This window comes from Sparus aurata, chromosome 14 (assembly GCF_900880675.1).
Source record: "Sparus aurata chromosome 14, fSpaAur1.1, whole genome shotgun sequence".
NCBI classification, from domain to species: Eukaryota; Metazoa; Chordata; class Actinopteri; order Spariformes; family Sparidae; genus Sparus; species Sparus aurata.
The window spans coordinates 1,687,804-1,831,982 of NC_044200.1; the positions used below are offsets into that span (position 1 = coordinate 1,687,804).

The 144,179-nt window shown below is 40.9% G+C and overlaps 1 protein-coding gene and 1 long non-coding RNA gene across 7 annotated transcripts; one reads left to right on the top strand and one right to left on the bottom strand.

The window, feature by feature from the left end:
- Positions 1 to 11,131: 11,131 nt before the first annotated feature.
- Positions 11,132 to 93,824, bottom strand: lmo3 (LIM domain only 3). 6 transcript variants are annotated; one of them, XM_030440501.1, is made up of 5 exons: positions 93,606 to 93,824; positions 90,949 to 91,043; positions 87,628 to 87,841; positions 35,545 to 35,670; positions 11,132 to 13,235 (listed from the first exon to the last, which is right to left on the bottom strand). In XM_030440501.1, exons 2-5 carry the CDS (start codon positions 90,971 to 90,973, stop codon positions 13,130 to 13,132), a joined length of 471 nt encoding a protein of 156 aa, XP_030296361.1. In that variant the 5' UTR covers positions 90,974 to 91,043; positions 93,606 to 93,824; the 3' UTR covers positions 11,132 to 13,129. The 6 variants fall into 6 exon arrangements, with proteins under 6 accessions (XP_030296361.1, XP_030296360.1, XP_030296363.1 ...); XM_030440500.1 differs by lacking the exon at positions 93,606 to 93,824 and adding an exon at positions 91,601 to 91,972; XM_030440503.1 differs by lacking the exon at positions 90,949 to 91,043.
- LOC115595722 (uncharacterized) lies at positions 90,539 to 91,113 on the top strand. The gene is made up of 2 exons (XR_003986765.1): positions 90,539 to 90,867; positions 90,991 to 91,113. It is a non-coding gene; the product is annotated as an uncharacterized LOC115595722 (long non-coding RNA).
- Positions 93,825 to 144,179: the final 50,355 nt, after the last annotated feature.

Here is a 144,179-nt window from a genome sequence, read left to right on the forward strand (position 1 = left end):
AAATATGTAAGGTTTGCCAACTTGGCTATGTTTGTAGCTCGTATTAGCCTAATGCTAACGTTAGCTTCTTTGTGTGTTGTTTTTAGCCATGAGAATGGCTAATGAGATGACCCAGTTTCCACTGGATAGGGGTCCGCTGTGTTGCGGCTCCGATCCGGTTTTGCTCCGCCTTCCGGCAATCCCCACCGGTTGCGGTTTGAGTCCGCAACGGCACAGTACGGTAGACAGCTGGCCTCACGGTGTGTGCTAGTGATGGCTCGGTCGCGAACAAATCAGTTTGAACGAACGACTTTAACGCGAACGAACTGACCTGATTCCCCGTTTCACTTCTCTCTCGTTCATTCGTTCGTTCTCACAGACCAGTCACTGTGTTGTTCACTGTTTAGTTATCAGATTGGTGAGGAGGACTGAGAGCCAGCCAATCGTATGCTGGGTCTAGGACACTGTCGTCGAATTTTAGCCGATGAGAACCGTTTCCACGAAAAAAAAACAAAAAACATTTCATATCGTTCGTAGATCTCGTTCTCGTTCGGTTATGATTCCTCCCCTGTCATTCTCGTGCAGTTAGTCACTCGTTCTTGGCTAGCTGGTTTTAGCTGTTAGCCGCTAACTGTCGTTTTGTATAAAAGTACACATAATCATGAAGTTGCAGCTATGTATTTGCCATGAACTGCAGTGTTATGTTGACCGTTAGCATGATCGTTTGAGAACAAGGCGCTGAACGACGTTGTACCGGAAGTGTGACTGAACGAACGAACGAACAAACTACATGAATGAGTCATCCTGCCAAACTGACCGACGGGAACTGAATCTCGACATCAAACTATTAAATCCACCTCTAGTGTGTGCCCTGCTGAGTCCCACTGCCAGATGCGCGTTCAAGTTTGTGGGGGAGTGGCTTTAGACGGACCACTGACGGGATGGGGAAGGGGCGGTGGAACTTCAAATCTTGCTAGCTCTCTTGCTAGCTCTCAAAGATTGTAGACCCTAGCTTTAAAGGGATAGTTTGGGTTTTTTGAAGTGGGGTCATATAAATTCACACCGGTATATACTGTATATATATATATATCTGATCCCTGATCGGGATGTAACGTCCGATTCTGATTAATACTGAAACCACGTGATCGGCCCCGATTTCCGATCACATGAACGGATCGGGACATCCCTGCTTTTTTTCACGTAAATTTCACATAAATTTGGCAATTAGTTTTGAAGATATCTTGTCATGTACCTTGTCATGTGTAGGCGAAACAGGAAGAGCCAATAAGTGGCCTTATTAAAATCAGCATGTGATCTCTCTACATCTCATGAAAGTGGCTTCTGGGGCGTCGTTTAGCTCAGCTGGTAGGGCAGGCGTCACATGTACAGAGCCTTTGTCCTCACTGCAGCAGCCCTGGGTTCGAGTCTTGACCTGGGGCCCTTTGCTGCCTGTCACTCCCCCTCTCTCTCATCCTGTTTCCTGTCATCTCTTCAGCTGAGCTGTCAATGATAGCCATATAAAGGCCAGAAAAAAAGAAAGTGGCTTCTTAAACAGCCATGACTGGGGTGTAGCAGCTGCATTCCCAATATTCTCTGAGTATGGTGTATCCAATTAAAACACTACAGGAGGCCACCGGATTAGTTTACTGCTCCTTGCTCCATATTTCTTCCCCCTAGGACTGCAATGTTTTTTGGAACGGCTCAAAATTGACAGTTTTTAGTAGACAACTCAGATTACCAGCACAGATGGAATATCTAAGTAATTGTTGGTGAGATAGTTCTTTAACAAAAACTTCAGAGACGTTTAACTAATTAGTTGGCCTTTTCTATAGAGCAAAAGTCACAATTTGTTTTGACTACCAGTGTCTAATTGTTGAATCATTGTTGAGTGCTGTGTGTTGTCGCTGAGGGCTGACAAATCTTTCAGGGGGTTGTGCTCAGTTTGGGTAGTACATTCACATAAGACCAAAAATACAAAGTCCATTATCCCTGCAATAAAGAGCTAATGACCCAGCGATGGGGATACATTTGCCAGGGCGCCCATCGCCTTGAAAGGGCCAAAGGATAAGCAGTCATTAAGGCAGTGTTATCTGGTTTAGATAGCATTGGCATGCCTGTAAAGATCATTATTTTTGCCCCTGAAGCCGTTTGGCAAAGGAGAGCAGGTCTAACTGCACACCCAGCACTAACTCCAGGGTCAGCTGTAACACAGGGATGAAGATGCTTATGATACGTAGTCTGGCAGCTAATGCTTTTTCTAAATGCTCTTAATGACTGCAGACCCTATTGTGGGAGAACTTGGAACCTCTGTTTTTCTCCTTTTGTTTCATCAGCTCACAGTAGCTGAGAGGGACATGGCCAAGCTGTTGCTTCTTCATTCTCTTTACTTTATCAGGGTTTGTTTTACTTTAAAGGTTTTTTCCCTCTCCTAAAGGGTGGGCTGTGAGTGGCTGATATTGTAATAAAGACTCTTAAATATAATACAGTCTTACACTGTTGTGCTTCCCAGTTCTGCCTTCCCCTTAGTAAAGCTCATTGCTTACGTGAAGGACAACTCAGAATTCCAGACAGACATGAGGGAGCAAAATATGGCTGATTTTATCTCAGACCCAAGTAACTTAAGTTAAGTCAGTTACTTGTAGGGAAAGGAAATGTTCAATGTGGTTCACTCCACTATCTATTAACATGATAATGTATAAGTAAAAAAAAAAAAATGGCAAAGTAAACAATTGTGTGTTTGTGTTAAATAAACATGTTGTATTTAGACCTGCAAGAATCAGAAGAAGGAATAATCTAGACCAGTGACAACTGAACCTCATTTATTGTCACTTAGTTATAAATGTGACCTGGGAGGCTTTTACTAATGGAAGTGAATCTGTTCCATAGTGTTTACAGCTGCTAATGTTTTCAAGGCTGTTACTGTGATGACACATTACAGTTAAATATTTAATCTGTGTCTATAATAACCAGATCCTGACATGTCAATGTGACATCTGTGGGAATAAACAGCACCAACGTCGTTTTTATAGATACAGTGATTTTTGATAATCTAATGATAGTAATAATAATAATCTAAGTACTAATAATAACAATCATGTAGACTCAAACTCTGCAATTCAAGATAAGAAACTAAAGCAGCAACTTTATTTTCTTTTAGCAGTGAAGAGATGTACTCCATGACAGAACATTATAACATATGACAAAAATGTAATGTTAAAAAAAAGGTCAAGAGTAAAGTTGCAGTAGGCTATTATTATAAATATGCACCATATATAGTTACTATTATTATCAATAAAGTATTTGTGATTTTGATTAATATATTATGAAGTCAGTTGTTCGTATTTTAAGTTAAACTAAATGGTTGACAGACGTCACTTTTAAAAAAAAAAATTTTTTTGGCCTAATTGATAGAACAGCTGAAGATATGACAGGAAACAGGGAGAGAGAGAGGGGGGGAGTGACACGCAGCAAAGGGACCCAGGCCGGTAGTCGAACCCGGGTCCGCTGTAGAGCCTCGGCACATGGGACGCGCGCTCTACCCACTGAGCTAAACGGCGCCCACAGATGTCACATTTACATGTCAGGATCCAGTTATTATAGACACAGATTAATATTTAACATAAAATATATCATCACAGTAACAGCCTTACATATGTTAGCAGCTGTAAAAACTTATAAAACATTATAAAAATCCATCCTGTGGTTTGGTGCCGACCTGTAGTAAACGTTTATAATCATCAGAGAACATTTCAGATGTTGTTTTTGGTTCCTCTCCGTTTCCTGAATATATCCGTACGTGTGTGAATGTGTAAATGAGAGACATTAACTTATAGCCCTTTGTAGAAGGAGCTTTATGAAGTTCACATAAAGACTTGCATTAGTTCACAAGGCTGAGCTGCCACATCCAATATGGTAAGGTGACCAGATTTCTGACATGAAAATCTGGGAGATTTTCAGCATGGTGGTCAAAATTCAAATGTTATCATTATGAAATAAATAGCAGGGACATTTAAATGTTAATGTATTTTAATTTTAATGTGTATTTTTAATGTGTTTTAAAGCAAATTAGTAGCCAATAAGAAGTTACAGTAGTCCCGGTAGAAGTAGTTCAGTAGTATCATAATTAAAGAATAGTCACCTCTGTTAAGGCTTCATGAGTTGTTTATTCTATCATATGTCTGCAGCATTTGACATTAGAGCTGTAAAAAACTGAGATAAAACAAAAACGGCAACAAAACAGATTCTTAGCTTATTTCACTTATTTATTATTTAGCTGATGGATTTTATGACCATATCTCACACCACACTTGGGAATTTTTGCACTTTTCAAAGACAAAAGCTCTTTGGATTCTGCTCCAAAATGTCTGGATCCGTGAACCCAGCTGGTTCAGCAGGTCCACCACAGTCCTCTCCCTCAGTAGCCTCAGCTTCTGTGACCTGGATGGAATAACAGCAGAGGAGAACATGAGAACATGAGTGTGCTCCAAGTCAAGTCAAGTCAAATTTATTTATATAGCACATTTCATACGGCAAGCGTGAACTCAATGTGCTTCAAGAAATTGAAACAAAGATACACTGTACAACATAAAATAGCATATAGGATAAAAAAAATACAAATAAAAATATTACATGTATAATGCATGCTTTAAAGGGACATATTGCACAGTTTAATATAAAAACAGATTATGAATTTCTACATTAGTGTAACATAACTTAATCATATAGTATGAATTTTTTGTCTTTGCAGGAGCAATTCTGAAATATTTTGGAGCTGTGGACTAGGAAGCAGCACGGCCATCTTCAGCACCACCGGACCAGGATGTTTAAGTTAAAAAATGTTTTAACATTTAAAATAAATATTTTTGGGGAACACTGCATCAGTTTCATTTATTGACCTATGGAGGATCCCCATTGTTTACCTTCTATTACCATGTTTTATCAGTTCAACTTGCTTGGATGGGTCTATTAAAGATGTTTGATTTTAATTTGAGAGAGATTTTCACGACTCTTGCCTGTTTTCCTCTTAAAATTTAATAGATTGTTGCATCTTTGTGGATCACCTAAAAGGGTTAGGAATCTATCCATCGTAGTCTGACAAAATAGCCCCAAACAGCACCTTGCATAGGGCCCCCCAACAGACAGAAACGGCCCTGGCCTTTGGCAAGGGAAGAGGGCACTCTGCATCAGCTATGCGCTTGGACAGCAAGTGGTATTTGAGACTACCACTCTGGTGGTAACTTCAAATAGACAGTAAATGCAAATAACTATGTTCTTTTGGAGAGAACCATCTGGCAGATCTTTTGAAACTTGCCATTCAAAAGAACCTTTTCCTTATCAATTTCTGCTCATGGAGGTTTATTTCTGCTCACCATCCATAACGTTACTGTTGCATTGCTTCTGGATTTTCCAGTACGGTGCAGGCCGAAGGTCATAACGTGTATGCGTTAATCAAGTGTAAAAAAAAAAAATGGTGTTAGGAGTAATTTGCGCTAACAGTTAACTTTGACTAATTAGAGCTATCAAAGTTAACATGATAGCGAGTTAAGGCAAATTCCTCTTAACACCACAAATGTTTTCATGCATGCAGATTCTGTGATTATGACCTTGCCCCCCCCCCCCCCCCCCCCTGTAGTTTGGGAAATCAGGAAGCAATGCAGCAGTACAGTTGTGGATGGCAAGCAGAAATAAACCTCCATGAGCAGAAATGTATAAAGAAAAAAGGAAATGATTCAACAGTACCGTGGGGGCCAACCTCTACAAGGAAAAAGTTATAAGCAGAACTTTGTTTTTTGGGGGGGATTAAGCACAAGTTAACTATGGACAATCATGTGATTAATAGTAATCAAATATTTGATGACCTTGGGATGGATAAACTCAAACAGGTGTCATATGATCAATGTGAATGATTAGTTCCTGAACTGTTCACAATGACATTTGTGATTGCTGTGTTTCACATTTTGGTTTGCATGTTCTCACCTTATTTTTTAGTTTAATCAGAACTGCATAAAGAACATTTGAACCTGAGAAGGTTCAAGTGGCTGGAGAGTTGATATTCCCGATAATGCAGAGAGGATCACTGGAATGTTGGAGAGAGGATCACTGCATTGGTGTTAGAGGAGTGAGAACTGACCACATAAATGGTTACCTAAAGCCCCCCTGTGTGGAAAGGAAAGTGAAAGACCTGGGTTCTTTTTTCTTTGACCAAGATTGAGTGTAACCAGGGGCAAACTGGGGTTGAAATTCAGCCCGGGAGTTTGGTTTGGAGAGGCCTTTTATCCGATTGCATGACGGACGCAAGAGGAACCGTAATTTTAACATGAATACTTTATTTGCACTATAATAACTGCAGGAGAGGATGGGCTTATTGTTTCTGTGTGACTGGAATTGGAACATCAATATATGACATCTTAATATAATTCTATGCAAAGACCTATTGCCAACCCAGTCCTGCACACTGCACCTGTACCTGGCACTCTTTCTTTGGTGGTTCCTGCTCCACTTTCCTCCTCCTCATCTTCCTCCTCCTTCTTCTCCTCTTCCTCCTCCTTCTCCTCCTCCTCCTCCTCTTCCATCTCCTCCTCCTCCTTCTCCTGTCCCTCCTCATCTGTCTCTTCCTCTTCCTCACTCCTATGACTGGCATTATCCTGTCCATCTGCATCAACTCCATGACTGACACTGGCCTTGTCAGCTCATAATAACAATAACAGCAACAAAGATAAACGTTGTGGCACTTTTGCAAAGAATTCACAAAAATCAACAAAAGCGCCACACACACACGCACAAATGAATTACTCACTTTAATGTATTTTTCTTGAGCTGGTAAAAATGGGTAAATATTAATGTAGAAACAGAACAGAAAAACAGGATGTATAACCTATATATTCAAATAATATCTTTTTAACTTTGAACACAGACTCCCTCCTGAAATATGTTTTCTTTGCAACAAGGAAATTTGTGCGTTTTTCTGGTCAGCCAGTATAAATTTAATTTTTAATTGATCAAACAGATTAAGGATTTACGCAGGTATGGTGTAACATTGCTGATAGGCTACCTTTAATGTTCTGTGTAGGTTTTACACAATCAGGATTTCTGTTATGTTTTTGTGGCGTTTATGTTTTGAGCCCTGTCACTTTGTGACGGACAATAAAGTTTTTTGAATCTTGAATCATTAGCTAGCAACATCATCACTCGGAAACAAACATGTCGGTCCTGTGGAACTTCTTCGGAGTAAATGAGACAGATAAAACACACCATCTGCAATCTATGCAACGGGAGCATCTGCAAACAACACGACAGTGACGCCATTGATTGGATCGGATCGGTGATCTCACAAATTGCAGAAAATGCAAAATATCGGCCGATCCGATCGGCGGACAGCTTAGTTCTGTGTGCCCTGAACACATCCAAAAACACAAACTAGAGTTCTCAACGGGCCTGAAATTACAACCCGACATACCGGCATTGAGTCTGCTGCTGGTTCCGTGTCTTCACTGGCCTGGCTGACTGTAGCCGCGCTAACCTTCACCCCTCAACCACTAAAAGCTCTGTTAATATGGAGCATTTGGCTGCATCCTGTATTAACCGTTTTTTCTTTTTTGCCCTTAATGTTTCTGCTCCAATCATCTCTTTCTGCGGCTGATTCCTTTTTAACATGTTTGCTAACTTGAATTTATCCTGCTCCTCTTTTTTATTGTTCTTTTAGATAGACAGATAGATAGATAGAATTACTTTAATGATCCCAGACTGGGAAATTATTTTGTTACAGCAGTAGTGGGTCCGCAAATAAAACACTTGGTACATAACCTAAATAGAATCCAATATATACATAGTGTATATATACAGTGCACAGTGTGCTATAAACAATAAACAGTAATAATATATACAACAAAACAAAATATGCAAAATATACTATAACAATAATAATATATACAACAGAACAGTAGAGAGACCAGAGTTCTCTGTCAGGCAGAGGTGAGAGAGTTGTTGTATAAAGTGATGGATTGTGGCAGGAAAGATTTCCTGTATCTGTTGCTACGACAGCGAAGCTGAAGCAGCCTTCCGGAGAAGGTGCTCCGCTGTCTGACCAGTGTGAGTTGGAGAGGGTGGAGAGGATTATCCATGATGGATAACAGTTATTTCAGTGTCCTCCTCTCCACCACAGCCTCCAGAGTGTCCTGTTTGCAGCCAATCACAGAGCCAGCCTTCCTGATCAGTTTGTTGAGTCTGTTGGTGTCGCTGGCTCCGATGCTGCTTCCCCAACAAAAAACAGCAAAGAAAAGTACACTGGCCACCACAGACTGATAAAAGATCTCCAACATCTTGCTGCACACGATGAAGGATCTCAGCTTCCTCAGGAAGTAAAGTCTGCTCATCCCCTTCTTGTACACAGCTTCAGTGTTAGATCTCCAGTCCAGTCTGTGGTTGATGGTAACACCCAGGTACTTGTAATCCTCCACTGCCTCCACATCCCTTCCCAGAATGCACAGAGGTTGGAAAGCCGTCTTCCTCTTCTTCCTGAAATCTATCACCATCTCTCTGGTCTTGCTGATGTTCAGCCGCAGGTGATTAAACAGGAACATAATGGTTTAATGACAGACTGAGCGGCTGAGTCAACCACATTTCAATAGAAACAAGGATCAGCTCAAGTTGGGAGGGGCCGCTCGTATCCCCCCTTAATATGCAAAATATTAGATTGACCCAGTCTGACGTTCCACTCTGCGCCACTTGCGGCCGTTTAATGGGGTAAAAAAACGTTCCGATCACCGGCCGGTTCGGCCTGGAACAGACCGGCCGTTCGGGAATAATCCCGAACCTCCCGATGGCCAGCCCGTCCCTGAGTGTAACTGCCTGAAATGGTTGGAAATGAGCACTGCTCAAACAAAATTGTTATTGGTACATGAATACCTAAGTTCTGTGGTCTGAGTTTCCACTTTGAAGACTGAAAGAGTCAAATGGGTACATCTCTGACTCAGAAGTATGATGAAAACCAGCCGTGTGAATTAGTTAAGTACACTAGAATGGGAACTTTGGTGTAAAATTATTCTAGGGCAAGCTGAGCCTGAGAGAACTGAGGGCATCTGTTTGTACATAATATCCCATGTTTTTAATTGCAGGCATAGGCCAGAGGAATACATCCAAGCCTATGCTCTGCATTTAAGAAAGCTGGACCGTAGACGCTGAGACCATTGCTGTGCTGAGCTGCACATCCATGACCAATTCATCCTGGGTCTGAAAGTCTGTGAGCTGAACTATAATATTGAATGCGTGCCATAAGTAAGAATTCTTTTTATGGTTGCCACACTTCCTTTTAATTTGACTAGGATGTTCTCCATCTACTCTACTAAATGACTTTCAACAGCTGAAAACTTTTCAAAGATTTTCTCTCTCTTCTGTGTCTCTGGATGAAGGAAATTCAATTAGCTTAATTTGCCTTGATATGATGTTCAGTAAAGTGAGCATTGGTCTCGGCAAACTTCAGAGGGCACTTTAAGAAGAACCCTACTCATTAGAGCAATAACTTTAATCCAAATGTTTTACCTAGACTTCCAGATTATTTTAAATTTAAATCTCTATAAGTATAAGTGAAGGCTTATCTCTTGTTCCATATTTGACAGTAAAATAGTAATAATAATAAAAATAATAATGATGATAATAAAACAGATTATCCACTTTTTAATAAGAGTAAATCCCATTGTCTGAAGAAGAGCTGAAGAAAAAATAATTTTAAAAATGCATGAAGATCTCATTTAAACAAGGACATTTCAATCCTGCCACCAGAGTCTTCGATCTGAGCTTTTGTAAGCTCCCTTTCACCAGTGCAAAACCGAAAAGGGCACATTACAAAGAGCAGAGACAACAAACTGAGGAAATGATTGCACTATGGATTAGTCAAATATGATGGGCTGCAATATGCTTTGCTGGTTAGAGTAAGAGACAGGATCTAATGTTGTGCATGTGATCTAGACGCCTAACCTTTGTTGCATGAAGGAACAGTGACTTATAAATAGATATGTAAAGTATGAAGATGTGAACTTTCTTCATATATAAACACCAGTGGTGGCTGGTGACTGAAAAAATTGGGGAGGACAGGAGGAAAACCAGTCCACGGTGTCATGTTATTTTATACAAGTCAACTACTTATCCCTACTTTCTTATATTCAATGAAAATTAAGCAATAAAACAATGACTTACAAGACTTCTTTAAAAAACTTTTTATTAAATGGCTAATATACAAGACAAAAAAAAGTACCAATGTGTGCCCCTACCAGGATTTGTTCCCCAGTCGCCTGCATGGCAAGTAACTGCTCTATCCACTGCGCTAACGTTATGTCCTCTGTTGGGATGAACGAAGTGAAACCTATGAATGATCTTTCTGACTGCTTCGCTCTGATTTCTCGGACAGTTTTTTTTCTTTCAGAAATGTGCTTATATTTCCTTTGAAACCGATTCCAATATCGCTGAAAACTCCATCTTCTTGTCCGAGCATGGCTGGCAGTGAAAGCTGTAAAATACATAAAAGTATTTTTTGTTAACAGTTGTATAAATGTGAGAAAGAAATTTGGGAACTGTTATTGGACCAACCTGCTGTCAATCTTGTATTGTGGTTGCTGATTGGTAAGGGAGGACGTCCTCCCTTAGCGCGTCATTTTACGTGTCTTAGCCAATCATAGATTAGCATGAAAAAATCCTGAATGCATTGAGTGAATGGAAGGAGATCCCTCCCACAGAGGACAGAAGCCCTCCGTCCTCCTCTAGCCCCCACCTTCCTGCTCTCTGCTCCTCTCACAGACTGCTCTGTTTCCTCCGTCTGCAGCTACCGCTGTTGAACCGTTTTAAGTGGATTTTCTTCCAAAGAAGAAACTTTTTTTTATGATATAACTAATATATATATAAATATATAAATATATATGTATATATATATATATATATATATATATATATATATATATAAAAATATTGTATAAATGATACTGAGATTTGGTAATGATTTATTTCAACCAATTACTCTTTCTTTAAAAAAAAAAAAAATGATCTTCCTCTTGCCTCTCAAAAATAGAGGAGGACCAACCTCCTCTGCCTCTATGGACGAGCCTCCTCTGATAAACACCTAGTGAAAACTATGAGAACCAGAGAAAAAACACACCACACTCACTAATAACACAATAAAACTGTATTACATTTGTGCTTAAAATTATTACAATTACAGTATTTACAAGAGTTGTCCTAAAAATAAACATCTCATGCTGGATGACACGTAAAAAGAAATCATTGTACAATAGCAAGCAAAAGTGATTTTTTTTTTTTTAATTTATGTACAACCACAATTTACAAAGTGTTTTCCAGCATAGAAATGTTGATGAGAATTGTTGCACACACTCAGATGCTGATATTTCACACTGAAAATCAAAGGTTTGTTTTCTCAGCAGAAAAGGTTGTAATTTCTCTGTAGCAGAGAGCTGTTGGTGACTGACTTGCTGCTGAGTTCAGTTAACTGAACCCAAAGCTGTGCTGAAAATTGCACAGCCATCTTCAACATACGCCAAACAGTGATTGACAAGTCATTGAATAGATTAAAGTACCAGCATATTAAGCTACATTAATTTTTGAACAACAGGTGATGCACTGAAATCTTATCAAATAGTGTAGTGTCCACAGTCCAAATCCGGCCTGCCCAGCTCAAAACACATTTCAGGAATGGAACCGACTCTTGTCACCTCACCTGAAGACAGTATTGCAACACCCAGGGTTTTGTCTACAGGCATAAAATCTAATCCATGATGTTCAAAGCTGCTTTAAACTTTTTTTTGGACAGTAGTACAGCTGAAAACAGAATGTCTGACAAACTTTATCATCACCTTAACAAAAAGTGTTGCCTAATGTGTAAGTAAATAAGTAACACTCAATACAGAGCAACATTAGCATCTCATTGGGGCCATGTTTGTGTCACCTGATGACTGAAGTCCAAAATTCCCCAAACAGTTGCTAAGTTTGACTCCTTTTTTCAGACTGAGTGGGCAAGACACTAAAAGGCTCATAGCAGAAAGTCAGGTGTTGTTTCTCTGAGGATTCATCGCCACTTGAGAGGCCTTTCACATTAAAAGCAGTCATTTTATCAATTTTTTATATAAACCCACCCTAATTAGTGCTGCTTTAATGTATTCAAAACCTGCTTACTTTGATCATTGATATTCAATACAGCCAATCACACTTTTGTACATTCTGAAATGGTTTTACCAGACTATTTCATATCTAATACCTACATCACATTAGTCTTCAAGGGTGAAGAGCATAGTGGCTCAATGGTCTACTAATGACAGAGTGGACTCAATTATTTGTATATGGAGTGTGAACTTTCATCCGTTAAGAGAAAAACACTCATTATTTCACAAACTCTGTTTCATCACATGTTAGATAATGTAGCTGTGTGATTTTGAAGCATGTTGAAATTGTTAAGATCAATTTTGTGATCTTTAGATCATGAAATTACTGTATGGATAAGACCAAGCCTCATGAGACTGAAAGCCTGAGGTCGTCATCTGAAGGGGGGTCCACACACACAAAAACACACACACACACACACACACACACACACACACACACACACACACACACACACACACACACACACACACTGATATACAGTAAAAAGGTCATTATCTCAAAATGACATTGATTGACAATCCCTTAGTGTATTTTAGATTCAAGTAGAAGTTTTTTTGTCAGTGCAGTCAGGTGGGAACACTGTCTGTCATTAACAGGTAAGATGAGACAAGATTCCAGTGGGTGGGTTATTTTTTTTTCTTTCATAATCGATGATCAGCTGTTGGTTAAAAATTGCTCTGAGGCAGACGTTTGATGGCCAGGAGGATAGAGGCAGCATCTGAAAGTCACAAACAAAGAAATTGACAAACTATTTTTCTCATACTTGCAGTTTGTTGTAGGCTTCCAGGGCCTATCCCTGCCACACTGGCATCTCTATGGCTATTCTTTACAGCAGTGTGTCCCCTCCACAAGAGGCTTGCTTAATTATGTACATGTTGGGGGTGGAGCTGAACAGGAGGCAATAGTGTTTTTGTTGCGTGTTTAAAAGCTCTCCTTTTGTCTCTCTGTTTCTACTCCTCCTCCTCCTCCTCTTGTTGGTTCACGAGGGTCAGCGGACCTGGGGAGCGTAGCCCTCCTTCATTAGCCCCTCCTCGTAGTCTGACTGGCACAGGATCATGTTGTTCTTCAGGAAAAACTTGTCTCCCACACAAAACCTGCACCAAACAAAGAGAGAGAGGAGGGGAGGTTAACATAAGCATATAGTACTTTAGCCCCATAACCTGTGTTCCAACACCAACCTCCACAGAGGAGGGGTTTACTTCCAGGAAAGTGTGGACTCCCTTACAAGAAGGGATGGGTCCTGAGAGGATGAGGGGGTGGGAGGGGTACGTCTGAATTGAATTATCTCTGTTTTAGACAGGGGTTCCTTTTCATCACATTGGCATCCCTGAGTTGCTTCAGGCATCTCTGAGTTGCTTCAGGCAGGGGTATCATTTGTGAAATATGCCCAACACAAGTCTCCAGTCAAGGCTATCTCAAAAAGAGAAGTCACCTTATTAGTAAATGGAGTCCACTTGTGTGTAATCTAGTCTTAGTGTAAATACAGCTGTTCTGTGAAAGCCTCAGAGGTTTGCTAGAGAACATTAATGAACAAACAGCATCATAAAGCCGAAGGAACACACCAGACAGGTCAGGAATAAAGTTGTGGAGAAGTTTAAAGCATGATTACTTTATGAAAAAATATCCCAAGCTTTGAACATCTCACAGAGCACTGTTCAATCCATCACCTGAAAATGGAAAGAGTATGGTACAACTGCAAACCTACCAAGACATGGCCATCCACCTAAACTGACAGGCTGGGCAAGGCGAGCATTGCTCAGAGAAGCAGTCAAGAGGCCCATGATAACTCTGGAGGAGCTGCAGAGATCCACAGCTCAGGTGGGAGAATCTGTCCACAGGACAACTATTAGTCATGCACTCCACAAATTGGGCCTTTATGGAAGAGTGGCAAGAAGAGAGCCATTGTGGAAACAAAGCCATGCAGTTTGCTACAAGCCATGTGAAGGCACAATAAACATGTGGAGGAAGGTGCTCTGGTCAGATGAGACCAAAATTAACGTTTTTGGCCTAAATGCAAAACACTATGTGTGGCAGAAAACTAACACTGCCCATCACCCTGAACACACCATCCCCACCATGAAACATGGTGGTGGCAACATCATGCTGTGGGGATGCTTTTCTTCAGCAGGGACAGGGAAGCTGGTCTGAGTTGATGGGAAGATGGACAGAGCCAAATACAGGACAATCTTGGAAGAAAACCTGTTAAAAGTCTGCAAAAGACTTGAGACTTGGATGAATGTACACCTTCTAGCAGGACAACGTGCCTAAACATACAGCCAGAGCTACAATGGAATGGTTTAGATCAAAGCATATTCATGTGTTAAAATGGCCCAGTCAAAGTCCAGACCTAAATCAACTTGAGAATCTCTGGTAAGGCTTGAAAATTGCTGTTCACAGACATTCTCCATCCAATCAGACTAAGCTTGAGCTATTTTGCAAGGAAGAATGGGCAAATATTTAAGTCTCAATACGTGCATCGCTGGTAGAGATTTATCTCAAAAGACTTGCAGCTGTCCTTGGAGCGAAAGGTGGTTCTAGAAAGTGTTGAATCAGGGGGGTGAGTACTTTTGCACACCACACTTTTCTGTTTTTTGTTTGGAAAATAAAATTAAAACCATGTATCAATTTCCTTCCACTTCACAATTATGCACCACTTTGTGTTGGTCTATCACATAAAATCCCAATAAAATACATTTACATTTATGGTTAAAACATGACAAAATGTGGAAAGGTTCAAGAGGGTGAATCGTTTTGCAAGGCACTGTAAGTTGAAATTTTATAGAAAAAACATACATTTCTGTTTGTCAGCTATGATTTGAAAATATTCATCAAAAAAAAAAAATCAAATCAAATCAATTTATTGTGTGTCCATTTTCTGCCTCACTGTCTCTAATGTATGTTGCCTTGGAATTAATGGCATTAAAGTACTTCTACATAGGATTCCAAGAAGGAGTCATCAAGGGGATTTTATGCATTTCCTACAGTGCGGGGATGGTTGGTTAAAAGGCATCCCTATGATCAGCTTGGATTCACTAAATTGGTGACTGACAAACTGGTCTGCTTATTTTCATCCAATTTATCCTCGAACATTTGCTTCTTCCAGCAACTCACGATTCTCGCTCTTTTAGGTATATTGTGCCAATACCTACGGTGTATTTGAATCCTGCTAATTAATCCCTAATGGATGTAACAACTCAGGCTCTCAATCTGCCCTGAAGCCCTGAATAAATGTTGTGAGCAGCCCAACCTCCTCAAGTGCCTCCTGAGTTCCATCCACTGCATTCAGCTCTCAGAACTGAACTCAGCAGTCCTGACACCCAGGGAAGGCAAAAGAGGCAAAGCTCACCACACCAGCTCCACCTGCCCCTGGTAAATACCGGCACCATTGCCTTGTCCAACCTGCACGTTGAGGGAAATAAGTGGCCCTCAGTACAATACAATGAGATTTACTGCCCTAACATGCTCAACATAATCTCCATTTGGCGCTGAGCTGAAAGGTCAAATGTAACTGCCAAGACCCCTACTAAAGACCTACTAAAGAAGCTACTTGTTGAAAATAGCAGAATTTAATTCATCAAATCATGTTGGGGGAATTTTCAACATATTTCGAGGTTATTATTTTCATAGTTGGGGTGTAATTGAATTTAAAAACTATACTTGGTAATTACCAAATATCATTTGACTATGACAGTTTCAGAACCCATTCAACCTGATTTCACAGACTGATAACTTACTTTAACCTTTAGCCATGCTTTCAGTGGAAAATTATTTATGTGCTTACATCACTTAACATGTGATAGAAATGATAAACAATTGAAATAACCGGAAAAATCTACAAATACAGTCGATTTGAACAAAATATGTGTCATCATCTAACCAAAAAAACCTTAACATACAGTGTGTTGTTCCACCATATACATATTTTTAGGTTGTTGATTAATCTCCATTGACATCCCCATTTTAACTGCCACTTGCTTAAGGAATCTATTATATGGGCAGCAATTCAGAGCTCTAGAACCAGGTAGGCTAGCTTAAAAGCTCCAGCGGTTTCACAGTACATAAACAACATGGTGAGGACTTACGATTCATAACCTTTCTCTATTGAAGCTAAATCGCACACTAAATATGTTTCTCACTGCATTTTAGACAAGACATGGGCAGTGTAGTGACATAATCTCAGTTTATATTTTATCAGCACTGCCTATCCAGACAGTTTGATTTAAGTTTGGTGCAAACCCAGAGAGACAGGGGCTCTCGCTCTCGAGGTCTATCTTTGCTCTGTGTCCATGGGCACAGACTTTCAAAATGAAAAACAATAATCTGTAGTTAATACAACAGCCTACAGCTGCCAGATGACAAGTTCTGGGTGCAGGCAACATGGAGAGAAGTTTAACATTGTTCATTTGCATGTACTACTAAAATGTAACCTAAATATTTGAATGTAGGATTTTTACTTGTAGGTTGTTTACACTGTAGTATTGCTACTTTTTAATTGTCTTCTAATCTTAAACAAAGAAAAATCTAGACGGATTTGTCAAAAATCTCTAATACATATGTGTATATATATATATATATATATATATATATATATGTATATACACACACATATATATATATATATATAAATATATATATATATATATATATATATATATATATATGTATATACACACACATATATATATATATATATATAAATATATGTATATATATATATATATATACATACATACACACACATATGTACATTCACTACTACTTTCATTTTAATGCAGTACTACTGAAAAAGCAAAAAGCTGAAGCTTAATATTTATGATCTCATGATACGATACGAATCATGAAATATGCTCTGTGTGGTAAGCACACTCCCTCGTGCACATCAATTACTATAAGCCTATTAAATAGTAAGAACAGCTGATTTAAGGTGCAGTAACTCCTTCAGTGGCTATATTCACAGCTCCAACTGGTGGACCGATAAACCACTACAAGTGGTTTCCACACGTGGCACCTAGGGCCGTTACAAGTTGGCCCTGTGTTCACTATGTCATCGGAATGGGATCTCATTCCAGCTAAGAACTCAGGTCACAGCAGGGACCGGACATGGATCGGCTAGGGCCTGCCACAGAGGAACTGGAAATTTGAGGGAGCTGCATATACAGTACAGTATTATGATATTGCAAACACTTTGATAGGCCTACTGCCTTTTATCTTTACCTTTAGAAGGTCACATATAGGAAGCAATTCAAGCATCAACAGAGAAAAGCAGGCAGGTGAACGGGAAGACAATTCTCACTATTGTTTCCTGGTAATGCATTCAGGGCCATCATGAATCACTCAGAGAACTTAATATGTAGAGAGCCGAAAAGAGTACCACACTTCATGTGAGCAGTATCAGTGTGCAGGAGAAAGTCACGTTACACCAAAGAGTAAATCGTAGAAGTGTTGGTAATGCATACCGGTGAGAACTGGCCACTTTGAGCCATAGTTGTATTCACATCAGTCAACTCTGCCTTTGCTGTCTTCTCTTGCCGCACAGCCTTCACTTTTCCCCTCCATCTTCCTTCCTTTACTTACAGGTGACTGTGACTAATGAGTCTTCAGAGACCTCTTGTTGTAGGAGGTAGAGAGAGAATGGCTTCCACAGGCACACACAAAGATGTATTGCGATGCCAGCAATTTGCCTGGGAGGCCTTTGTTAACTAGAGTATTCACTTTCCACTTGTGAAGAAACAGAGAGATTGTCAAAGAGAGAGACCAGTCTCAACTGCACTAAATCTAATTACTGTTAAGATGCATACAGGTTCTGAAACACTTGGCCAGATGACCCTAATGCTTAATTGTAACGGTATGCTGTAAATCTTCTCTGGCAGATTGCTGCCATTTACACAGCAGCAGCACAAGGACACACTGGAGTTGAGATTTTCTTTTGGGAATGTAATGTACTGAATATAATGTCAAAGGAGGAGATTGGCATTTTTTAAAATGTATTTTGTCTTCATCATTGGTGCTAAATGTCCATTGTGGATGTGTTTGACAACATATAGTGGAGCAGATTAATGGCATATTTCAAGAGAATCGTTCAAATTGGTATACAAGCATGAAATTTGGCACAGATACTCTCTAAGGGTCACTTTTTGGGAAAAAGGCGTTGGCCACCCAAAAACTCAACATGGCGGCCATTTTTTCAAGATGGCCGCTATTTCTGTCAAATGCTTATTATGTCAATCGTTCAAACAGTGATGTAGGCATAACATTTTGTGAAAATACTCTCTTAAGAATGTTTTTTTGGAAAACGGTGCTTGTCCCTCAAAAATTCAAGATGGCAACCATTTTTCAAGATGGCCGCCATTTCTCTTCAATCCTTACATCAATTTTTCAAATGGTGATGCTATCATCAAATTTGGTACAAATATTCTTCAAGGTACATTCTCATGGAAAAAGGTGTGTGCCACTCAAAAATTCAAGATGGAGACTATTTTCAAGATGGCCACCACTTCTGTCAGAGCTCAATTTAGTGTGTTAAGAAAGGTTTTGTTTAATAGAGTGAACGTCATTACACAAACAGGGCACACTGGTGACTTCACTGCTGTGGAACTCAGCATGGGGTTCAGTGTCAGCTGATCTAGTTTTACTTACACTGTACTTCTTTACTAGTAGTAATAGTATAGCTAAGTTTAGTATCCCAAATGCTGTCTACCAGCCCCTCATCAATTAGCTAGTAATAGATGTAGTTAGATAGCCGCACCTGAATTGACAGGTTGTTCCAGCGCGTGAGAGCCGAGCCAATACATGACTTGTTCATGTATGCTTACCTGGAAGGTGTACAGATCACATGGGACTGAAATGATACTGGATGAATGATCGGGCTAGTTGTAGGTGACCCGAACCTAGTTGTATCCCATACCTGAATGTGTACTATGTCTATGATTGAGGTGCCTGGCAAACCTGGGCCAGGCCTCTCTCATCTTCAGCAAACTAAGTCAATACCCTCCTGTTCTGACTGATAGTGACCTGGAGATCCTTGAGAAGTTTGTGGTCCTGCTGTATGATCGATCAAGCACAGCTGTTAGTGTAGATGAGGCTAGACATGACAAGTTTAACTAAGCCGGACAGGTTAAAGGAGAGGAGGCAGACAAAGCAGACTTTATGACTATTTGACAGAAATGGTCACCATCCTAAATTTTTGAGGGACAAGCAACTTTTTCCATTAACATGTTCTTTAGAGAGTATTTATGTCTTGAAAAAATGGCCACCATATTGAAATTTTGAGTGGCCAATGCCTTTTTCCAAAATAGTGGCCCTTAGAGAGTATCTGTGCCAAATTTCATGCTTGTATACCAAAGTGAATGATTTTTTTTACTAATCTGCTGCACTAATACCGTTCTTTTTCAATTATTTACTCCATCTGTGATGCTCAGCAATTACAGATAACAGGTACTGCACTACTGAAAATCAAATTATTAAACAAACAATGTAGCCACAAATAAAGGACACCATCATATTGGCTGAGTTGCACTATCAAATGTTATATTAACCTGCTCTCCCTCAGGTCGGATTTACACCCTGGGCTGCTGCAGAGAGGACACAGCCATTGTTCATGGGGGCAATGGGGGTAATCAGGTAACATAGTCACATTTGTACCAGAAGTTACAGGAGTAATGTAGTTATTTTAACCCCAATCATGATGTTTTCCTACATCTAACAAAGTTTTTTTTTCTAAACTTGACCCACCTGCGATCATATGATGAAGGGGTGTTGCTATTACAATCATGTTTTTTTGGGAACTGTTATTATATGTCGTTTTGGAAGATGCTGACGATCAACCGATTCAGCTGTTTAGGTTAGGCTGATCTGCCTAGTAGGTGCACTGTTTGGGAAGTGAGTGAAAAATGACACAACATATTTTTTAAAACTAACCAACTAAGCCAACAGCAGTATATAGGTTCCATGAAGCAAGGCTTCCATAAAATGTTACGTTGTGAGTAGTTGTTCAGCTGCCATTTGGCAGTGCAAATACATGCCATACCACCAGACTATAGAGCAGCTTCTCTCCTAGGGTTGAGATACCTCCATTCATCTTCAGCAAACAGCATACAATTTTAAAATGTTTAATTTCAGGAATCCAACCTTGTGACAGGCATTAAGAATAACTATACAGGAATAACCATCATATCTTCTCACTGAAGGTTTCATTTACTTATGTAGGTCTTATAGAGACATCAGTATTAAATTGAGATGCTACAAGCGATTCTGCCCTGGCATCTAGTTCCAGTGCCTTAGTGTTCTTGCATCTTAAGGTCCTGTGAAGTTGACCAAAAATGTCAGCTTTTGTTCTTTAAAAAATAAAACTTGAGAGGCATATTTGTATGTGAATTTTTTGTAGGCTAATATATTTTGTTTCATATACATATACATATACATATACATATATATACACACATATACATTTCATATACATATATATAGTTCAGCTTAACTCAGCATTAAATAAATCAACATATATGTTGATTTATTTAATGCTGAGTTTAGCTGAACTACATGTACTACATGTCTTGTTTTCGTGTCATTGCTGTAAAAGTGTGAATATAACTGCATTCACGTTATTTTTTAGTTTTAAAAGCTATGTTTGCGAAGTAGCTTCCCCAACACTGCATATACAGTGTTAATATTTAATCACTTTGCACTGAAAAAATTTGGCCTCAAGGCCGAAAAGGTTAAGAACCCCTGCCATAGGCTACATGCCATATTGACATGTCAACAAACCTTGTCATATCATGTTAGCCCCATGGATTAAAGCAAAAAAAAATATTTTTACTGAAACGTTTCTTCGAGCTGTAGCCCAGTCATATTCCCAGTTTGTAATTTGTGAAATATGTTACAGGGCATTTTACTTGACACATGCTAAAAAAAATGAGAAGCTCTATTTATCCATCCATTGTCAACCGCTTATCCAAAATCGGGTCGCAGGGGCAGCAGCGTCAGTAGCGAGCCCCAGACCTCCCTTTCCCCGGCCACATCGGCTAACTCTGACTGGGCGATCTCCAGGCGCTCCCAGGCCAGAGAAGAGATATAATCCCTCCACCTGGTTCTGGGTCTACCCCTAGGTCTCCTCCCAGTTGGACGTGCCAGGAACACCTCCCTAGGAAGGCGCCCTGATGGCATCCTCATCAGATGCCCGAACCACCTCAACTGGCTCCTTTGCACGCAGAAGAGCAGCGGCCCTACTCCGAGTCCCTCCTGGATGGCTGAGCTTCTCACCCTATCTCTAAGGGAGCTCCCGGCCACCCTGCAGAGAAAACCCATTTCGGCCGCTTGTACCTGCGATCTCATTCTTTCGGTCATTACCCATCGCTCATGACCATAGATGAGGGTAGGGACGAAGATTGACCGGTAGATAGAGAGCTTTGCCTTCTGGCTCAGCTCCCTTTTCGTCACAACCGTGCGGTGAAGCGCATTCAACACCGCACCCGCTGCTCCGACTCTCAGGTCAATCTCATGCTCCATCATCCCCTCACTCGTGAACAAAACCCTGAGGTACTTGAACTCCTTCACTTGGGTCATCATCTGCAAAAAGCAGTGATGCGATCTTCAGGTCACCGACCTGTAACCCCTCCACACCACGACTGCGCCTTGAAATCCTGTCTATGTGTATCACAATCAGGATTGGGGACAAGGCACACACTTGGAACAAGTCCGACTTACTTCCGAGTACACGCGCGCAGCTCTCGCTTTGAGAATATAGGGATTGGATGGTCCTGAGAAGGGACCCCCCTCACCCCATACTCCCACAGCACCTCCCACAGAACATCCTGGTACGTCGTACGCCTTCTACACATCCACAAAACACATGTGGACTGATTGTACTCCCAGGCCGCCTCCAAGACCCCTGCAAGAGTAAAGAGCTGGTCCGTTGTTCCACAACCAGGACGGAATCTGCATTATTCCTCTTCAATCCAAGGTTCGACAATCGGCCGGACTCTCCTTTCCAGCACCTTGTAGTAGACTTTCCCAGGCAGGCTAAGTAGTGTGATACCTCTGTAATTGGCACACACCCTCTGGTCCCCCTTCTTAAAGAGAGGGACCACCACACCTGTTTACCAGTCCTTCAGCACCGACCCTGACCCTCACGCAATGTTGAAGAGGCGTGTCAACCAAGACAGCTCCTCAACACCCAGAGCCTACAGCATTTCTGGTGGTATCTCATTTATCCCTGGGGCTTTGCCACTGTGGAGTTGTTTGACTACCACAGTGACTCCACCCAGTGACTGATCTGAAAAGCTGTTCTATTCCCACTTAAAATGTTTTTCGTCTTTTCAATGTAATTTTCAATCTTTGACTTCAAACTGTCTTTTTTTTGCCAAGCTTCTCTCAAGTTTTACTCTTTCAAATAATCAACCATCTACAGAACTTTTCAGTACGCTATTTTTCTACTTCTTCTCATCATCATTATCATTAATCATTATTTTCAATAATATTGTTTAAAGTGAGCCTCTTATCGTTTAACAGAAAAACACATCATACAAAAGGCAACTTTTGCAGCCTTGTCAGTCTGATGGCGAGTTATCACCTTTCTGTCATCACTAACATACTGTTGATAATCAAAGAAGCTCTAATCAAAAATCAGCCAACAGATGTTCTCCTCCGATCTACACTGATCTCATAAGTCGCCTCTGTGAAGTTTGAATGACGGAAATCTGTTGTAGTGACGGAGATTTTTAATCCATGTAGCCATGACTTACCTGACTTTAATGACAGTAGAAGTAGAGGATGGTGGTTGAGTTAGAGATGACAAAGCTGCCTAGTCAGTGACTGCTGTTTACATCTATATTTTAGCATTTGTAAATGTGACATCACTGGATAATTTCAAGGATACCCCCGGACAACTTTCTGCTTTGTCTGTGGTGACAAAAAAACTGACACTTTTGAAAGGCAGTCGGCCATCTCGAGCTTTGTTTGTGGTAATAAAACCAGACATTTCAAACCAAGACAGGATGATTCTCGTGCCTTAACCTAACCAGAACATAAGCACGGCATTGACAAGAGAAATATGTAAAATGGAACCTAAAAAAAAAGTTGCAATACAAAAAAAGTGAAGCTTTAATCTGTTTTAATCTGTAGTTTGAGACACAAATTTTACTAAAATTTATTTTGCCAACTAGGTTGCCACATTTCTCGCCAAAATACCTTAAATAATGATTTGGCAAGGCTATTTTGTTCCAAAGGCTCTTCAATTGCAAACCCCTTTAGTGTCCCTTAAATTATCCAGCACTAGGGGACTTGGCTGGTACTTAACTAAACTCTAAACTAAACTAGTGAAATGCACATTACTGGTCAACACATCATGACTAGTTAAAATGTAGACTTAAAAGGATGTGGCCTCTGATGGTACACAGTAAGGATATTTAGACCTGAAAATCTACAGTGTGTAGTGGCTATTACACTTTTCTGTCACCTCCATGAGTGGATACAAACAGTTATTTGTGTAACAGTTTTCATTTTTACTAAGTGTACACTATTTGACTAAAAAAGTGCAGGATCTAGTATTAAATTGTGTCTTCTCATAGGCTGGCTGCACAGGCTCTGAGTTCTCAATACGAATCGCAAAAAAAGTAACAACTGTTTCCTTTATTGGCTATTAGGCCCCTGTCTGACATGGATAACTCATGACATACAAGGCACCAGTGGCTAAGCTAAGCTGTGCTGCTAAACTGTGCTTTCAGGCGGTGCATCCTCCCTTATCAGCGCTGACCTTCCACTGCATTGTCACCCATCCTGCTCCCCTCTACTCTAACCTTCCTCCAGCCTCCCTAGCCTCCAGCTCATCTGGGGGAAATTGGAAATTGGGCCAGCACTGGCTAGATGATGAGGCTGGACGACAGCCCCATCGATTAGCTGTCCCCCTGGGCTGATCTGTGGCTAACTGCTTGTTGGAAGAAGTCTCATATCTCCGTTCTTATTCCCAACACCCCCACCCTCAGCACCCTCTCCACAGAACCAGCCCTACATCCCTTTAGCACTATAACCATAGTGGGGCTTCCTTTCCTCAGCTCAGGTTGGAAAAATTCTGGCTGGTCACAATGGTAGATTTTTGTCCAGTTCAACAGAGTAAGGCCACACTGGGACATTAGCAATCAGAGCCAATTTAGGATCATAGATGTTCACCGATGGACCAGAGACAGAAACTATTCACTCCCCTCAGCTTGATACCATATAAAGTCATGCACAGAGAGAGAAAACAGGGGAAACGCCCTTTGCTCTCCAGCAGATACACAAGTAAGATAACTGGTAAGGGGTTGCCATTAATATTATATTATTGGAGTGGGTTCAGCTCTCAATGCTTCTTTTGTGGCCAGTAAGAGCTGCCAATTTTATAGTGATGACAAAGAACACAAAAGAAGTTGCAGGTCATGAACACAGTGACAAGTCCACTCTGAGCTAACTGGCTGGTCTTTCTGTCTCTGCACTGCACTAATTGGCCTATAACTTAAGGTTCTTAATAGCTCAGCATGGAAATGACCATTGCAGTCCTGCAGTGAGTCCCTGATGAAATCCGAATAATCACTTGCTTTGAGTTCCCTGTCTTTGCTCTGTGGGATACACAAGAGTTGATATACCCACAAAGCAACTGATGGCACTGATTGATGCATGAGCAAGTACATGTGTTTGTGGGATGGCTGCGTGTGTTTATACTTGATTGTAGCAAGTCAACCTTCAAATGGCAACATGGGCTGTGGCTGACCTGCAGGGACGATAGATAATTACACTATGTAACCTCTGCTGACCTTGTGATTGCCTGGTCTGTTTATCAGATTTCACATTTGACGATGTTCCACAGAGAAATCTCCGAGCCATTTGCAAGATTAGATTGCTTTATTGGAGGGCCTGTGGGGGAGGGGTCAATGAAGGCTTTCATGTTTGTTGGAGGCTGGGAAACGAGAGGGGACAGAGCTGGTGTAGATGAACAGAGCAGTAGATCGGTATGCCAGACAAAGAACAGGAGTCCATTTTCAGGCCAGCTGAATCAAGACCCTGAGAAACTATTTATAGATCTTAAGTGAGATCTCCTAATAGATCACAGGCTACAAGGTAAGAAAATGTGTGATGAGTCAATCTATTAATCTGGATATAAATGCTGAGAAACTCACTTCGACAAGACTCTAAATCCCAAATCATCTAAAAAGACAGATATTGATAAATTATGTTACAAATGATTTTTGACTTCAGAGATTCCATTTTACTGTTATTACGTTAGCAGGTGGAGGGATTAGCAAAGATTATTTGTGCGTCGAATTAGATTTCTATGGTTTACATTATAATTGGATTATTTCAGTTTTTGACCAATGACATTCTGCTAGAATGTGAAATCATGGCTAAAAAAGTGATCCAATATCACTCCCTGAACAGCTTAACCAATGAAAAGAAACAAAAATTAAAACAAAAAGTCAGAGCTAGAGAACAGCTTCAATTGTAACTGGTGCCACACCATAAATCTTTGCCAGCCTCCAGTGAAATTGTGATGGGCATCAGAGTGTTGCGTGTTCAGGCCACAGCGGACCATGTGAAACACACTGATGTCGATTTTATTCAACAGTTCATCAAGTGGCCTAATATAAAAAGAAAGATTTTCTCACACTTAAATGGGTTTAATGTGGGAGAGCAGAGTTGGTCTGCCTGGGCCTGGTTGATGAAGATTAGCTGACTTCTTCCATTAGGAGAGGCTGTCTGGTACAGCCAGCTGAAGTAGCAAGACAACTGAGTGCTAATTGTGTGTAACCAGATCTTTTGCCTTTAGCATGCACAATGTGCCTGGTTTGTGTGTGTCTGTGTGAGGGGGTGCTGGCAGGTTCTTGTGTTCATGTGTCTGCAATAGGGCTGCCCAATAAATCATCGTCAACGTGATATGAACATGTGCAATAAACTAGGGCTGGGACAACGCGTCGTCCCAAACAGGAAGTGGTAGTACCTGCGGAGGCTGAGAATAGCCCCTCTCACACAGAGACGCCACATTAACGCCACAGTGGCGGTTCGTCAATTCTCCGCCATTGGTCATTCACACAGTGCGAAGCCAGCGCTGGGATAAAGATGAACCGCCATGTAATTCACAAAGAATGCTGCGCTGCCGCTCATAAAGAGACGTGACGGTACACGTCATGATGATGACGTCGGGGTGTTTCCCAGGTGTTTCCCCTGTTGATGTAAACCCGCAGACCGTTTATAATGTGAAGTGATTGAGAACCCGGCCCCCTAAACATCCTGGAAGGTGAAAGAGTTACGTTTTTTGCGCTAAATTACATTATTACTAGGGCTCTCAAAGTTAACACGTTAATAACTTGTTGATGCAACATCCTCTTAACGCCGTTAATTTTTTTTTACGAGCGATTAACGCCCGGTATTAAAAAAATAAATAAATGTGCATTGTTTGATTTATGGCCGTCGATGGCATCTGTAGTCTTGATCCAGAGGGTGGCAGAAGAATAAGAAAGGGAATCAGAATAAGAAGAAGCTGGGTTGGCGTTCGGGAAAAACACGGTGAACTGAAAAGCGAAAGCGAAAGTAAATGGAGAAAGGACTTATGAACGGCAAATTCACTTTCAAAACACTGCCAGATGGTTCGGTCGATAGGACAAAAGTTATCTGCACGTACTGTCGACATGAAATGAGTTACCACTGAAGTACGTCAAGTCTCAGATATCATTTGCAAGCCAAACACTTGGCAGATGCAGAGAGCCCACCACCAAAAGCAGACATCACCATGTTTTGATCCCATTTAGGGTGAGGGGATATTTTTTGAGCCTTTTATTTCTGTTATGCATTGTGTGTATGTGTCGGTGTGTCCTGCAGCCAGCGACACCACAAAGAAATATGCCATGGGTGCATATGCGCTGCCGACAATTAGTGATATCTAACACTGAAACTGCAGGTCTCCGACAATATACTGAAAAACCAGGTTGTCTAGCTGCGACTGGGAGATGAAGGCAGCGGAGCCGCTACTGTACGCCGTTATTGTGATTTGGGTGGTAAAGGATCTGTTTTGGCTGCCATGTCTTTTGATTTTTATTTACTGGCACTTGGCCTGGTGCTTTAGTTCAATGTGCCGTTTCAGGCTTGCTGTTGACGTTGTTGATGTACGGAGTTGCTTCTTGAAACCCGGTGGGCAAAGTTTACACAAAGGGTCAGATTTTTCCCACCTGGATCATCACTGACCTTCTCATTAAATTGTTTTAAGTAATCATACAAGATGCTGTATTAATGGTGGCGGCAGAGTCTGAGATAGTACTGCTGCCTTCATGTGTTTTTGCCTCCATGCTTCACATGTTGATGATGTATGCTGCGGTGCGACTCTGTGGTGGCTGGTGTTGCCAGTGTTATGTCTGTTCAGGACGAATTAATCTGTGTTCGTTTGGTAAAGCCTCACTGCACTGTATGCAGCTGTTTCTGTCTGAAATAGTTAAGTTTCGTTTTGATCGAAAGTAAAGCGAGTTGCTCAAACCTCTCGTCCAGTGTCCTTTTTATACACAACAGCCAGACTGGGTGTTTTTTCGCTACATATTAAGGCCTGTTCACGGTGTGTTTTAGCTGGTTTTCGCCTGGAAGGCTCGATAGAAGTCTGGCACTGTCTTGAACGAAGTTAAACTGTGAGAACGTGCCGTTCACAAATGCCAGAATGAACTCATTCACAATAACGTTCATCAGGCAGAAATATGTGCGTTCAGTTCATATTCGCCCAAAATATGAACGAGTTGCGAGTGCGCGAACAAATTTCTGTCCTCTGGGGGGCATGACAAAAAATAATTGAGAACCACTGAGTTAGGATGATACTAATTTTCATTCCAAATTTCTGTTATTGTTTAGCCTCTGTCAGTGTTAACAAACCCATAAAATTTGATAATATTATAACATGATTTAATATTATTATCTTCTATAACAGGAGACTTCAATGTTTTCCAGGCCTAGGACCCCCAAACTGATGGAGAGATGGGGACCCCCTACTTATATATATATATTAGGGCCGGGACTCGATTAAAAAAATTAATCGAATTAATCAGAGGCTTTGTAATTAATTAATCGAAATTAATCGCATTTTAATCGCATATAAATATTTGACCTGAGAACAGTGAGAAGCCATTTTTTTTCACATGGATTTTAGTATACCATTGAATAATGACTGAATACAGAAGCTTAAGCAACAAAACATTGTTTGGTTTTTTTTTTCAAGACCAACAGACCAGTGCAATTTTTGCCATAAAGTGTAGCAATAGCTTATTTAGGAATACATTTCAGAGATTCAGGTAGTCTATAGGTAGGTAGACCTTCTGTAAACTATAACACTTTGTTTTTTAAGTAAAACACAATACTTTCCACTACATTCAGAACATTGGAAACCCTGACTATTAGAAAACATCTATCTTCAGAGTAGGCCTGGGCGATAAACCGAAAATTTACCTATACCGAAATTTACGACGATAACCGACGTCATTTTGGCCATGTCGGTATATTCGGTGTCATAGGCATAACATCCACTAGGGACAGGGGACATGTTCGGTCCACTTGATTAATCTACCCCGGCGTATACCGATGTGCTTATTTTACATTAATTTGATGGCAAACTCCGCCGCTGATGCAACACCAGCTATGCCAGGTTAGTAATCAAGTGAACCCACTCTCGCTGTGAGTCGCGGACAGTTTGTGTAATGATGCTGCGTTCAAAGGCTGCAACAGGCCACTGTCTTCGGCCGGGCCGTCCATTGATCAAACATTTGTGTTTTCTTTTTTATTCACTCAAAATAATGACCGTATTTCCAGCTAGAAAATGGCATCTCTCTCCTCCCTCCATTGTTGTTTGCATTTGTGTCTCTGCGTGGTCTGACACGTGAGTGTCCTCATGCTGGAAAACGTGACTTCTCGCATACGTGACGTCACTCCCCGAGACGCAAGAAGAAAGCAAAAATATATATTTTTTACTAAGGAAAATGACAAAACTAGTAATGCGTTACCGGCATCACTCATTGTGTAGCTTAAGTGCAACATGGAGCATGACGATGTAAAGAAAAAATAAAAACAGTAGAATTAACTTTGAGCAGGTTTGGAGGAAAGTCGGAGGTGTGGACCCATTTTAAACAAGTCGTGGGCCGTGATAATAACGTGTCGGCTTTGTCGAGTGCATTAAGTGCGGCACTTGTTGCATTATTCATTAAGATTTCTGTAGTTAAAACAACTCGCAATTGTAGTCGAGAACTTCAGTTATAACAGCCCACGTATTAAACTGTTGTCGGGTTTAAATCGGTCTCGGGCTCATAATTACATTCAGTGTGTCGGGCCGGGCTCGGACACAACGTGCACGGGCTCGGGTTGGGCTTGATTATAAGCTCTACTCGGGTCCAGCCGCGACTTTACTGAGGTTCACCCAGTGTGAGCAGCAGGAAGACGGTCAGCTCACCTCCCAGAACATGGCACTGAATCGCTGGAAACTGATTTAGGGACTGTCATCAAATTACTTAGCATAAATATATTAATACAAGATAATTGCAGTTCTTTCAATATCTTCCATGTCATGGGGCCCAGTGACTCCAGCAGCAGATTGTATTAGTAAACTGGACGAATGAGACAGTTATGTTTATTGTACTTTAGTGCTTCCTCTATTTTATATGAATATTAATATGCAGAAATCTTGTTTTTTTCTCTCAATAGCTTCCATGTCATGTGACCCACTGACTTCTGAAACAGATTCTGTGTCTATCAAAAATATATAATAATAAAGAAAATAATGGTAAAAAAAAGTTCTCTAATGCTCAAGAGGTTAACATATTATTAAGCAGCAATGTCAACTTCTCTACTATTTTGTCTCATGTCTTAGATTCTGATACTGAAGCCCTCAAAATGTTTATTTATTTACATCCAACCTCTTCCACCACCTGCAGTACAACCACATGATTCAATTCGAAGAAATAAAAGAAGCGAGAAGCTTAGAATTTGTCTATAAGGGACTGTATATTTTATACTTTTAAACCTGTTCAGTTGCTGTTCAATCGTGTGCTTATCAATTGTTCTTAACTACTAAATAAATAATATAAATCTTAACTACAATGTAGTTTTACAGTCCTTTAAAGTGGCATTTCTGTAAATACACAGGATTTTTTTCCCTTTTTTTTTGGTGCGGGGCTGGGGTACTTATCGTTCATTTATCGTTATCGAGGTGAGCTGCTCAATATATCGTGATATTTATTTGAGGCCATATCGCCCAGCCCTACTTCAGAGGCCATAACAGACTTTACCAACAGTTGATCTAAACAAATCAATTTCAGTCCAACTCTCTGTAAATAACCTTGGCCAAAACAATAAACAGTTCAACATAAAGTGCCAGTTGCAACAACAACATAATAAATAGTTGCTTAGCATTTAGGTGATATCTGAGGCTTGATATGCTGCGGTGATACGCAAACTCCTTCTTGCATAATTTGCACACAACCGTGCTCTTATCTATGCTGCCATCCGTCCGCTTTTTAAAACAAAATTTCCCATCCACGGGGCCAACCAGAGCGGTCTCATCTGCTTCTTCGTTCATTGTTGTTGTCTGAAGTCATGAACGCAGTGTTGGGCAAGCTACTCGAAAAAAGTAGTGAGCTAAGCTACAAGTTACTCTACATTAAATTAAGCTTCACTACACCAAAGCTACTCCCCAGAGAAATGTAGCAAGCTAAGCTACAGCAAAATGGCAAAAGTAGCTTAACTACATCAAAGCTATTTTTTTTTATATTGGAACAACTTCATTCCAAGTCAAAGCTATCTCAGTGATCAATAAAATTATAAATCAGACAGATAAGCAGGCAAAAATGTTACGTTCAATTGTTTATTAAACAATAATTTGTGCTTTCACTATTTTGTATATTTTATTATTCAACTATCAATGCACACTTAATTCTAACATCCATGGACAGACATTCACCTTGCTACCACAGCAATATCCACCTGACTTACACTAATGGACAGTGTCCTACACTGTAGCATATTAACATGATTAAACAGCAAATAGTATATTATAGCTGTAGTTTTCGTTAAGGTTCTCTTGTCTTCTAGTTTCAGCTTTATAATTTATATTTGATATTTGAGTTAGTCTATGTAGTTACTGTATATAATTCAGCCTTTAATTGTATTTGTTTCTTTTACCTACCTCATTGTTTTTGGATTTTGATTTATGTCAAGTGGCTGTAACACTTTAATTTCCCTTTGAGATTAATAAAGTACTCTATCCATCAACCAGGGTCTCATATAACTGGCAGTTTCAAAAGTGGTATTTTTATTAGGCCCACTCTGTAGTAGTAGCTATATCTACATACATTTTAAGCTAATCATTTTGACTAATCACCATACTTTGGTTTTGTAGAAATAGCATTTTTGCTGTATCCTGTGCTGGTTAAAAATTACAAAAGTAACAATTCAGAGTAATGTTTCTCTGTTACTGTATTTGTTTGTTATTCAAGTTTGTCTTTTGCATCCCTCGGGATCAACTCGTCTCCGTCCTCCTCACCCTCTGCCATCTTTCCATCAAGTAACGTAACTCACTCATGCTAACCTGTCTGTATTCCCGTGCAGCAGAGACGTTGTATGCAAGGATTAGTCCTTGGTGTCACCGTCATACGGAAGTGCTTCTGTCGGCTCCACATACACGGCCATGTGTGGCGGTGGCATCACCGACTTATCCTTTCATTTCAGACCGCAACAGAAAGCTCCGCTGCGCTGAACTTCAGAGGTGTTCATAAAAATGTAGCTTGTGTGGACGCTACTGCGCTACTTGGTCAATAAAAGAGCTAAGCTACTGAAAAGCTATTTCATTCAGAAAGTAGCGACGCTACCACCACGCTACTGAGAAATGTAGTTAAACTAGTAACGCCGCTACTTGTAGCGACGTTACTGCCCAACACTGCATGAACGCTATGCATGAACGTTTGTTGGTGCTCCAGTATAATCGGTACCCCTGAAACTCATCCAGTATATATATATATATTATATAAAATTGTGTTTTATATTAAACTTGTCCTATAGTGCCATGTATAAATGTACCTTGTTATTGTGCATTCAATACTAAGATATTCAAATAATACACAGGTTCATATATTCATGTTTTGTATGTTAAACATGCAAGGTACAGTGAGTAGTGTGGCCATGCCACTGCCATTCATAATCACAACATAACATAATAAAGTGATACCTGCCAAGATCAACAATGTCTGTCAATTGCATGTAATCATGCATAAAAGCTATTCAAATGGACATTTTTAAAACATAAATCTGGAAATGAAAATTAGTGATGCTAGGGTGCCGTTTAGCTCAGCGGGTAGAGCGCGCGTCCCATGTGCCGAGGCTCTGCAACGGACCTGGGTTCGACTCCCAGCCTGGGTCCCTTTGCTGCGTGTCACTCCCCCCCTCTCTCTCCCTGTTTCCTGTCATATCTTCAGCTGTTCTATCAATAAGGCCAAAAAAATATTAAAAGAAAATTAGTGATGCTTGTTAGTGCCACTGGCATGCATAAACATACTTGTTATCTTGCATACAATACTGAACTATTAACATAATTGACAATTTCTTCTTTTAATTTTAAACATACATGTAGTATGGGCAGTGAATCCTCAAACCATCTATGGATGGCATACATACTCCCACATTAGTGAGATGTCTGACCCTGACCCAAGCACACAACTTGTTTAACCTTGGACGTATGGAGGTTGTCAGGCAGAGAGTCTTAACCTGTATTTATTTTTAAGGTAGGTGAGTGAGGAAAATCCACTTTCACAAAGATATGTTGTAGCAAATGGAAATGGAAACTGTATCCATGTCTTGCATCCATGTCCCTGCACTAGGAGTCAGCCTCAGAAAAGTAGTCCCTAAAAGTAGTTCCTAGTTCTGTTTTTGCAGCGTTTTGCCGTTTGCAGCGTGTTTGCCCTTGCTGGACAACGTACATATTACCTGTACTGTAGCAAGCCACTAGGGGCGATAGCGATATTTTAGGCTTCATATTTGTGAGGCTGTCAAGCTGTCCATCACTGTCACATGCAGGTCGTATTTGTGGAGAACACTGGAAGAAGAAAGGCCTTCTGAATATATTTACATGAAAAATGGCACTCTCAAAGAGCCTTAAGTGGAAAGTTGATGCAGAGAACTTTATAGTGCCAACTTTTAGAAATGTTTTACCTGTTTGCCTCATTTGCAACAAAACTGTCGCTGTCACTAAAGAATACAATCTGAGACGTCACCACAACACAAAGCATGCAAGCTTCAAGGAGTCATATACTGAACAGTTAGAGGCCCGTCAGAGAAAAATTGCTGCTTTGAAACCTCAGCACTCCCATGCCAGCGTAATTATTAACCAAACCTCAACTGAACAAGAGAGGGTAACAAGTGCGTCTCTACAGGCTGCCTGGGTACTCTCCAAGCATAACAAGCCATTTACCGATGCTGAGGTTTTTAAGGAGTACATGGTGGCTGTTTTGGAGGAACTTGCCACTGACAAATCTATGGACAGGATAATTGCGTTACCTCTCTCTGCTAAAACTGCTGTTCGCCGTGTCCATGTTTTGGCAGAGGATGTCCAGCGACTTGTAATTGATGAGATCAAAGAAGCCAGATACCTATCGCTGGCTATTGATGAGTCCACTGACAATACTGACATTTCCCAAATGTGCGTTTTCGTTAGATATTTTGATGGCAAAGATTTCAAAGAGGAGCTTCTGGCCTTGATTCCACTGGAGGGTCTGACGACAGGCGTTATTATCTTTGGTAAGCTGGAGGAACTATTTCAAAAGCATAGACTGTCATTTGAAAAAGTCAGCCTGGTTGTCACAGATGGTGCTCCTGCAATGATTGGCAGAAACAGGGGACAAGTGAGCAGAACTAGGGCTATCGCTCCCAGAGGAAAGATAAACCTGTGGTGAATATGGTGGAAAAACTTGATGCCTTTGGAAACAAACTTTCCACAAAGATTTGTTGTCAGGGAGGCTGCTACACTTTAGCACACTTAAGACAGTGGGTCACAGCAAGGTCACAGAGCACATGAAGACATGTATCACACAGCTGAGGGAAAATTTCTCTGCCAGATTTGATGACTTTGCCATTTCCAGGAATGTCATTGGATTTGTGCGTGACCCTTTCACTCTCAGCCAGGTGGAGAATTCTTCACTAACGTGAGGAAGGTGATGCCGCTGGACGAGGCGGCTAATCAAAGTGAACTGATTGACATCCAGGCCGCTGGTGACATGAAGGCTGCTTTCCATGGTGCTGAAAGCTCGATCGCCTTTTGGGTGACTTGTCCCTAAGAGTATGACACACTGAAGACATTGGCCATGTGTGTGCTCACCATGTTCAGATCAACATACACCTGTGAAGCTGCGTTCTCAAAATGAACTCTAAAAAAATGCATGTGAGGAACCAACTGTCCAATCAGTCTTCAGAGGACTGCTTGCGCATAAGCCTGACAGCTGTCAAGCCCAATGTTAAAAAGAGGGTGTCGAAGGGGAAATGTAACTTCTCCCATTAAGCAAACATGAGTATTTTAGTCTTGGGATTTTCTTGGTTTTACTTTATTTGTATTCATTTGTTGGATCAAAGGCTACTTTAATTTGATGTAAAGAGTAACATTTCTAATAACTTAGGCCTGTCGCTTTTATTTGTAATTACATCTATTTGCTGATGTGCAAGGCTTGCAATTACCATGCTGTTATGTTGATGGCTGTTATTGAGACACCGCAATTGTGTGCAAAGCCTGGACAATTTTGACATTTGTGAAAAAATGAGCATGTGAAACAATAAATGATGTTCAATGAGCGCAACGAGTTTATCTTCATTTTTGATTGAAGGCAGGCTATGACACAAGCTACTTTTCAGAAGGCGTTTCTTTCATTTGATTTAAAAATAAGTACATATAGACACATACTTTTCCCTCTTCACTAGGCTATTCCTGAATTCAGTATTATTCTTGGGGTATGATGGAAATCCCTGGCAGGCCGTATTTGGCCCGCGGGCTGCCAGTTGACGTTGACTGCTCAAAACTATTCCCTCTCTGGTGCTGTGGAAACGAGAAATGTTCTGAAATGTCTGACCACATCCAAGGATACAGGTGAAGACCCAGTAATGAAGACTGATTTGAAGAATATGTTTGGCATTAACTGCACTTGTAGCTCTAGACCGCCACTGCACAATAGTGTGCAGGATTTTGATGACTGTTCGTTGTCCAGCAGGTGTCCCTACGGATCTAGATGTGTGTACTTAGTCACTGGTTAGAGTGATATATTTTCAATGTGGGATCTTTCTTAATCTATCAGCATCACTTGGAGGTTTAGCACACTCCAAGCTTGCATCTCTGATCAGTCATAGCTGCAGGTATGGGAGAAGAGAAGTGGTCCAATCACTCACCTCTGATTGCAGAGCTGGCATGCGAAGCAGTCCAGGTGGTAGACATTCTCCTTGGCCCTCATGACCATCTCAAAGGCTGGAATAAGTTTGCTGCAAGCTGCACAGTTCCCTGTCACACCAAACAACCTGAGCCACACACACGCACACACACACGCGCACACACACACACACAAGAAAGATGTATAATTAAAGTCATTTCCCAAAACTTCACCAGAGTTCACAAAAATCAAGCAGGGATGTGTCATGCATTGTTTTAGTGCAAAGACTTTGAATAGGGAAACTGCCATCCAAGTCTCACCAGCTGGAAATTCTTAATCTAAATAACTGACGACTTTTAAAGTGATGATTCACACAATAGCTGTATTGTAACTTGAATGCAATGAAAGGCCACATTTACTGGCTGAATGTTATCAATAACACCTGTGACAGAACAAAAAGGAATAATAAGTGAAAATAGTTTAAAAATAAGTGAACAGAATAACAGTTTGTTCCACTCAGGATATAAACCCTGGCCAGAGTTGCAAATATGGTCCTGGAAGAACATTTATTGTGATGTTTGATGAACAACACCAACACAGTATTCTTAAATACACTCAAATGGACATACTAACAACATGGACAATATTTACTTATTTTTTGTACATTAATTCATTTGCATATTTCAATCTTTATATGACTTATTTAGTTTTAGGTATTGGATCCTCTCCTTGGTGTTCAGGTGCAGTTGTTTTCCCACCAACTGATGATTGCATGACATGTCTCTAAACATTGCTTAAAGTGGTGGTTCTCAATTATTTTTTGTCATGAAAAGTAACCGGATGTTAAGTTGTTATTTCGGTGCTTGACTTCCTGTCTGCTCGTTGCAAAATTCAGCTGCGTCCACTGCCGGAGCTGGACGGAGCATACACGCAGCGCAGCGGACCTGGTGGAAGTTAACACATAGACTAAAGTGAAAGTGAAACCTATCAGCCCTGCTAGCGTGATGGAGACGTAATGCAGCAGACACGTATCCAGTGGAAATAGACCTTCGCGTCCTGCCCTGCCTCTCACGCCCCCCGACACCTCACCATTTGAGAACCACTGGCTTAAAGGAACTCACACATGTCATACATGTTCTTGTCAAATTTTACTCTAATAATTTAAAAGTGGAATTTCAGAAGGACATGAGTTCAGAACATCTGAACTCTTAAAGAATTTTGCCCACCACTTTCCTACCCCTGCATCACCACAATAACTGACAATAAATCAAGTAAAATTATAGCAAAAAATAAAGTAAATAAAGTATGCCTGCTTCTGCTGCTTCCTGGTGACTGAAAACGAGAGTGACAGCTGTCAAAGAGATTGTGTTGAACACACTAACATAACCTAGTGAGACAGATATGATCTCTGAATTGGTCACAAGATAGATTGGACAGACTTGGGCTACAGAGTCACAGTAAAAAAATAGCAGGGCCACAGCTTGTGCCATACAAATAAATGGGACATGGGTAACACTACTGCCCAGGGAGGACCCTATTATTTCTTCAGCTGCTCCAGGGACATTAATGTGAGTATTCATTAGGGATACAGGGCTGCTACTACACAGTGACCTCGACCAGACTACCAAGGGAAAAATATCTGATAACAAAATCATATAGCAAAATAACCCATTAGGCAGACATCTTGAGGCACTTTTAGTCGTCGTTGTTAAAATGATAAAACGGCATGCCACTCTTAGACTCTGTAAGGGATTGCAATCTGATAAATGATCTTAGGGCTTGGGATATGCAGGGTTGTTTATTAACCTTCGGAAAGTATGTTTCCCAGAGGCAAAGAAAGCAGATAGATTGTGCCCTCATGAATACCTACAGAATTAAAAGCCACTGTCAACACACCTTGAGACAATGAAGGATATCTCTTGTAACATGGTGGGCGGGTGAAAACAAAGAGGGCCAATTCGATGGATTAGTGCTGACTTAATTAAAAGAATTATGCCTTTCCGTTTGAGCAGTCTAAATTTAGACACATTTGCGGTATCTCTTGTCCTTTCTTTTTTCTGCACAAATGTGCATTGCTGGAAGGCTTTCACATTAAATAGATGAAATGATGATTTAGCTTCTTGCAAAGCAAAGTAATTCATCTAAAATAACATTTAAAAAGAACAAATAATAAGTATGTCTACTAGTCAATTTGACAGAGACTCAGGCCATAAATGCACTGTCACTGCAGTGACAAATCCGCAGCAACACATTTTCAAATGATAAATCAAACACTAATGTCAGCTTTTACAAGCAGGATTTCCATCAGGGATCTGATTGGTTGTCCAGTCGTTGCATTAACAACTTAAATCACTTTCAGAGTCAACCCTCACAGTCACTCTCTGTGGGGGAGAATCTTGTGTATAGCAAGTTGCATCGAAAAGTATGTTTCCCAGAGGCAAAGAAAGCAGATAGATTGTGCCCACATGAATACCTACAGAATTAGCTACTGTCAACACACCTTGAGACAATGAAGGATATCTCTTGTAACATGGTAGGCGGGTAAAAATCATGAGGGCAAATTTGGTGGATTAGCTTATTGCAAAGCCAAGTAATTCATCTAAAATATCCTTTAAGAAGAAAAAAGAAATTATATATTTAGTGTGAGAAAATGAGATTGAATGTTTGGGCATAACAGCAGGACTTTGTATGGCATCTAATGCCTGTCACTGTTCAGGGGAAAATGCAAGCTAAGTTACTGGACTCATGCAAAAACATGCATTGATTTCTCTTTCTAAGGCAATGGAACCCATGTTTTTTATAAAAACCAACTCAACAAAATAATATTGAATTTAAAAAATCCAAGGAACTCCTGGCTGCATTCATTTGTTTGCTGCGTAATCCATCCCATATGATCTTGTGCTCCTGGAACCACTGCTTTAAATGATTGAACACCTTCTCCCAACCTGTGGTAACGATTTGGAACAACGCATACATTGCCTTTCCTCAAATAAAACTATCTTTTTAATTTCTCTGACAAGCTGAGCAAAAGAAGTGGAGTGGCTGATGACAGTCTTCAGAGATTTATCCAAACTGCATCTGCGGCAGCATAGCATCTTGTCTGCCAGGTTCACTTGGCTCTTGGGTGGCAAACACTTTTCAAACAGGCAGTGCACAGGAACCCTGGCTAACCCTGCGGGTAGGGAAGATGGATGGGGCCTACCTGTCACTCGTCTTTCATCCCTCCACCAGTTTGATCCCATAGACGCTAATGGCTCTCAAGGGAGGAGGCAAATTAAGCGTGGTTTGGTTGTAATGAATTCAACGGCACAGGCTCTGACACAATCAGAGGATGATGGTTTAGAGACCTTACATGAAAGACAGAGGGCCCGGGACTCAATGCTTTCAGCACTGTTTTATAATTGGTAATAGGTGTAAACATTTCTTAAGCATCTCTCTCAGGCTGACAAAGTTCTACTGAGCAAAACAGAAAGCAGAATAGCATATGTAGAATAGCGGGCTTGACATGCACTACATATCCATGGCTGACAAGATAGCATGTATATTTAAAGAGGTTGAAGATAAAACATGAAATTAAAATTCATGCTTTGCTCAAATCTGAATTTGAAAAAGAATAGAGGCAACCAGTGCCCAATACCTTGTTTCAGTCAAAAGGCATTCACTGTGCATTACAGCCTGGTATGGCTCAGTGGTACCTATTTAATGAGAGAAAAACAGACACCAATTAAATTATTCCGCAAGGCTTTAGCCCAATGGACCCCAAAACCCAATCTGAGTGAGCAGGCCCCCACCCCCTTTAGAGAATACAGAAGTGGTGTCATACCAGTGCTTTTTCTGAGCTCTTTCAAGCTAAATCCAAAATAAAATGACCTCCCTATTACTGGGGTGTCGGAAAAAGATCCTGGAAAATGTAAATGGAGCCACGGATAATGCACAAATGCAAATGTGTTTGATGGGGGAGAGAGAGTTAATTGAATAGCTTTATATTTCTATGTTATATCGATATTTTAGACAACGTATTACGATAACTTTCAAAGAGTTAATGAGCACTGAATCACATTGTACTAAAACCTGCTACCCCATCACCACAAACATTTTAATCACAGCTTCCTCAGTAAAGGAAAGCAGAAACCTTTTCTTTTATATCTGAAAACATCTAGGCTATGATTTGCCAGGAAAAATTACTGTTGGAGATTTTTTTTAATTTTCTGATTATTCAGACTAGAAAGAAACATTGTTACATTGGAAGGTGCTGTTGTAAACCTTTGTTGGCTGCTGCCACTTGCTGCTGAATTATTGAAACATTGAAGCATTTAAACATTTTAAGTCATTGTATGTCTGCAAAACATTCCAACTAGAAGTGACACACAACATTGTCAACTGTAAGAGAACACTTTAGTTACAAATATGATACATCTGCTTTTGTGGTTTTACTATTAGTGCTGAGTGGCATAGGCTATGATGACTTTGAGGTCAAAACTCAAACCAGAAGCAGTAAGGACTGTCTTTCTTTGTTGGCTCAATACAACAGCACATTGTCACCACTGTAGACACAGGTGTACTAAAATTCAAAAAATATTTATGGAAACTATACTGCATCAAGAAATAATGCTCAATAAAATTGTTCAGTGTGTATTGGGATATTTTGTGGAGACAGGGACAGAAAACTGGGGAGAGATGGTGCTGTTGAATGTTTAAAATATGATTTTCATAGCTGTCACCACCACAAACTACACCCTGTTCATCTCCACTGGTTAAGGTAGAGGCAGAAATTTTAAGGGACAGATACCTAAAACCGAAACCAAAGCTATGCATTGACAGGGAGGGGAGAATAAAATACTGTATATATCGAAGTGGAAAATGATTGGCCTCGAGAATAATTTACATTATTGTTTATATCGTGCTCTTCCATTGGTGTGAGTGTGTTTGTATGAGTGAATGCTGACTTTTGTTGTAAAGTGCTTGAGTAGTAGCTAAAACAAGAAAAGTGCTTCATGAATACAGTCCATTTACATCTTATACACCTTTCACACGGAAAAAACACCCACTAAAATCTGGCTTTTGTCTTAAATGTAAATGTGTACAATCAGCATTCACTCCATGATCAGATGATTCTACAGTAGTCCCAGGTGTTTATCGGCTGCAGCTCCGCTTGGCTCTGATGAAAATACAATACCCAGCAGGACATGCACATTTTTGCTGCTTGTCAGGCATGATGCTTTGAAGTGCACTGAAGTTAAGAATGTTTGCCCTTTTCCATCCATCTCTCTTCATGGAGCTCGAACATCATTCAGTCAATGCTGAGTTTGAAAGACAGACTGACATAAAATATATTTATAGTAGTCACCATAACATTGTCAGTGGCTTCCTTATCTGTACCAGATCCTTGCGAGCTGATCAGTACTGTGCATGTGCAACTCACAACAGAGATACAAAAGAGTGTGTTTTTGATTATGAATGTGAAACAAAAGAGAAAAAAAAACAGCGGCAAATTCCATTAATTTTTAGTCTAAAAGCAGCTATAGTAGCAGGTAATCATCGGTTATTTAATAGGTTGAAAAAAATCCAGGCAATGCTTTATATTAATTAATAGGGGTCATGGTTAAGATAATAAAGCCCTTATAAATCCCCAGTAGATGCTTATTAACATGAATACAACTATTAAAGTGTTTAAGTGTTGAACCTTTACTTAGCTTTTTTGTTGTTTCATGAACATTTTACATCTTCTGCACTGATTAGTGGTTAACCAAGTTTTTTGCAGCAACTGGTACTAAAGTGAGAACAGTGCCTTATAGAACATAAGGGTCTAATTGCCTGTTAACAAATGCTTAGGACAAAGACCTTAATAATCCATAAAATCCATATTGTGCCTCCCTATGGATAGGTATCACTGAAGAGAAGTTTTGTTTTTTAAATTTACCTGACTGGGCATTCCTACACCATCATGGGATAACAAATGAAGATTTTGAGGGGGTTAATCCGTTTTGGAGAGTGGAAGGGCAGTGATAGCACCAGTGCCTCGAGTTTGAAATTTCAGTGCCGGCTTTGCTCTTCTCTTCCCTCCCCCGACCTCCATCTCTTCCATCCCTCCCACCACTTCAATTGCGCCAGCCCCGGCATGCATTCATCAGCTGCCGGATTAGAATTTGTTTCCTCACAAACCATTGATCATCGGCCTATTACTAGGCAAATGACAGTTAATTACCCACTACATTAACCACCAGGACCCGGGGACCAACTCCCTGTGCCATCAGTCAACATGATGAATGTGGCAAGTTCAGTAATGCACAGCCATTCCCTCGTCTGCCTGCCACATTGAGAACAACCTCTGGATCTCACTTCCAGGCACCCAGAGAAAATCTATGGCAATCTGCATAATTACAGGCTCAGGGTTAATAGCAGACAAATGATTTGTTGCATCTCAACACAGGCTTTTTAATGGGACTGTGCTTTGTCCATTTGATGATCCACCCTGAATGGAGCTATGCTAGTGTTCCACTTGGAATTTAACCACATTGAGGAGTTGCTTAAGTTTGGCTGTGTATCTAAGTGTTTGTCAAAAAAGGGACTTAACTGATTGTCAACGGTTTGCCCATAAATGCTTGATCTTGAAAAAAAAAATCACGTGCAAAAAACAGAAAGATGAGCCTGCAGAAATCTGAGGTGCTGATGTTAACTGTGTGACAACAAAGTGTTGCACATGTAATCATACTTTCTCAATTGTATCACTCCTGCTTGTGTGACCATCAGTGATTAAACAATCCTAGAGGTAAAAATATAACAATTACCATGAGCATGACCTGGGAATTTTCCCTGGGATAAGATTTTCCTCCTTGAGTGCCCCCACTTGCCTGGCTGCAGGCTCTATCAGTTCTCATCTGCACCTGGACCGTGACATCCTAATGATGAATTATGGCCTGCTTTTTGAGAGAATGCCAGCCATACAGAGGAACATTCCCGAGAAATGTCATCTTGAAGAGAAGCCTCTGAGTGCTATCTAATTAGCTCCTATAGAAACTTCTCGGAAAGGTTGAGAAACACTCACCATTCAACATCACACATCTCTGAATCTGTGAGGAGAAGAGACAAATTACTGGTGGCAGACTTATCCTACATTACCAACATATCTTGAAATTTAATCGATTCCTACCTGAACTCATTACAAGATTATCCCTTATCTCTAAACTTTAAAGGGATAGTTTGGGTTTTTTGAAGTTGGGTCACATAAAGTACATATCCATAGTCGGTCTGTTCCCTAGCAAATTTTTACCACCTACAACAAGGCCCACCTAAAAAAATCTATATCCATTCAAGTGTATGTTATATAGAGAACTTGAACTGATATAGATTCTTTTAGGTGGGCCTTGTTTTAGGTGGTTAAAATTCGCTTTGCATCTGGACTCCGTTCACTGCAGTATAAAGCTGAGTGTCTGGGCTGGAGCGGCTCTCTGCATCTCCAAACTGAGGCTGTGCTGATCGGCAATTATGGTAGGGAACAGACAGACTATAGATATGTACTTTATATGACCCCACTTCAAAAAACCCAAACTATCCCTTTAACTCTTTCATCAAAAAGAGTCAAAATACCCTGTGTCCCTGGAAACAAGTCTTCAAAAAAGCCCCCTCCCCCCCAAACAAAAGTAACCAGGAAAAAGCTTGCAGTACACTTTTTTGGCAGTGCTGTGTTTGGTTGCATATTGAAGAGGATGTAATGAAAGTAATGAAATGTTGAGGCCTGCAGGAGACAGATGTTGAGTACGATATGCAGTTCCCTACCACAACCCACCTGCAGTACCAAGCTGGGAGACGGCCAGTTGTACACTAGGCCTGCAATTATGTCCACCAAAAATTCCCAGTTCTACAAGTCATTACTCTTTCCAGCTAATTTAGCTTATCTCAACTGAAGGGGATTGTCCAAAAAATGGTATGTCATGCTCGGTGAATGGGATTTTAGTTTCAAAGTACCATATTTGTGTTCTGAACAGACACGTGATAGCTGTGCTATTCAACGAAAGTGAGAGAAAAGAAAAAAATCTTTCAATGCAGAGAAATTCAATGTTTTCTTTAGAAAGAAATTCATAAGTATGTATATTGAAACAAGAGAGAATCATGGTGTACTATATTCAAGAGAGTTTGAAGCATGGTTTTGGAAAGTATGTCCAGTGCAGTATTTGCCTATGATACTTCAAAAATTTGACATTATTCTATATACAGTAGTAAACATTCCCCATACAATGCCTCTCAATACAAATATATCCTAAAATACTGTAGTTGTTAGTGTACTAACCCATAAATATGTTTTAAACTAAAAATCCAAAATGGCTTCCAAAGATAACCCTTTTTGGATGTTGCTGATTATCACTTCAGTACAAAACCACTGATTTCCATTTTGCTGGGTCAGCGACAGTGCATTTTAGGAACTCGATAACAGGGCACGGCCCATTCCACTTATGGTTACGACAACCAAAAACAGTTTCTGCCTTTTCTTCAGCCCAGTCATCAAGCTAAAATGTAGCAGTTTATGTTTCTTCACACCACAGATATGTTCAACTTTATCTGTAGTTATGCAGAAATATACATTGCCAACATTTATTCTGGCTATTGGGCAGATTTTGTTTTAAGACAGGCTTGAAAAACTGTGAACTTTCAATTAAGGTACCAAATTTCAATATGTTTTACCTCAACATACAGAAATGTATGCATAGTCTGTATAGTTTATGCTATTAGTTAACCACGTTCATCACCTTCAGTGGGTTTTTGCTACTCATTGATGGTTACGCTGGTTTATTTGAGACTACGAAGAGCTTTGACTGATTGCCTTATCCCCCAACAGGCTATACTTCAAATAATGTTTAAACAATATTGTCATTTTTTTCATCAAATTTACATTCCTTCTGTGCTTTTGGGAAATAAACAAGGCACCACACTTCTGACCTGTCCTTAATGAATTATGACCCCTCTCATTAGGACAATTAAAGGCTGGATGGAAACAGACCCTCGAACATGTGTGACCCTCCTTCAGACTCAATTACTCTTAGTTACCGGTGCCCAATTTGACCTTTTAGCATTTTTAGATTACATGTGAAAAGCCCATTTTGATTACAGGATCTTCAGACAAACACAACTCGGAATTGCTGGTGAGGTAATTGCTCAATGTGTGAAGTGAAATGTGGTATTGGGAGGCTAATGGCAGCCAAGATTTCCTAAACACAACATAACAATTATAGAGTGCTTTCAGAGCTTTTAACATCTATGTTCCATCTTATTAAACTGAAAACTGAGGTAGAGGCTGCAGAGGAAGACACATTTCTTTGTATCCATTCCCTGGCATCTGAACTTTTAAGAAATGAAAAAATAGAACAAATGAATTTACAAATACGAGGGATGTATTCACATGCATTTAATTCACTGTAGTTGACACAAAAAAATGTATAAGTAGAATAGAATAAAATAATACATAACATACAGTAATTGACAGAAAAGAAAGACAAATGTGTTTGACACATGATTCATCAGGCAGCAATATCTTTTCATATTTGTTGGTTTCTTATTATCTCATCTGCTACATATCAGAAGAAAAATCTGAACAATCAGTCATCAAAAAAGCTAAACATTTTCTCCTGACAGTCACTCTTTGATAAACACTGTGACTTACTCTGCCCTTCGAAACAATTTGTGGAAATTGTGCTGAGCCCCGAAGATTTTTCTTTTTAAATAAACAAGTCACACCTTAATTACACTACTCACAATAAGTTAGGGATATTGTGAGAGACTCAGTGGATTTCATACATACGGTGTTTGTTTCACTTCAGAGAGTTTTGGGATAGGGAGGCAATTGTATTGGGGTGATAGACACACCTCATTTTGTGTTTTCCATGTAATGGTCTCACTGTGTACAGTGTACCTTATATATTGGGGCCAATACCAAAAAACTAAAGGACAACCCTTTTCAATGTGGCATCAATTTCAACATTCTGTGGGTATAAAAAGCTAGTATTGTCAGTAAGTCATTCCAAGTTCATCATTCAAACAGCCATGAACACACGACGTCACTTTACGGACGAGCAGCGCCACCTGGCCATAGCGCGCCTTCGGGTCGGTGGCAGGCAGTCAGATGTTGCTCGTGAACTTGGTGTGTCTCAAAGTGTCATCAGTAGACTTGCATCAAGACACAGAACTACTGGCAGAGTTCGTGACAGACCCAGGAGTGGAGCCCCACGAGTGACAGACTGCAACGATGACCAGTACCTAAGGACCTATGCACTCAGACATCGTTATGTAAGTGCCACACAGCTGCAGGCCCAGTTACGAGATGTGAGGGGTACTAGGGTTTCCAGACAAACCATTCGAAACCGACTCCACCGCTTTGGCTTGAATGCCAGACGACCGTTGCAGGTGACTCCACTGACACCAAGACACCGCCATGAACGTTTGCAGTGGGCACAAGACCATGTGACCTAGACAATGCAGCAGTGGTCTACCGTCCTGTTCACTGATGAGTGTCGGGTCACCTTGCACAGAAATGATGGTCGTCAGTGTTGCTGGAGAAGGTGGAGTGAGCGATACGCCGAGGTCAACATAGTCCCCAGGGTTCCCTTTGGTGGAGGAGGTGCAACAGTCTGGGCAGGCATAACCAGTCAGCGCAAAACAGATTTGGTTATTGTAGATGGCTCAGTCACTGCACGTTCTTACCTCAGAGACATCATAGAACCCATCATCATCTCCCAATTCCGCCAGCACACCCCCAACTCCACCACATTGTGTCAGAATTGTCACAGCTCGACTTCAGGAAGTCAGAGTGCTTCATATGGTATGGCCAGCAATGTCCCCTGACCTGAACCCCATAGAGCACGTCTGGGACCAGCTGAAGCAGAGACTGGATGATTGTACCCCACCCCCACGTGACCTGGCAGAACTGCGTGTAGCACTTGTGGAGGAGTGGAATGCATTGCCTCAGAACAACATCATGAGGCTGGTGAGGAGCATGAGACATCGCTGTCAAGCTGTCATTGCGGCAAATGGTGGAAACACCCGCTACTGACACTCAGTGCGTTTACATGACACTCAAGAAAACCGAATTACTGCGTTAGTCTGACTATGATCGGATTTTTAAGATGCATGTATACACCTTAGTCTGACTAAAATCGGACCGGATCGGATTTCTCATAGTCGAATTACACCACATAGATTATTCGATTGAAAGTCGCATTAACTCCTGCATGTATACATTTCCAGCGGATCGGATCGGATTTTGCGTTCTGTGCAGGCGCGAGATTTTTCCCCGGGGCCGTGAGCCGGAAGTAGATGGACGGCGGCGGTGGCATCTTTCCTCCGAAATCACCGCAAGAAAGAGCGCCATTGTGCATCTAGTTTGTGTAATTATCATGTACACCATGTACGAAGTGTACAAAGATGTAGCTTCGTCTCGCTCTTCGTACGCCATCTTTCTTGAATGCCGAGGCAGCTGGTGACGTAAAGAGGTCAGCCGGAGGTGGCCCCGTTAACACTAGTTGAAATGGACACAGCGCCACCTAGCGTACCGGGGTATGACATGCTTTCGGCAGTAATTTGATTTTCTCACCGGCATGTATACTCGGATAATTGCAGTTGTCCGATTGAGCAGCATAGTCGAACTATGGCTGTAATCTGACTAAGCTGTGCATGTAAACGCACTGATTGTCAATTTTTGTTATTTGGGGCTATCCTTGTTATTGTCAAAATTTTTGGGGTGATAAATATTAAACTAATGAAAATGGTGTTTCTTCTCATTCATTATTAGTAATATCAAAGGGAACTTTTACTTATTTCATTAAAATTCAGAACAAATAGGAAAAACACTCATGTAAATAACAATATCCCTAACTTATTGTGAGTAGTTATATTCAAAGTGCATGTGTCCTAATCATTTAAAAATCTAAATGTGTACATCCAAAACTGCTGTTTACTTTCCGATGAAATATACATTGTAACATTAGTAATTTATTAATAGTTGTTAGTAATTACTATTAATAGGCTATTGAGTAGAAACTGAACACTTCCTATCTGCTATATTATTAATGTATTTATCTTAAATGTATTTGAATATTGACATACACGCGCGCACACACACACACACACACACAGTACAACAGTAAGAAGGTCCCCAGACTCCCTTCAAAAAGTATTATCATATTGCAGTTTTGAGGGTTACTGAGCTAGTTGAGTTGAGTTTGAGTTGTGTTTTAAACATTGTGAAACGACAAATCTTTATGTTTGTCTCCTTTTGTAAATTAAGCATCTTCATACATTAAGTAATTCATTTCTTTGTATATAAAAATCACATTGTGTAATGTTGGTTAATGTTACTTTGTCTAGGGGTTGGATTCGTCATAAAATTTACCCCGTTGTTCACCGTTTACAGTGCTACCAGTTGATATCATGTTCAATCATGTCCCAACTGTATGCATATTGCACAGAACAGTACATACTTTGTGCAGTCAGCTGCAGTACATTAAAAGCAAAGATTCCCATACTTTGTATTACTGTGCTAAAATTCACTCTATGTGGGATTTTGACTTGGTGAAGAGCTCTATGTTAAAGGATCAGTTAAAAAAAGGATTTTGAGCAGAAATTAAAATGTTGACTGAAATACTTTCAGTCACTGAAACAGTGTGTCTCTCAGTATAATTCACATAACAACGATAAAAGCAGATTCATTCATTCAATTCATATTACCAGGAAAAATAAGCATCCCTCCCTTATATATAAAGTATATCTGGGTATCACAGCGAAGCATTATGTACAGAAATGTTTAGTGGAGTACACTTGTTCTTTATTGTTCTAAAAACATAGTGATGAGGCAAACATTTGAGAAAATGAATACAAGAAAGCTGAAAACAAAGGAGACCTTGATAATGAATGGTCTGAGTACAGACAATCAAATGAATGAAAGCCAACAGAAGCCGCAGATCTGGCCAAACCCAAAAATGGACAACCATTTAAGTCTGAGAGGCTTTCTATACCACTGATGGGAGCAATTGTTTGATAGGAGCACCTAGGAGATTGTTGCTACATCATGAGCAAGAAAGCATGAATAAACTATGGTTAAGACCACTTGTCAAGCCAGAACACAAGGACAAATGCGCTTTGTGGTAAAACATAACTTCACTGAAATTATTTTTTAAATGCTGATACCAGTGTCAATGTTTCTTTTTTCTGATATTCAATATATTTTAAGATGCATCCAATGATGTTGTTAGTACCACAATACAACCCTAATTCCACAATGTCCTTTTAGCTCACTGCTAACTATTTGGATCTCAGCTGTGACCTGTATTGAGTTTCAAAACAATATGGTTGGCCACACATCCTCAAGATTTGTAACTGAAGAAGTTATTGTTAGGGGCTCGTTTTACCTTGATTCTGCTCAAACTGATCCCTGATTTTAACATGCAATACATTTATATTCATAAACACCATGATGACGAATAAAGTGATTTTAATATAATATGTTTAACTAGAAACATATTAACTAGGCTTTGCTTTTGGTCTGAATTTAATCAACAATCCTCTCTGTGTGTTCACTTTGACCACAATCAGTGTAAAGAATGCACCCTTGATTAAGTGATTTTAACAGCTGATTTAGAAAAAAAAAATATCTACAATGTCATTACTTTATATCAGTTATAAATTAGAACTATCTCTGTTTGTTTGTGTAAGTCCCAGTTCTCCCACCCACTGATCAAGCCTTCTTTATGTATTTGAGGTGGCTTAGAAATAACTAGACTGACACATGGGCGTTGTTCTGGCAGAACTGTTGCAGATTGCTATGACTGCCTTTTTAGCATTTCTCAGATTAAAGCAGATGTAAAAGTGGTAGAAGGTGCAATCAATGCAGCAGCAGCCTCTCTGCAGTCACTGCTGTGTTCTCAAGACTCTCACCACCATGTATCAGATAAACATCACATATACAACATGCAACAAGCATGAATGAACTTAGCAACACATTGATTCTTTTATACCCCCAAAACCAATTATAGATGGCATGTCTTCTCTATAGTAAGTCTTGTATGGATTTGTCCTGACCTATTTCTTTTAGTTTTTTTAGGTCTTGGCTTGGAAAATCATGATGAGATTATGCCTTAGAAAGAGTTTAAGCTAACAGGTTTTATTCAATCCGAAAATGTCTGTTTGGCATCTTTTGTAGCAGTAGATAGCTCATGCATCCTCCAGCACAGAAAGAGTGATGCAGGGGTAACTTAATGAAGTTGTGAATTCCTTTGCTGAGCGATTTGTTTGTCGATGTGCTCTGGCCAAGGGCAAAGTAGTGTGTAGCACTAGCATTCCTCTCTTTCTTTTGGCTTCCTCATGAATAAATCAGGCTGTTAAAAATCTCATTTTACAGAAGCGTATCACAGCGACTACAACTGGCTCAGCGTGGTTACACAAGCCAGGCTCTCTCCTTCCTCACTGTGGTGATTAAGGTTCGACCTGTCACAAAGCATCACTCTCTAGCTGTTTATCATGACGGAGAGCACAACATCAGAAACATGATGTTATGTGTGAAAAGTTTTGGCAAAAGTGAAACAAGAGCCTGAAGTTCTTTTTTATAGAGCTAAAGTCAATGGGCCTCATTCACCAATATCTTCTTAAGAATCTTCTTAGATTCTTTCTTAAGTTGTTCTTAAGAGGTTCCTTAAGAAAACCCTACGTCAGATTCACCAACGTGTTCGTAAGCCTCAGAATTGTTCGCAGCTGTGTTCTTACATTGATGAAAGCCGCAGGAGCAATATATATGCCATTGTTTTGCGGGCCTTGGATGGAGAAATGCCACGTATAAATAGGGTGGGGGGGTTACTAATTGATGGCATGTTTCCAATTTACTTGATTTATCTTAAATCATTGGCACATTTAATTTATTTTAGAATTTAAATTCTTTGTAAATTACCAAAAATATGAAATGAATAAATAAATGAATAAAAATGACAGAATTATCACTGTAATATTGCATTTTATTGAACTACACAAGAGAAGAAAACACAACCATGCCAACATTTCGGCACTGAAATGTGCGTAAGAGTACTCCTGAGTGTTCGCAGGATTTGTTCTTGCCTAAGAAAAAATCCTAGATAAGAAAAAATTCATGAATGCCACAATCTTCGTAAAATCTTCGTAAGTGGGACTTAAGAACACATTTGTTTGTAAGAATGGTTCATGAATGAGGCCCATTGTTCCTGCTATGATTCTATCATTGCAACCAAGTCAGCACTCAACAACTTATAACCAGCAGCGATAACTGGAGATCTGGCTCACATATGTCCTGGGAGGCAACAGCTAGATCAGTGCAGGGGAATAGTGAGGTGGTGTGTGGGGGGAACAACAGTGTCTGGCAGTTCCACTAGGCCGCCCTCTAATTGAGAAGTCGCTCAGGGGTTCAATGCAGGCTTCACAGCTCTGCCTATACCATCCAAATAACGGCTGTAAGTGGGGCTGACACCAACCAATCAGCAGTTTGAAGTCCTGTTTTCCACAGTGCTGCATCTACCCCCTCTCCACCCCTCGCTGTTCTAACAGCTGCAGCCAGCTTCAGTCTCCCTTGTCTCCATGTTCTCCTCTCCCGAACCCAGCTTCATCTCCATAAAGGCCTCATTAACTAGGGCTGGCACAGAAGGTCTGGCTGAAGCCCACCATCTCCACACACACTGCCACTTCCATACATGCTGCCATGTCCACACACATTTTCGTGTGCACACACATCATCACAGCAATTGCTGGCTATCTGGGCTGACTGACTGCATCTCTGGTTCAGTTTAACACACATCAGCAGCAGATTATGTCTGATTTAGACATGCTGCTTGACTAACATACTAAATACTCACATCACATACTATATATAGTCTTTCTGTCTAAAAAGTGCTGATTGAACTGATTGATTGATAACACCTCTGACACATGAACAACAATGTTGTTTCAGGAAAATATGAAAATGCAATTTTTTTATCCTAAAAGATTTCCTCTTTCAGCAATAATGTCAACTTGCAAAGTGTAATGTTGTATTGATGGACGCACTGTTCCCACCTAGTCTTATCACCTGACTGCTCAAGCCTCAAGGGGGCAGGGAGAACTCTGAACCTTTCTGTGTCAACCACTGCATCATTGTGCTACCACCAGGGTTGGGAGGGTTACTTTAAAAATGTATTCCGATACAGTTACTAATTACCTGTTAAAAAATGTAGTCAGTAACATAATCCAAGTACCACAATATTAAAGTAATGTAACTTGATTACTTTAAGTTACTTTTGGATTACCTCAATACACATGCAAATAAAGACTTCCTCTGAGGAACACATAAAGCAAATTAAAAGTTTAATTAATCGTAGGGTGTTAGATTTATTCAGTTTTATTCATTGACTACTAACTATTCAGCTGTATTCAAGAATTACATCACACATTACAATAATAACAATAATAATAATAATAGTAACAATTAATTCAATTATTATTAGTGTTATTGTAACTACTAGGGCTATTTCTAGTAATAGCAGTTGTAAAACACCCCCACATATAGGATGTGTGTCACTTATTGTCCCCCAAAATTACCCATACAATTTCCTAATATAATCATGCTATTTTAATACGGTGTTGTGATCTGAAGTGTTAGTGACCCATTTCAGTCACTGCAGGTGTTTCAGGCAATTTTGTAACGTACAAGCCTCACAAGGTGGCAGTAGCTACATTTCAAGTGCCTATGGGGCCCTCGCAAGTCACTAAGTTTTCCACGATGAAGTCCGTGCAAATGTTTCACAATAAAAGCCTACTGAACTATTTATGCTAGTGGACATGTAATTTGAGACGGACACAGGAAGTGTTAAGTTTGTATTAACAATGTAATGTCTTCAATTTAACAGGGCAAACGGGAGCGAACCAAAACGAGACTTCAAAACTACCAAAAAACCTAAACACGTACCATCCCGGTCACCAGCAGCACCACCCACAGACCCAGTAGTAGTACCTAGTAGCAGCAGCAGCAGCAGCAGTAGTAACAATGACAGCCCGAGTCTGGTTAGCAGGCTAAATAATGTTAACTTAAGCTAACAGAATTTCTGTGTAGCTAGCTAACGTTCGCAGTTTCGCTTAGCTACCATTAAATGTTTCTTTAAATTAGATGTGGAGTCCTTGGACGATGACAGTGTGTGCACAGCTGGGAGGCATAGCTTGCACTGTGCAGTGATGTTGTTCCCCCTTTATCTTTAGAAACAAAGTAATGGCGAAAGCATTTTTCTCTCTAGCGTTCGAGTCCATAATGAGCCGCCTGGCTTCACCTGAGAGCGGAGCGTCGTTGTGACTGACTTGTCGTGAACTGTAGTGTGTGCGCGCGTGCATACGGCATTGCCGCATTGGCAAGTGTTAGATTAATTCATTCATTCACATTTATTCATCATTCATCATCATATATTTTAATTGTAATCCAACTAATAATCCCAATTTTTTCCAGATGTATCTGTAATCTGATTACGTCTTTCTTTTCTGTAACTGTAACGGAATACAGTTACTGTTTTTTTGTATCCTAATTACGTAACGCCGTTACATGTAGTCCGTTACTCCCCAAGCCTGGCTACCACATAACATTATATCATATCTTATTGTATTATGTCATCAGATAATGCAAGTACTGTTGTCAAGTACTGTTAAATTAAAACAGGATGGTGACAATTAATTAACAGCATTCCTATATTCTGAGATTTCAGCATTGACACTTCTCACATTTAGTGGTGGAAGACTCAGGTTTGATTCTGATCAAACACTTCAACATTCTATGGGTCCTCTTAAATATAAGTACTGAACTGGTACTCAGGACACTCATTTATTCTTGACTGAGTCCCTGGTGATCAAGGGTGGTGTACTGTGCACAATATTCAACAGATACCAGTAGCGAGTGTGGTATATTTACACGGTTGTGAATTAAAGTCTGTGTAAACCAAAATCAGCCATTTTCTTCTAAACACATTAAACGGGTCATAAATGTGTTTACTTAAAACATGTAAAAGCCATTCGGCCATGTAGAATTTAATTTTGGAGCTAGGCTCACAAACAGTTTTTCAACATTTCTGTGTTCAGGATTTAATGGGCGGGTCAGAATTCATGCAAATCATAGCCGCGTTACGTAACGCGGCCATATGATTTGCATAAACCCCGCCCTGCTGCGGAAGTGGTATAAATACGTTCAGCGCGTCAGCTTCAGCGGTTCTCCCACTCACTCTCCAGTCTCGGATAGCATTGCTTACAATAGTTTGCAGCTAGCTAACCAGTCACCCAGTCAGCTAACCAGCCATGTCTCCTCCACATCGCTCTGCATCTTTCCTGGATGCCACAGTGTGCAGGGTGACGGCGCTGTTAGCTTATTTAAGTTTCCTTCGGATGACAACGTATGGAAACGGGAGAGTCCGTTGACGCTGGTCAACTCCGTCCCCGGCTTGCATCCTCTCCTCCGCCTACGAGGAGATGTGGCTGCTGCTGACCGCCGCTGACACTCTCCGTCCCGCTGACGGCGGGTTCCACCGGCATAATGTGGCCGCCACCGCAGCCGACCCACTCCGTCCCGCTGACGGCGGGTCCCACCGGCATGATGTGGCCGCCGCGCTGCAGCCGGCCCTCCGTCCCGCTGACGGCGGGTCCCACTGGCATGATGTGGCCGCGCCGCAGCCGGCCCTCCGTCCCGCTGACGGCGGGTCCCACCGGCATAATGTGGCCGCGCCGCAGCCGACCCTCTCCGTCCCGCTGACGGCGGGTCCCACCGGCTTGATGTGGCCGCGCCGCAGCCGGCCCTCCGTCCCGCTGACGGCGGGTCCCACTGGCATGATGTGGCCGCGCCGCAGCCGGCCCTCCGTCCCGCTGACGGCGGGTCCCACCGGCATGATGTGGCTGCGCCGCCGCTGACCCTCTCCGTCCCGCTGACGGCGGGTCCCACCGGCGGTATGTGGAGGTAGTATCAGGGTCGCATTATTGGTGAGCCGTCCCAGTGTGAACGGCTAATCCGGAGGCGCAGAGCGAGGGCGTGTCGGTCTGACAGTCTAACTACACAGGTCCTTCACTTAACTAAATACAGAGAAATGTCCCACAAAGCAACGTTACATGACCAAAAACAAAAGTAACGTAGTAACTATAACTGTCTTTAGCAACTTATATGAGGAAAACAAATACCATAGCTGTATGTGGAGAAGCGTCTGTCCTCCTGTCCGTCCCCTCCCTGTCCTCCCGACTCTTCCTCACATTTCTGCTCACAAAACAGCGTCTGTCACGCTTGTCACAAGAGTGTTTAACTCACCGAGTGTTTGACGAAAATAAATCACCGCGACCGCCAGCCCTCCTGACCGAGACTTCGGGAAACTGTCCCCCAGAAAACAGCCTCCGTCCCCGCGAGTGACAGAGTCAGACAGCGTCCTGTTTACTGATGGCGATTATGTATAATTATGTAATTTAGCGCGAAAAACTTCACTCCGTCACTTTCCAGGATGTTTAGTGGGTCAGGATCTCAATCACTACACGTTATAACAGCATCTATATGATTATAAACTGTCCGCGGGTTTAGATAGACAAGGGGAACACCTGGGGAGACATCGACGTCATCAACATGACGTGTAGCCCCCGCCGCATGGGCGTGGTTCCAGCGCCTCTAACTGACACGCCCCCAGCGTTTCACAGCAGAAAGAAGTGCTTGTTTTTCCATGATTTTGAGACCTAATTTTATATAACAATTTTTTTAATCTTTCAAATTTGGCTCAGTGGTCAATGATACATGTTTCTTTGGTGTGACAAACTCATAACACAATTTTTTTGCCGCTTTACATGGACTTTAAGATCCAGAATTTTTAGATTTACCTGGAAACCATCTTTGATTTAAAATTGAACCCAAGGAAAGCAGACCTTTAGGGCTGGACTCTTTAAGAAGTTCATGATGTAACCCTGTTTAAACCAATCTAAAAGAAAAAACACAGCAGCAGAAATAGAAGGCTTCTGTCATCCACATTATCACAATGTAAACTCATTATGTTACTGTAAGCCTGTGTGCGGTGGTGGCAGAGGAGTAGAAAAGCCGGTTGATAATGACACAGTTGCAATAATTTTATCAGTCGTAATCAGTGTATCAGATGATCTAGGAAATTACATGTCAATAAGCAAGAGTACCTATATACAGTAGACACTGGGGAAATTGCAGATGTATATATCAAAACACCTTTGCACAAAAAAGTGAGAATATCTCAAAAAAAAAATTTGTTAATGTTTTTTCTGCATTCCAAACTGTGCTGGGTCACTATGATTTGTGTTCTTATTTGGGAAAATGTAGGAAGATGCCGGGTTTTTGTAGTTTTAGTGTAATAATCACTGAAAATGTCATTAATTTTATCATTTTTTTATGGTTTATTGAATCACATAACCTTATAGCTAGGGCTATACAGATTTATTTTACTAAATGAATACATTTTGTTTCCTCATATTTCATTGGATAGCAACCCATTGTTCAGTTCATAAAGATTTGACTAACTGTGTGTGCACATACTCCGATACAAACACACACATACAGAGGGTAAAGCTCATACAAGATGGGAGTGTTTGCCTAACAGGTGCTCTATCTCTGTATTTGTCATCCACCACTCTGTATTTCTCCCTCCTCTTCCATCTTCTTACTTCATCCTTTCGTTATCAGGCAGAAAGGCAGACACTCATCTTGTTTAATCTTGTCCAGGAGCCTACATTAATCATGCATGGCCATGTTCGATCCTGCCCGCCACAACACATCTGCTTTTGTCACTTGGAGCAATTTAGCATCTATAGTTTAAAACAAAGAGATGTGGAGGTTACCGAGAGAGGCTCCCTCTTGGGCATCAGGTGGGTTCCGCCTCGCCCCTCACCACACTGTTCAGGTAAGGGAGGTATTTTTTTGGACTGACTATGAAAGTGTGATTGTATACAGGCTAGAAACTGTGGATGATTCCCAAACACACAGCCCTCAAACAAAACAAAGCTAATGTGGGCCAAAGCCTGTGGGCCCAAGGAGGAGGGGGTGCTGCATATCACTGTTTTTCAAACAGCAGGGCTGTTATCATGCTCTCACATGCCTGCAGAACAGAGGTGGCAGCCAAATATGTGGTGGCACTGCAGCCAACAGTGTCTTCCAATACGAGGCATGAAAACTCTGTCATGTACTCTGTGCTGCAGAGGCAGTGATCACGAAGTGCCCTTTAGATACATACAACATTAAACATGAAAACAAATCAAAACACATGGACTGCTGCTACAGAGTATAAGAGTGATGCAACAGGAAAAAATAACAACCAGCTTTCTGACTGATGCCACAAACCATATTTTATTCTGTTATTCCTTTATCATTCAAATACAACTGTTACTGTTGTTGCAACTACAATACTGTTGTGATAACATATTATGTCCTCACAAACATGAGACTTGGTATAAACTTGAAATATGTATATTTTAACCACGCCTATGCAATAAAACTGAATACACTGGACAAGCAAATGTGCAAGGTACGATAACTGCTAGGATATACCTTGAAGCTGACATACCACTGTACCGAAGTCGTGAAACATTTTGAGTCGGTCTTAATTGCAATGGTGTAACTTGTAACCAAACTGTCTTTGTATACATTTTATACACCACAGATTTAATTCCTAGTATCCTTGTACATGTAACATTATATAAGTTAGCCTGCTGGTTCAGATAACCCTAATATATTCACATCCCTAATATACCTATCAGCTAACTGATGTTTTTACTTGGGATGTAACAATATACCAAATTTCATAGTACTGAAGAAAATTCAATAGATTCAGATTCAGATTCAGATTCAGAATACTTGATTAATCCCTGGGGAGAAATTGTTTTTGTTCCAATGCTCTGTGCAAAGTAGAGATAGAAATACAGCATGAATGGAAACAAATGATAAAGATGAAAATGTAAATAGAAATAAAATATTAAAGTAGAGATTAAAATAAAATAAAATATCAAAGTAGCCAATAAAATACAAATAAATAATACAATAGAAAAGTATACAATCTGAAATAAATACAATATACAATGAAATGGTTGTAGCGTTATAAATGAAATAAGAATGAATAGTTATATTGTTTGTTTTGTTTTTTAAATAGCCAAATAAGTTTGATAATCAGAGGGAGGAGTTGTACAGTTTAATGGCCACAGGTAAGAATGACTTCCTGTGGCACTCAAGTGGTACATTTGGGAGAAATTAGTCTCTGGCTGAAGGTGCTCCTCTGTTCGACCAGAGCGTTGTGGAGAGGGGGAGAGCTGTACTGCACTATCGCCCGCACCTTCGACAGCATCCTCCTGTCTGATACTGCTGTTAAAGTGTCCAGCTTCACCCCCACAATGTCACTGGCCTTCCTGATCAGCTTGTTGGGTCTGTTGGCATCGGCTACTCTCAGTCTGCTGCCCCAGCACATAACCGCAAAACAGAATAGCACTGGCCACCACAGACTCATAAAACATCCTCAGCATAGTCCGGCAGATGTTAAAGGAGCGGAGCCTTCTCAGAAAATAGAGGTGGCTCTGTCCCTTCTTGTAAAGGACTTCAGTGTTCTTAGTCCAGTCCAGTTAATTGTCAATGTACACCCCCAGATATTTGTAATGTTCAACAATGTTCAGCTTTGTAGAACCGTGATGATATCTACCAATCATATCATATCATTATTTTGCTAGTAAAGCTCATTGATCTAACAAAGGAAATCAGAACAGATGCATTCCACTATCCCTCCCTGTCATGTTATTGTACAGTTTGAACAGCAGAGGGTGACAGCATTCTGTTATTATGGGTTCTCATAGCACCCGCCCTACTCCACGTCTGATTAGTTGACTTCATTGGTTGCATTCTCTTTGCTTGATTCAAATTGTTAGCTCCCACAGTAGCTCGATCTGGCAATCTCTGTTTTCGGCAACGTTTGGATTGTTATAACACTCCGAACTCTTCGGCAACTCTCCCTCCCTTCTGCTGCTCCTGTCAAAGTCATTTATGCCCCATAGCCACTCTTCACTGCAGTGTGTCACTAGGCTGGCTGTCTGCAGGGTGGACTTAAGCTTGGCTGCCCTGCCCCTGCTCTGCCAACCCACTTATCTGCTTCACCTAACGAGACAAGAGACACTGCAGATGCAACAGCCAAAGTGATGGTGTGTTTGCCGGCAGGGAAACAATGGCTCTCAATCAGCATCACTGCTAGCTGTTTGTTTTTTACAAACCTCTGTGAGAAAAACATGTCAGCCCATTAATACCAGACAACCACTGAATATACAGTTCGCTGACAGGAATGTTTGTGGACCTGGACAACAAGAGGCAGGGAAATTAGTGGGACCTATGGCCAAGTGCGTGTTCTCTGCTGTCCAACCATGTCACACTCCCCCGTGTGTCCTGGTAGTCCCACTGTATAACCAGAGGGAGGTATGGATTGCTACAGTCTAGTAGCTGCTATACTGTTTTGCAGTTGTACAAAGTCCAGTCATTAATTGAAAAAGGCAATTCATGTCTACATTTTCCACATGCTTAGGTCACCTACTTTTATGACACTATTTAAAAAGAAAGCAGAAGTACCTCTTGTCTCAAGACAGCCACCACTGCCCCATACCTAGAAGGTCTGCTGTGTCCAGTCTTGATGATTAATGCCATTTGGCTCCCATTCCCATCCTGATGAAGTGCTTTGATAAATTTGTTCTCCAGCATATCAAAGGCAACATCCTTGTGAGCCTGAACCCTCACCAGTATTCTTTCAGAACCAACAGATGTACAGAGGTTGCCTTACCCACTGCTCACTCAGTCTTCATGCACTAGGATAATAAGAACAGCTACATCAGAATGTAGTTTGCTGACCTCAGTTCAGCATTCAACACAATCTCGCCCACAAAGCTGATTGGAAAACGTGAGTACAATACTATGCAACTTGATATTGGACTTCCTCACATGCAGACCCCGGAGTGTACAAATTGGCTGCCGGACCTCTTCATCATATTTGCTCAACACCAGAGCCACTAACTGACAAGGTTCATGCATGGCTAAGGACAGGAAGATCTCTACAGCGGGTGATTAAAACTGACCAGAAAATCACTGGTACCATCTATAGAGCATCAGTGACATCGCATTTCAGCTCAGTATTCACATTCTTGAATACTGAGCCAGCACTATTTTTAAAAAAATAACGATTATAGAGTATAATGTGATAAAGAATTAAATTCACAGTTATTTACAAATGTTTTTTTTAACATAGCCTTAACAGCCACCAACAACATAAAAAATACAGTTGTAACACGGGTAACACGTAAAAGCATGCCGCAGACTGCAGCATGACTGTAGGATATACACCCATCAGGCATAACATTATGATCACCTGTCTAATCTAGAGTTGGTCCCTTTTTTGCTACTAAAACAGCCCTGACCCGTTGAGGCATGAACTCCATTAGACCCCTAAAGGTGTGCTGTAGTATCTGGCACCAACATGTTAGCAGCAGATCCTTTAAGTCCTGTAAGTTGCCTGGTGGGGCCTCCATGGATCGGACTATCAAAGATACTTGATTGTAGGGCTGGGCGATATGGACTAATAGTCATATCCCGATATATTTAGGCTGAATATCGATATACGATATATATCCCGATATTTTTATGCAAAGTGAGAGCAAATGTTCAGTCAAAGTCAAAGCCAAATATGACATGTGGGTGGGAATTTCGTCATTTTAGGGGCAAGTCCATTTGGCCTTCACTTTTTTTTTTTTTGTCAGGGGCACCAAGGCCACATGACAGGGCACAAAGACTACTGAGTAAAATTTGTTGATTTACCTTTCAGACTGATACCATAACATCCTAATGTATAATAAGAAATGGATAATGTATTAAAACTAGGGCCGGGACTTTAACGCGATAATTACCATTAATTAATTACACAAAAAATAACGCGTTTAAAAAATGTACGCATTTTAATCGCACTAATTTTTGCACCGCGGAACGTTTCTCACTGGATGAGTTTCAGGGGTACCGATTATACTGGAGCACCAACAAACGTTCATGCATAGCGTTCATGCAGTGTTGGGCAGTAACGTCGCTACAAGTAGCGGCGTTACTAGTTTAACTACATTTCTCAGTAGCGTGGTGGTAGCGTCGCTACTTTCTGAATGAAATAGCTTTTCAGTAGCTTAGCTCTTTTATTGACCAAGTAGCGCGGTAGCGTCCACACACGCTACATTTTTATGAACACCTCTGGAGTTCAGCGCAGCGGAGCTTTCTGTTGCGGTCTGAAATGAAAGGATAAGTCGGTGATGCCACCGCCACACATGGCCGTGTATGTGGAGCCGACAGAAGCACTTCCGTATGACGGTGACACCACGGACTAATCCTTGCATACAACGTCTCTGCTGCACGGGAATACAGACAGGTTAGCATGAGTGAGTTACGTTACTTGATGGAAAGATGGCAGAGGGTGAGGAGGACGGAGACGAGTTGATCCCGAGGGATGCAAAAGACAAACTTGAATAATAAACAAATACAGTAACAGAGAAACATTACTCTGAATTGTTACTTTTGTAATTTTTAACCAGCACAGGATACAGCAAAAATGCTATTTCTACAAAACCAAAGTATGGTGATTAGTCAAAATGATTAGCTTAAAATGTATGTAGATATAACTACTACTACAGAGTGGGCCTAATAAAAATACCACTTTTGAAACTGCCAGTTATATGAGACACTGGTTGATGGATAGAGTACTTTATTAATCTCAAAGGGAAATTAAAGTGTTACAGCCACTTGACATAAATCAAAATCCAAAAACAATGAGGTAGGTAAAAGAAACAAATACAATTAAAGGCTGAATTATATACAATAACTAAATAGACTAAATCAAATATCAAATATAAATTATAAAGCTGAAACTAGAAGACAAGAGAACCTTAACGAAAACTACAACTATAATATACTATTTGCTGTTTAATCATGTTAATATGCTACAGTGTAGGACACTGTCCATTAGTGTAAGTCAGGTGGATATTGCTGTGGTAGCAAGGTGAATGTCTGTCCATGGATGTTAGAATTAAGTGTGCATTGATAGTTGAATAATAAAATATACAAAATAGTGAAAGCACAAATTATTGTTTAATAAACAATTGAACGTAACATTTTTGCCTGCTTATCTGTCTGATTGATAATTTTATTGATCACTGAGATAGCTTTGACTTGGAATGAAGTTGTTCCAATATAAAAAAAAATAGCTTTGATGTAGTTAAGCTACTTTTGCCATTTTGCTGTAGCTTAGCTTGCTACATTTCTCTGGGGAGTAGCTTTGGTGTAGTGAAGCTTAATTTAATGTAGAGTAACTTGTAGCTTAGCTCACTACTTTTTTCGAGTAGCTTGCCCAACACTGCGTTCATGACTTCAGACAACAACAATGAACGAAGAAGCAGATGAGACTGCTCTGGTTGGCCCCGTGGATGGGAAATTTTGTTTTAAAAAGCGGACGGATGGCAGCGTAGATAAGAGCACGGTTGTGTGCAAATTATGCAAGAAGGAGTTTGCCTATCACCGCAGCATATCAAGCCTCAGATATCACCTAAATGCTAAGCAACTATTTATTATGTTGTTGTTGCAACTGGCACTTTATGTTGAACTGTTTATTGTTTTGGCCAAGGTTATTTACAGAGAGTTGGACTGAAATTGATTTGTTTAGATCAACTGTTGGTAAAGTCTGTTATGGCCTCTGAAGATAGATGTTTTCAGGGTTTCCAATGTTCTGAATGTACTTGAAAGTATTGTGTTTTACTTAAAAAACAAAGTGTTACAGTTTACAGAAGGTCTACCTACCTATAGGCTACCTGAAACTCTGAAATGTATTCCTAAATAAGCTATTGCTACACTTTATGGCAAAAATTGCACTGGTCTGTTGGTCTTGAAAAAAACCCCCCAAACAATGTTTTGTTGCTTAAGCTTCTGTATTCAGTCATTATTCAATGGTATACTAAAATCCATGTGAAAAAAATTGCTTCTCACTGTTCTCAGGTCAAATATTTATATGCGATTAAAAGGCGATTAATTTCGATTAATTAATTACAAAGCCTCTGATTAATTCGATTAATTTTTTTAATCGAGTCCCGGCCCTAATTAAAACATTATTTTTAATACCAATATCAAGTTAATGTTACATTACAAAACAGTTTTTTTAAGTATGGTTAGGTGATTTTTGTGACACCACACTGAATATTAGTGTTATTGAATATTTCTCCCAAATAGAAATTCCCCAAAATTATGGCAAAGCACATTTTTTCCAAACAAAAAAATTGTAGAATAACCAGCAGGAGACCACTGATGTGTGGAGTGATTTTGGTGACACTACACTCTGAATAATAGTGAAGTTACTGAATATTTTTTGTAGTTTCTCTTTTCGGTGTTGCACTTTGTAGACGGTCCCTGCGCCCTCGTCTCACAGCTGGCTGACCATACAGACCAGAGTTAATGTCCAGACGCTCGTTTGGATGAAAATACGATTGTAGCTCGTTGTCTACCTTACTACGGTAGGAAAGAGCCGTCAGTTGTGTTTTAACAAGGTTTCACTTATGAGTTATTGATCCGGGAAGTTCGAATCTGTGAATATATTTCCAACTTTTCCGAACTAAATCCTACCACATAAGTCAGTTACGTATCATGTCAAAACCGGCTGCGCTCGCTCGCTGTGCTGTAAGTTTCGTTCTTCTGTTTTGAGACGCTGCTGCTGTTTGAGAGGCTTTCACGTGAGATCATCGTGATGATGAGACTCCACCTGCGCAAACCGCGGACTCACTGAAGTTACTGTGAGTGACTACTGTGCACTCAGGTGACTGTAATTCAAGACAAGCTCGCCACGCTGTCCGGTGGCCGTGCGATGGTTTTTTTCACGGGGCATCAAGGCCAAAGTGCGGGGTAACGGCGGCCACCAAAGTGTTTGTTGAAGAGTGCCGGAGTGTCTGTTCCAGCCCCTCCCCTCTCTGTGCATGAAAGAGGAGGGGCGGGGGGACGTGCAGAGAGCTCCGGGTCAGCAGCTTGCCCGGAGCAAGGATCACAGCGCAAATTTGAACTATATCGATGTATGCGATATGGTCTAATTCCATATCACATTTAAAAAATATGTCGATATAAGTTTTATATCGATATATCGCCCAGCCCTACTTGATTGGATCTGGACGATTTGGAGGCCAAGTCAACACCTCAAACTCGTTGTTGTGCTCCTGAAACCATTACTAAACCATGTTTTGCTTTGTGGCATTGCGCATTATCCTGGTGAAAGAGGCCACAGCAATAAGGGAATACCATTTCCATGAAAGGGATCACATTGCCTCCGCCGGCTTGCCTTCTTCCCATAGTGCAGTGGTTCTCAAATGGTGGGGCGCGCCCCCCTGGGGGGCGTGATGAGGTGTCGGGGGGGGGGGGGGGGGGGGCGTGAGAGGCAGGGCAGGACGCGAAAGTCTATATCCACTGGATACGCGTCTACTCTGCATTACGTCTCTGATACGTTTCACTTTCACTTTAGTCAATGTAAATTTCCAGCACGTCCGCTGTCTGTTCCGTCCAGCTCCGGACTGCCGAAGATGGACGGAGCAGACACGCAGCAGACACGCAGGACCTCTATATAACTGGCGGATGCCGGAGCACAACACAGCAAGTCAGCTGAATTTTGCACCGAGCAGACAGGAAGTAAAGCACTGAAATAACAATAACATCCGGTTTCTTTTCAAAATAAAACACTCTGTGTTGATACCAGTACACAAATCTCAAAAAAGAGACACAAAGCTCTGCTGCTAATCCTTCGGTCGGGAACTATGGAGCAGGAAATATGACGATGGCTACATAGCTCTTGGGTTTACTGTGAACATGGTCGGAAATAAGGAAAGACCTGTATGTGTTTTCTGCCTAAAAACTCTGGCAGCAATCAGGTGGTTGTGTGCAGAATGCTGCAGCTCTTACAGTGGTTTATACAGATAAATAAATAAATATTATCAGGTTCTCAATAATATTTCAATTCGGGGGGGGGGGGGGGGGGGGGGCGGGGGCGTGAAAACATTCTGTCCTCGAGGGTGGGCATGACAAAAAATAATTAAGAACCACTGCCATAGTGCATCCGGGTGCCATGTGTTCCCCAGGAAAGCAACGCACACACTTGTCAGGCAGACATCAGGTTGCTAACTACTATCAACCCATGTTTTTATAATTCATCTCACTCTGTGTGGGCTTCTGCTTGCATAATATACCTGAGGTAGAGGGGTAAAGGGGAGAAGAACTATGAGCTAGGCTGTCAAAAACTGTGCATGTCTCCGTCTGTATGTGATGTACTTTTGCTAGATGTTTTAAAAGATTGCCTGTGTTCCTACTCTTACATGGAAAAAATGTGTTGCAGTTCTGCAAAGAGCATTGTCTGCATGATTCTCATGAAGTATAACTAGTGAAGTATAACATTTGGCTCTCTCAACCATTGCTACTTGGAGCAGGGTGTCTGTGTCTCTGTCTGTGCCAGCGTGTGACAGAGCCCACCCTGTGCAGGGCGCAGGGTCGGCTCTGTCACTCTGACACACGCTGGCAACTTCTTTGTTTTTTGTTCAAGATTGGAAAAAGTGAAAATCAAACATAGATGAATGCATTTAGTTTTCCAAATACCGTTAGCAGAACCAATAACTGACCTGATAAACAGTCCAAAGTGGTCTCAGGGTTTCCTGCAGGAAAAAACTTTGGCCAGGGGGGAGGTGAGGGGGGGGTTCAACCCAAGAACGGTTGCCAAGAACCGTTCTCGGCAAAAAAAAAAGGATAAATTAATTAATTAGATTGTTCTATTATTATTTTTGCCCTCAAAATGAAAGAGAAGTTGCTTAATCAATTATCATTTTTGGCTCTCAAAATATGAGAGAAGTTGCTAAACAACGAACCCACAAACATGATGATGGAAAACACGAACTGTTTATTTTTGGGGTCATGGCCTAATAAGTTTGAGAACCCTTGGCACACAAAGCAAACAGAAAATTCAGAAAACAGAAACAGAAACAGGTATGTGACGCTGTTACTGTGATGATAAATGACACTTAAATATCGAATCTGTGTCTATAATAACCACACCCTGACATGTAAATGTGACATTTGTCTTGATTCATTTAATTTAACTTAAAATTTGGACAACTGACTGCATAATATATGAATCAGAAACAGAAATGCTTTACAGCAGCTCCCATTCAAAGTCAAGAATATGCAGAAAAATAGTAGTCGTAATAAAAAATGATAATAATAATAGTAATAATGAAAAACTATATACATGCTGCATATTTATAATAGAAGTCTCCTGCAACTGTACTTTTTTTTTTACCAATAAATGTTATTTTATACATTATCATATTTTATAATGTTCTGTCATGGACTATGTCACTTCACTGCTAACAGAAAAGAAAGCAGCTCACTGCCAGTTGCAGCTTCTTATCTTGGTCTGCAGTCTTTGTTAATTTTTTGTCATGATTGTTATTATTAGTACTTAGATTATCAAAAATCACAGTTACATGTCAGGATGTGGTTATTATAGACAGATTAAATATTTAACTGTCATGTGTCATCACAGTAACAGCATTACATACATTAGCAGCTGTAAACACATAAACACATTATAAAACACATCATGTGGTCCATCATGTGGTTCGCCTTTTTTACGTATCGCGCTTGCTTTCTGTCAGTCATCACACTGATGATCGCCATGACTCAAGTGCAGCAAACTTTCTGTCTTAAAATATGCAGAGGAAAACTCGGTAGAAGCAGCCGCTAGATGTTTCTCTGTCAACCTCAAGAGAGCGAAAAAATAAAACTGAGCTTCAGCGTCTGTCTGAGGAGGACAGCAACAGGACCAGGCTGCCTGGTGGAGGGAGGAAGAAGGCTGGCGAGGAGCTTAAGATAAACATGCGGGGATGAGTTATCAGCAAACGAGCACGCCACGTGTCCTGCAAAATGATCAGGTCCATGGATAAACAAATGTCCGCCACCGTGAGTGACAGCAGAGATGAGGAGTTTGCAGCGAGTGCTGGTTGGCTGAATCGTTTCCTCCGCCGCAACAACTTCACTCGCAGAGGACTAATGTTGCCCAGAAGGATGCCGGAGAATTCACCGAGAAGCTGGAGAAGTTTGTGACGTTTTCATCCCGGATTTTTGTGAGGAGGGAATTAAACGCCTGTCCCAAATAAACACCTGGTCTGCTAAAACCTATTGGTGGTTAATGGCGGTCCTACACCCCCCCTCCGCCCAAAAACAAAAAAAAAAGGATTTGCATGATTCACGAGGGTCGCATTTTCATGTCGAAAAATCCGGAAAAATCACATGCCTGATCTATGTGCGCTGGTAGATCAGTTCTTAAGCGCTACCGTGTCGCTTGCATCGCATGCATTGCATCAATTTATTTTTTTTTTTTGCCCGACATTCTAGCCCGGGCGCTACAGATTTCAGGCCGGGCGGGGCGCCTGGCCATATAAGGTCTGCAGGAAACCCTGGGTCTTTCCAAATTTAGCCCCGGGGCCTGGTTGGCTGAATCGTTTCCTCCGCCGCAACAACTTCACTCGCAGAGGACTAATGTTGCCCAGAAGGATGCCGGAGAATTCACCGAGAAGCTGGAGAAGTTTGTGACGTTTTCATCCCGGATTTTTGTGAGGAGGGAATTAAACGCCTGTCCCAAATAAACACCTGGTCTGCTAAAACCTATTGGTGGTTAATGGCGGTCCTACACCCCCCCTCCGCCCAAAAACAAAAAAAAAAAGGATTTGCATGATTCACGAGGGTCGCATTTTCATGTCGAAAAATCCGGAAAAATCACATGCCTGATCTATGTGCGCTGGTAGATCAGTTCTTAAGCGCTACCGTGTCGCTTGCATCGCATGCATTGCATCAATTTATTTTTTTTTTTTGCCCGACATTCTAGCCCGGGCGCTACAGATTTCAGGCCGGGCGGGGCGCCTGGCCATATAAGGTCTGCAGGAAACCCTGGGTCTTTCCAAATTTAGCCCCGGGGCCTGGTTGGCTGAATCGTTTCCTCCGCCGCAACAACTTCACTCGCAGAGGACTAATGTTGCCCAGAAGGATGCCGGAGAATTCACCGAGAAGCTGGAGAAGTTTGTGACGTTTTCATCCCGGATTTTTGTGAGGAGGGAATTAAACGCCTGTCCCAAATAAACACCTGGTCTGCTAAAACCTATTGGTGGTTAATGGCGGTCCTACACCCCCCCTCCGCCCAAAAACAAAAAAAAAAAGGATTTGCATGATTCACGAGGGTCGCATTTTCATGTCGAAAAATCCGGAAAAATCACATGCCTGATCTATGTGCGCTGGTAGATCAGTTCTTAAGCGCTACCGTGTCGCTTGCATCGCATGCATTGCATCAATTTATTTTTTTTTTTTGCCCGACATTCTAGCCCGGGCGCTACAGATTTCAGGCCGGGCGGGGCGCCTGGCCATATAAGGTCTGCAGGAAACCCTGGGTCTTTCCAAATTTAGCCCCGGGGCCTGGTTGGCTGAATCGTTTCCTCCGCCGCAACAACTTCACTCGCAGAGGACTAATGTTGCCCAGAAGGATGCCGGAGAATTCACCGAGAAGCTGGAGAAGTTTGTGACGTTTTCATCACGGATTTTTGTGAGGAGGGAATTAAACGCCTGTCCCAAATAAACACCTGGTCTGCTAAAACCTATTGGTGGTTAATGGCGGTCCTACACCCCCCCTCCGCCCAAAAACAAAAAAAAAAAGGATTTGCATGATTCACGAGGGTCGCATTTTCATGTCGAAAAATCCGGAAAAATCACATGCCTGATCTATGTGCGCTGGTAGATCAGTTCTTAAGCGCTACCGTGTCGCTTGCATCGCATGCATTGCATCAATTTATTTTTTTTTTTTGCCCGACATTCTAGCCCGGGCGCTACAGATTTCAGGCCGGGCGGGGCGCCTGGCCATATAAGGTCTGCAGGAAACCCTGGGTCTTTCCAAATTTAGCCCCGGGGCCTATCAAAGTGTTTAACATCTGACTCTGACATGAGAGACAGAACCAGCCCACTCTGTTCACTTACTATACTATACTATACTATACTATACTATACTATACACCCAGTACAGAGGACCTCCTCCTTTATGAATAAACAATGTCATGCCAATCAACATCTCTTTGACCCAGGAGCCTATATTATTGGACACATCATGTCAGTGGATGGATTTGATACAGGGGGTGCAGCAACTGTCCAAACAATCATGAAGCTGCTAAAGTACTTTATGATGGCAATAAAAGTGTTCATCTGGCATTGCTAAAATAAATATGAGAGTAAAAGATAAAGATAGCAAAAGTGTAAATTAGGGCTGGGCGATTAATTGAATTTCAATTTCGATTTTGGCTTCCCTTGATCATGAAAACAAGATAATCGTAATAAAACGATCATTCTGCCGCACGCCGTGTCTCGTGTGGTAAATGCAGCGAACTCTTCCATCTCCACCTGTGCACTCCGCCCCGCCCCCGTCTGAAGATTTTCGCTTTCAGCCACACCGGTGCGTATTGCCAGTGCGTGTTTAGAAAAAACGTGTAGAAGCAGACGGTAGAAGATGACAAAAATGCAGCCTTTCGTTGGGATGAAAGGTAAAGCGAATTCTGAGGTTGAAACACTTCGGTTTCAAGGAGTCTGACTCAGAACAAACGAAGATATTGTGCAAGACTTGTCATGCCACCGTGTCTGCACCTCAAGGGAACACGACCAATTTATTTAACCATTTAAAGTCCACACACAGAGTAATACATGACCAAGTAGTAAAGGAACAAAAAAACTCAAAAATGAAAAGCTCCTCGACTCCTGCCACCGCCACACAGTCCTCAATTAAGGACACACTTTACAGTGCCACCGCACATCCACTCAGCTCCCGCAGGCATAAAGAAATAACGGATGCCGTCACATACATGATTGCCAAAGACATTTGCTTTGTCAACACCGTTAGCGACCCGGGGTTCAATAAACTGATTAACACATTGGACAAGCGTTATGTGTTACCATCACATCACCATATCAGCAGAATTGCGCTGCCTGCCCTTTATAACGAATGTCGCGGAAAAGTTGTAAGAGAAGTGTCAACAGCATTATATTTTGTCACCACAACGGACCTATGGTCGAGCCGCACCGGGATAGTGTTTATCTTATTTAATTCATTTTATTGATATATTTTTCTCTTATTTATTTGCATTTTACTTGTTTTTCAGGTCAAACTTATCGTGTTAAAAGAAATACCGGAGTTCAAAGCTCAAAAGGTGCTTGTTCTCAAATCAATGAATAATTGTCTTTAATAATCGTGATTACAATATATTACAATTACAATCGTGATTATGACATTTGCCATAATCTAGCAGCCCTAGTCTAGGTCCAGGTACTTGCCAAATGTTTCAGAATATGTTATATACAGTGTTTCAATAAACTGATAAAGTTTCACCATAACTCAACAACTCACAAAACTCTGACACTTCAAGAGAGACCAGGGGTTTCTTCCCCGAAAAAGATCAAATTGCAATTACGGTTCTTTGCACTTAATTCAAAAATAGAGTAAATGTTACACTCAAAGTGTTATACTAACTGAAATCAGATATCTGTTGTTTATCTTGCCAGGTAAGACACACTTAAGATACGGTTACAGGAACACATGGGACAAATAGAGACAATATTTTTTGGCTGCCATAAAAAGGCTCGCAAAACAACTGACTGACCCATTGAATAGTTGAGTGATTGGAACAGTCCTTAATAATGTCCTCAGAAGGTGGAAGTGTGGCAGTAGGTAAATTCTCTTGCCAGAAAGAGCCTGGCTATTTGCAGCAGAGGCAGAAGAGGCTTGTGCAATTGGATACATTTATACTTAAAGCAATTATTGACATTCATGATTTTGCATTGGCATACATACCTTATAATGTATTACTGGGAATAACAGCAAAGTTTCAGAAGGACAGGGAGTGTCCATAACCATAACCCACTGTCACTCCTGCCTGCATGGGCAAGTTGCACAGAACAGGGATTACAGATTGGAGGATTGTTCCTGCTATATTGTGATAGTACAATATCGAAGGCTTGTGTTGATGTCCTTGTAAATAGTAACATTTGCACACACATACACACACAGACACACACGCACACACACATATAGATTTTGCTATGGCAACGACATAATTGTTGGTTCCTTTTTTTTTAAACTTTTACTGAAACATGTATTCCCTGTGCGGTAATACATTTATCAGCACTGAGAAGAAAGTGAATTAAAAGCATTGGACTTTAACAGGATCGCTGAGTTGGAATAGCTGATATTCTAATCCATCTTGGTTTTAAGGCTGCTCCTGGCTAATGGACAAATGGGACTGGCCAAACAATAGGAAATCACATATTGTATTGCCCACATTTTTTTAAGGGACCAACACAGCATCTCAAAACAAGCTGTTGCACTTGATTGTGTTCAATATCAGGGTGTAGGAGGTAAAGTATGGGTACAGACAAAATATAATCACATAAAATCCTTAACCATTTAACTAAAACCTTAACATTTAGTTTCTTCTCTATCAAAAGTACTCCTACTAGCAAAACACAAGTCAATTAAACACAGGCAATATTCGAGAACCAAACCTCTCCTTAATCCTTAAATCTTTGTGGATCATAGCCTAAGAGGAAGAGGGAGGAGGCAGAGCCATTAATATATGCATGGAAATGACCTGCGGCACTCCCCATAAAGAGGGGGCAGCAAAGGTCAACTAGCCTCCAAACTGCACTTGGGTTTAATTAAAAAGACAAAGAAGAGCATAATTTCAAAGTGGACAGGTGCAATAACTGTTCGGTGAGAAGGGGAGCGGGGCTCAGGTTCTATCAGCAGGCCTATGTTCCTCTTCTCATTAGGCATAGCGCCATCTTGCGATCCGTTTAATGTCAATATAGACCATTTATTAGGGCCATAAAGGTTAATCCAGAAGGAGAGCGGATATCAAATAGTTGGGACGAGGAGAGAAGTCCACTTGAGCTACCATTTTGGAAGGAATGGAGTTACCAGCATCAGCTTCAAATTGTCTGTAAAGGTTAAAGGCTAATTCCTTTTGATATTTTACAACAACAGTGTGGTTAAACAAAAACTGAGTTTGACCCAATCACTTTATGTTATAAAAGAAGTTTATATTTATACTTATTCTATATTGTGGAGGATAAATTGACGGGTCTCTCATAGCCTGAGGAAAGAAGCTTCTGTGTAGTCTGGTGGTATGGCAGTGGATACTTCTGTCCCTTGGGTGACTATGGCAAGGGTGGGTGTCTTTAAGTGTCCTTTTGACTGTACAGACATCTCACCTCACTAATATCACTTCTATTGTGTTAAAATAAAACCTTGAAAGAAATGTAATGCTGACACTTTGGGGCCTGTGACCGGAGTGGGGTCCTGTGTGTTTCAGACAGTTAAAAGGCTTGATTTGCTTGAATGAATTTAACGCTATACGACTCAATATTCATTACAAAGATGTCTGCCTGGCCAAAGGGGGTTCATGACTGGGCAGGTCACATGATTTCCAATATTACAAAGTATCATGAGATGATGGATGTGTCCAATTGCAGAAAGTAACTGACTCAATGAATTTTTCATTACCCTGGTTGATATGTATTGGACACTGAATTAGATAAGCCCACTGATGAAAAACAGCACTGAGGCTGTGTATCAGCCAGCTCTCAAGGCCATACAGAAGGCAACACACTCATAAGATCTCAGTAGATATAAAAATATGGTTGGGTTTGTTTGGATTGTACGCTATATTTTCTATATGTATAATTAAGCATGACCTACACTATAAGTACAGAGTACATATGTGTGCTTGGTAAACACTGAAACCTAGACATTGTGAGAATGTTGAAAGCAGTCATCTGTCATCCTCAACACACACATGCCTGACGAGTTCAGAAATACAAGCAGTCAGATGATGGGACAGGTTGGAATCATTATAATGCCTGATAAAAATTATGGACAAAACTATGCAAAAAAAAAAAAAAGTACATACATACACATATATATATATATATATATATATATATATATATATATATATATATATATATATATATATATATATATATATATATGTGTGTGTGTGTGTGTATATATATATATACACACACATATATATACACACACATATATATACACATATGTGTGCTTGGTAAACACTGAAACCTAGACATTGTGAGAATGTTGAAAGCAGTCATCTGTCATCCTCAACACACACATGCCTGACGAGTTCAGAAATACAAGCAGTCAGATGATGGGACAGGTTGGAATCATTATAATGCCTGATAAAAAATATGGACAAAACTATGCAAAAAAAAAAAAAAGTACATACATACATATATATATATATATATATATATATATATATATACATATATATATATATATATATATATATATATATATATTCATATGTATATATATACATATATATATATGTATATATGTATATGTATGTATGTATGTCGTATGTATGTATAACCAGACACGCACATAACGTTACTTTGGCAAACCTGTGGATAAAATGTCTGCAATACTGACATATTTTAAATCAGAAAGTGCATGCAGTCAAACAGCGACATGTAACATCTGAAATACGTCTGTTTCACGAGGGGGTAACAAAAATGCTGCATTTAATACTACACATTTGATATGGCACATCAAAAAACCAACGCTCAAAGAATACAACAAGTTCACTCAAGCAATACAGGCAAATGCACCGAAGCAACACTAGCGAATGCTTTCAAAACGAAAGAGAAATATCAATGAGACAGCGACATGGCCAAAAATATTACAGAGAAGGTAATTGAATTAATCGTTCAGGATAACCAGCTCATCTCCATGGTAGAGGATAGGGGTTTTCTTTGTCACCTGAAGTTTTTGAATCCCTGGTATGCCCTATGATCTCGGCATTACATTGACTCATACAGAAGAGCATGTAAAACAGGAAACTGAGGAGATGTTAAACACTTGTGAAATCGACAAGCAACGGGTCGATGTCATTTTAGGTGACAACGTAATGAATATGAAAAAAGCAATGGATGATATGGAGGTACGAAACGTGGGTTGTGTCTCGCACACACTTCAGATGGCTGTACTCAAGGGTCTGCTGTCACAGTGCAGCATCACAGATGCACCTGGTAATGCAAGGAAGGTGGTAGGCCAATGTTAAGAAAGAGCCATATCAAAGTATATACTTTGTTTCAAGAATATAAAAAACCTATTAAGAGACAGCTTGGATGCAGGTACTTTTTTCTTAATGCAGCTTTATTATCCAGGAAAATATGAGTTGAGGTTAAGTATCGGATCGGGACTCGGTATCAGCATTTACTAAATTGTATGTGTCATAATCATTATGTCATATCACAGTCACACCTTTGGGACAATTCCCAGCCATGTTTGTTGCAACACAAAAAAAGGTATTCTAAGCCAAAACTAGAAAGTTTCCTACCCCTAACCCTAAGTGTTTTTGTGCCTATGTAAGGTTGTTTTTTTCCGTCATTTACTGTAATTCTCTGTGTAAAAAGAAAAGTATCACTTTAATTCTACACATGGGAACCACAGGAGAAAGTGAAAAACATACATACACTTCTAGAGCCAATTTATCATGAATCATATTTCCGATAACAATGCACATCACGTTATTTATGCTTTCTAAATTTCATTTTAGCAGCATCACTGCTACACTGCGTATAGAACTGGAAAATGACAATATAATGAATAAAATAAATACTTTATGAAGTAAACTGCTACATTTTAACTGTTCCTGCCCATCCACTGAATGCTATAAGAATGAATATAATAGAAAAACATCAAGATATATACTGTATTTGTGCTGCCCTCTCCTAGCACGCAAAGACTCCACCAGTGGTGGTGGCATTTTAAACACATTGGGCATTTTGAATTTGAGTTTTGAACCTTTGAACTTGCTGTAGATGCTCAGTGTTGAAGTTACACAGTAGCAGTCTGAGCTAAAAATGTGAAGTCAGCAGTTACTGGTTCGCTTACAAAACATAATAAATACTGTATGCAAATATGGGCGCACATGTCGGTTTATGGGACGTATGTGAATTAAAACGGATCTTTTCTAAGCATACTTTTATCGCGGCAGGCAGGCAGACCTCTGTTAGGGTATTACTAGGAACTCCCATTAGGTGCTAGCATCGAGCTAAAAGGCTAAGTGCTTGGTATATAAAATCAATGCATGATGTAATATCTCCTCATAGTTAGCATGCATATCAAATACTGTTGGTTTCATACCAAGGCTCCAGACATCCAAAAAACCTACTGTTTTAGTAAAGTAAACAGTGTGTTGTTTGGAATTTTAGTAGTAGCCGGTAGCTGAGTTTCGTCAGGAAGACGTCTCACTCTGTTTGTTACTGTAAAGATTGGCAACTTTTGTACCATCATAATTCAGTAGGTACGCTTGTAAACACCAAATTCGGTAGCCAACCCTTTGGCTGGCCACACAGATGGCTGCATTGCTGAGCATCTCACTCACATGTGTGTGTTCACACAGGTAGTGGTGCTGCTATAGCACAGCTGTTTATATGGAGTTTGCCCTTGATAGTTATCAATAAATATGATGACGTGATTTCCCTTACGCCTGTTGTAAGAGTGAGAACGCAGAAGGAGGAAAGAGAGGGTGAGGAAGAAAAAGAAAGTGCAAAGGGAAAAAACTGCCCTTTACCTGCTCCAAAAACATTAAAACTGTAGTAAAACGCTTGTATGATGGCAATGTGACTGTCTACAGGCCATTTTCAGGTCTATTTTTGCCAAGAAATGCAAGGGTATCACAGTAGGTGAGAATCCGTGTAGATGATGTGCCGCTGCTACCTTGCTTCACGCCACTAGTGAGAAGCGCGACTCACGCAGCCAGTGTGGCTGCTCTAACCTGGTCTCACTGACACCAAATTGAAAGCAAGACATTATGCCAAGCACGTGTGCTAGTCACGCATCCAGTGTGGCCAGCCTGTAAACCTAAACAACATTTATTCTGGCAATTGTGTTGCAAAATGTCTTCCTTCAGAAAGCGTTTAATGTGAAATACCTGCAGGAAAGGTTAAGTTAAATTGATACAAGCTTAATAGAATAAAAAAAAAATTGCCAAAGTAGAATCCTCTCTAGGCATGTAGCTGTTTATATTCATCTAGAGGGCTAGCAGAGCCCTCTACCATGAAATCGGTTCAACAGAGCCTGACTTTCTTTGTGTGAGCTGGCTTGACATAACATGCACACTGAAGAGCTCTTAAACAGTAAAATTAATACACAATATATTTAAATATCATACTCAAGAACTGCGCTGAGTTGTGAGACTGTCACCAAATAAAGGACATGCGGTATTCAATTAGTTTTTGCCAAGTTTGATTACTTCCATTGATTCAGTATTGCCTGTGATGAATAGCGACAGACTGCAATATTTTTTCTTCTACGTTCAATTAGCTGTATTATAACCTATACCGGGAGACTTCATCAAATCAGGATGGAATATATAAACAAAGTAATTATGTTATAGTTTAGGAATGTTCTTTGAAGGCTTCTTGTCAACATGGATAAATGACCAGGGAACATTACAAACACATTCAGCTGTTTAGTAAGAGCATGAACATCCTTATAAACATCCTCATTAAATAACACAATATTCCTGTTCCTGTGGAGAGAAAAAAACCCACAACGCAATACATACAGTAAGCGCTACTCTAATTGCACGGCTTCATTCTGTGGCATTAATGTAACATTACAGTGGAGGGAGCTTTTTAGCTGATTTCAAGCCAAACTCTGAACATAACCTGGGACCAGACCTGGGACCAGACCAGGCATCTTAGAGTAACTGTATTAACATTTACCTGACATTAAGTATGGGTTATTACCAATTTATTTTCATCATATTTGTCTTCTTTTCTTCGTTCAAGCTAAGCCATTGTCACTGATTTTCTGTCATGATTCAATCACTACAATCTACTTCTGGGACAGTGGAGTCGTGTTCAAAACTAATTTGAAGAGGATACGGCTGTTTTTACACACATATGGTGTTTTTTGCAAAGCTGCTTGAGATGTTTTAAGATTCACACTCCTTTTTGACTAATTTAGACTAAGTCATAACAAAAGTGAAGATGCACGGTGAAAGTCACTCAGTGGAGATCAGAGTCCTGCACGGGTTCGGGTACCCGCGGGTACCCGACGGGTGATCCGCACAATTTGGATGAAACTGGTGAAAAATAATGGCCTGTGTCGGACACGGGTGCGGATCGGGTCGGACGCATAGAGAGTGCGGGTCGGGTTTTGCGATTGTCATTTTCATGGCGTCAGGTGCAAAAAAAAATAAATCATTAGCGACACATCTACAAAAATATGCCTGCATTTCAAAATGATAAGCATGCACCATATTGACTCGAATATAGGACGAGGTTTTTTTGGATGAAAATTATGTGGAAAAAGTGGGGTCGTCTTATAATCGGGGTCTAACCGTTGACACATGCTGATAGTTGTCTGGGTCGCGACCACAACAGCAGAGGGCGCCAGCTTATTGTAGAGACGTCACTGACACTGTGGCTGGGTTATCTGTCAATCACAGCGGAGAAGAAGTGACAGGAGATGAAAAATGGAGAGACGCGGTGATTTTACGGAGCAAAGTGGATCAAGTGTGGCAAGTTAACAGACATCTGAGGCGGAGCTATGATGCTGATTTTAAGATAATGAGATCAATGCAGCGGAGGCGCCAAACAACTGTCAGCCAGCCAAGAAATATGGAGTTACGGAGTGTAACGTCCGAAGATGGCGGGTCCAAAAAGATCGTCTGAAAACGCTAACAGTAAGAGAAAAGCTTATCGTGGTCCTCTAAGCGGCCGCTTCCAAGAGACTGAGTCTTTTTCTGAAGTCTTGAAAAGAGGGGTCGTCTTATAATCAGGGTCGTCCTATATTCGGGTCAATACGGTATATTTCATATGAGCTCATTCATGCGTGCTTGCGCCCTCCCAGAACTCCCATTCCCCGCGCTGGCTTACTTTCATTTTTAAAAATTGCGTCAGTCTAATTTTGCTTCGGGTACGGGTCGGGCGTCGGTATCAATTTATAGCGGGTCGGCCCGGGTGCGCAATGTAATTTGTGCTACTGTCGGGAAACGGGTCGGATGCGGTTTTAAGTACGACGGGTACGGGCGGGTGCGGGTTTGCAAAATAAGACCCGTGCAGGACTCTGGTGGAGATCTCATTGGGAATAAGTTTTAAAACATTTGTAAAATATTCTGCAGCTGAGCCTAATCTAGTTACTCTCCCCAAAGATCTGGATACAAATATGTCATATCGTTTGGATATGCTATGAAAGATACATTTATTGCTTCACTGTTGTGCTGCACAGCTAAAATATTAATATAAAGGCCAAAAATTCCACTAGAATTGAACTAAAGATGCCCCATAATTTGACGATTAGCATTTCTCCCATTTTCCCAGTGGCTGTGCAAATAGTGGTATTTAACACTGACATCAAAAGTTTATAGAAAAGCAGGATTGCTGAGAAAGAGACAGAGGGAAAGGGTGCCGAAAGTTATGGTGCGGACCTATTCATATTCTAATACCTTCAGCTCAATGGTAAGGTATATTTAAAAGCGCCAGGTGGTGACATCTTAATTTTTCACGGGCGAAAAATGTGACTGTGTGGCTCTCCCCTTTCTCCCCATGCATTATTCTTGTTTTAAGCAGCGCATCTCCTCAGGGGGAAGGGGGGTATTGTTTTACAACACACCCAGCTGCGGCCTACTTGCCTTTCCTGGGGTTCTTTTCAAGGAGTTGTCTTGGGTGACCCCTCTCTCTGGCAGTTATTAATAATAACACATGCCGGGGAATAGTTCACCTTGTAGCGCTAAGGCCTCTTCACTGCAGCATGTATGTCTCACCTCAAACAGAGGAGTCTCCAGGGGAGAGGGGCAAAGATGGTTTAAGGAGACGAGTGTGTGTGTGTGTGTGTGTGTGTGTGTGTGTGTGTGTGTGTATGTGTGTGTAGGCACAGGTTGGGAGTAAAGGGGTGTGGGGAAGATAGGAAGCCAGAGGGAGAAACACACAAAGGACATCAAACAAAGTTTCCCCCTCATATGTAATTAGAATCAGGTAATCATCTGTATCCCCTCTAAAGTGACGGAGAGCCTGATTAGCGGCATCAAAGAAGGCCAAGAGGGCTGAGACATAAGAGGGAGATGGAGAAGTGTGTGTGTGTTTGAGAAAGATGAAGAAATAAGATGGTAAAGTGGCAAGGCTGACAGACTGAGTGCTGCATTCTCCACCTATAAGTCCCATTAAAAGCTTGAGCAGGAGAGGCTCTTTGTGCATGCTGAGTGCTCTATTGTAATAACAAGCAGCAGAGAAAGGATTCAATCCTGGGTCTGAATGAACCAATGCATTCCAGGCAAATTCTCCTCCTCAAGTCCTCAAGGGATTCCAAAAAAAATTGAATGCTACTTCTTTTTCAGGCCTCCAACAATTGTTTTGTCCTACGAGGACTCTTTGAGTTTAAGAAGACAACCTCAGCAAAGCAGTTTGAAACTAAACCGTAAGGTAAGTTTATGCCATTTAACAAATCCATATTAATAAATCTAACTTAAATACATGAGATAAGCATTTTATTTGAGTCATCAACAGAATGGACCATCAGTGTGTGACTGAATTGACTTTAAACTGCACTGTACTGTTCCACTGCTGTCACGTCAAAGAAAAACAAAAATGTTGCAAGGCAGAAGGACAGAGTAGTGATGACCACATGCACTGGGACAGCAGGCTCTGTAACGTTTTAGTGTAGATATTACATCCTCCAAAAACCAAAACCTTCCCATTTCTTTTAACAGAAAACAAGTTACAGTGCAGGTGCTGTCATTGGAGAGAATGACAGAAACACTATCTTTGATATAACACAGTTGCTGAAGTTGAAAAGTGCAGTGAAGTCAATATATCAGGCTTAACGGGCCCTTCAACCCCCTATATTAGCATAGTCAGTCCCCCTTTATTCACAGAGCAATATTCATGAGACTAGTGCCATTTCATTGTAGCTTCCTCATAATTTCTTTATTAATACAATACAGAGGAATAAAGTACCGTTTAGCATTTGTATGAGAGGTACCCAGCTTTCATGTAACTCCAATGTCAACCCATCTGTGGCAATTACTGCTGCAATGGTGGTCCATTCACTCTAATATTATTGCGGCGCTATAAAACAATGAGCATCAGACCTACTGGAGAACCTATGGGACCCACATTCTGGATGTATTTTTTTTTCACTATCAGTTCCCATAGTAAAGGCTTTATTTTAATGACATTCTAAACTTTTCTCATCCAGAAACACAACAGTGTCCTTAATTCAAAAGTACAATAGGCTAAATTTTAATTTCCTCTGTTTTGCTTCTGAGAAATCCCTTGCTATGACACGTTCTCACTCCCAACTTGTTAAATGGTCAGTGGCCTGAAGGTTCAAACTATGATGTTCTACCTACACGTAGTGTCAGTTCTGCATGTTAGGGGGCTACATGGTCAAGCACGCAATCATCTGTAAAATGCAACATCCGGTTAGATTTTCAAAATAAAGCTTGCTGACAAACAGTTCACATATCAACACGTTATGACTTTTGGAATGTAATTAATGTCAAACGGTCGCAGTTAATTTCAGGAAAAGCTCTCACAGAGCATAAGTTAACTCATTGTCAAAAATAAAAAAGGAACACCACTGCATGCTTTGAAAATCTTCAGCAGTTATTTGTTGTGCTGAGTAAAATATATACAACTCTACTGTGAATATACTCCTGAAACCGACCCTCCACTAGAGCAGGCTAAGAAAAGTAAGCTCTGGTGTTATTGACCAGAAGCCTGACTGAGGACGTCCTTGTGCCCTTCAGTGTTAGTTGGGAGAACAGCTGAACACCTGCACTAGTCATTAGAGAAAGAGGAGCTGGCCTGAATCTTTCAGCCTGCAGAGAATCAGAAAGGAGAGAACTGATGACAAACTACACCCAGCTCCCTGCAAATCTCCTAGGAGCACAGTTTCGTCAAGTGAGCTGTATGTTATGCAGTGGCTACTCAGATATCACAGGCTATAAGCTCTTTGTTTAACTCCATCCATTGATGCGTTAAAAAGGACTAACTAGCTGGGAGTCGAGTCTGTTGAATGTGTCTGTGTGTTATTTGGACATAACTATAGCTGTAGTTATAGTCAGATATTACTGCTGAGTGGCCATTTCTACTCCAGTAATTCAGTCCGACACTGACTACTCTTATGCTGTTTTCTCTATCTCTATTGTGATTGTTATGAACATTTTCCATAACCAATCACTATTGGGTGTCATTGTACATCATTGTCAGTAAAGCTACCTTTGCCCTTACAGTGGCTACATTTAGAGAGAGCCAGGGTTGGCCTATGAATCGGTAGAGTGAGTCTTAAAAGGGTGAAGAATTTATAATTTGCACCATGGCCTTAAGCACTTCATTGGATTGTGGGTCTCTAAGCTAAGAAGGCTATATTTTGTTTCTTTATTTTTGAGTAATCACACCCTGAACAGTTTTTTTCTATTAAATGATATGACATGTAGTCATAAGAAAGAATGTAACTCAATGAGATTTCTGAAAGAAACAGATGAGCTTCAGACAGCCAGAGCCTTGTCTCTTTACTCCCTGTCGGTCCCTGGAGATAATGCTTGACTTGATGTCACAGTCACGTCTGATGCTGACACACAACCTGACAATGTGTCATAAGTACGATGTGAGTTGAAAAAAGATACATTTATGATTTACATTTACATACATGGTTGTACAAGGTTACTGTGAAGAACAAAGATTCTGAAAGACGAAAAAAATGTGAGTTGTTACACTGAACCATGCTCTACATGTTGGTTATCTCTCACTGATAGCCAGCTTTCACAAACGTTAATAAATCCAGCCATGTTGACGGCTCTATGAGTTTGCTTGCATTTACAATCTTAGTAAAACCATTGTAGAGGAAAATTGAAGTTTGGATTAAAAAAAATGAATGAATAGAAAAATAAATAAATAAATATTCTCATGGTGCTGTCTTTAAATGGATGCCTGAAATTTACAGTTTTCCATTAACTGATGCTCAACAGCGTTTTCATGCCTGCACCAGGCCTTGGAGCCAGTCCTAGTGTTTGTGGTAGCAGGTAAGCAAGCTGCTCTGCTGCAGTCTTCATTTTGTCTGTGTGTTTTTTTTTACTTAAATGTGTCAGTCTGTCTGCTACCCTCCCTCCTCTGGGATTTCAAACATTATCGTTCTGTACTGTGAAAATCACACATCAGCATAAACAGTGGCGTCAGGCTATTACCACTATCATCAATAGAGGCTTTGGTTTCAAAGGGATCATTTGTTGATAAAATGTTCTTGCTGTATTTCTCCATATTCTGAGAGAGCAAAGCACAAATCAAGCTGTAGGAGATAATACCTATAATTGTGTTTGCAGCCACAGGTTTATGAAGGGATGGCTTGGTTACACATACACAAAAATTCCTCTCTGTACATATTTGAACACAGGCACTGCTGAAGCTTTAAGTTTTACTCCTCATATTTCTTTACTCAGTTTTTTGAGTATAGTGAAATAGGTTTATTATTTCTCTGCTGGTAGTATCATATCGCTCATGGTTGTAGACCCCTGAAGAATTCTATTAACCCTGGTTATGTCAGGTCTAATAACATGCCACCCTGCTAAGAAGAAAAGAACTGACTTGGAGGAAGGGGTGGGGGTGCATAATGGCACAAATAATTTATTTTTAAAGCCGACGGAATATAAAAACTGACTAAATGTAAAGTCATCCTTATTTTTCCTCTCCTGTCCCTAGCCTGGGCTGACAGACTGAGATAAACATAAGTTGAAATAATATATTTGAGGTTGCTTTTTGTGTAAGGGAGTGTGTATTCCTGTAGTGTGAGTGTGTGCGTGTCTGTGTGTGTAAAATTGTATTGCCTTGTGATGTTGCAGCCATTGATTGCCTCAGTGAAGAAGCCTGGCTTTCTTTGTTGTTCCGCAGATCAGATGTGGAGTGCTGCAGTTTGCTATATTTGCCATTCATTAGCTAGCATTGAGGAGATGTCAGGGCACATTCCCGGGCAGGCCACTCGCATCATAGCGAGCGTCAAATCAATTCAGTCACCTTGAACTACGAAGATGAAAGAATAACATGTTGGAATTGATCTACCCCTTACCTTGCACACCTGTACAGAGATATATGCCTGGCCTCACTGCTACTGTATGCATTAGTGTTGTACAAACAATGTCCACACCAACTGATACATTGATGGCATTTACAGTTTTTGTTCTAAAGCTCTTTCAGTATTCCTTGCACTTGGCTTGAGGTGTTGATCTATTTACATGACACATCACATTGAAAAACTAAAGTGCAATCATATCTAGAGGCTGCACTTTTCCTATTTTCCAATTCCATTTATTCATTTAGTAATCTAATTATTTATTTATTGATGTATGTTCCGGGTTGACTGTATTTTGTAGTTGTAATGTGTAATGTGGAGCCCTTTTAATTTTGTAGTACACTGTATAATGACAATAAACCCTCTTATCTAATCTAATCTACTGTCAGCAAATCTCATGAAAAAAATCCTTCCAACAATGCATTAGTCCATCTTAAAAAAACGTCTCAAAAATACAAAGTATTCTTTTTTCACTCTAGATTTTATTAAATGTTATTAAACAGGGAGAAACACTATTTGGGGACATGGAGGTGGGATTGACTCAAAATAAACTATACTGTGTGTGTGTTAATTTAAATGGAGGAACAACCCAATCACCAGAATTAATTTTGGCAATGTTTCTGCAAGATGGCAGATACGTTCAAACTTTACATTTCATCATGCTGCAAACTTAAATTATCTTTTAATTAATTTAAAAATGCCTATTGTCACAATGCTATGCCTACACTTTGGTTAGGTTAAGGCACAAAATCCATTCCACGTGGTTAGGGTTAGAAAAAGATCATGTTTTGGCATAGAATACCAGTTTTCTGTCACCACAAACTCCTTAAAAAATATTCAAGTTTCAATATCAAAACTTGGGCTTTGGGCTGGGTTTAAAAACAAATCAATTTACCTCCTTTACCTACACTGAACACTACAAACAAAACATTAAACACCTATGACACTGTCCTAACCCTGGCGCGCCGGGTCAGCTGTGGTGTGCATTAGGACTCTATGCAAAACATTATCATAAACTGCAACAGGAAGTCTTGAAGCTAGTTACTCTGCAGTCAACTATTTGACGTGCTTTACTCATTTTAGCAAAGGTTTATTTGGCTACCAAGCTATGCGCTGTTCAACTGGGATTATGGAGTAGAATATATTAGAGTAAAAATTAGCATTAGTTTGCACTCAGGATGAGATGATACTCAGTATTAAAGGACATGATCAGATCATCTTTACTTTTGACCTCACCCACTGACTATTGAAAAACTTAGATGTTTTTAAAAGGCTCTGCTTAGGGGCCTCCTGACTGCTTGGGCCCAAGGGTTGGTGTCTGGTAGATCCATTCACTAATCCACCCATGTGTCATAAAGAGACGAACTGTAGCAGTGGCACATAATGGCTTTTTTTTCTCCTTATTTCCAACTAATGTGGTTTTGGTTACAGACTTAATTCCAAAGCAACTTAAATTTGACCTCTCACATAATCACATTGGGGGCATCAGGTAGATACACATACATTGATCAGCTAAAACATTAAAACCACTGATGGGTAATGAGAATTAAACTGATCATCTCATTACAATCAGATGTTCTCCTGGAAACCTTCCTGAGTCCTAGCACTCATGAGGATGATATTTTGAGATGTACCACACACTGAAACATTGTTACACATTGTGTACACTCATTCATGAAAGGGACACTCCCCTTTGGCCTGACCTCCTCCAGTGTGACCTCCCACATTGAAAAAACTGCTTAGAAATGGAATGACTAAAACAACAGAGGCCAAGGCGTCACCCTCCCCTCCAAACTCTTTAGAACCCAGTCCGATCAAGCATCCGTAGGAAGCACTGAGACAACCCAAAAGCCACAGAGGCCGCATCCAGTAACTTCCAATTCTCAAAACACCTGCAGCCAACATTCCAGTGCCAGACACCACAGGACACCCCCAGAGGTCTATTGTCCATGCCTTGATGGGTCAGAGTTGTTATATAGTCACAAGTGGAACTACCTGTGTGTGTTCAAGGGTGTAGCTGATCAATGGATTTTACTAAAAAATAATTTAAAGTGTCTCATATGATGTTCTACCAAAACCTGATTTTAAACTCACCTCTTGATTATTTTCTGGTACAGTAGCTTCTCCCCAAAGCCTCCCCAAAGTACAGCATCTAACAGTGACTATCTTATAACTGATGCTGAAGCAAAATGAAGTGTACCAGGGCCTGCAGGAGGCACACAGGGCACACATACCCACTGTCTGACATACAGTACATTTAGTCTTTATGTGGAAGGTTCACTCCCCTAATGATAGTGTTCTATATTCATGTTGCCACATGTTCGGACATTTTAACAAAGTGTTATCAAGAACATAAATTCAATTATGGTCAGCTAACACAATTTGCAGATTTTTTTAAAGACTATGTCTGAATGTCCTGTAATTTAAATGTTATATATATTTTATTTTTTGCTGATTGCGCACTACAAACAATATAAGTTGAAAAAAATAAACTGTTCATATAATGTAGGATATATGTAGGCAGGAAAAATAAAATAATCCTGCGTCAGCATCAACACCCTAGAGAGAATACTATAAGCCTGTCATCCCTTTGTGTTTTTCATAGAGACATATCATCACTATTGGAACTGCAGTGGTTGCTATAAATATAAAGGACGGGTAATATATTCATACCAATGTGAAGATAATTGTAATCATCTCAAACCTTTCTCTAGCTGAATTAATTTAAAACAGAAATCAGTTTATGTGTCGCCTGTGTCAGTACAAATTAATTCCTTATGTAAACTTAATTTAAGCCAGCAGCTGTTTGTCTCTCAGTAGGCCCTGATACCAGCAGAACAATGCTATCACCTCTTAAAAGACAGAAGAAATCAGGTAAGATTCATAGTGGAATTAATCTCACCTAATATTGACATAGTTATTTTTAAATGGCTGAATTAGTAATTGTTGACCATATAAACTGTACTTGCATGTATCACACAAGAGTTTTGTTATACAACAAAAGACTTAAGTTATATGTGCAAACATTTGATTCTGCTTTGTTGAATGATGATCATCATCAACATTCAACAAAGCAGAATTACATTTGTTTTAATTAAAGAGGTTCTGATGTTCAAAGCTTACAGCATTAGGAAACATTACAGGCAAGTTTAGTTCAGTGTTATTGGTATTAATTGATTAATTGTTTGATAATTTGACCTGTTATATATAAGACCTCTTTTTAAAATCATAGAGTGATCAGTTATAATCTTAAGATTTAATGAGACTACCATTTGGTGTATAGGCTACTCCTTTAATGCAACCTGACAATACTATGGCTGCTAACTAAACTAGCTGTAATGCCTGATTAGAGAACAAACCATACTCGAACTGCAAATAATAATAATAATAATAACAATAAGGATTTTAACTTATATTTCTGTTCATAAAAAAGAGATACCCTATATTCCAACTAATGTACAGGTAAGTGAATTCTATTCCAGAAAACAAATATAATTCAGTGCAAGTACAAATCATACTCAATTCCCAGAAACGATGTGAAGAAGGTTAGTCAGTTCCTTTCAGTAAAAAATTTTGAAGCAGCAGAGTTCCTTCTGTTGGGGATACATAGTATATTTGACTTCTAACAAAAATTAATTGATATCTAAATACAAACGCCAAATAAAAAAGAAATGTAAAAGCAGCAAAATACTGTATATGAATGTGAAATATCTTGTAAGCCAGTCAATCTGATCATAGTAATTGGTGGTGAACCTACTTTAATTATTAATGGGATAATATTGTGATAACAATTATTTTGTCAGGATAATAGTGACATTAACTTTTCCCATCAGTCAATGCGTAATATCCATAGAGCCTGAGAAAAAGTTAACTTTCTTCATTATTTGTAACGACTCCTTGCATCTTGGAACAATGCAAGGAGTCAATGGAACATCCAGTTTGCTTATGAAATAGGGACGAGCCTGCTAAGATCTTCATTACTGCTATTGTAAATTTAAATTGGTGACTGTGTCATCTATTGGTTGTGACTCTTTCAAGAATAATTCACGATGCTGATGTGCTCCATAGACCTGTACAAATTCACAAAGGTTGGTCAAAGTTCCTCTGAGTAAATGTTTGTTGTTGTACTTCATCAGAATTGCCTGTGTTGTTAATTACTGGTTATGCTATTTTATGCTCATAACAACAGCTAGACAGTTTCACTAAAAACCCTCATAGATTCCACTGATTAATTGAATACAATTTCTGTCATATTTCAAAGTAGGCCTTTTCAAGAAATATCTAAGTTCAACATGTATATTACAAATTAAAATCTTGACCGTAACGCTACACACCCCATGTCACTGCAAGTTTCAATCAGCACTACTGAACCTTAAAATAAGGTGCCATTACAACGTATTCCAACGTAATAACAGGATTTCAAAAGCTAACAAATGGAAACAGTATAAAAAGAAAATCATGGAAATGGGTCAAATGAGACTCTCAAGACCTTTGTATTGACGTTTTCTGAATGAACCAAAAACAATAATGAAAAAACAACTAACAATATTCACAAATACAACTAATCAAAACATTTTAAACAAATACAATAACAATTTATTTGTCAAGTGTGTTTAATTGGTCTTGGCAAATGTTAAGGCCTTAAAACAAAGTCACAGGCCAAACTCAAATAAATCATATTAGAATCATAGTAAATGTAAAGGATCTAAAAGGGGAGTTCAGCTGTAACTCCCAATGTTAATTTCAGTGAACTGACTCCATACACACTGTAAACAGACTGTGTGATGTGGATAGAACACACTGTTTGTTGAAGGACACACAGATGCAGTAAAGATGTCAGCTGTCTTTCTTACCTTAGGTAGTCTCTCCGGCACAGGATGAGGTTTGCTTTGGTGTAGAGTGTGGAGCCCACCTCGCCCAACCTGCAGTCACAGCAGGCGCACTTGAGGCAGTCCTCGTGCCAGTACTTATCGAGGGCCTTTAGCAGGTAACGGTCCTTGATCTTCCGGTTGCAGCCGGCACAGCCTTTTGGCTTGGTGTCCGGCTGAACGGAGAGCATTTGTATACCTGAGGGAAGCACAGAAAGGGGCTTCAAACACTCATCGACCACCAATGTTCTCAGAGTGAAAAACACAGTAAGTCAAGATAAGGCTAAATGATCAAGTAAGGAACATGATGCAATTAAAGTATAATTCAAAGACATTTTTAATTTTCTAAAGCGTTGTTTAGTTGATTTGAGCATTCATGGGCTATTACAGTTCTACATCTAATTGTCAAAAAACACAGATTTTAGTAAGCAACTAACATTTGAAAATAAAATTATCTTTTTTCACTCAAATTGTATTCCTGTATACAGATTAAAATCCTAAACTGTGGTTCTAAAACCATGTTTCATAAAGGGCCTAGATTATACACAACTCCACACTAAAATAATTTTCAAGGAGGTTTTGAGTGTGTTGTGTGTCCATAGTGGAAAAAGGGGCAATGTCAGGTTTGTTGCAGACCAAACAAGGAGCTGCAAAATATATAACAGATTTGCAAGTGGGACAGTTACGGGAAGACCCAAGACAATAAACAAAATAGTTACTACTAGGAATTTTTTATTTTGTTTTTCTGGGAACCCCTGTAGACAGCAAAGTAAACTTTGTATGGGTACCATACCAACAGACCACAGAACAGCTGCTTTCCTCAGGTTGTGGGACTCCTTAAGTCATTCACAGCACTTCACATAAAACAATAATTTCATTTTATGAATTATCCAACCTGTTTAAGTCAGAATCCAACCCTGTGTGATGCATAAAGAATAACTATGGAGCTGTACAGAAATATCCCATCTAACCATTTGCTTATGTTGGGGATATAAAGGCATTAGTATTAAATTAAGACTCTGATTCCATTAAATGTCTTCACTATGTGTGGAGAACAGTTTTGAGGAGACTCCTGCATTGATCTGGCTTATCAGAAATATACTATATACTGATGTGGGAGGGTTATTAAAGACAAAAATTGACATTCAAAGTAATGCTATTGAAAATAATACTAATAAATACAATTTAAAACATAATACATTTATAAATAATGACTTTAAGCATTATTCAAATATATTTAACACAGATGATTTAACAGCTGTGAATAAATGGGTATTAATGGTCCCAGTAGGTAGCAATTTACTGGTTGTGACAATTAAAGAGAAAGTCAGATGAAGTGAATGCGGTCTACAGTTTGGGCTCCAACCAGTAAGATCACTACAAACAGTAAAAGAAGCACTGTTTAAGTATTGTGACATCAACAAGCAGCCCACACAGACACAAAGACAGTTTCACATTTGTTCCTGGGCACTTTTTTTCACATTGACCTCCTCTATGTTTAAAGGGGCGTGGCTACAGACGAGGAGCTTTGCAGCAGCAGTATTGTTTGGCCTGAGCTGACTGTGGAGAGCCTTTGTTGGCCGACTGGGTGAGAGGAGAGGGGGGACAATGTGGCCTAGCACCAGGCTGGAATTAGTATTCTACTACCATTCCCTAAGGACAGTCACCACCCCACTACCCTTTGTGTCTCTCTGTGTCTTTGTCGCTGTCTCTCTCTCTCTCTCACACACACACACACACACACAAACAATATCAAAAAATATTCCTAAGTACAGCTTTAGCTTTGCTGTTTTGAGAAAGCCTGCTGAAACTTCATGTTTACCATTTAAATTAGACATATCAGTAGGCATTAGTTTATTGTATTAATAAGTTAATCATTTATATTTATACATTAATATTTTTCATCCTGTACCATTTCAAATTGGGAAATGCATAGTTTAGGTTAGATTTATATGTTTGTGTTTCCTATCTGGAAGCTATATAGGCTACCATTAATTTCACTACAGTAAACGAACTTGAACACATATTATATTATATATAATGTACACATTATTGTATTTGTGTGTAAATGCACTTGTATATTAATTTCTTGTTGGACAGGCTGTACGGACCACACAACACCAACTCTTACCTGATGTTCACTGGGACAGTTATAACTTTCTGTAAGTTGTAATTTGATGTTGTAAATACAGCAGTGGCTCCCATGACAGTTACGTAGCATAGCCATTATAACGTTATTGAAGTCGTAGCTCTACAATGGGCTTGGAACGTGTAAAACACTGGCACAGCTCTTTAATTTAATTTAACTCTGTCACTACACATTGAGATGTTTCCTCGCCTGCCACACAGTCAATCCAAACTATTATTTTAGTAGAAAATACTTGCAAAGACAGCAGCCTATCAAACCGGCTGCAGCGCGGCGAGAGCTTAGCACAGCTCATTTGTTCTAGTGCGTTGTGGCTGTTGATTTGTTAATTGGCTGGATTTGGAGCGCGGGGCGCACGGCTGCTCGGCCGGCTGCTCTCCGCTGCGCCTGTTCAGCGGCACTGATCCGTCCACCTCGTTAACACAACAAAGTCCCTGCTACTCATTACCAATCCAAAAGACGGAAGAGTTTCGACTCCTCTTTTAGGAGAGAAGCAATGCTGGAATTTGCCCACGTCGCTCTTCCGATTGCCCGGGGGAGTGCTGAACAAAAGCTTCATTTTCCATAACGGAAGGGAAATCACAGCTGCTCGGCGCCTAATGATAGCCTATCTGTTTTGCTTGCGCGCTGGCTCGTATACTCCCTCATTCCCACTCGCTGAGCTTCCCATGCTGCACGTCTCCGGGCACATGTATCATCATCCCAGCCCAGAGCTGATGAAGGATGATTTTGCGATGGAGCGGAGAAAAGCCTAATTTTCGAGTCCCATCTGATCGGTAACACGACGCTGACATTTCACCCTATCAGTTTAATTACTGTTGCCATGGCAGCGGAGTGCTAGTAAAGGCCACTAACGGGTTTAACACAGAGACTCAATTTGCCATGCACAAGCACATAACAGAGACTGGAGCCGTTGCACAGCGTGTCGGCTACATACCGGCTGTGTGATCACTAACACAACACCAGAGCACAGCACTTTAATTTCTTCATGAAACGTTATCAGCGATTGAAGAGACAATGGATCCGGTTAGAGCAGCAGCAGTCAAATGTAGACACGTCGTTTTCGATGCAGAGATGCTGTAAGTTGTCGTTGCAGAGCACATTAAACACACATGAAACATGCTGTTCGTATATGCCGAAGCGCAAAGTAAGCATCTTACCGAAACTTTTCTCCCTTTTCTGCATTTGTTGAACCGCTGAAGCAGCCGAAGCACCACCGTGCAACCCGGAGCCGCCTGGTCCGGAGAGCAGCTGTCTGCAAGCAGGTTGGGATCAGGCTTTGTTAGAGGGGGAACAATCCAGCACGGCGACCAGAGAGGATTGGGGAAAAAAAGGGGGGAACACCGGCAAACAAAACACAGGCGCAGGAGCTAGAGCGAGCTGTTCGCTGCCGTCAGGCGTCACACGGCGACCGGAGCTGTATGAGCAGGGAGATGCAGGCAGCGAATGACAGGACGACAAAGAGCTGCTTCCCCTCCGCGGCGCTGCGACCACCTAATCCTACCAGCCGCCTTCCACAGCGGCTCCTGCTGCACGCTGCTTCACTAATCAGCGCTTTGACGTGCGCCCGGGCATCGTGCAGATAGGCCACCAAGAGGGGGACGTTTCCCTCTATCCGCTGCCCAAATCACCATCAGAAAATTACACCTGATAATCATTAACTCTGTTTTCCCGCACGTAGACTATATAATAATGTCAAAGTCGTACAATCTGAAATATGATTTAATTGCGGCCTAGTTTGAATGATTGACAAAGACTATTGTTTCAAAATGAAAAATTCCAAAATAGATGGCTTGTCTCCACCTCACTCACCTTTCACAACAAGTTAAGCGGAAGCTTGAACTCCAGCGGCGGATTCTCCTCTCTGAACAGAAAAAGTTCACCAAACTGACATCACCCGTCGCACTGCACTGAACTTCAGTGTGGAAGAAACGAGCTCCACATGGACCAGAGCGGCCACTTTGTATGATACCCAGCTACAGGTGTCCATCCGCACGCTGTGGAACATGCAGGGAGTGTGCGGGACTCAGGCCGGTGTCCGCGTGTATCAGCGAATGAATGGCAGGAGAACGGGGGAAGTCAAGCTTTATTATCTCCAAACCCCCAATACCTCACCGGTGAGACATTACACGCCACGATAAGGTCATTTATTTATTACCAGCCGCTCCACTATAACGGAGAGCAAGCATCACGTGCGCGTCCCCGGAACGCCCACCTTTTCCAACATCCGTCAACCTTGCAGCCGCAGATGCGCGCAGACGCATGGTGCTCATTAGCCTACATAATGGAGAAAGACACACAAGTAGGTTTGTTTAGAAGTGCACACAGAACAATTTGACCGTCGTCTAATTGGAGACAGATACAATACTGCTGAAGAGACACAACGCATTCCTTCTGACACCTGACCGTCCGTTGGTCAGACAGATAGTGGCCCACACTAGAGATTACACAGATGTAAAGTTTACCTGTACAGTCACGTCTTTTTGAATCAGAGCATAGTTGTACGGAGTGAGAGCGAGATGATGTTAGGCCATACACCTAAACAGCAGCTCTAAAAAACGACATGAGAACCCACATCATGATGTGATTTAAATAACTTCAACAGTCAGACCACTGGCGTAATGTACTGGATTAGTAGGCTGTCCGATTTATTAGGAGTCCTAATTAATGAACCTTCAATGATTGGTCTGTGCACAAATAACCACAGTGTCAATAAACCACGTCCTCATATATATTTTTGGTTACCATGGTGTTTTTTCCATTCAGATCAGCGAAGAACTCATTTGAGAAAACACAAATAGAGGGAGGAAGCACATCTAATATAGACAATTATGGAGTCAGTGTCCTCCATCTCCTCTTTGTCAGGCAGACTGGGCTGATTCCCGCTTCTCCACATTCTTTATTTACATTATTTCTGTAATTATTTCCACATCAATTAGCGGCCCTGTTTGGACTGGATGAGGCCCATTCGTTAGGGCACGGCGACCCCATACCTCCACTATTGCATACACACCACACAGTGTTCCAACACACAGCCTGACAAGTGTTCGTTATTGCCTTAAATATTCGGCGGGAGGTGGCTGTTGGAGACAAAAGTCAATAGTTGGCATGCGGCTCCAGCCTAAAATGCAGCGATAATGAGATGGGTCATAAAATGCTCTATGCGCCATTATGAGTGATGAGATGCATTAAAGCTGACAGGGTATTACCTGCCAGTAATTAGGTTTTGTCATGGATTGAATTATTTCAAGGCGGCCTATCTTGGTAATCATGCAATTTGCTGCCGAGTGTCTGTAGTGTGTTAGGCTGCCACCTCTCTCTCCCAGTGCTCTTCCACCCTCCCTTCACTCACTCTTTCCGCCTGATATTCATCCTCCGAATGAATGGGAGATGGAGAGCGACGGCAGTCTAGGTTGCATGTGGAGAAGAGCCGTCACAAGGCACGGATGAAGGCTCTTCATCCAAGGGAAACCCCCTCCATCACCTCCATCTACCCTTCATAAATGCACAAACGGATAGAGAAGAAGCCTGTCATGCTTGAACCTGACCTCGACCCTCCGCATCTGTCTCATATGAAGGAAAAATATGAAGGACAAAGCGGGACCTGTAATAATACTCAACATCATTTGACCACCAGACTGTCTGCATAAATGAGGATTATGCATGTGCGGGAGAAGCCAAATATATTTAAATTTTCCTTGGCAGCAGTTTCCTGCGCTGGCTGTGTTTTGGTATTTTTGCGTAACTCGCTCGAAGGCTTACGCGCAGATGTCGGCCTGTGGGAAGCGTTAAATTCACAACATAGAAGCACACGTACCTTGATGATCAGCCAGGGATTCCTAAAACAAGTGCCTAGGGTTACTGCAGCGGTGTATTTCTTCGTTTCTCTTGAATTTGAATCAAAGTGTCCACAAGAGAACTTCAACTCCAGATTGACGAAGGAAAACTTGGCGAAAGGAGTTGGAGAACAGTTCCCTGCTCAAGTTCTCGTAATGTGAGATCACCCTAAACTCGGCTTCCCCCCCCTCCACCCTCCTCCTCGGCTCTGCGCGTCCCGGACCAGGTTCAGAGGGCGTCTCTCCCCCCCCCCCCCTTCGCTTGCTGTTTCCTCACCTTTTCCCAACCCTGTCTGTCTGTGTGTCTCTGTCTCTGGTTCTCTGGCAGGGAAAAGCGGCGGAGAGTTGAGCTTCCTCTCCTATTTAAGCCCCTCCACCAGGTCCCCAGTCAGCCGCACACTCCAGCTCATCCAAGAAGCTGACAAGCACCGTTAGGGAAGGCAGCGCATGTTGCTCTAATGGACCTCATTAAGCTCTACTTACAGATGTTCTCTTAACATAATTGATCTGCAGCGAGTTGAGAGGACGGCAACCTATTCCCCAGCCCCCAATTATGGCCCGGTAATTAGATCCCCAACCTCCAGTTCTCCACATTCACCCTTCTAACATTCCGAAATATCAAAGTATCTCCTTCTCTCAAAGCGACCACCCCCACCTCCCTCCACCACCTCACCTCCATGTCTCCTCCCTCCTCCCACCCACAAGACACTATTGACAGTCAGATCTGCTAACCTTTGTAGTGTAGCCAGACTTAGCAGTGCACTCACTCCAACTGACAGAGCTCACTCACTCCTCTATTCCTCTTTCCTCTCTCCTTGCTTTTTTCTGTCCATTGGGAGGCAGAGAAAGAGAGACAGTGAGTGGCACAGATGGAGAAAGAAAGAGGGAGGGAAAAAAGTTAGCACTTTCCATAACGGGTTGTAATGATAATATCTGTCAAGGGATCATCTTTTTTCCCATAGTCTCTTTTATCTTAAATAATTCCTCTGATGGCAACTTTTTGTGTGTGTGTGTGTGTGTGTCGGGGGGGGGGTTAGGGTTATAATGTCAATCAGTGCCACTCCCATCACCAATCTAATTAGTTAGAGTGCTAAAACAGAAAGCACTTGGGGAGATGGTAATGTCACGCTTTTGCATTTTAAAAAAGAAGGCAATTTCACACTGATGTATAAAACACTGTTTGTGATGGGGTGTAATCAGGTATAATCTGAGAAAGCTATATTGGATAAAATGTTTTCACATCTTTATGTTGTCACACATGTACAGCACATTTCATTTCATTTCATTTTCACAATCATTTTTCTGGAAATTTGGATACCTGATCCTTTGTGTGTGTTTCTCTAAGCAAGCCTGCAGCTTCTGACTGGAGGACAGATATCTTCAAGTGTGTTGGTAACACTAGCCTACATGATTAAATGAATCATTTCTATTAGCATGCACAGGTGTTGTTTTTTCCTCATAACAAGCATTGTTTGTGTATCGAAAACTCAGCCATGGAGTTCATCTGTGTGCTTGTGTGTGTGTGTGTGTGTGTGGTCACTAAGTGTGATATAAGATATAATTTAAAATTACTTCGAGGCTTAGAATTTGGAAGAGTAAGATTTAAAGTATTCAGTATGGAATTTGATAGGAACTTTAAAATTCCAGAGACTGTTCATCTGCCTCACATTTCACAACTCAACTTGGCTGCTTTTGCACATCTGATGCATGTAAGTCTAGCCATGTAGCAAATACTGTCCTGGACACATCTTTTGTAGTGGAAACTACCACAGAAGTGAACTGCTGAGAGATACATTAATGCAAAGGCATCACAACTGTGCCAGATGATGTCACAAAATTTTACCAGTGTGTAACTGAAATCACAATGAAGGAAGAGTTTAGAGATGGGTGTTGTCGAACAAGGTCATTGGAGGATGGGTATTAGTGAGTAGGGAAGAGTCCTTTCCCCCCTTGCTTGTTACATAATTTAACTGACTGTTAACTATAAATGCATTACAACTCTCTGCCCATTAGTAACACACTGCATTTTTCCCCGCAGACAGCTGGAACCAACTACTGCATACAACTAAGAAAGATTTTATGAAACTGATAAAAATGAAAACAAATTAAACACTGAGGCTTCCATTTAAGGACTTGTTACCAGTTATCAATACTTTCTCTTTTCAGTGTTTATGTTTAGCCTGTGATTTCACAAGTCAGTAGAGGGTTATTTGCACACTGGAGGACACAAAGAGCTTTCTTTTCTTGAATCCCGAGTGCACAATGCCAGTAGACGATAAAGGAAGTGGATATAGCCACTGTGACATCACCCACTGCTGTTTGAATTCATAAATTTGGGGATTTTGGCTATCAACAGCTTGTTTTTTGTTGGTGCCAAATGTAAGCAGTTATGACAACAGGGAGGTGGTGGGGAGGAGAGCGGGGTAAATCTAACCAAGAAGCAGAGGACATTATTAAGGCTGCTTTGGCCTAAAACATGTCCTGCTATATTATCTGTTATACCCCAAATGGGACCAGGTGAGGTTCGCACCCTGGCTGTCATGCAAGCTAGGACCACCACTGACTGCTTATAAGGTCTCATTGAATTCACTTTTGTGAATACAATATGTTGAGCTGGTGCCTGTGTGTAACAGTGCTTAAAATGTTTGTCAATGCAGTCAAGTGAAAGTAAAACATAATCTGTTCTGTTTAGTTTTGGATGCTGTTTTTTTTAGTCACTTAAGTGCAGTTCGATTTTTCTGTTTTACATTGTACATACATTTACAAAAATAAGTGCTTATTATCTGGGTACAACATTGTTTCATTACTCTTTATACTGCTGAATAAACATCATCATTGTATTGATTTATAAGAAAAAAGGATTGGATTTTTTAAATATTAGTTTTCTAGGGCAGACCTATTAGCATTACATCCTCATTTCAGTCTTGTGATTGTAGCACGGTGGCACAGTAGTCAGCACTGTTGTCTCACAGCAAGAAGTTTATGAGTTTCCCACTGGGGCAGGGCCTTTCTATGCAGACTTTGCATGTCTCCCCATGCTTGCATGATATTCCCCCACCATCAAAACATGAACCCTTAGGTTGATCCTCCAGCCAGTGCCCTTGATTGGATGTGGTAAATGAAGAGTTTCACTAGTTTCACTAGGTTATACATTGCAAAGATTTATCAGGCTTTTTAAGCAGAGGGAATATACATAAAAAAGGTGGACTGTTTGTGTTTTTTTCTTTCACAATGTTTCTTTTCCCATTGGGAAGACTAATAAACAGAGCACAGAAAAAAATCATGTAAATTCAGAGTCTGACAGGCCATGACATAGGGAATTTAAAAGTTTGGCCCCTTAAAGTATCTTAGAGAATGCTTCAGAACCTTTGTAATTAAAATGTGGATTTATCTTCAATCCTATTTATCAACCTGACTACAGCAGCAACCTGTGGAGCTGAGCTCTATTGTCAGGTGTTTATGTACTGTTATGTTGACTACCGACTGGAGCTGGAGGGAAATGTAATTTACTATATGAATGCAATGTTAAAGAGAGAAGAGGGAAAAAGAAAAGAGAGAATGGAAGTCTCTGGTAAGTTTCTTAATTGGTGTGTGCTTTTGCTCAGTAAGGTTAGCCTACAGCGTATGTACACTAAAGTAATGTTGGTGTTTGATGTGGATGAACACTGTAAATAATCCAAAATAAACAAACATTTTTCTTCTTGTGGTGAATAAACTGCCATACTAGATCTACCTGATCTGACTCAGGTAAAAATCTTTAAGGTTCACAGAGTTTTTGGCTCCATGGATGGGTCCAAGGAAATGTGGCAGGTAGGCCTGCACGATATGAGGAAAATGTGCAATGTGTGATAACACTGTTCAATATTGCGATGATGATATAACTTGCGATAAATAAACAAATATTGAAGTTTGCATATTATTAACTATACAGTTAATGATGGCTAACATTAGTTTTGAATTGCTCGTGTAGGTCTTTATGGTTTTATTGCAGGTGGTACCTGTGTTTGTTACACATCGTCTCTCCTGAATCCAAAATAAGTCCATATAGCAGAATGACAGAGCAGCTCAGTCACTAATTTTAGGCAGCGCATATGCACACACGGCATATTTCTCTGTGGTGTCGCTGGCTGCAGGACACACACACACATACACACAAACACACACAATACATATTTCTCCATGGTGTTGCTGGTTGCAAGCAGCACACACACACACACACACACCCGCCCGACACACAGATTTCCGACACACGCACACACACCCGTCCGACACACGGCTCTTGGACACACACACACACGCGCCCGACACAGCTCTCTGACCCCTTCATGTTGGAATTAAAAACATCCCGTAATTAATTCCCTTAACTGTTTAGTAGTGTGATCAAGGGTGCATACTTGTTCGTCCTACTATTTCCTGGTTACATACATACAAACTGACAAAATCAGTGCTGTTTCTTTTCACCACAAGGTCTTCGTCGGCCACATTTTCATGGCTTTTCTCTCCTCCCTCAGCCATCATAACCTGGCAATCACCATCAAACTGATGCCGATTAATTTTGTCAGGGTAGCTAACGGCTAGCTGGGGCTTCACCTGATTGGCCCTTGTATCTGGGGCTCCGTCTGATTGCCTAAATGTTGGCATGCTCACGGTGCATGCATGGCGCATGTAAACAAAATGAATTTTCTTATTCATCGACGATGAAAATTTGATTTATCGGGCAGCCCTAGTGGCAGGTATGGTGAATAAAGAGCAGGCTTGGCTGGCAATCAGGATGGATTGGGCCGGAGTCAGGAAGGCAGGATGTAGTAACAACGATGGACTGGCAGGGTGGAGATGACTAAGCAGGTTATTTGATGGCACATCACACTAGGAAATGCGTATTGTGCCCAAGCGCAGTATAGTTCCTTGGCCCTGGAACAGTTCGAAGAGGGGTGCTTCGGCACAGTACAGTTGCTTATGCACTAGCACAAGCAGGGGTGCAATGTGGACATGAACTATAATCATGCATTATTTGCCGCCTTGCACAGGAATGCAATGGGCCATCTGTGACCAAAACAACACAGAATAAGCCACAAAAAGTCAGTAATGTTAGTCATGTTCTCTGTGCTGTTCTCCACTGGGCTGTGACCACGCTATGAGGTGATGACGTGTGTACAAGAGGTGACCGTGCTCAGGCCCAGTTGTGGGTGAAGTAATGTGAGTGCAGTATAGGACTGGGGAGGAGGCACAATTGTCTTTTAGCACAGTACGGAGCAACTGGGCCATGTATGCGCCCTGAGGAGATCTTGATTATAGTGATGCAGTGCAGCTGGTGGTTCCTCCCTGACTCCCGTACACCTGCAGACAACTATTCATGATGAGAAAGAGAGAGAGAGACAGAGAGAAAGGGCGTGTTAGGGCACGGTGCAGCTCCAAGGCAGACAGCAGGTTACTGAGAAAAGGTAACAGATAATGTTCAAGGAGCAGATGCAACAGAGCCCTTCAACCCTAGGCAGGGTGGTCATCTATCTTCTGGGATGGGGAGGTGCAACAGTTGGAGGGGAACGGGAAGTGTATGGACACATGAAAAGTGGGATGAATCTTAAGAAAGGCAGGAAGTTTCATTCACACAGCAGTGGTATTGATGATACTTTCAATTTCAAAGGGACCAATACACTGAGGGCTAAGTTCCTTAGACTCCACTTTGAGGGGGTGGTCTTTAAAAGAGAGCCATACCTTTTGGCCTTGGTCATAGATAGGAACTAGGATATGGCAATTATTGGCTTGGAATTGAAACCTGGTTGATGACCCAAGAATAGCAGCTTAGGCCATCTTCCAAGACCAACGACAACAGGACAGGATAGCATCTGGCACAGTGCTGGAGTTGTAAGCAAAAACCTGTTTGGGAAAGGACATCAGGCTTGATATTCTTTGAACCAGAGAGGTGAGTTAATGTTAAATTGAAGGGCCACCTGACTTGCCGGGAGTCAGATGTTTGGAGGTCTGGATGTTGGAAAGGTTTCTTGGTCTGATCACACAATGAATTGAAGTGATGCACCCTCCATCCAGTGGCAATGTTCTTCCAGAGCCAGCTTAACTGCCAAACCTTCACAATTTCTGATGTCATAGTTTCTTTCTGCAGATGAGAGCTTATCAGAAAGAAAGGCACATGGATGGAGGTTTTTGTTTGAGAGAAGAAGGTAAGGAAAGCATAGCACCCATCCTGGTGTCGGAGGCATCCACTTCCACAATGGAATGAAGCTCAGAGTTTTATTGATTAAGGACTGGCACCAATGTGAAGCGACGCTTGAGCTCCAGGAATGCTGACTTGGTCTCAGGGATCCAGTGGAATGGTGCTGCCAAATGGCTGTAGTTCAAAATAAAAAGCCTGTAGACTTTGGATAATCCCGGAAACTGCTGCATCTGTTTTCTGTTTGTGGAGGCTGGCTACTCTGTGACTGAAGAGACCTTGAAGGGATCCATTTGCACTTGCAATTACATACCCCCTAAAACTAAACAGATTAAGCATGAAATTCACATTTTCTGCTTAAAAACAGCTTGTTTTCCAACAGCTGTTACAGAACTTGACGTACATGATGCTGGTGCAGAGAAGAGTTGGAGAAGATCGGAATATCGTACAGACAAACACAAAACATTCGATGATATCCCTCAACACATCATTCACAGGACGCTGGTCCAAATGGCTGAATACTCGAAGTGGCCTGAGGGAGTGTTGAACGCTCTCTTCCACTTGTCCCCCTCTCGGATGAGGACAAGATGATAGGCGTCCAGAGATCCAGTTTGGTGAAAACTGTGGCTCCATGACAATGGGCAGAACTGATGCGTGGCAGAGGATATTTATTTTTCACAGTGACATTGTAGTCCATGGAAATCAATGAAATCAGACAAAGTTACAACTTTCTTTCCAACAAATTAAAAACCAGCACCCACTGGAGATGAGGAAGGTCTAACAATACCTGCAGCCAAGGAGTCCTGCAGGTACTTCTCCATTGCTTGATGTTCAGAACAATAGAGATTATAAAACCAGCTGCTGGGAAGTGGCGCTCCAGGATTCAGGTCAATGGCACAGTTGAATAGTCAGTCGCTGGAAGACACTAGCTTGAGAAGTGATACATGAAAGGTCGGATGCACTTTGAGCAACTCAGGGAGTCTAAGGTGGGCCACCGCAGGATGTGAGACCACGGTCGATGGGGCACAGGCAGAGGTCACAACAGACCGGCGGGGGCGCAATGAGAAGCCTTGCCGTGGGTGCAGACAGAGCAAGTGGAGACAAACTCCTTAGTGACCAAGTCGATCACCAGCCACCAAAAGCGACTCGCCTGATGAAGGACAGGGTCCTCTGAAAACTGGATTGACAGGCCAGCTTCAAAGAAGGGCCCCACTGGAGTACTTGCAGCCTGGTGGAATACGGAACAAACACATGGCCCGGGGGACAGTCAGTGGGGGGAGGATGAATGCGCTGAGCTGCTAGCACGGAGCACTTCACGTCCTACCTAGCCGCCGCCACAAAACATCATGGGGAGAGAATTAGTTCTTCGGAGTCTCCTCCTCAGAGATTGAGAATTGGTGAGAGAGCGCGCCATGTTTAGTGTTTCCTTGAGCCTGGGTGGTGGGTGAGCACTAGGGCTGCACGATATATCGTTTAGGCATCATCATCGCAATGTACGTGTGCGCAATAGTCACATCGCAGAGCCTGCAATGTAGGAGGCAAATGAACTCATCTAATTTCAAGGGTACCTGACACAGCGATCAGCCAATCACATTAGTTCTTATTCAGTGTGCTGAAGCAGACCAGCCCCTTGACATGGAGTCGCTGGTAACAACATTGAAAAATGAGCAACAACAAGAGAAAATCACTGAAAATGAAGACTTGGAGCCAAAAACAAAAGCAATGTCAGTTAACTGGAATAATTTCGGCTACAAGAAGGATGATATTGATCAAACACGTGTTCTATGTCGACAGTGCCTCTCATCTGTTGCCACAACGAGAGGTAACACAACTAATTTGTTTGACCATTTATGTTCGGTACCACACAGCTCAGTACAACAAAAAGAGGTAAGATCAGTGCAGGTTAATTGTCCAAAAGATAGCAGCAGTGCAGCATAACATAAAGTACTATTCAGGTCATCTGATGAAAATTCCCCATCATTTTCATATCGCAATATGTATATCAGGGTTAAAAAAAACACAGTGTCAGTTTTTTCCAATATCGTGCAACCCTGTGTAGGGGTATAGCTTCTGTTTGGCCGGTGAATGCTGAGACAATACAGCCCCCACTCCAGTGTTGGAAGTGTCCACCTCCACCACGAACTGGAAGCTATGGTCGGGTGGAAGAGAACTGGGGGCGGAGGAGAACAGTGTCTTGAGCCAAAAGTCGCGTTCGGGTGACCACCTATATGGGACCTTGGAGGAAGTGAGTTAGGTTAGGGGGGCCGTCGCTGTAATAATGGATGAACCGTCTAGAAAAATTTGCAATGACTAGGAAGCATCTCAGGTGCTTGCAGCTCTTCGGCACCAGCCAGCCAATCACTGCCAGTAACTTCCCCACCTTCAACATGCTGATCCATTTGCAGTAGAAACTGTAAAGTTTAATGTGCACAGAAGCATCAGGGCTTGAAAGAGGCATGGTATTGTGGCTTCACATTGGGACAACATCACTTCATCACTCATTGAAGAGGCAATGTAAAGTGCCACTATGAGGGAGGGATATTAAAGCAGCAACTTGAAAAGGGATTTAAGAAGAGATAATAGGTATATTTGAGGAAAAGAAACAGAATATGTGTTGAAGCCTTTCAGTAGTGAACATGTTAAGATAGTTTAACGGGTTAAAAGTCAGTAAAGATGTGGAATTAATTAAGCATTTAATTATTTTTTATTTTTTTACTGAATACTCCTCCCCTCATCATTTTATTAGTGGCCACTAATAACTTGAAAGGCATTCACCTTTGGTTTGTCCGTTCTGGGCTACTGAAGAAACACGGCAGTACAACATGTCAGACACCCTGGAAGAGGACCCGCTCCATCTTTAGATCCTCTGAAGATATAAAAAGCTTTACATTCTTAATACCAGGTGATTACACACTAATGAAAACATATTTACGGAAATTAGATTCATTTTCTGCCAATAGATGTCTTTAAATCCCTCTAAATTCTATATACTGGACCTTTAAATGCAATGCATTTTTCTAGAAATAAAAAAGAACGTGAAGTATTTACTTTGGGCTTATTCTTTATAATATTTCAATTTCAGTGTGAAAACTGACAAAAGATATTGTTGAAATATTATAGAATTGTGTTTTGTTGACTAGATACAGACACTGTTATAGCTACCATGTTATATGTGGCACAGAATCTTATTTAGCAGAGACCTTCCCCCTTCTACTTAGTGCACTCTTCTAGTTTTCTGTGTGATCACATGACAGCTGGTTGACAAAGGTACCATAAAGTGGAAAGACGAATAACAATATAATGATATATAAATATTATGGGCAGCAACAGAAGTGCATTAAGTGCGTCAACCTGCTTTAAGCAGAAGGGTCATCATCACTACACCTTTTACAACCTTGTTTATACTCCCACAAATGTAATTTTTAGGATCCTTGAATCTGGTAGTAGCCAGATAGGTGATGCTGCATGCTATGAATTAGGATTGGCAACTGTGTTCTTGACTGTGTCCGAGTTGTGATAGGCTGTTACAGTCGGAGAGTTAACCAACATTTCCCATGATTTCTGTATTGTGGAACCTTCCAAATTGTTTGAGGTCCATAGATGAAAAATCACATGCAGATCAAGCCCAAGCGGCAGCCTTCAGGCCTGAGAAATGAAGCCATTGCTAAAGTACCAAAAACTGCAGTTCCTTGAGTGGCCACATGAGGCTGGCTTCAAAAGCAAGTCAATCCCCATAAAAGCTTATGTTAAAATGCCCAACTTAACCCTAACCCAACAAAAAACAGTGGGTTTTTTTTTGGCCTTTATGGCTTTTTTTAATTGATAGTACTGTTGAAGAGGGAGACAGGAAACAGGGTGAGAGAAAGGGGGAGTTACACGCAGCAAAGGGACCCAGGCCAGGAGTCGAACCTGGGTCCGCTGCAGCGAGGACAAAGCCTCTGCACTTGGGACGCCCGCTCTACCAACTGAGCTAAACAGCACCCCACAAAAACATTTTTAGGGTCAATATCTAATTCATCCCTTTACCCCGCAGCAGAGAAAAGAAGTGACACTTCCCAACACTGGAGACAGCTGTGGGCAAGTGAAAAGCTGATCTCAAAACATTTTTTAAGAGAAGTGTTGGGACCTCACCATGTGGTCCTAACAATAGAGAGGCCTACATGCAGGGCTGGACTGGGACAAAAAATCGGCCCTGGCATTTTTGGCTTAGACTGGCCCCTCATAATTAGCGGAGCACAACCCCCCCAAAAAAAGGAAAAAAAACCCCCAAAACATAACTTTTTAGAAATGTGCAATTAATTAATTTTCTGAATTTCCCTGATATAGCAGCTCAGTTCTGATTCTTCAGGTTAAAGGGTGCTCCCTCATTTAAAAAGCTATGACATGCATTTGTATCAGGCTAAAAAAAAGCAACTATCTCTTACAAGCATTTTGCATTGTCTTACTCTAATTCAATGTGGGCATACCGTTTACTAATAATACTGTTATACTTTTTTTAGACTTTAGTAAGCTTAAATTGCAAAGCTTTTATTTATCATTAAGCAGTTTTAAAATCTGTTTTTTAAATGGAGTTATTATAACTAAGGTTCAGGGACTTGACCACGCCACCCCTTTTCCGTCTGCTCGTGAAACACACTCAAACCCCCCTTTTCCACTTGCTCGACGCACCCGAACTCCACGTTACGTTCGCTCGACGTACTCGAACCCCCTTTTCCGTCTGCTTGTGCGACACAGTCGAACCCCCTTTTTCTGCATGTTCGCGCCACGCACTCGAACCCCAGTTCCATCCACTCGATGCAATCGAACTCTCTTTTCCATCTGTTCATGCAACGCACTCGAAACCCCTATCCTACATACATCAAGCCTTCTATCAAATCAAACAAATTTACCATTACGCTAAACGCTGCACGGTCCTCGTTAGTGAACGACACTTCGTAAACCCTCAGGAAACAGCTGTAATTATCAAACCTCTTTGGGGGCATGAACAACCCAGAAAAGCTATCCTCATCCACCCAGACAGCCTCACCGCCGCCGACATCATCAAGCCGCTCACATCATCATCATACTACACCGGATGGGGCAGTTCTAAGTAACCGCATACACTCGCTCCTCCTTCCACAACATCCATCATGAACCTCTCAACACGTTATCCTCTCGGACACTCCATCCGTTTGAAAAATGCTTTTGACCTCCTTTTCCCTTCTGTCAACATCATAACGACAACCAGCTCCATCACCAACGCCCATACGATCCCTGAAATCAGATCGTCCACCATGCCAAGTATAATCCTCCTGGCATTCATTTGGCCTCTGGCTTCGGCCTCCACTTCCACAACATCCATCATGAACCTCTCAACACGTTATCCTCTCGGACACTCTATCCGTTTGAAAAATGCTTTTGAAAGAACCTCAAATGGAGCGAGACAGACCGGTTCAGCATCTCACATCCCGTCTTCCTCTTCTGACCAAACTCGTATACAAGCCCTCACTAACCCATCCTGTCAAACGTACACAAGTCGTCGGTCGCGGTCCTCGCAAGTCTTCAACAGCTACACCCGCGGCCACCTCGCATAGTCCAGTATTACCTTGGAGCCATGCCGACCAAGACATGCGCCCATTGAGTCTCAACGTCCCGGTTCCTAGGTGGTCTATTGCGCCCCACTCAAACTCCCTCTTCATCCACTGACCTCGACCCTTCCCTTTCTTCATCTACCGACCTCGTCCCCCCCCCTTCCCATCCTTTCCAAAATCTTCTACCAATTCAATAAACTATCTTAACATTAAATTGTGGCATGGTCTTGTTAGTGAAAACATGTTTAACCACAGCATAGAGGGTTGCTACAAATTCAAACTACTATGCAGCCTTTCAACACACCTTTCACCTAAATATCTAAAACGCTATGATGTAGCATAAAATGGACACTTGCTGCTCATCCAACACTTCTCAGCCTTGATCGTTTGCTATTTTTGCTAATACCAATTAATATTGATACTAATCATCGCCATTGCTCATCATTCTCATGTAATTAGAGTTCTCAACGGGCCTGAAAATTACAACCCGAACCAGGCTTTTAAGCCCAAACCCGACGCAGCCCAACACACCAGCATGAACCTGTGGGTCCGGCCCGACCCGTTGAGAGCTCTGCATGTAATAGAGCTAACGTTACCTCCATCCCCTTAAAGTCCCTGTATTATCCTAACTAACTGATTACCGGTTGCACTACACTTTCCCGCTCACTCTGTCCCTCGGTTTCCTTGTCAACACCCTGCCCCTGCTGCTGTCTTCACCTTCAACCTGCTGTTGCTGGAGGATTGCTGTCACAGAAGACGTGGAGGCTACAGCAGTCCCTCCAGTGAACATGTCTGTGATCTTAGCAGATTTTGCAGCATCTACAGTTAGATTCTTCAATCTCTTAGCACGCAACCGGCCCCACCCCCTGTCTTTCCTTAAGTTTCTCCATGTTGCCATTCCTCACGCTCAACACTGTAAAACTAATGGGAGTTACAGGGGACTGTGCAAGGAAGAGGTGGGGCCACGTTCGTACTGATTGGTTCAGTCCACTGTCTATATTGAAGACGGACCAATGGGCCGCCCCCCTTAAATTGTGGGCCGATCTCTTGTAAAGAAAAGAAAGAAAGAAAGAAAGAAAGAAAGAAAGAAAGAAAGAAAGAAAAAATCCAACAGCATCGGCCCCTGAGGACTGTCGGCCCACTGGGAAAATGCCCACTATGCCCGATTACCAGTCCAACACTGCCTACATGTAAACCAAAGCTTAACATGTGGCCTTCACACACTAACAAAGCCTGGAAACAAAGAAAAGTATGTCAAACCCAGTGTCCAATAAGTCACACCTGGTTGCTACATCTCCCCAGGTTTGAATCTGTCTTCTCCCATTGGCTGGAAGCGCACCTGAACATACCATCAACTTCACTCTGCTGAAATAGGTCAGACTGTTTTTGAACTTGTCTATGTCTTGAAATTACACTGTGCCTTAAAACTGAACATGTCTTCTTTCAATATAATGCTTGTTTATGAATACATAAAATCTTAAAATATCCTTGCAGGATGAAATAAGGGACATTGTAGCTCTTAGAAAATGGAAATATCACTATTACTGTGTATTCAAAACAGTTATTAATAGAAATGAGAATGTCCCGTGAAAGGTTTGACATTTAGCCTACGTCATGTGTGAAGAATTTGGTAAAAAATATTACAGTATAATATCCTAAGCTGGACGAATACATTTTTATTATAGTTTGAAAATCCCCCTTTGAGATAAAATGTAAAAAACATGAAACATTTTGTGTTTTTTGATAGAAAGTTACCATGCTGAAATGGCACCGAATAGTAAGAATGACCCAGCTGGATTGGTCGCGCGCAGGTGAGGTTTGGTTAATTGGCGCGGGTCTCTGGTCCGAGTCTGTCGTGTCAGGTGTGATGCGTGTGTCTTGTTGATGGGAACATTTTGTCCTGTGTATAATTAGCTGTGTGGCGGCGTTTGTTTTGTGACAGGTGTAGTATTGGCAGGTAAGCAAGTAGCTCTATCATCATTCACAGGTTGTGATGATGGCTGGTCTAAATTGTTGCTGAGAATATTTACATGCTGTTGTTGAGCAGTAAGCTGGGGTAAATTAATAAGGTAGGGAAGACCCCATAGTTTTCTGGAAATTAGGGAAAATTGCACAAGTTGAGTCTTCCCCTGCTGTCCTTTCCTACAGTTGAGACTGACCAAGATGGCTGATTCCTTTGATTTAGACATGTTTGCTGAGGAGACAGAAGCAGTGCGTCATAAGATATTGATAAAGCTTAAAAAAGCCCAAGTATTGGAAGTAGTGAATATACTAGAACTTGAGTTGCCAGAGAATAGTACGAAGGTTCAAATGATAGAGGCCATTCTGTTGCTCTTTAACCCTGAACAGCGAAAGGAAAAAGAAAAGTTGGAACGTGAGCAGCAAAAGGAGTAAGAGAAGCAGGAACGTGAAGAGAGGATAGTGCGAGAGAAGCAGGAACGTGAAGAGAGGATGGTGCGAGAGAAGCAGGAACGAGAAGAGAGGATAGTGCGAGAAAAGTTGGAAGTTGAAAAGCTGCGCCTGCAATGTAACGAACGAGGTTGTAAGGAGAAGAAAGACTTCAATTTTGCTGATAATATTCGACTGGTGCCAAAATTTTCACCAGAAAAGGTAGAAACGTTCTTTGAAATGTTTGAGAAGGTTGCTAGGCAACGGGGTTCGGATGAAGAGCATTGGGTGGCTCTGATACAGAGGTCACTTGCTGGGAAAGCTCAAGAAGCCTTTGTTATGCTTGGCATGGATGACAGTGAGAATTATGAGTGTGTTCGGGACGCTGTTTTGAGACAGTATGCTCTAGTCCCTGAAGCTTATAGGCAGTGTTTCAGGTCTGACCGAATACAGAAGGGGCAGTCATATGCAGAGTTGGCCAGGCAGCAGGCGCTGGTGTTCGAAAGGTGGCTCAAGGCCAGTGAAGCCTATAGCTATGAGGAATTGAAAGAACTCATGCTCCTTGAGCAGTTTAAAGGCCAAAGGCCTGTCTGTCAAAGGCCATTCAGACATATTTGAGTGAGTTAGATCTTTCTTCAGTGACTAAAGCCGCTGAGGCTGCAGATCGTTATGCTCTCATTCATAAGGACATTAGGTCTGATAAACGTGAGTGGCGGGAGAGGCCAGGGCAGAGTAGGTGGTCAGGGGGCACGGAGAAGTGCCCATATGAGAAATATAGTGGCAGTTCACGGCCCCTTGTTGGAGAACCTGGAAATGATAAAGTGAGTGGTAACTGGCGCCCCCCAGTGCAGAGGTGACAGGAGAGGGGATGGCGGACGCCCTCCTTTGAAATTTCGAAATGACCGGTCATATGATAAATTTTCCCCCTTTCCCAGGGAGATCATATGTCACTATTGTAACAAACCAGGCCATCTCAAATCGCGTTGTCCACTGCTGCAAAGGAGAAGGGCAACAGTTGGGATAGATGGTCGTGAAGTATCTTGTGTGGGGGCACAGAAAGAACCTTCAGGGGGGGAAGGAGGCCGTGAGCTTGTGTGTTTGGGACTCACGCCTGCCATGCAGCCAGTGTCAGACGTAACAAGTGTTGGGCTCAAGCAGTTTGGGAAATATGTGTCAGAGGGAGCAGTCGCTGTGACAGAAGGAACAGCTGAGGCTTCTGTGACAGTGTTGAGGGACACCGCTAGTGGCATTTCAATCTTGTTAGCCGGTACCATTGATCTACCAGACACAGCTGTGATAGGGAGGTATGTCCCAGCCAAGGGTTTTGGTGGCACAGATTACCTGGCCATGCCTTTGTATCGAGTGTTTGTTAGAACTAAGCATTACATAGGATACGCCGAGGTAGGAGTGGTGCCAGAGTTGCCGGTTGCTGGGGTGCACCTACTGTTGGCTAATGATTTGGCAACTGATGAAACAGCAGTGGCTCCCTGGGTAACCCCCCATCTGTCCCCCACCCCCTGTGAGGTAACGGAAACTGTGGCTCTGGAGAAAGAATTTCCAGCAGCATTCCCGGTGTGTGTGTGGTGACTCGGTCCCGAGCAAGAGCAAATGTGGACCCCCCTGTAACTGAGGAGGACGCCCTACTGGTTGAATTAGCAGATACTATTTTTGCAAAGTGGTGTAGTGTGGAGAAAGCGCCAGAGTTGAACCAGAGGAATTTGGTGAAGGAGCAGTTACAGGACCCTACCTTAGGTCTCCTGAGAGAAACGGCGGCATCCGAGGAGGAAAGTCTGGAGATGACTGAAGGGTTTTTTCTTCGGGGAGATGTGCTCATGAGAAGGCTGGAAGACTGCATGGATCGTATTGGTAGAGCGACTGTTGTCTCAAAGTTAGATCTGCTCAAAGGGTTTTGGCAGGTGCCATTAACGCCCCGGGCCAAGGAGATCTCAGCTTTTGTGACGTCTGAAGGATTGTATTTGTGTAATGTGCTTCCATTTGGGATGAAGAACGCACCAGCCACGTTTCAGCGGCTCATGAATGGAGTGACTGATGGTATGAGTTTTGTAGTCACCTACATTGATGATGTAGTTGTGTTTAGTAATTCGTGGGAGGAGCACCTTGGCCATTTGCGGCAGTTGTTTGAGAGGTTGAAAGGGGCAGGCTTAGTCGTCAACCTACCAAAGTGTGAATTCGGTAAGGGGGAGGTGACCTACCTAGGACACCAGGTAGGGCAGGGGAAGGTCAGGCCACGCAGAGCCAAGCTGGAGGCCATTTTGGGTCTTCCTCAGCCCAAGAACCGGCGGGAGGTGTTGAGAATACTGGGAACGTGCGGGTTTTACCGTAGATTTGTGCCAAACTTTGCGGCTGTCACAGCACCTTTAACTGATCTGCTAAAGAAAACAGTGAAGTTCGTATGGACTGATGCATGTGAGAGAGCGTTTGGGGGAGTCAAGACAATCTTGGCCTGTGAACCCGTTTTGCGTGCACCGAACTTTGACATCCCCTTTAAGTTGGCTGTAGATGCGTGCAACATTGGTGTGGGTGCTGTACTTCTGCAGTGTGATGAGGCAGGACGGGATAGACCAGTGGCCTATTTCTCTAGGAAACTCAATGTACATCAGAGAGCGTACTCTACGATAGAGAAGGAGGCATTGGGTCTAGTACTTGCAGTAAAGCACTTTGAGGTGTATGTGTCCCATTCTGGGTGGGAGGTTGAGGTCTACACAGACCACAACCCATTGGTATTTCTTGCCTGTTTCCAGACAGCTAACCCGAGGGTGTTCAGGTGGGCTTTAGCCTTGCAGCCTTATAAGTCTAGTGGTGAGGCACATGGTCGGAAAAGACAACATCCTGGCGGATGATCTGTCACGCATGCCCATTGATCCAACTTGATTTGTTGTGTATTCAGAGAGTGATTGTAGTCTGTCCAGAGATTTTGGAGCTTATGTCTCGTAGGAACAGGAAGTGGATTGGTTTAGTGGGACTCTGTTGCCTCATGGAAGGGAGAGTCACTGATCGTCCTTTTGTCCTGTTAGATTTTAATGAGTTCATGTAAATATTATGGAGGTTGGGGAAGTGGTGTAAAGATGAGAAAACCCCTATAGAAATATAAAATTTAATAAAAACTCCTTCTATAAAAAGATAAAAATTGGCAAAAACGAAACGCATAGAAAACATTAGGTGCTTTATGATTTCACATGGTTTAGTTTTTCTTTTATGGGGGGAGGGATGTTATGAACTCCCCTGGGAGATGTGAAGCAGGTGAAGTGTGAGGGCTGGGTGAGGTCAAGGTAGACTGATCCACAAATACACAACACAGAAACATGTCACGAGATGGGAGGTAGCTCACTGAACCCCGTGAGTGGGTGGAGTTATGGAATCAGTATCACCTGGTCTGGGGTGAGGCGGAGGTTGAAGACAACTTCCGGGTTTTCAAGAAGGGGAGCGCGAGGTCCCCATAGAGAGAGAGACCGCGCCGGCGACACACACCCACACACCGCACTGGAGTCACACACCCAAATGAACTGAGAACCAAGTGCCGAATCGAGCGAGCTGGCCGGCTGTGGAGCTGCTGTGGTCGTGTAGCGACGGGGACGCCCTGAGTTACGGCCTCGCCGAGTCCGGTCGTGCCGGGTTGTACCGGGCCCAGAAGCGGTACGGAAGGAGCGGATAAGTGAAGCAACTCCCATGCTCAGTTAGTTACACACACCTAGACAGGTACACAAGCTCTCGTTCTGTACATACACCTGAGAGAGAGAGATAACCACAGGAGCAAGCGGGAGGTTTAAATCAGGTCAGGCATAGTTTGATAATGTAAAACAAGCAACCCATGTTTCATGCTGTACTGTTGCAGTCCCGTTTTCCCACGTGTGTTACACATGGTTTACTTGTAAGCTACAATCAAACTCATTTATTCTGTTTGTAGCCAAAAAGTGGCCCACGCTACCTGTTTCTGTTAACACTAACACACCAAAGCCTGTTCAGTTTAAATGACTAATTGCATGTGTTTGAAATGACTGTTTTATTATTCATAGTGTACTACAAGAAGACAAAACTGTACTGCTATTGAGATGTGTATGCCTTAATGTTTGTACATGCTTATTGCAGAAGATTTTAGCTGTGAACCTAAACAATGATATGAACAAGAGCAGTGCAAAGCCTCCACTCTCAAAGTGTCTTTGTTGTGTGTTTCGCAGGGTATTTGAGATAGCTGAGCCTTCATTTTTCACCATTTGTAGGAATTTTAAGAACATCCTTCTTAAAAATGTATTTAAAAAACATTGTTTCTATTCTAATATTTAAGAACAGTGTACGCTCCACTGTAGATTTGACCTTTTTTTGTTTTTTCATTTAATGCTTTCTTTCTTTCTTGCATACATATTCACCTGATCAGTGTATTGGATATACTAATTGACATCTGTAAAACATGTGTCATCCACAGTCAGTTTTGTAATAAAACACCAACTAGGTTTTGTCTCATGTATGTCTTAATGGGGGATTCTCTACACTGTGAGCTTTTGTACATCCCATGATGATAAGGTTTACACAAAAATGTATAGCTGTGTGTCTAAAATTAAATATAAGTGATATAGTAATTGTTATAGTAATTCCTTATATTTCAGTTATTTTTTGTGTTGTATATTTATGGTCTTGACTGCTGCAGTAATTAGCCTTCATTTTTTATGCACCAGGCACCATAGCAAATTTCTTCCTGTAAAAAAGGAGCAGAATTCTAGCTTCCACTATTGCACAGAGAAGTTTTGTTAACTTTGTAATAAATGTCTAAACTTGAAAGACTTTTGGTGATGAAAATAATGAATGAATAAGGAAACATTCCAACGACAAGGAAAGTCTTCTGTGCCAGCTGTACTCAAATGCAGGTTTCAGTGATTGTTAAGTATGCCTGCTTACTCAGACCTGTGTTTTGTACACAAGTAGAATGAGCTGTTCTGAGAATGTGCTATCAATGTATACCTCCAAAGGTTTTAGTTAGCACTTATTATGGAAATATTATGGAATTTTCTGCAAGTCATTTTACTCTCTCCTGGCCTGCACAAGCACTGCAAGAACACACGTTAGTTCTGTGCCATAACTCCAGATTCTATAATAATTCTATGAGAACCCAAGAGTGAACAGTGTTCTTTGCGGGACGAGGATGGTCTACCTAAAGGTCCATGGCCTCGATAGCAGATGGACGTTTGGACAGGACAAGACAATCAGTAACTTTGAAAATCAATCTAATATTGTGGGTATGATCATTTTTCCGTTTCATCTTGGGATGCCATTTGCAAAATCCAAAGTGATGTGAGAAAAAAGCAACTTGCGACTGGGGAAAAGGTAATCGAAAGAGCAGGCCAGAGGTAGGTTTGATTAAAGACTTGTTTTGAGCACATGGTGGGCCACCAAAACCTCTTATGGACATCTGGTTGACACCAGAATGACAGGTCAAGCAAGAGGAGTGGGCGCACAGCAGCATCTGGGAGCTAATGGAGTCTGGGTAAAACAGTTTGGTGGAACCTTTACCTAGGTTGGTTGTTGACACTACTTTTTTGATCAATGATTCTATTTCCTAGTTGATTGAAGCAGCAAAACAGGCGGTTGACAGGATGAGATCAGGATGGGATTGGGGACTGATATATGAGAGGTTCTTCTGATATTTCCAAATGAATAAGGACTGGGCAGCACCCAACCAACCAGTGACACCATTCTTTAAAAGCCAGATTAACAGCAAGAAGTTCCCAGTTACCAATATCATAATTTCTCTCAGCAGAAGAAAGCCTACAGGAAAGAAGAAGAAAAAAAAAACATAATTGAAGTATATCATAAGTTGAGGTTTGCCAAGACATCCAACTCCTACAACAAACTGGCTAGCAGGATCTGGTTGGATCAGGACAGGGGCTGAGGCGAAACAGCTCTTAAGATCTTTACTGTTTTCACTAAAGCCTGGGACACTCTGGGGGGCATAAGTCAAACTACATGACATAGCCAAATACTAAAAGTGAGCAGGGAGAAGGTTAATGCAATGTTGGACATTTTAAAGTTGGAGATAAAGAATTAAGAGACCATATCAAAAGTAACATGAACATAAAGAAGAAATTGTAGAAAATGTAGAAAATAAATGATCTGTTGCCTGGTAATCAGTCCAGTTGAAACAATAAATTATACTTTGCAACTTTGGTAGTTAAATCTTATTACAAACCGGAAATGCCTACTCCCTACTTTGTTGGACAGATGTTTTCAAGATAGGGCTTACCTCCTCAGGTCTTGATACAAATACAATTACGATTGTGTTAAAATTACGGAATAAGAACCCACACAATATTAGTGTGTCCACTTTTCCTTGTCTGGCTGCCATGAGTGACCACACAGATATTCATTGCAAGTTTCAAATGGGAAGTGATGCCATTGTCGCATTTCTGAAAGGGCCTTCAGTTTCAGTTGTCTTCATGGTTATTCATCCTGTCTTTCCCTCTTTTTATAAAAACTGTATCCAGAACACCCTTAAAATGTGAAACATAAGAATCAAGATATTACAGAGAAACACCTCACAGACAGAAGGTGTGAAGAACAGCCAGCGTCAGCTGTAGGTTGAGGAAGTACAGAATATAGATATGAAGCTGTAATGATGACTAGATGTGAGTGTTTGTCCCATCAGTAACGTTCAAATATGTCCTTCTTAGAGAATCTCCTCACTGAGGGCTTTGACATTTACTAGAGGACACTCACTGCTATCATTCCCCTCCTATAGTGGAGTCCTCACAGGCCAGGAGTCCTCACAGGCCAGGGGCTTAAGGATTGGATACTGCAGCCTGGCCCTCCAGTCTCTCTCTCTCTCTCTCTCTCTCTCTCTCTCTCTCTCTCTCTCTCTCTCTCTCTCTCTCTCTCACACAATTCTTCTCACCCAGGGGGATAAGCCGGGGGACTGTCTATACTAACGACCAGCAAAGCCTCTCCTTAAAGACACACTCAGTAATTGCTGCCAGTATACGACCTTCAAGTGGGGTCAAGGGATACGTAATTTTAATGACAACTTGTCCTCTCCCCCGCAGGCCAATTTTGTCTTAGCAGAAAAAGAAGTGGCAGAACTAAGTTCCAGAGCCATCCCCCCTTAAAAGTCTGGAGAATTACCTTCTGTAATAGGTCAGTAGGGAGCCCTCCAAACCTAAAGAATAGCTGGCCCAAAGAGCACTGACCCTTCTTATTACTCCACTGAGAATTAATTGAGATTACTTAATTCAAGCGCCTATTCACTTAGTCAGAATATAAAAGGAGAACAGTAGTAGTCAAAGAGCTAGGACTGTGGTAATAGGCTCTCTCATTCTCTTTGGCTCTACACAGGGAATAAAAGTCAGTCCTGATGGGAAGTAGTAGATGGAAACAGTAGAAGCTATAGCTTTACACTCATGATTTGTGTAATTTCATTGAAAAAGATCAGTAAAAATCTACTGCAACATTTTGAATCAAAGACAGTATGATAAAAAACCATCCACATACTGGACAAGTTTATCTTAAAACAATTGAAATGAATTGACACTTGCCAGTGCCCTCAATCTACCCCTTTCAACTCTTTTCCATTTGTAAGTTTAATATTTTTTTTATTATTCATTCTCCCACATGTAGTTTAAAAGCCTGAAACTCCCCTGTAGCAACTAATAATGTAATAATGGCTAATTCTGTAATAATGGCTCATAATGTAATCATTTAAATGTAATAAAAGTTCATAATGTAATAATTGGCTCATAATGTAATAAAATCATGGACTCATAACGTAATAAGAGCTTTGTGCATAATGTAATAATGTAATTACATTAAGAGCCTTATTGATATCGCTCATAATGTAATAACAGCTCATAATGTAATAATAGCTCATATAGTGAGAAAAGTGTTGCATTGTCATCATTTTACCTCTCATGTAAAGCTGCAAGTAAAGCAAAAGGCATGGGCTTCAGTGCATTAGTAAACTAAATTAGTGAAACCAAGTACTATTTAATAGTAATTGCAGTCTCACATTATATTGATGTATAAGTTGAGCCACTAGGTGGCACCCAAGAGAACTATTTTGGGCCTTTTAGAACATAGACATATATACATAAACGCCGCATCGACTGTGGAGGGGTGTGCCTACAGCGCCGCCATCTTGGAACAGGTCTAGCAGAGGCAGCGGTGCATCAACCTACAAAGGAATAAGTTACTCCTTAATCTCAAAGTAGAATTATTTGCTGAATTTTGGACCGATTATCAAACGTATTGATTTGTTAAAAACGTCACACATGTAGCTATGATACAGGGTGCTTGGATATTTTTAAAATGCTGGTTTTACTACCCAAATACAAATTCTACTTAATGTTATCAGCAGACAAGCTTCTGACAGAACATTTGTGAATGAAAAGATGCCGGTGTTTGGGATTTAGCACGGGTCCATGTTAACTGGCGACCGTGAGCCGAATGCATCTGTGGTCACCGTAGTTACAACAGATGTTGAAAACGGGAAGAGAAGACGTAGCTGTCCTCTGATCTGCCTCTTTGTTCAGGTTTTCTCTGTGCAAAACATACAGAATATATACACATATATATATATATATATATATATATATATATATATATATATATATATATATATATATGTATGTATGTGTGTATATATATATATATATATATATATATATATATGTATGTATGTGTGTATATATATATATATATATATATATATATATATATATATATATATATATATATATACAAACCTCGTGAAAATAGCTTGACAACTGAGCGATTTATTATCACTTTTATTGTGTAGAAACACCATTCCTCCATAGATGTAATTCACTGTAGGAGTGAGTGGGCCTTTTCCAAGATGGCCGCACTGTAGGCACGCAGCTCTAGTGGGCGGCAGCAGTCAATACGGCGTCTATGTTTTAGAATACCATGCTAACTTCTACTGTGACTATTGCAGGTAAGCAGCACCATTTGTGACCTTTAAAGTTCAATTAATATCTTTGTTAGACCAAGCCATCCACCTTATCTGTTTAAATATTTGGTGTATTAAGATGTTTGTTAGGATAACGTTGTATGTTTTAGCTAGCGGCTGTTTTTTGTGTTTTAGCTAGCAGCTATTTCTTGTGTATTAAGATGTTTGTTAGAATAATGTTGTATGTTTATGGCAACACATCCCCTCCAGTTAGTTAAAACTGAAGAAGCCTCTTGGATGAGATGTGAAACGTCTTCAAGAAAGTGAAACAAGTCCAGTTGACTACAATACAGCACTCAGACTTACCATGACCTGGATGACTCAGAATCTTCCTCAACATGTTACTGAAAAATGCAGATTGGAAGGGAATCTGCTGTCATGAATTGTTTGCTTGGGCATCTTCCCAGCATAATCCTAATCCCTCCTGACATCTTGGAAAGTGTCCATGCTGAGGCCATGGAGCCACCCATCAACAACAGGGATTTTAGCCTTAGCTAACAGTAGCTGTTTAGCATGGAAAGCGTGACAGAAACTGTAGCATTAATTAAAAAGTGTCTTATGGCTAAGTCATTCAATAAAATCCATGTTAAAATTTAAGTTGCTGTGTGGCTGATAAAAGCAGTTTACTAATTTGAAAGCTAACTGACCTGCTAGCTAGTAAGCTTGATTATATCAGTTTGGCAGTTAGCAATATTGTGCAGTGAAGATGGTTGGTCACCTACCAGGGCTAACAACATTATAACATTGGTGAAATTTCTATTTCCATGCGTCTTAGAAAACAAAAACTGAACAGCGTTTTGCTTGACATAATAGGTGACATAATTGTATTAAATACACTATATTACAAAAAGTGGCTGCAAATTAAGCATTGTTGTGGTTTGTGTAGCCTATACTTTTACTCATGTTACATGACAAAAAATGATAGACAGCATTGCTAATGATCACGTTAGATTTTGTAAATTTATTTGTATAGTTTTTTGATAGTTTTGTAAATTTTCTGTCTGTTCTGAACCACAGGGACAGTGAAGACCAAAGAGAACCACAAATGAAGGCTCCAGTGAAGGTGTGCAAGGTGTGTGTAGGTATGTTTGTCTCCAGCAAGTACTGTCTTTCGTCATGCTAATACCAGCAATATATTGAGCAGAGTGTTTCTTTTTTAGCTTAAGTCATTGTTGTTTTTGATAGCCTGTTAAAGATAAGATATATATACATTAAAGGGCTTTTTGTAATTTCCAGCCACCTGCTTCAAGCCAATGAGGGCAAGTATTCCCCCCTTAGCTATGTTTAGTTCAGGGTTAGGGTTTTGTCATTTTTTTGTATGATAAATAAATGTGTTTCTTTTCAAATCAATTGTTGCAAATTGCCTAGATTGTAAGGACTGAAATAATTACTAACATGGATATATTGATTATTCCAAATATTCCCTATTTCTCAGTTGCGTTCTTTTCTTACACAACAATAGAGAAAAAAAAAACAAAAAACATTGATACTTTCCGAGAACAGCTCATTCTATCGGTGCAACAAACACAGGTCTGTGTAAGCAGACATACTGAACAACCACTGTAACCTAAATTTGAGTCAAGCTGAGAAAAGCCTGCCCCGGGTTTACCAGATGCAAGATCCGGAGACGATGCTGCGCAACCAGCCTCTCTTTTGCCTGCAGAACGAGGTTTCTCCTCAGAAAATGGTGCTTTGACCTGTTGTCTATGCCCACCAGGAACATGCACACATAGGGCCTAAGGGGTGCCTGAGCCCCTGCCCTTTTTGCCTCATATTTAAAGTATACTCGTATTTTTGTGTGTTTTTTTACTGAATAAATAAATTCCTGTTGTGCAAAGGGATGCGGTATAAAAACGCCACAAAAGAAATGGCAATTGCATATCACTCAATTGCATATCAGCTACACAGGATACACAGCTAAGTAGTTAGCTTTCTATAAGTACTTTGTTTATTCATTTCAAATTAACTTACATATTGTGTTATTAAGGCCTGAAAAACGTTTGGCGCGCACATACTGCCCTATTCTGACTTTTAGCCCCTTCCCCTCTATAATCATGTGCACGTCCCTGATGCCCACTTTGGCACTGCTGTTTGAACAGCTGCCGCAGGACACTGCAACGTCTTTAATCCATGCTGAGGAAGCGAGCTGGAATAGAAGAAAAGACACTCACTACAAGTGAGGCTTAATTAGTGTCTTAGCAATTACTAGAAGTTAGCGTGTATTGTATGCTTGTAAGCTACATTTTGAGTTTGAGGATCGCCAAGTCTGTTTTGATGTGGTGTAAAACACTAGCCCCATTCACACTGCCTACACTGTGTGGGGATCCTGTGCCAATTCTCTACATCCTCCTCTGTGTGAAAGCTACACATGCGGTGAGGTGTGAAATGTTGCTGTGTGATAGACAAGCTAGCCGCGCGGAGCGGGGGCGTGTCGAACTGATGACGTTCACAGTGTGATAATTAAACAGATCCTTCACTCAACAAAATAAAGAGAAATGTCCCACAAAGCGTTACAGGACCGAAAAACAGTAATGTAGTAACTGGTGGTGTCTTTGGCAACTTATATGAGGGGAAAAAAGTTATATGAGCAGAAGTGTCTGTTGTCTTGTCTGTCCTGGCGACTCCATGTCACATTTCTGCCTGACAACAGTATCTGTCCCCAGCAAAAAACTCTCCTTCCACTATTGTTTTGTTGAAGTTTCTCTCTGGAAAAAAATCTCTGCGACAGTCAGCCCTTCCAGCCGGACTTCAGTGAACTTTTCCCCAAGATAACAACATCCCCACCGTGTGAGAGTCAGACAGTGTCCTGTTTACTGATGGCGATTATATAATTTAAAGCAACTTTGTCACTTTCTTCAGTGTGTTATGGGTCAGGAAGTGTTTGGTGAGCTGCCGTGTGAGCATACAATAAGCCGCATTCCTGTAAAGGATCAGCTGAAGATGATTCAAGCCTGAGTTTGTTCATCATCCACAGACCAGTTTACTCTGAAGTCGACCGAGAAAGCCTCTTCCACTCTGTTATCCACCCTCTCCCTCTCTTTAGGCACTCTCTGTCACCTCACCTCGACTCTGCTCTAAACTGGTTCACATCATACCTGACAAATAGTTATCTTCCGTCTAGACTCTCTCCCTCTTTGCTCTTGCCCCCCCCCCCCCTTACGGAAAAAAAATAAGGTGATAAATAGCAGCTACAGTCTTCAAGAGGATGTGACAATTGTTTCTAATTTTGTCTTTTTTACTCTATCGACAGTGATATTTCATGGTTTCTTTCTAGTGATGCACTTATTGTAAGTCGCTTTGTAGTGTCTGCTTAATGCCTTAAATGTAAACGTTAATGATAGAAAGGCAAGTATTGTGTCTCCACAGCTGTTTATCTCTCTTTGGTACACTTTGAGCATTAGCTCACTCTCTCTGTAAATAATCTTATAAATGACTTGCTGGAGACTTATGGTTATTGACCTTGCTATAACATTAGATACGGTTGTCACTGCTACCTTTCAAGCCTTGCCTGAACACTGCATTACGTCATCTTCCAAGAGATCGTGCTGGCCATCTTCGCTCTCTTTCTCTACGACCACCATCTTGGCTCTCTTTCCTTGTCTCTTTGACACACACACACACACACACCTTCTTGATTTGATCAATTTGCAAACATTGATTTATTTTATTATATCGTGAGGAGCAGTTTTCTGTGAATATTTTGAGCATGTTTTGTGGTAATTACTGGTTGTGTGCTCGTATTCATTTCCTTCACCTGTTCCTTTAATTCTAAATATTTTACAAACATGTACATTTTAAGTGAACCCTTTTTTGGTATGGTTATTGTCCCTTGATTCCAGGGTGGTGCCCCATTTTAACGATTTGATCATACTTTTTTTTTTTTATAAATCTAATTTAAGTAATTACTATCAATATTTATGAATTTTTAATAACCACACACCCCTACCATCAATCCAAATATCAGAGCCGTTTCTTGCTATAAGCGGACTATGCGGGTGCATAGGGCCCCCACGCCACTAAGGGGCCCCCTCAAGTTGCAAGGTCTGATGCAATACCTGAGGAATGATCCGAAGGAAAAGCTGTGAAAAGGACCTGACACCTGGCCCGTTGATTGGTCAGATCTGGTGTCTACCACGCCGCGTTGCTATGACGACCAGTACTGCTAAACTAGGAGGGGGCGGGGAATTGTGCCGAGCCGTAAGTTCAGGTCATTCACGGCATGGCGTCCAAACTAGCGTATTCATCTGGCGCAGCAAAAAGAAGAAACTCGATGAAGAAAAACGCTCGCTGGATAAAGGTATGGGGTTTTTTTCATTATGTGGGTTGGAGGGGCAAACTTAAATGCCGATTTTTTTTAGCTAGCTTAAGTGTTTGCTTTAGGAGAGGGCTAAAATAAAATGTATCTCACATGTGAATGCCATAACACTGATTGACTGAAGTGACACCCGTTTTGGTGAATCACAGCAGGTCCAGTTCGTTGGCATTATATTTGTGAGGGAGGGTGTGTGTGTTAGGCAGATATCTGTCATGTCTGCTGTATCCTCATCCAGTAGAGCTGCTGGTCCATCATAGACCTCCTCTGCTCTTCAATATTTGTCACATAACATCACTTTAGGATTGTTTTTATGATTAATTTATCAATTTTAGTGTTTCCTCAGTTTGTAGGTCTCTAATGTGAAGTGTGCTAAACAACCCTAATGCATATGAGGCCTACTGTAGATTATTATGGACTATTGTGGCAGTAAATTATTGCTCTGAGTGGATTATTGTTAACTCTACTGAGCTTGTTGCATCTTTCTTTTCCACATTTATTAGAATATTTATTGTGACAATTTGCCTACATTTAGTTGTGTTTTTGATGTATTACTTTGTTTTATTCAAAAGAATCATAATAACACAAATTAAAGTCAATTTAAAGTGAACTATACTATATAGGACCGTTTGTTCTGCCCACAGAATATATGTTAAGACCAAATCATCAGTTAAGCAAGTAGTTCACTTTGTAATACTCTGTGAAATATAAACTAAGATATTCCTTCAATATCACATAAAGCTCATCAGTCATTTATCTTTGTTTTATAACTCTTTAAAACTGCTTAAAAGTGACTTTGAAATTGGGTGCATGCTTTAAAGGGACACTGTGCTGTATATTGCAAGGTTTAAAATAAAAACAGATTATGAATTTCTCCATTAGTGTAACATGACTCAATTATATAGTATGAATGTTTGCTTAGGATCTGTTTTGCTTGGTAACCTGAGGAGTTTCGTCTTTGCAGGAGCAATTCTGAAGTATTTTGGAGCCGCAGAACAGGAAGCAGCACTGCAGCCTTCAGCACCAGAGATTGACAAGCAGCTCTCATATGCTGGCAAGGAAGCAGAAATTTTGAGATGGGGCTTAGGGTAGATCTGCTTAAAACACAAGACTCAGATGATACTGATAATCATCACAAAGTGGTGTGATCGTGTTATATAGTTCTGTATGGTTCCTTTAAAGTATTGTTTCTATTGTTGGTTTGTTTTCATTGTTGCATTTTTATTGTATGCTGGTTTATTGTATTGGTCCTGAAGGGCTTCTGTTACATTTGAAAGGTTCCTTACTACCTCAACAGTATTATTCTTGTTAGTTTTTGTTGTTTTTATTGTTTACATATTGATACGGATGCTGGCTCATTGTGATTTTCTTTTCTAAGTAATAGCGTATTTTATTTTCTCTACAACTTTAACTTTAGTTTTGGGTGTATGCATGTCATATGTTTAATGTCAACTTAAAATAAAATAAAATTGAGGAACACTCCATGAGTTTCATTTATTGACCTATCAAGGATCCCTATTGTTTACCTTGTATTATCATTTTCTATCAGTTCAACTTACTAGTGTGGGTCAACTTAAGATGTTTGATTTTAATTTGAGAGAGGTTTTCACGACTCTAGCCTGTTTTCCTCTTAAAATGTAATAGATTGTTGCATCTTTATGGTTCACCCAAAAAGGTTAGGAATCTGTCCATCGTAGTTTGACAAAATAGGGGCCCCCAAACAGCATCTTGCATAGGGCCCCCAAAAAGACAGAAACCGCCTTGTTGACGCCATATTGGAGGAGGCTGCTCAGCCACGTGAACTGATACGAGAATGGAAAGAACTTTATGAAGCTCCTTCTACAAAGTGCCATAAGTTAATGCCTCTCATTTACACATTCACACACATATGGATATATTCAGGAAACAGATTCGAACCAAAAACCAAAAAATGATTATAAACATTAACTACTTCTTATATGTTCAGTCTACAGGTCTGCACCAAACCACATTTTTATAACGTTTTTATGAGTGTTTATAGCTGCTAATGTATGTAACTCTGTTACTGTGATGATACATGACAGTTAAATATTTGATCTGTGTCTATAATAACATCCTGACATGTAAATGTGACATCTTTCTACCATACTGTCAACTTGTTTTATTAAATTTAAGTTTAAATATGGACAACTGACTTCGTAATATATGAATCAGAATCAGAAATACTTCATTGATGCCCGACGATAAACTGCAGCGTTACAGATGCTACAATTCAAAGTCAAGAATATGCAGAAAAATAGTACTATATAATACTATATAATACTAATAATAATAATAGTAATAATAATAATGAAAACTATATATGGTGCATATTTTTAATAGTAGCCTACTGCAACTTTACTTTTTTATTGCCATTAAATGTTATTGTATACATTATCATATGTTATAATGTTCTGTCATGGAGTCTATCTCTATACTGCTTAAAAAAAAGAAGCAGGCTCACTGCTGCTGCATTTTCTTATCTTGATTAGTAGGCTTTGTTAAATTTTTGTCGCCATGATTGTTATTGTTAGAACTTAGATCATCAAAAATCACTGTATTTATAAAAACGACATTGGTGCTTTTTATTCACACAGATGTCACATTTATATGTCAGGATCTGGTTATTATGGAAGGATTCAATATTTAACTGTCATGTATCATCACAGTAACAGCGTTACATACATCAGCAGCTGTAAACACAAAAAAAAATTACAAAACCCATCCTGTGGTTTGGTGCTGACCTGTATATACGGAGTAGTTAATGTTTATAATCATCAGAGAATGTTACAGACATTGTTTTTGGATCCTCACTGTTTCCTCAGTTTTGTTGTTTTGCGGTCAAATGTTACATTCCAGCCCTAAAAGAACCTTCTACTTGGCTAGCTAGTTAGTCTGAAATGCATTGTTGTTGGTTGTTTTTAGAGTTAAGTGTGCACTCTTTTTACCATACTATCTTTGGGATGACTTCCTTCCGGAGCATCAGCTGTGTTTCTCACTTTGTGCATGGATGCACACCGTGAAACAGGAGCTGAGCTCATTCACGTATGATTAGCATCACTTGATAATAATAATAATAATAATAATAATAATAATAGTACACTAATAATAATCACTCCACAACCCCTATTGACCACAGGGAGTGAGAGGGGAGAGACCTCTACTGGAAAGGTGAGTCTATAGGATTTCACAGGATAGAGTCATTTGTGATGCAGACAATCTTGTAATTTTTTATGTAACTCAATATGAATATGAAATATGAAATATTTCAGTCAAGGTGCACCATATAAGATTTACATACTTGCCAACCTTGGGTTGTGAAAAAACGGAGCGGATGTGCATGATTCACGAGAGCCTAATTTTCAGGTCGGAAAAGCTTGATTGCTGGATTTATCAGAAAGAATCACACACCTGCTCATCTGCGCAGGCAGGCCAGAGTTGCCAGATACTGCGACAAATATCCCCCACAATCTTACTTGTTTCCTACACTGTATCGGGAGATTAACGGAAGAAATAACTAACCGGAGCATCGAGGGAGATAGGGTTAAAAATCGGGAGTCTCCCGCGTGAATCGGGAGAGTTGGCAACCCTGGATTTATTTAACTTGAGCTTTTATTAAGGAGAGTAATGATTAGAAAGTGGAGAAAGCCAAGATCTATTAAGGTCTATTAAGGACGTTTTATTATTGGAGCATCGTTCACAGTAGTGGCTCGATTATTATAGTAACAAATGAGTCATTTTCATAGAGGTTGTGATGATTATTTTTTCATAATGGGTGTATTTATGTTTTCTCTTCTTTTACAACAGCTTTGGGCGAATCCGTGAGGTGAAACATGACGTCAGTGACATACAATGCAACGCTTCAGACAGCAAGTAATTAGTTGTTTTTTTATGTAACGTTAAGTCTAGGAAGAGAATATGTCCGCCTTCCCTTTTGTCAACTGCAGTATGTTTATCAGTAAAGTGTTAAGTTTCAAGGTCATCTGTCTGGGTGGTTTATGAAGCTTCCACGACATAACAGAGACTGACCACTTGACAGTTCACACTCAGGCCAGGTCATAGCTCACTAGGGCTGCCCTCAAATAGTCGACCAAGCACTGGTTGACCAAAAACTCATAAGCCAACCAACATTTAATTGGTCGATTGGTTGCAGGAAAAAAAAAAAACAAACATTTGGAGCCGCGTCTTGTCAAATTTAAGTCAAAATCTATATGACTGGCGGCTGGCCTGTGTATAAAAGGCTGGAGGGCTTTTAATTTGAAGGGCCAGATACAGGGAGTCGTGACACTCACTCACTGTCAGTGGGTTTTTTTTAACACGGCAGATAGGGCTGCTCAATTATGGCAAAAATCATAATCCTGATTATTTTGATTGATATTGTAATCAAGATTATTAAAGACGATTATTCATTGATTTGAACTTTGAACTCTGGTATTTCTTTTAACACGGTAAGTTTGAACTGAAAAACAAGAAAAATGCAAATAAATAAAAGAAAAATATATCAATAAAATGAATTAAATAAAATGTAGAAATAAAAAATAAACACTATCCTGGTGTGGCTCGACCATAAGTCCGTTGTGGTGGCAAAATATAATGCTGTTGACACTTCTCTTGCAACTTTTCCGCAACATTCGTCATAAAGGGCAGGCAGCTCAATTCTGCTGAAATGGTGACGTGATGGTAACACATACAGCTTGTCCAATGTGTTAATCAGTTTATTGAACCCCAGGTAGCTAACGATGTTGATAGGGCACATGTCTTTGGCAATCATGTATGTGACGGCATCCGTCATTTCTTTACGCCTGTGGGAGCTGGGTGGATATGCGGTGGCATTGTAAAGTGCCTTAATTGAGGACTGTGTGGCGGTGGCAGGAGTCGAGGAGTTTTTCATTTTTGAGTTTTTTTGTTCCTTCTCTGCTCGGTCATGTATTACTCTGTGTGAGGATTTTAAATGGTCAAATTCAGTGGTCGTGTTCCCTTGAGGTGCAGACATGATCGCGTGACATATCTTGCACAATATCTTCGTTTTTTCCGAGTCAGACTCCTCGAAACCGAAGTGTTTCAACACCAAAGAATTCGCTTTACCTTTCTTCCCGACCAAAGGCTGCATTTCTGCCATCTTCTACCGTCTTCCTCTACACGTTTTTTTTTTCCAAACACGCAGGGCAAATACACACCGGTGTGGCTGAAAGCAAACATTTTCAGGCGGGGGCGGGGTGGGGCAGAGTGCACAGGTGGAGATGGAAGGGTTCGCTGCATTTACCACACAAGACACGGCGTGCGGCAGAATGATCGTTTTATTACGATTATCTTGTTTTCATGATCGAGGGAAGCCAAAATCGAAATCGAAATTGAAATTCAATTAATCGCCCAGCCCTAACAGCAGGTCCCCTCGCGGTTAAACAGTTAACAATTAATAGCCAACCATGTCGGGACAGACGTCGAAAATATGGGATCATTTTGAAAAAAAGAAGGATGACCCCAAGAAGGTGACATGCAAACTTTGCTCTGCCCATGGCGGCCCGAACGTTTGAAAGCAGAGATAAATACATTTTATTATTGTTATATGTGCTAGTATTAGACTATTCGTGTGTACTGGGGAAGCTAAATTATCCAGCTCACTGTGTTTTACTTATTGTGTAAATCTCTCTACAGGCGCATCCACTGCGGAGATGACTCAGCACCCTCCACCTCCACGGCATCCTCCACTTCATTAATGACGCAGCAAAAGCTCGTTATGAAAACCCCTCTTTCCAATAAAAGGAAAAGAGATATCACGGACAAATAGCGGATTTCATTGCACTCGACATGAGACCAGTAAACATTGTCAGCGGTGAAGGTTTTAAACAACTGGTTGAATTCCTAGAGCCAGGATACAGTCTCCCTAAACGTGATACTGTGATGTACGCGATTACAAGCAAATACAACACTACAAAAGAAACACTTCTGGACAAGATTAAAAGCTGTACAGCACTCAGCCTCACAATGGATATATGGACATCTAACCAGATGGAAAGTTACATGACAGTCACAGCACATTTCATTTCTAATGACTGGCGACTGCATTCATTCATGCTGGAAACTAAAGTGTTGGAGATTAGCCACACAGCTGCTAACATAGCAGAGCGACTCAGTGAGGTAATGGCGGACTTTAAGATCCCTGCAGAAAAAAAGGACCGCTCTTGTACATGACAATGCCGCGAACATGGTGTTGTGCGTGGATAAGTTATCTCATAACCCGTCCTGGGGTAATGTCCAGGGAGTTCGTTGTGCGGGGCACACTTTGCAGCTGTGCATCAATGCGGCTCTTAAAAAAGATCCGATCTGCCGAGTCATTGCAGCTGCCAGATGTCTCATTGGACATTTTAAGAAAAGTGCCAAGGCTACAGCGGCTCTTATTGACAAACAAAAACAACAGAAAGTTGTTGAACACGAACTCACCCAGGATGTCTCCACGCGATGGAACTCAACTCACTACATGCTGGAGCGTCTCCTGGAACAGAGGTGGCCGGTCGCAGCTGTGCTTTCCAACCCTGTTACCACCCACAGATCTGACCGCGATCTGGATCTCACCACGGCCCATTGGAGGATAGCGGAGGACATCGTCTCGGTGCTGAAGCCGATGCTCACACTCACCGAATTGCTTTCGCAGGATGTTAATGCATCTCTGTCTGCCACGCTGCCCATGCTCGTAAACATAGAAAGACGCCACCTGTTGCTGCGTGATGATGACAGCGCGGCTGTCTTGAATATGAAAAGATAAAACATGCAACTGAAAGAAATAGGATCCCAAATATCAAAACATATGAAAGTGAAAAATGAAAATAAATGATTTATTCAAAAGAATTACCAGAGTTGATCATAATTATTTTTAACCTGAAAAAACTTTTTGTACATTTATTTTTATTTTGAATATGTTGATATATTTTTCAAAATTCAAGATCAAAACTTGAAATTTCAGTTACAAATTTTACTTTTTCAAGTACAATACATTTGACCCCGATTTAGCTCCATAATAGCAGAGCTTAACCCTAACAGAAACAGAAATTAGAAACAGTAAGTAGGACACAGAATTTAGGAAGAATTCAGTCTCATTGTCAGTTGTCTGAGTCTTTCTACTGAGGTCTGCACCCTGAAGACACCGCCTGGTCACTGCTTGTGAGGGGCGTCGCTAGGAGTGCAAAACATGCGAGGCTTTAGCCCCGTAGACAGTGTTGCCTTAGTTACCTTGAAAAAGTAATTTGATTACTGATTACTCCTTTAAAAAGTAACCTATTAACTTTACTGATTACTTGTTTTTAAAAGTAACTAAGTTAGATTACAAGTTACTTTATTAATTACATTCAGCAGCTGCCAACAACACCCCCGCTGCCTCAACATAAAAAGTTCTTTTTTAACAGTAACGCCAAGCAGGGCATTAATAGTAGTGGGGATCTTGTTTATAATGACACCAAACAAGGACGAGTCAACTGTGTTTAAGGGCAGCATTTCCTCTACAACATACCGCCCGACCAACTTCTTCAACTCTCCCCCACTTGCTTGTTTTGCACCGAAGTCCAGCTTTTGTTGTTTGGGTGGTGGGGGACCTCCTGAAGAAGCTGAGGCTGTGGCTTTGCTTGCCACTCTCTGCATAACACCAGCTGGTGGGACTTGCTCTGTAAATGTAACTGTGCTGTGCTGTGCTGTGCTGTGCTGCGACTCCAAATGTTTCTTCAAATTTGATGTTGTGCAGACCTGCCAACATGTACGCATTTTTCGTACTCGGTAAGCATTTTGACCTTTATGTACGCTTGTACGGACTGCTGCTCTCCTGGTACGCATTTTGTTGCATCTTGCAGTTTGCGATTTCAGTTTCTATTCAAGTTAAATCTAGAAAGTTGATTATGCTGTTGAGCCACAGCAATCTGCGTGTAAATGAAGTGAAAGGCTTTTGGCCAATCAGAGCACTGCATTTTAACATCCTTGCCCACCGGCTCCTCCTAGCCAAATGCTCCGCGCATTCAATTCAATTCAGTGACTCAAGCAAACCAGGGTGGCCAGATGACTGATCCCTCTTCGGCAGCTTGCTGTCACTGCCAATGCAAACAGCATTTAAAAGGAAAGACATAATTAAGATGTTGAATTTACCTGACGGTGTTGTTAACCACTCGTCAAAGTAACCGTTCATCGATGTTGTGTGTGTGTGTTGCAAATAGTAGGCTATCCGTAAAGTTTCCCTGAATCCATTGGTGCAGGCAAAACTGTGGCTTGCGTGCCATGGCGGCGGAACCGCCTCAAAAAAAGGTTTGGAAATGTCAAAGATTTCTTGACAGCTATCAGGGAGATGGCTTTACCTCCACATGTCCAGGCTGCCTCCACGTGACCGGTCTGCCTCATTACCCATTCTGCACTGTGTGCATGACAGACATTGACATCAGCCACCAAAGGGCAACAGGTAACGAGCATAGTCCCACACACAAATACTCCCCACCCCCAAACAATAATAATATTGAAAATAAAGGGATGATAAGAAAAAACGTGTCATAGTGTCAATCGGCTAGCCTTTCACACCCGCCATCCTTTCCGTTAGTGGGGGCAGTAAGAAAAGTGGTCAAATGTCTAGAAGTGGTACTAAACGGTAGGCTAATAGTCGGGCTCTGGTAATATCAGTGATGCATAGAGGGGGAAAGAATAACACTGATGTCGAATTTGCTACAAATCATTCTGACTCTGCCCATATATGGGCGTATGCCATAAGGAAAGCCAGGTCAGCTTCTGCGCAATTTGCGCTGGTGACAATGTTGCATTTGTGGCTGCTGGCCATTCGAAATGTGTTGACAAGGCTGTCTGTCACCAGGAGCTGAGAGGAGAGTTGCTCATCATTGACCACTAGAGGGCACACTGTTGCTGTTCTGCCTAGCAACAGGAAACCAGTTTGGACTAGTCTGCCAGCAGCAGAAAAGGAGAGAGGACTAAAAGGTCACTAAAAGTTGTTTCTGGCAGTTTTCAGTCATTTTTTTTGGTGTTCCAGGTCTTGTTTTTTTTCAGTTTAAGAGGGATATGTGCGTCCATTTGTCCTGTAAGTAGATCTCAGTTTGATATTAATAATTATTATCTTGTGGATTGCAATTACTTTGAGTTTAGTAATAAGCAGTATGTTAATGTGGTAAACCTTTAAGTTACTATTGGTTATTACCCTTTTTGCTGTATGAAAATAGAACAGAATAGAATAGAATAGAATAGTCTTTATTGTCATTGTACAGGAGAGTACAATGAAATTGAGGGTGCTCCCGCAGCAACAAATAAAAAAAAAGCAACACATAGAACAAATAGTAATATAAATATAAATAAATTATATATATATAGCCCTTTAAGGTGCTAAAGGGAGGTAGGAGGAGGTAGATTGGGTTTGTTCTTGTCGGGCGGGGGGAGGTTTGTGAGTGTATCCGTTCGTATTTGTAGTTGGTATGGCCCAGGGGAAGAAGCTGTCTGTCAGCCTGCTGTTGTGGGACTTTGTTGACCTGTAGCGTCTCCCAGTGGGCAACAGATCAAACGGGGTAGGCAGGGTGTGAGGGGTCTCCTGTGATGGCCTTGGTTCTCCTGAGACAGCAGGATGTGGCGATGTGTTCCAGGCTGGTCAGAGGGCAGCCGATGATCTGTTGGGCAGTGTTTATGACCGTCTGCACCGCCTTCCTGTCCTCGGCTGTTGAGCCTGCATACCACACTCTCCACAGAGGAGTGATAGAAGGCCAGCAGCAGCTTTGTGTCCAGTTTGTTTTTCCTGAGGACACGCAGGAAGTGTAGTTGCTGCTGAGCCTTCTTAACCAGGGCCCTGATGTTGTAGGTCCAGGAGTGGTCTGCGGAGATGTGGGTGCCCAGAAACCTGAAGGTGGTGACAGTCTCCACCTGTTCTCCATTTATGAGGAGGGGGGTGTGGTCATGTCTGTTCTTCCTGAAGTCTGTGATGAGTTCTTTTGTCTTTTGGATATTCTGGGTCAGGTTGTTGTCTGAGTTTCTAATCCAATTGCAGGTGGGGAGGGGGATCTGTAGTTCAAGTAGTTTGGTGATGAGAATGTCTGGAATTATGGTGTTAAATGCTGAGCTGTAGTCCACGAAGAGCATCCTCACATAGCTCTTCTTGTTCTCCAGGTGGCTCAGCGCTGTATGGAGTGTGAGGGCGATGGCGTCCTCTGTAGAACGGTTTGCCCTGTAGGCAAACTGGTGGGGGTCGAGGGAGGGAGGGAGACAGTCTCTGATGTGCTGGGAAACTGATCGCTCCAAGCACTTCATGATTACAGACGTCAGAGCGATAGGTCTGTAATCATTCAGGCTGTCTATGGCAGGTTTTTTGGAGATGGGGACGATGATAGAGGCCTTCAGACATGTGGGGACGGTGGCATGTGTCAGGGAGAGGTTGAAGATTTTGGTGAGGATCCCTGCCAGTTGGTCTGCACATGCTTTAATCACCGCCTCTGGGATACCGTCAGGACCAGCAGCGTTCACTGCTCTTATGTTTTTTCTCACCTCGTGCTCCTGGAGAGAGAGAGGTGGGGTGCTGGAACCAGAGGGGAGGCAGTGACTGCAGGTGTGTGGTGGTGGTCTCAAACCGGGCAAAGAAGCTGTTTAGCTCCTCTGCCAGTGTGCTGCTGCTGTTGGAGGATGTGGGAGGGGGGTTGCCTTTGTAGTTGGTTAGGTCTGGATGCCCCTCCACATCTGACGCGGGTTATTGTCTGTCAGGTATCCTTCTATTTTGTTCTTGTAGGAGACCTTGGCCTGTTTGATGCCCCTCCTCAGGTCAGCTCTGGCAGTGCTGTAGAGAGCTCTGTCTCTCGTCCTGAAGGCCGAGTTACGAGCTCTGATCAGGGTCTGGACTTCCTTTGTCATCCAGGGCTTTCTGTTTGGAAAGATCCGGATGCGTCTATCCTCGGTGACGTTATCTACACAGCACCTGATGTAGAAGAGGACAGACTCGGTGTGTGTGTTTCAGGTCCTGATCTTCGAAAATGCTCCAGTCTGTGCAGGCAAAGCAGTCCTGCAGCTGGTTGAGAGCATTTTCAGGCCAGGCTTTGATGGTCTGGGTGTCTGGTTTTGTTTGCCTTCTGAGGGGAGTGTAGGCAGGGAAGAGGAGCAGAGAGAGGTGGTCTGATTGTCCGAGGTGGGGGAGGGGGGTCGCTCTGTAGGCACGCTTGATGTTAGAATAAACATGATCAAGTGTGTTTTCTCCCCTGGTTGCACACTTGACGTGCTGGTGAAATTTGGGGAGAACAGTCTTAAGGCATGCTTTGTTAAAGTCCCCAGCAATGATGTGCACGCCATCCGGATGAGCCCTCTGTTGTTTACATACCATGAGCTCAAGCTGGCCAAGTGCTGTGCCAACGTTAGCATGGGGAGGGATGTAAACAACGGTTACTATGGCAACCGTTAGCTCCCGTGGCAGGTAGAAGGGTCGGCACTGAACAAACATGGCCTCTAAGTCCGGTTGAGCAGTAGGTGTCTATCACTCTGCTGTCCAAGCACCAGTCCTCAAGCACATAAACACAGAGTCCCCCTCCCATGCTCTTACCGGAGGCTTCAGTCCGGTCACAGCGGTGAAAGGTGCGTTCTGCAAGCTCCACGGTAGCATTGGGGATATGCGGGCACAGCCAGGATTCGCTAACAATCAAAAGACAACAGTCACTATTAGCAGAGCCGTTTCTTGCTATAGGTGGACTATGCGGGTGCATAGGGCCCCCACACCACTAGGGGGCCCCCTCAAGTTGCAAGTCCGGTCTCAATATCTGAGGAGTGACCCGACGGAAAAGGTGTGAAAAGTACCTGGCACCTGGAAACTGGCACCTGGCCTGCTGATTGGTCAGATCTGCTCTACACCGATTGGTCCGATCTTGTGTCTATTGCGCCCTGTTGCTATGACGACCAGTACAACTAAGCGAGGAGAGGCAAGGCGAGTTGCCCTGAGCCGCCGGTACCGGTCATTTATGGAATGGCGTCAAAACAAAAGTATTCCTCAGGTTAACAAAAAGAATAAACTTGATGAAGAAAAACACTCACAGGTTAAAGGTAATATTGTTTTCATGATGTGGGTGGAGGGGCTAGCTTAAATGCCAAATGTTTAGCTAGCTTAAGTGTTTGCTTTAGGAAAGGGCTAATTATAGCAGGTCCAGCGTGTTGGCATCACATTTGTGAGGGAGGGTGTGTTGTTAGGCAGAAGTCTGTCATGTCTGCTGGATCCTCGTCCAGTGGAGCTGCTGGTCCGTCATAGACCTCCTCTGCTGTTCAATATTTGCCACATTATTACTTTAGAATTATTTTTTATGATTAATTTTTCAATTTTTGTGTTCTCAGTTTGTAGGTCTCTAATGTGATGTGTGCTAAACAATATACATATACATATTAGGCCTACTGTGTATTATTATGGACTGTGGCAGTAGATTATTGCTCTGAATGGATTAGTATTAACTCTACTGAGTTAGTTGCTTCTTTCTTTACCACATTATTAGAATATTTATTTTGAAAAATTTCTTTCAAACTAATTTACCTACATTCCTACAGTTTAGTTATGTTTTTGATGTATTCCTTTGTTTTATTTGAAAGAATCATAATGACACAAATTGAAGTAATTTTAAAGTAAACAATACTATATAGGACCATTAGTCTGCCCACAGAATATAGGTTAAGACCAGATCATCAGTTAGGCACAAGTAGTCCTTACTTTGTACTTTGGAATACCTGTGAAATATACACCAACATATTCCTTTAGTATCACAAAGTGCTCATCACTCATTTATCTTGGTTTATAACTCTAACAAGTACAATGTGTTAAACTGCTTAAAAGTGACAACTTTGAAATTGGGTGCATGCTTTAAAGGGACACTGTACTGTATATTGCAAAGTTTAATATAAAACAGATTAGGAATTTCTGCATTAGTGTAACATAACTCAATTATATTATTATTTTGGAGCCGTGGACCAGGAAGCAGCACGGCCATCTTTAGCATCACCAGACCAGGATGTTTAAGTTTAAAAATGTTTTACAATTTAAAGTTAATATTTTTGGGGAACATTGCATCAGTTTAATTTATTGACATTTTTTATTGACATATTGATTTATGGAGGATCCCCATTATTTACCTTGTATTACCATGTTCTAACAGTTCAACTTGCTTGGATGGGTCTATTCAATATGTTTGATTTTAATTTGAGAGAGATTTTCACGACTCTAGCCTGTTTTCCTCTTAAAATGTAGTAGATTGTTGCATCTTTGTGGATCACCTAAAAGGGTTAGGAATCTTTCCATCGTAGTTTGACAAAATAGGGGCCCCCAAACAGCATCTTGCATAGGGCCCCCAAACAGACAGAAACAACCCTGGCTATTAGCAGAAGGCAAGCAGCAGAGTCCTGCAGTGTATGGCTGTGCCAACTAGCTGTAAGGTTGGTTGTCATCACTCTGGCTTTTCAGCTGAGCAAATCTCAGAGCCAGACGAGGCAATTCCCTCTGTGCCTGGCCATTAGTATCCATGATCCCTGCTGGAAAAACCAGCATAGACCAGCCATAGACTAGTTTGGTGCTGGTCTATGTTGGTTTTTCCAGCAAGGATGTCACCCATTTAGTGCTATTCCTCCTTATTGTTTGCCTCTCCCACTTCACTAGTGTCATTTGCAACTTTTTATCATACATGTTCTCGATTGGCGTGGTGTGAAAATGGGTTTCTAAAAATGATTTATAGATCGACAGTCCTGAGTCTTCCAGTTTCTCTTTTTGAATCATGACAACAGAATATACCTCCACCTGGTGGTAGTGCGTTCCATTCATTAACTGGACTCCTGCAGCCTGCCTCATTCTCATTTGCACTGAAGATCTCTAACATTATGCACCTTGAAAATGGGTCAGTCGGACCTTCCCATCGTATCACAACAGGTGTCAGTGTTTACAAATTCAATGAGGCAGAAAAAAAGAAAGACACCATGAGAAAATATAAAGCAAAACTCTATTAAAACCATGATTGCTATCATATTAATCCTACTTTACTAGTTTTTAGGCAGTAATCTTGCTAAAATATCCTTCTTTTTCTGAAATACAGCTTAGTCTAGCACAGCTGTCAGGTAAACTTGTGGTTTCAAATAACAGTAATTTTAAGTTGATGTGCTAGCTTACAGTCCACTTAGTGTATCTCTTGGTCTCTTTGTGTTTTATTTATAAGTCACTTTCAATGATGTTCTATGACTTTATGCCTGACAAACGTGAGACTGAAATAAAACTCACGTTATTTCTAATGGAAAGCAGCTCTGAAAAAGTGTGTACACGTGTTTCATATGTGTGGGCACAAAATAAAACTTGTTTTTTTCAGCAGCAAGCCCAACCAGGCAGTCCTGACAATATACAATACAGCTAAGATGGCACTCATGGGCGCACACAATTTTGAAACAAGACATTGATTATCTTATTCTTTTACTGAAGGTTTAGTTACAATTATGGACTTATGCAAAATTGAAAGCAATAGATTGATATTGAATATTGGCTGTAGCGTAGGCTTGTGTTAACATGGTATTGCAAAACCTTTTAAAGGTGGTATTTGTAAGAAAAATAGGTTTTTGAGTGTCATTCCCAACTCGATCAATGAATGACACTTTGGGATGGTGGCTGAACCTTCCTATGATCCCAAAGCATCAGTTTTTGACAAGTTGGGAAACCCAGAGTGTATTAACACATAGCGCCTTTACGTATAGTAAATTGTTAGGACTAATTACCAGGCAGCAGAGTCAAAGCTCAGTTATATTTTATTATTTTCTACATTCCATATTTTCCACAGCTTTAAGCATTTGACTTCAAAATGTGAAACACTGACTTTCTGGGGAGCATGCCCCCAAACCCCCTAGAGGATCTGAAGTCCTGTGGTAAACACTGTGGTATACAGAGTTATTTCCTTCCATGCAGGCACAGAGCTGACAAGCTAGTTGGCTGAAGGTTAACTTGGGGTTGTGTTAGCTTTTTAGCCACAACATAACCAACAACAGGTGATGCAACAGATGGACTCCAGCACTGCTTACCTCTATGTTGTTGATTTGGTGTGCCTGGGCATGGCAGTAATTAAGCAAGATAAACTGAACTTCTTAGCAGGACAATACAGGACATTCAATGTTTTTCATGGGAAAGTAAACAATGATGGACAATCCACAGGATATAAGATAGAATCTCTGAATCTACCTGATTTAGTAATATTAGTTTCTCAAATGAATTGACCGTTTGAAGTCAATGAAAATATTAAGCACAAAAAAATATGCTAGATTAATTTTGCACTGAAGCTGTTCTGCATTTCAGTATGTGAGAGTTCCTTTTATTTAATTTAAACACACAGAACCATTGCAAGTAGAGGATCTAAGACTAAGGCTTGTCTCATTTCAAGTCCTTATTCATGGTGCCAAGGCACATTGATCCATAAATGCAAATATATGTATGGAAAGTACATCTGTACTATATACATGTTTCACACACACACACACACACACACACACACACAGACACACACACACACACACACACACACACATACACAGACACATACAGACAACATCTTAACACAAACTCTCTCTGTCTCGTAAAATGACATGCTATCCTATTCAGTACCATATGATGAGCCTTTGAATAATATTTCTCCAGGCCTTTAATGATAACCTTGAACATTGCAATGCTGGTAACTGCTACATAATATCCATCGATTCCATCCGGTGTGATTTCCTTGAGTAGCCTGGACTGAAATTACTTGTGTGTTCAGAACTAAGCATTTCAAACAGACTGCTGTATACCTCAGCAGCAATCAATCAGCCTTAATCCAAAACCAATTTACTCTGCCTGAAGAGGAAAATATCTTTTAATCTCTTGCCGACAATCCCTGATTGCAGTGGCGAGCATCAGCTGACAGTCAAACTGTGCCGCTTAGAATGGGATATTTATATTGGATTTGCCATCGCCATTTTTACATACACATGAATGAATAGTCAATTTAATACCTGAATAAGGGTTTTCCCTCACTGATGATGGCACATTGCTTTCCTCAATATCTTTTCCAAGCTAAATACATTTCATCATTTTTGTGATTTGCTAAAGAAAGTTGAAAAACAATGTTTTAGGTTATTTGACTGGATAGGTGTTGAGACTCTATAGTAGAGTCTCAACACCTTCGCAGTCAAATGACCTAAAACATTGTTATAGTATATACTATAGTATAGTATATAGTATAGTAGTATAGAGTCTATACTACTATACTATAGTATTATATATGTATATATATGTGTATATATATATATATATATGTATATGTACATATGTATATATATATATGTATATATATGTGTGTATATATATATGTATATGTATATATGTATATGTGTATATATATATGTATATATATGTATGTGTATATATGTAAATATATATACAGTGGGGCAAAAAAGTATTTAGTCAGCCACCAATTGTGCAAGTTCTCCCACTTAAAAAGATGAGAGAGGCCTGTAATTTTCATCATAGGTACACTTCAACTATGAGAGACAGAATGGGGGAAAGAATCCAGGAAATCACATTGTAGGATTTTTAATGAATTAATTGGTAAATTTCTCGGTAAAATAAGTATTTGGTCACCTACAAACAGGCAAGATTTCTGGCTATCACAGACCTGTAACTTCTTTAAGAGACTCCTCTGTCCTCCACTCATTACCTGTATTAATGGCACCTGTTTGAACTCGTTATCAGTATAAAAGACACCTGTCCACAACCTCAAACAGTCACACTCAAAACTCCACTATAGCCAAGACCAAAGAACTGTCAGAGGACACCAGAAACAAAATTGTAGACCTGCACCAGGCTGGGAAGACTGAATCTGCAATAGGTAAGCAGCTTGGTGTGAAGAAATCAACTGTGGGAGCAATTATTAGATAATGGAAGACATACAAGACCACTGATAATCTCCCTCGATCTGGGGCTCCACACAAGATCTCACCCCGTGGGGTCAAAATGATCACAAGAACGGTGAGCAAAAATCCCAGAACCACACGGGGGGACCTAGTGAATGACCTGCAGAGAGCTGGGACCAAAGTAACAAAGGCTACCATCAGTAACACACTACGCCGCCAGGGACTCAAATCCTGCAGTGCCAGACGTGTCCCCCTGCTTAAGCCAGTACATGTCCAGGCCTGTCTGAAGTTTGCTTGAGAGCATTTGGATGATCCAGAAGAGGATTGGGAGAATGTCATATGGTCAGATGAAACAAAAATAGAACTTTTTGGTAAAAACTCAACTTGTTTTGTTTGGAGGAGAAAGAATGCTGAGTTACATCCAAAGAACACCATACCTACTGTGAAGCTCACGATTGTTTGGAGACTTGTATTGATTTAAAAGTGATAACTCCATCTGAGATTTTGAGCAACAACCCTGTTTGCATTGACCTTATCGGAGAAAAAAGTAGGTTACCTGACCATTCTCTGTTAATGTTTAAGTTTAAAATTAATGCTGCTATTGAGTTTTGTTCTTCTGAAAATGATTCTGGGATTAATTTATTTAAAAGACGACCTAGAATATTTCCAGACAACTTTCCTTCATCTAATATGTGTCGTATGGCTCTGCTGGAACTTATGGGTAACCTAGAAGGTCGGGTGATAACGCAAAGTAATATTGATAACTGGTATGGATTATTTTGTGATATAATGGATAGGGAAATGAATACAAATTTATCAAGAAAATCTTTATCTGGCCAGGGAGGAATACCTTTCAAAATGGATAGGAATAAACCATATTGGAATGCAGAACTCAAAAAACTTCTGAATGAAAAGAGACAGGCTGAGAGGAAATTTTTGAAATGTAAAGATCCAGCTATTAGAAAACAACTTAAAGATCACTACAAACAGACTCAGTCTAACTTTGATAAGAGAGTCAGATTTTATAAAAGACAGTTTAGAAGAGGACAAGCATTACAGCTAGACCGATTGCAAAGTAACAATCCACAACAATTTTGGAAAGAAATTAATGAATTAGGTCCTAAGAAACTAAAGAAAATCCCAATGGAGATCTTATTAGATAATGGTGACACTGAAAATAAAAAAGAGTTTGTGCTTGAGAAATGGAAAACAGATTTTGCAAATACATTTTCTGGACATCTTATTCCTCCTGGTTTTGATGACCTGTTCTTAAGTAATGTTTGTGATTCAAATTGTATGATGGAGTTGGCTATGGATATGCCAGGCTATAGTGTAAATACATTTTTGAATCGGGATATTACTATAGAAGAAGTTAAAAAAGCTTTGGACAAAGTAAAATTGAAGAAAACACCTGGCATAGAAGGCATCCCAAATGAAGCCCTAAAATCTCCATATCTTCTTGAAGTCCTCTTTTGCTTGTTTCAGACATGTTTTGAGTATGGTATAATTCCATCACCATGGTATAAATCTATCATAAAACCTATTCCAAAGTCAGTAAAGAATGATCCCAGAATACCTCTTAATTACAGAGGCATCAGTCTCCTAAGTACTGTTTATAAGGTATATTCTAATATACTAAATTATAGGCTTACTCGATATTTGGAAATGAAACAGTGTCTTGTTGATGAGCAGAATGGGTTTAGAAAATATCGTGCTTGTATTGACCATATTCATTCAGTGTCAACTATTATTAGAGCTAGAATCGCCACAGGTAAACCCACTTTCTCATGTTTTGTTGATTTCCAAAAGGCATTTGATTGGATTAATAGAGATTTACTTGCTCTTAAACTGATGGAAGTAGGGGTGGATGGTAGATTCTACAAAGCTATTCAGAGTCTGTATGGTAGCCCAGTTGCTTGTGTTAAGATCAATGATATGTATACTGATTGGTTTGAAACCCCTTTTGGCGTGAAACAAGGTGATATTCTTTCTCCAACACTTTTTGCATTGTTTGTGAATGATTTAGCTCTACAGATTAAGAAAAATAATCTGGGTGTATGTTTGGATGACACTTATTTAGGTATTCTATTATACGCGGATGATATTATTTTACTGGCAGAATCTGAGTCTGATTTACAAAATATGCTAAATTTGGTTAGCTCCTGGTGTCATAAATGGAGATTAGTGATAAATAAGAGCAAAACACAGATAATGCATTTTAGAAATAAAGGTATGGAAAGAAGTAAACAAACATTCTATTTTGATTCAGTTCCCTTGGAATATGTTAGCTCATATAAATATTTAGGTTTCCTTCTGGATGATTTTATGACGTTTGAAACTGGTTTTAGGTGCCTTGCTGATTCAGCTGGGAGAGCATTGGGATCAGTTATTAATAAAATGAAAGTTTGTAATGATTCGGGTTACTTTACATATACTCAACTGTATAATGCGTGCGTCTCTCCCATACTGAATTATGCTGCAGGTGTATGGGGATTTAAAGAGTCCAAAGTTATAGATACTATACAGAATAGAGCTATAAGATATTTTTTGGGTGTCCATAAATTTGCGCCAGTCCCAGCAATAGAAGGAGATATGGGCTGGATTCCAGGATGTGTACAGCGAAAATGTGAAATGATTCGATTGTGGAATCGACTAAACAAAATGGCAGAGGATAGAATAAATAAAAAAGTATTTATATGGAGTAAATTACATAGCTCCCCCTGGTCAAAAGAAATGTATTCTATTTTTGAGGAGGTGGATATGGTCTATATTTATAGGAATAACTTGTGCTGTAGTGTTAACTTCATCAAGGATAAGCTTCTATTGAAATTTGAAGAGAAATGGTTTGAAAATGTCCTATTAAAACCAAAATTAAGGACATATATACAGATTAAATCTAATTTTGGACCTGAATTATATGTTACATCGCGTTTACAGAGAAGTCAAAGATCTTTAGTTGCACAGTTTAGATCTGGTATTCTTCCTCTGGCCATTGAGGTTGGTCGATTTAAAAATATTCCAGAGGAGAATAGAATATGTGAAATGTGTGAGCTAGATGAAGTAGAGAGTGAGTCTCATTTCCTTTTATACTGTACAAAGTATGATGACTTAAGAGAGGTATTATTTCATGAAAGCTATGGACAAAACCCTGAAATATTTTGGTGCTCTGATGAGCAGAAGCTGGAGTGGTTGTTTAATTTTAATGTGTTTAAAACTGCTAGCTTTATCTCTCAAGCCTGGAAAAGACGACAGGTACATTTGTTTAATTAATTTTTGATGTGCTGATGATATTGTGCTGATCCAGTTGTGCTCTGGATCTGGTTTGGTTCTTTCTTTTCTTTTTTGGTGTCCTATAAGCCCATGCGGGCTGGGCATACACTGTATGCATGACACAATAATAAAAGTAATTCATTCATTCATTCATTCATTGTATCGTGAGATTTTGAGTGAAAACCTCCTTCCATCAGCAAGGGCATTGAAGATGAAACGTGGCTGGGTCTTTCAGCATGACAATGATCCCAAACACACCGCCCGGGCAACGAAGGAGTGGCTTTGTAAGAAGCATTTCAAGGTCCTGGAGTGGCCTAGCCAGTCTCCAGATCTCAACCCCACAGAAAATCTTTGGAGGGAGTTGAAAGTCCGTGTTGCCCAGCGACAGCCGCAAAACATCACTGCTCTAGAGGAGATCTGCATGGAGGAATGGCCAAAATGAAAGCAACAGTGTGTGAAAACCTTGTGAAGACTTACAGAAAACGTTTGACCTCTGTCATTGCCAACAAAGGGTATATAACAAAGTATTGAGATGAACTTTTGTTATTGACCAAATACTTATTTTCCACCATAATTTGCAAATAAATTCTTTAAAAATCAGACATTGTGGTTTTCTGGATTTTTTTATTTTTTTTTTTTTCTCATTTTGTCTCTCATAGTTGAGGTATACCTATGATGAAAATTATAGGCCTATCTTATCTTTTTGAAGTGGGAGAACTTGCACAATTGGTGGCTGACTAAATACTTTTTAGCATATGTGTGTGTATATATGTGTATGTATATATATATATATATATATATATATATATATATATATATATATATATATATATATATATATATATATATATATATATATATATATATATATATATATATATTACAAATAAAATCACTCTATTTTTGCAACTGAGCTCAGCAGTTTTAGCTCTGCAACAAACTCTTTTTCAAGCAGACAAATGATAATGGTTCTTAGGACAAAAAAGACCTACCTGCTGTTTTCATGTTTGAAATTGCAACCAAGAAACTATATTTTTCTTGACCATTGTAAAACAATCTCAGAAGTTGAAACTGGTTTAACCTTTACCACGTACCAGTTCAGAATCAAACAGCAATGCATTGGCCAATCTGCAGACACATATTTGTGGTGACTACTATGTAGTATGCATTGCAGTAATTTCTTTTTGACATACATTTATTTGAAATAAGGACAGTTAAAGAACTTGGACATGATGTTACTGTTGGAATAAACTGAAAGACCACAGCATTTTACCTCTGTTTACCAATAACACGTGGCAGTATGATTTTTTTTTTTTTTAATATTGATTCACAGAAGAGGCAAAAGGTGATGATTTCACCAATAGTTGATGTAAAAACCAAAGGTGTAACACCTAGTTACAATAATGAGCTGAACAGATGCCAATTGAGAGGGCAAACAGTGTCCTCTATCCTAAACAGCCAGCCCACTGTCACTTTCTCTCTGTTTTTCAACTTCCAAGGAATGGTTGATTAAGAGCAGGTATGCGGGAGCCTGTTGTTTTACTCCCTATTGATCCTTGGAGCACAACTTTCCATCATGCAGAGAAGGCCAGGGCCAAAGACGACAGCTAATTAAGATGGCTGATCACTTCATTTCAGAATGGCTGCAGGCTCTGTCACACTTCCTTCCAGGACCTGTTTTATGTCAATGACATGGTAAAAGAAAAAAGAAAGAAAAAAAACAAGCTTGAAAATTCTGACATTGCTGATCTTCAGCAATGGTAAGATCAGGTGGAGGGTGGTATGCGGCTTAAGAAAGGCCTTTAAATTTTGTATCATTCAGTGGCCAGCAACTGATGGAGCTTGTCTGGTTAAACCCAGAGAGACTACTAAACTATTGCCAGCAAAAATGAAATGCTCTAACTGGCCATGACACGTGTTGATGCCTGTGAACAAGGTGTTCTGCCAATAGGCATGCCGTGGTCACAAGATTTTAAATCCTGTGGCATTGCTAATGCCAGGGCTATTTCATTATGTAATGGCAATCAAACCAAGTTTGGCATTGATGTGGTACCTGTAGATCACAACTGAACTACTTATACTGAGGTTCACATCAAATATAAATCATGCTTCATTCTTCTAGAATTATAACCATAAAGTTGCAGCTACATCTTTGTTAAATGAATTCCTTTTTAGTACAAAACATTTAAAGCAACATTAACTCCTCAATCAACAATTACAAATGTGGTGCTCTGGAGATGGCAGCACTGGTCTGTCTGTGGGCCGGGAAATATTTTTAAAAATATCTGCCAGATTAGCACAACAGAAGGTTGATTATGGCTTATAAAATACAATTATTTATTGTCAGATACTAGATGACAAACATTCACCAGAACCAACCAACCAAATGGCTTCATGTGCAAGACTGAATAAATAAAATGATAAATATGTAGAACAAATTGCATGTTTCAAACACATTTTAGAGGTGGTGTACTGAACTGAAAATTGATTAAAGAGAATAAAATAAAAAGGTAAATGTTGATGATGATTATGCCACTTTATTCTTTGAACATTGCACATTCTTGAACTTGCAGGTAGTTGTTCAGTTCAGCTTCATTAGCCTCCTGTTCTGTAAGACCTGATGTGGTTCAGAAGTGCAACCAGACCACATATCATCTCTGAGCTCCTGCTCCACCTTTACCCTCCACTCTGTGTACAGCTGACTCATTTTCGGCAGAGTGTACAGTCATTAGCCTCGCCCTGTTTTTAAACTTTGCTTATGGGTATCATATCTTTAGTAGTACAGTGCATAAATGTGCTTGTTATCACTTTGGTTTCTTCTCATATGGGGCAATGGCTGAAAAAGCAGCGTGAAATGTGAAGTTTGACAAGTATTAGAACGCGTTGCCATGGTGACAGTCAAAAAGAGCCAGTCAACACCCGCTGTCGCTTTGGCGCGTGATTTTTGAAATCCAACATGGATATCCGATCCTTTTT

What these genes read in the sequence shown, in the direction of transcription:
- lmo3 (XM_030440501.1), bottom strand. Translation starts at nt 90,973, where the DNA reads ATGCAGAAAAGGGAGAAAAGTTTCG. An exon ending in GAAAAGGGAGAAAAGTTTCG is followed by an intron (nt 87,842 to 90,948) that starts GTAAGATGCTTA and finishes TGCTTCCCTCAG; the next exon opens with GTATACAAATGCTCTCCGTT. An exon ending in TGCCAGCTCTGCAATCAGAG is followed by an intron (nt 13,236 to 35,544) that starts GTGAGTGATTGG and finishes TGTTTGGTGCAG; the next exon opens with GTTTTGTGTGGGAGACAAGT.